The 107,911-nt window shown below is 41.0% G+C and overlaps 6 protein-coding genes, 2 long non-coding RNA genes and 3 pseudogenes across 13 annotated transcripts in view; 3 read left to right on the top strand and 8 right to left on the bottom strand.

Moving 5' to 3' along the window:
* The first annotated feature begins 6,609 nt into the window (after positions 1 to 6,609).
* LOC114243759 (solute carrier family 22 member 6) lies at positions 6,610 to 12,887 on the top strand. The gene is made up of 7 exons (XM_028175361.2): positions 6,610 to 6,869; positions 8,027 to 8,255; positions 8,597 to 8,852; positions 9,086 to 9,411; positions 10,719 to 11,019; positions 12,095 to 12,276; positions 12,414 to 12,887. The coding sequence occupies exons 1-7, from the start codon at positions 6,688 to 6,690 to the stop codon at positions 12,576 to 12,578; spliced, it is 1,641 nt and encodes a 546-aa protein (XP_028031162.2). The 5' UTR covers positions 6,610 to 6,687; the 3' UTR covers positions 12,579 to 12,887.
* A 1,106-nt stretch (positions 12,888 to 13,993) lies between these two features.
* LOC114243743 (organic cation transporter protein) lies at positions 13,994 to 34,422 on the bottom strand. 4 transcript variants are annotated; one of them, XM_089737715.1, is made up of 11 exons: positions 34,117 to 34,421; positions 27,500 to 27,592; positions 25,560 to 25,618; positions 24,956 to 25,125; positions 22,842 to 23,103; positions 19,163 to 19,263; positions 18,296 to 18,444; positions 17,286 to 17,611; positions 16,637 to 16,946; positions 15,882 to 16,063; positions 13,994 to 15,070 (listed from the first exon to the last, which is right to left on the bottom strand). In XM_089737715.1, the coding sequence occupies exons 4-11, from the start codon at positions 25,123 to 25,125 to the stop codon at positions 14,867 to 14,869; spliced, it is 1,704 nt and encodes a 567-aa protein (XP_089593841.1). In that variant the 5' UTR covers positions 25,560 to 25,618; positions 27,500 to 27,592; positions 34,117 to 34,421; the 3' UTR covers positions 13,994 to 14,866. The 4 variants fall into 4 exon arrangements, with proteins under 4 accessions (XP_089593841.1, XP_028031145.2, XP_089593842.1 ...); XM_028175344.2 differs by lacking the exon at positions 27,500 to 27,592; XM_089737716.1 differs by lacking the exons at positions 27,500 to 27,592; positions 34,117 to 34,421 and adding an exon at positions 27,624 to 27,846.
* A 1,197-nt stretch (positions 34,423 to 35,619) lies between these two features.
* Positions 35,620 to 49,226, bottom strand: LOC114243758 (organic cation transporter protein-like). The gene is made up of 7 exons (XM_089737717.1): positions 48,851 to 49,226; positions 47,505 to 48,512; positions 40,741 to 40,972; positions 40,058 to 40,313; positions 39,026 to 39,667; positions 37,433 to 37,614; positions 35,620 to 35,872 (listed from the first exon to the last, which is right to left on the bottom strand). The coding sequence occupies exons 2-7, from the start codon at positions 47,696 to 47,698 to the stop codon at positions 35,720 to 35,722; spliced, it is 1,659 nt and encodes a 552-aa protein (XP_089593843.1). The 5' UTR covers positions 47,699 to 48,512; positions 48,851 to 49,226; the 3' UTR covers positions 35,620 to 35,719.
* Positions 44,468 to 46,085, top strand: LOC149500087 (uncharacterized). Its single transcript, XR_016325248.1, has 2 exons — positions 44,468 to 45,041; positions 45,284 to 46,085. It is a non-coding gene; the product is annotated as an uncharacterized LOC149500087 (long non-coding RNA).
* Positions 46,083 to 47,492, bottom strand: LOC149500086 (uncharacterized). Of its 2 annotated transcripts, XR_016325247.1 has the most exons (3): positions 46,921 to 47,072; positions 46,590 to 46,837; positions 46,083 to 46,485 (listed from the first exon to the last, which is right to left on the bottom strand). It is a non-coding gene; the product is annotated as an uncharacterized LOC149500086 (long non-coding RNA). The 2 variants fall into 2 exon arrangements; XR_016325246.1 differs by having other exon boundaries at positions 46,083 to 46,837; positions 46,921 to 47,492.
* Positions 49,227 to 51,871: 2,645 nt separating the features above from the next.
* Positions 51,872 to 63,491, bottom strand: LOC149500084 (organic cation transporter protein-like; annotated as a pseudogene). Its single transcript, XR_016325245.1, has 6 exons — positions 63,274 to 63,491; positions 60,761 to 60,992; positions 59,419 to 59,674; positions 58,438 to 59,079; positions 52,281 to 52,462; positions 51,872 to 52,033 (listed from the first exon to the last, which is right to left on the bottom strand). The product of XR_016325245.1 is annotated as an organic cation transporter protein-like (transcript).
* On the top strand, positions 52,853 to 53,820 carry LOC149500085 (uncharacterized; annotated as a pseudogene).
* Positions 63,492 to 63,513: 22 nt separating the features above from the next.
* LOC149500083 (uncharacterized) lies at positions 63,514 to 68,085 on the bottom strand (annotated as a pseudogene).
* Positions 68,086 to 77,318: 9,233 nt separating this feature from the next.
* Positions 77,319 to 103,639, bottom strand: LOC114250637 (organic cation transporter protein-like). Its single transcript, XM_028184598.2, has 8 exons — positions 103,518 to 103,639; positions 89,835 to 89,866; positions 88,334 to 88,542; positions 83,641 to 83,872; positions 83,146 to 83,401; positions 79,398 to 80,039; positions 78,883 to 79,064; positions 77,319 to 77,632 (listed from the first exon to the last, which is right to left on the bottom strand). The coding sequence occupies exons 2-8, from the start codon at positions 89,862 to 89,864 to the stop codon at positions 77,468 to 77,470; spliced, it is 1,716 nt and encodes a 571-aa protein (XP_028040399.2). The 5' UTR covers positions 89,865 to 89,866; positions 103,518 to 103,639; the 3' UTR covers positions 77,319 to 77,467.
* On the bottom strand, positions 93,244 to 98,570 carry LOC149500082 (uncharacterized). Its single transcript, XM_089737640.1, has 2 exons — positions 98,561 to 98,570; positions 93,244 to 97,745 (listed from the first exon to the last, which is right to left on the bottom strand). The coding sequence occupies exons 1-2, from the start codon at positions 98,568 to 98,570 to the stop codon at positions 93,244 to 93,246; spliced, it is 4,512 nt and encodes a 1,503-aa protein (XP_089593766.1).
* Positions 103,640 to 107,180: 3,541 nt separating the features above from the next.
* The window catches only part of LOC114250628 (organic cation transporter protein-like), an 8,854-nt gene continuing 8,123 nt past the window's right edge, over positions 107,181 to 107,911 (bottom strand). Inside the window, exon 6 of the mRNA XM_028184582.2 lies at positions 107,181 to 107,371. Within this exon, the coding sequence (XP_028040383.1) occupies positions 107,210 to 107,371 (162 nt within the window). The 3' untranslated portion in view covers positions 107,181 to 107,209. The remainder of the gene's footprint in view (positions 107,372 to 107,911) is intronic.

The raw sequence follows: 107,911 nt of genomic DNA, 5'->3' as shown, positions 1-107,911 counted from the left end.
GAATGAATGATGGTCGTGCAAGTTTATAGTTCCTCTGCATATTCGCGTTGTATCCCTTGCAGTGAGATCCTGGATCACAAGGTAGTAAGTACTTCTGTGCTACATAGTACCGTAGAGTTTCACAGCATCAAACGGCCCGCGCGATCAGGTTCTTTCAATCACAATTTAATCGTCTTACTTTTCTTCTACGTCAATTGCTTTATTTATTTTGGGAGGCACATTTTAATAATTTCTGTTCTAAGCTAAAACTATTTTACTTTACGGACGACATGAGTGTAAAAACTGTAAAGTATTAAAACGTTGGTAATAATCAAAATAAATAGGACTACGAAATGCGCCAAATTAAGTTGTAAAAGTAGTTTTATGTCTACGACTCGCGTAAACTGAAGACAATATTCTTGCCCGTATCTTTAGACGTTTCGTCAAATATTCCTCCACTCTTAACTCATACAATGCCGCTCGAGCATTCCTCCCAAACTTACTCGAGTTTGGTATTTTTAGTTGACCATTACATTATTCAGTGAGGTAGAGCCGTGGTATTGCATCATCACGACGTCATCAGTTTGAGGAAAATTTGATCAAGCTAGCATCAAACCCATAGAGTTCTGTAGTCTATGGTCATTGTTTAATTTAAAAGTCAAGCTGCCACTTGACTCTAGCAGCATTGAACTTGTTTGATGTTTTAGGGTGGATTCGACCAAACTTAAATTTATACTCAAGTATACGAGTCGTTTTTCCACTTATACTTGCGCTAGGAATAACAATACGCGAATAGCAGAGTGAATGGTGAACAAAAATAAAATCCGGCAAATAAATGTTGTTGTTCAACGGCATAGTGTAAGAGCATACAAATCGTCAACTCGATTTTGCCGTATTTTAGTGTGAAAAAGTAGCTATTGTGTAAGATATCCAGCTGTCAAACGTATTATTTTTATTTGTTGTTTGTTTGAGGGAATTGTCAAGTTTTGTCGTGTGGTTTTGTCTTTTTTCGTTTAAACGTTGCATTATACAATGCCAGACTATTAATAATAATTTAGTGCATTGCGTTGACTTGAAATTAAAACAGAATAAATATTTATGAAATGACAGAAATCAGATGTTGGACTGACTGACGCCATTACTTTATTCTAGGAATAGCTCCGTTATTCCGTGCGAAACGGCGGTATAGTAACAATTCCCGAATAGGCCCACTATTCTTAGAATTGTAGATGGTAAAACGTAAAATTGATTTACTCTCGATTAACTGACGAGTTATTCTAAGAATAAGATTTACTCTTGTTTGGTCGAATCGACCCTTAGTTGTTGAGTTATTCGTAAATATGTGTGCGTGCGGTAAATTTGAAAGTGTATTATTTATTTTCTAACCCATTATTATTTTAGATTTCGGACCCGGTTTTTTATTTTTATTCGCTGTTTTTGTGTGATTTTGATTGCATCGTGTTGTTGAAGTGCTTTTCCACAACAACCAGTTTATTATTATATAAATAAAACTTATAATCGCATTGACTTTATTTATTGGCATAAATAGACTCTTAAGTAGGTAAATAAAATAAGGAGTTTCAAATGTAGCCACGAATGTAAATAACCACGAGTCTAAACAAGAGTCTAACCTCGAACTATTTACTTTATTAATAAAAATTATCAAAATAAAATTATGAAAATATGCGTCAATCATGCACAGATCCAGGTCATTGCACAACAATATCATATATTTCCATTTGCGGTCCACATACTATTTGGACATTGATAGAAAACTAGCCTTGAGGAACGTTCAAGGTACGTCGCGACGTACTTTGACTTGACAGTTCATTTACTCCACTCCGGTGAGGAAAATATTCCAAGGACTTTTGAGTGGAGTTTATTTTTACGACCAAGCATACCAAAACGTGCGTTGGAAGTTGAGTCGAGCCGAGTTAAGCTTGTGTGAACGACTAAAGATACGGGGGTCTATATTCTAATTCTGGGATACAGTTAAAGAAACTGACTTTCAATTTTAGTTACTGTCTAATCGACACTTCTACTTTATACAGTTATATACTGACCATAAATATTATTTACATCGATTTTTTTTCTATTACATGAAACATTTATTAGTGCACAATGAGTTAATTTATATATAACAATTAAAAAAACTTCGTCACTTCCACAGTCTTGTGGAACTTTAGGAGCTCCAAATTGTCGTGGACTACTATCAAATTATTATGCCACATTCTCTAAAGTTGTTAAAAAATCTAATCAAGCCGATTTCAACCGGCCTTTAGCGCCTGTCATTTTTTAAAATGCGTTTTAATAATTGAATACAATTTGTGAAGGGTAAGAGATAAGCGCTGTATTATCGACATATAGTAAAACGCAAGGATGTTGCCTGCCTCCAGAACGTGCTGGTTTGTTTTATTCCACAGCCAACAGATGAAGAAGCTCCTAAGTTATCTGGTAATGATGCTGGAGGCCAAACACACGGCAGCCTGAAAGCTCTTACTCATTTTGAGGCCAATGCAAAGTCTCGAGCGATCTTATTCTACATTTTCAAAAGTCGTTTACGATTCATATTTCAGTGGTTACAAACAGGAGCTCACAACACAGTGTAAATACCGATGTCCTCTGAATTATAAGCCCGAAATCATAAGTTTGTTGGGAACAGGAATTGAGTAGAGTTGCCTATTATTTGTATCTACCTACGTCTCATGACGAAACATTTTCAAAGTTAGTCTGAAGATAGCAACTGGAATCTTGTTAACGAGTGACCACGAGATAGTCTATCGATTTTTTGGAAAACGGTAACTGAAGTTCTGTGTGTGTGCTCTACATTGCAAATCTACATTGCGTTCATATTATTTCGTCTCAATGTCCGATCCTCTGTCGTCTTGATTTTCTGAATCACTCGCTGCTGACGACCAGTGCAGAGTACTGCAGAGAGCTCTATCAGCTATCAAGTACCTATCAAATTACAACACAAATCCTTAACAAAAACAAAGATAACGGAACGCATTGTAGGTAATTCTTCAATTTTCCTGTATTTTTAACTAGCGACCCGCCCTCGCTTTGCTTCGGGAACTGTAATTTATTATTGATCTTATTGAATGTTCTATCTTCATCTTTCATAATATCGTGCACTCGGTTGCTTATAGTCATAATTATTCAAATATTTTTTCAAATGATGCAGTGTAAAAGACAAACTCTATCTACTTTAAGTATTAGATTATTTAGAAGTATTTATTTTGATATAAGGATCAATTTGTTACTACCAAATGTGCGTTATTATTATTATTATTTATGTAACGAAATAAATTATCAATTTTTATTGTATTTATGTTCCATATTTTGACGATCATGGCTTACATATAAAAGATAGATAATATATGCTGTCGCGGGTTTTATTTTGGGGATATATTTTTTTGAGTAAATCGCCATACTTCCGCCCTCCACTGGGGATGGCGGGCCTAGTATGTCGGAGTTGAAGCGACTAAGGCCTCCTGTCGCTCAACCAACCAATGTGTAAGCCTCGCAAGAGACAGAACTCGTGAAAAGGCAAAGGGGGAAAGTGAAGTGTTTAGTGCGGAGCACATCTCTCCCGTCACCCTCCCCCTCTTGTAGGAATATTTGAGATAAGCATTTCCATTGTACATTGTAACTCCAACGGTTTTTACGGCGCACGCCAGAATAGCTCACAGATGGCAGATTTTTTTCTACTTATCTGATACTTATTGTTACATTTTGGGTAATTCACACTATCTATACAAATATTATAAAGAGGAAAGATTTGTTTGTTTGTTTGTTTCGAATAGGCTCCGAAACTACTGGACCGATTTGAAAAATTATTTTTCCATTAGAAGCCGACATTGTCCCTGATGAACATAGGCTACTTTTTTTTTTTTTTTTTTTTTTTTTTTTTTTTTTTTTTTTTTTTTTTTTTTTTTTTTTTTTTTTTTTTTTTTTTTTTTTGTTTCATGTGTGTTTTAATGTTTCCGAAGCGAAGCGAGGGCGGGTCGCTAGTATCTTTATAAATCATTGCCTATATTTTATTCTGATGTATAACTTATATTACGAGTATTGTAAAGTTTGATCAGAATCCATCCAGTAGTTTTTGCGTGAAAGAGTAACAAACATATAATCCATTCTTACAAACTTTCGTGTTTCTAATATTAGTAGGATTTGTTTTTAGTCGTTTAAATATATTTTTATTCTTTAATACATACAAGTATAATTACTTGTGGAGCTCTCGGCGTTCGCGGTTTTTGACAGATACTGGAGTTCATGTACAGCACAGCTTAAAAGCTGCATTGTATAGGAAATATAGGAAGAGTAGCACAAGGCTCAAAGGCACAAGAGATAGAAAAATGACTGTCTGACTGATTTACTTGTACCAGAGACAGCCACCGGGAATAGTTTGGAAGAGGTTTTCATCTCGCGTAAATAAATTATTTCTTCTTTTACCCGACGCCCTGACTCTGCACGGGGTCAGAACACAAACAGAGTAGGGGGGTTCCCGCTGTCAACACTTCAAGCACCAAACAATGTTGTAGCCGTCGTCTTTTCTTATGATTGAGGTATTACTGGTGGTCCGGATGCCTTTCCAGTTTGACAAGAACAGGTAGGCGAGCAAAGGCTCAGCCAGGAGGGGTGGACTTAGCTAACAGCTGCCCGAGCGCCTCCATGGAAGCGGCGGCAACAATAAGGCGATTATTACAACGCATAGCTTTATCGAAGTACCGTTCCGACGCTGACTTGATGTGTTTCCGTATTGATTCGAGGCCCTACTCGCCGTGTAGATCAACGTTCCTCACGAACCACGGAGCTCCGATGACTAACCTGAAAAAGCGGGATTGTAGGGACTGGAGGATGTCTATATGTGTGCGGGCCGCGTGAGCGAACACCACACTCGCGTAAGTCATACGAGCCTTATGTAAGTTTTGTAAAATATCACCTTGTTCCGAAGGGACATTTTACTCCGCTTACAGATCAAAGAGTAGAGTTTGCGAGGGATAAATAAACGCGGCGAGGTCGCGGACTGATTTTATATTCGGGTCGAATGTCATCGATACATCCAGGGTGACACCCATGTACTAGACCTTCCTGGCCCAGGGTATGAGTTGGCCAAAATGTGTATTCGAGGGTATGAGATTCCTTCTCCGGATACGGGAGGAAATCCGCGTGAAATTTCCCCTTTGAAATAGCACGGCTGTGCTTTTCGCTGGGTTGATGTCTATGCGCCATTTTGGGAACCACTGTCCTAGGGCTACGGCTGCGCTCTGGAGTTTCCTTGCGATTAGGGACTTGTTTCTACATGAGTAGTAAAGGGTCGTGTCGTCGGTGAATAAGGCTAACTGGGTCGGCGGCGACCGGGAAATGTCGTTAATAAATAAACTAAACAGGAGCGGTCAGAGGACGGAGCCTAGAGGGACTCTAGCCGCGAGAGGTCGCGCGGACGAGCGGATTCCCTCGACTCGACAAAAGAGCGGTTCGACAAGAAGTCCCGTATGATGAACACGAGACTGTCCGGCACGCCCATGTTGAATAGTTTGAAAAGTTAAACCGTTGTGCCAGACTTTGTCGATCGCTGTTGCGACTTTGAAGAAGAGAGCTTCCGTGTATAACGGTTTTGGTCGGTTAAGCCGTACGAGAATGTGCTCCGTGAGGCGGTGCACCTTTTTAATTTATTTATTACATATATGGATAGACGAGCTCACGGCCCACCTGGTGTTAAGTTACCGTTGCCAGATCCCATACACATATACAACGTAAATGCTGCTAACCACCTTGATAAATTAATTCTAAGGTCTTACAACGGCTGCCACACTCGGTGTCCCGACCCATTAGGTTTGTTCTGACCCAGCAGGGTATCCCAATACACCAGCGGTACCACCCGGGCGGCCAAACGAGGCGCCATACCGCGAATAACGTCGTGAATGATCGCCTCGACGCGACGACCCGTCCGTCGGCGTCTTCGGGGTGGTGCCGCGCGTCTGGTTGTAGAGCTAACCACGGGAACCTCCCTACTCTGTCAGAGTTCTGACCCTCGGCAGAGGTCGGACGTCGGGTGAGAAAATACAAGAGGAATCGTTTGGTAAGTAAGGCTCTTAAAATATCTTTGGGCCCGCAGTCCGTTACCAACATCTGCGGACCATCAAGACCTACCAGCTACCTAGGCACGGAAACCTCATGCATGAGGTTCAGTTGTTGGATCGGAAAAAAGAAGAAAGTGTCTAACGGTTAAGATATACGCGATGCCCTCATCTATCCGAAATGACTCCTAGAAAAATAATTTACGACTTCTACTAATTTGATTAGCTACAAACAAGTGACAAATTTTTTTTTGAAATTGCGAGTACTTAAAATAATTGTAGTTTGTAGACGATTACATTATTTCCTTATTCAATATCTGGATACCTATAAGTAAATATTAATCAGCCTTCAATCACTAATCCGTCATTCTCAAAAGGAATGCACAAATTCTAATTTGAACTTAAGAAGATTAACTTATTATACCAACGCTCAATCAAAGAGACATTATCTTCAAGGAACCTATTAATGCTTAGCGAGCTATCTATCAGCAACGTCATCAGCTCCGGTGGCCAGAGCCGATGGGTCAGTACAATTAAATGCGTGGTTTCGGACGCAAGCCTTTTAAAAAAATAAACAAAACTTAAATAATTTACTCAATAAACTTTGTAATAAATATTCGTCAGAATGGGGGAAAGTAGGAAAGGCAGTGTATTTGAGAAGCAAATTGATCTGGACGATGTGCTGGTCAACGAACTGGGTCAGTTCGGAAGGTTCCAGCTCATGACCATTTTCCTCGTGGCTGTGCCGTTGATCATGTCTGCGTTCATGAGCGAGTTTATCTTCTCTGCTGCTGCTATTCCTCACAGGTATCTGATTGGTTTTAACTTTAGTCACTACATGTTAGTCTTCAAGTGATATCCTGATATATGTTGTCCATGTATGTGTGGTTCAAGATATAATTAATAAATGAGAAGAAAGATGGTAAGTATTTCAATATTTGGCAAGGGCATCGAGTATGCCAAGAATGCAGCCAGGTTGCGGGATACCGTAAAGTTCGTCGATAAGTCTCGCTTGAAGGCGCCCCATTACAGCGCCGAGGAATCACCGTGGCCTAGAATTTCCTCCATTCATTTAATACATTTCACTTTTTGGGCCGAGGGCCGTTTCCCCTTACAAGACCCCCGCCGAGAGGGATGTGCGGGGTATGTGCGATTGGTGTGATCTCCTGGACTTTCGCACGAACATCAGGTCTTTGCTCGAGAAAGATCTGGGTGAGGTAGGAGGGGTGACCACTGTTAACAATAAAATCAGACACGTAGCCATTCTGCCGCTGCGATACCTCTGTTTTTCCGGAATACCTTGCCGAACCGGAACCGGACTATCGGGTCAGAGCGTGATACATCATAAACGCTGGTGGTGCGTCGCGCGGCCTCAGCTCCTCCGGTCGTCCCAAGCCGTTGCCCCAGGAGCCTATCTTGTACAGGGCGCAGTTCCTCTTTCAGCGTGATGTCGATTCGGCATACGTCGAAAGCATCGCCTTTCACGAGTGGCTGCGTGGAGTAGGATACAGTGAACTGAGAGACACTGACGACACAAGCTCCAGTACTATGACCCGCTCGATGGAAGATCTTCTGTTTCTGTTTCTCGATTGCTGGAAGCCTGATTATTGTTTATTTCTAGTTTTAATGTTTTGGTATTAATTGTTACTAATTTAAGAGTTGGTAGATATTTATTATTATTGGATTTATTACAGGCATGTAGCAACAGCTCATATTTATCTAATAAATTATTATTGAAACGAGTAATGTTAATCCGATTATTGGAACACCGGAATGATGATAAAAACAATCTGTTGATGGAAAAATTACATCGAAAGTCAAAATATGTATTTTCATTTCACTTTATTAATAAACAGATGAGTTCACGGGCCATTTGACTAGAAGATCTTATTCATAATCACTCACTGAACTACAACAGCTGCTTACTAACATCAATCGTTTTTATTATACTCGTTGCTGTCTAGATGTCAAGTCCCAGAATGCGGAGAGTATAGCCAGCGCTCCTACTTCGAGCCCGAGTGGCTGCCAAATGCCATTCCTCACACCGACTCCGGGTTCGAGAGCTGTGAGCGGTTCGCGCCCGTCGGGGACGCCAATGGAACCTTAGACTACTGCCCGGCGAACATCTTCCACACCAATACTATTCCATGCGAAGGCTTCGTCTATGCCAGGGATAACTCTGTAGTGTACGATGTGAGTCACTTTATTAGCTTCGTTGTAAATAAGTTGCTATAAATCAGTATAATTTTAACTCATTCGAGGCGGGAGTGATTTTCAATTTTCATTTTGTTTTAATTCAGATTTCGTATTTTATGTGATAAATAAGCAATTGATAAATTTACAAAAAAAAAACCTTTCGCTAATTTTAATGACAGCAACTCCAACACACACACGGGCTCGGCATTGTAGATGTTTGCTGGTGGTCACTAGATATCAGATAAGTCGTCATATTAACCTTGTTTGCTTAAAAGATTGCAAACACCTGCCAAATTAATACAATATAATCTTCATACTCAAAGATAAAACGTTTTCAGTTCGACCTTGGTTGCCAAGAATGGCTGCGAGCTCTGGCTGGCACTCTCAACAGCGTCGGGACCTTGTTGGTACTACCCATTACGGGGTACATCTCGGATAGGTTTGGGAGAAGAATTGCTTTGGTCATCAATGTGTTCAATTTGGCTCTCTTTGGTCTGATTAGAGCATTCTCCGTTAACTATCCCATGTATCTCGCCTTCCAAATCTTGCAGACTACCTTGGGAGCTGGAACGTTCAGCTCTGCATATATCTTTGGTAAATATTATTGAATTCAAAGTATTGTGACATAGCCATTTGAGTACATAACTTTAGCCGCGCTAGTGTTTGACATTTGTTATATTAACTGACTCACACTGACTGACTAACACTCATCCTGAATAATTCTAATAAATAATAAAGGTGCAGAACCTATGAAACGTACATATATTACCTACCTAGTAAAATTACCACCATTTGGAAAAATTTTATGAGTCATTTTTGGTTTTCAGCTGCCGAGTTCGTAGGTCCAAAGTATCGCGTAGTGACCAGCGCAACATGTACTTCCATGTTTGCTGTGGGCCAAGTGGTTCTGGGCAGTGTGGCCTGGCTCATACAGCCCTGGCGCTACTTGATCATGGCCCTACACATCCCCTGTTTCCTGATCATTTCATACTACTGGGTCCTATCGGAGAGTGTGAGGTGGCTACTCTCGAAGAGAAAGTTCGATGACGCCCGACAAGTCTTAGAACGAGTTGCGAGAATAAACAAGAAGGAGATTAGTGAAAAGTCTTTGAACGCTCTGCTGAATCCTCCAGAGCCTCTTGTAACTGAATCTGTAAGCATTTATTGATATTATTATTAGTTTAGGATAATTAATAGTACTCCCAAAGACCTCGAATATGTATCCACAGTTGGCGAATGTTGTATTAAACTTTCAGTAGGCCGCTGTTACAATTCAACACCAGAGCTGTTCTACGTCTTGAGCCTCGTGGTTGAGAACTCTATTTTTTCGCAAAAAAAATAAACATACGTTGCAAAAATGTTTTAACTATCTTAAATTACCCAAATTCGTCAAGTAGCTTTGGAAACCTGAGAAGATAGTTAAAAATCATGTTAGAGATCATAAATTTTTTTGTAATAACAATTTATTCGGATGAATTAAAAATAGAAGTATGATTTCTGAACCTCATCAAACCACCAATACTAAGTCTATGTCATTCGCCTGCAATATTATTATAGATAATCGAGTTTCTACCATGAGCACTGGTGGTGAGTCGTGTTGGTAACGTGGTGATCGTATCTAGAAGTAATTGCTTAACTTTTATTTTAATATTTAAAGTCTGGATGTTTAGATCTTTTGTATGGTCGATTTAATAAATTTTTTATTGCCCATTGTAAGCAGATGAACATACGGCCCACCTAAGTGGTTAGCGTCGCCCATGGACTTCAGAAATGCCAGGGGCAGATCCAAGCCGCTGCCTACCGTTTATTTTAATCGTCGATTTAAATACGAATAACTAAGAGATAAAAGAGCGAAAGACTAAAAAAAGCTTTCCTTGCTTGAAGCTTCGAAGCGGTTTGAATGTGGTATAATAAATACCACTGGCCAATCTTATTAGCACAAGCCATTTCCCTGGACCTATTCCACGTCAATAAAGGATTACATATTATTATAGAATATGATTATGTTGTTGTGATATATTATGTTATAGATAACGTAGTGATTGATTTGTGTTAGAAGACTGATAGCTTCTGGTAATTGATCGGAAAATTCATTGTTATCTAAAGTGATTACGACCCTCTCCGATAAATATTCTAAAATATGGATTAGTAGTTCGAGGACTAATAGTGTCTTACTATAGTAGTAGTACTAATAGCAGTAACTTAAATTATGGAACACTATGATTCACTCTATACCACAGGTGTCCAGGTGTCCCTGGAAAAAGAGGTTTTGTCTGCCTATTCACCTATGTGATGAAAGACCTTACCCCAATTCTTAACACCAATCTGCGTGATGCTCTCGATGACGTCAAGAGCAGACATTGATGGATGGAATCACGATTTTCAGTAACGAGGGAGATGACACGAGGAGAAAAAATAATATTAATTATATTTGTAACTAATATTATATTTTCTCAACAGACAGAAGATCAAGGACCTGGTTTGATCAAGTCTATAATAAAATCTCCAGTCCTACTCCGTCGTGTGTGCACCACTCCGATCTGGTGGATCACCACAACCTTCGTGTACTACGGCCTCTCCATCAACTCTACCAGCTTATCGGACACCATGTACTTGAACTACATCCTGACCTGTGGCATCGAGGTGCCCGGCTTCTACACAGCGGTGCTGGTCCTGGACAGGGTCGGCAGAAAGCCGACTCTTTGTGTTGGTTTCATATTCAGTGCTATCTGTAACATCGCTTTTGCGTTTATCCCTGATGGTGAGTCAGTTCACGATTAATCATTTTATCTCTTTTATTGTTTATTCTGGTACACGTGTCATGATCCAAAGCAATTGTCGTCATATCATTGACACTGTTAACAAGACACTAACTTACATTTGAACATCTACATCTAAAAAGTAAATATACATAATTTCAAATTAGCAAATATAGCAAATTAGCACATATAGCATAAAGCTACATAGTTAAAAAAGCTTTTTTTAAGAGGAAGCCACCCTTTATTTATTTATTTTGGGGACTTTGGTCAAAATATAAGGAGAATGTAATAAAATTTTTGTATGGTCATTGGTTTTCGAGTCGTGTGATTGTTTTTAAGTCAATTGCTCTTGAAAATAGTGAAAATTGCGTTGAAAGAGTGACGACGTGGACAGAAGAAGCTAACAAAAGTGTTACATATTATGTACAAAACAATATCAAATTATTGAAAGAATCTTATAATTTAAACTATGTTTGTGCTATTTGTCCTTACCTGTTGCGTTTCACTTTGATCACGTGATTATCCTCTCCATTATCCTGATGAATGGTCGCATCGATACCTTTATCAGATGTTATCAACGGTTCTTAAATATGTTTTCCACGAATTAGAACATTGGTCTGGTTGATTGGTTTGGTGATTTATGTCAATAAATACTGATATTACTGATTTATGAGATAAGAAATTCATGTGGAGTTGGGCGTTCTGATTACACGGCTCATGTCTTTTTTGAAACGGACTTTAGACGTAGATTTCACAATTGTGCAAACAACTTCAGGATCCATGTTAATTAGTCAATAGACTGAGTCGTAAATGGTGCATGAAACACGAGATCGCGTTTGTCGCGTCGGCATGACAGCTATGACTCCTGTCCACGACGGTCTCCGGCTGATGCAGCATACACAGCACACGAATCGCTGAGTGGTGGTACTCAGTCTCAAGAACCAGGGATTTATGCGCAAACGCATGCATACATTTATAAATCTTTATTATATTATTGTTATAAAACGAGTCAGTAATATCATATTGTGGTTCTGAAAAAATTATAGAATATTGAGTTTAGTTTATGATTTCTTTTAGATTACACTGTCGTTCGACTAGTGATTTTCTTGGCTGGAAAATTCGGCATCTCCATGGTGTTCACATCCCTGTACCTGTTCACGTCCGAGCTGTACCCCACGCAGTACAGACACAGCCTGCTCGCATTCTCGTCCATGATCGGGCGCATCGGATCCATCACTGCGCCACTCACTCCTGTCTTGGTAGGTTTTCAAGAAGAAAGTTTACATATATTCAATTTAATTTAATAATCTAAGACTACGTGATCACTTTACTAGCTGATTTGAAAGTTTCATACACTTTTATTAATTGCTTTAAAATTTAACTTTTCCATGTACAGATGCAGTATTGGGCCGGTATTCCCTCCATGATGTTTGGAGCCATGGGATTCCTGTCTGGTATCCTTGTCCTCACGCAGCCAGAGACTCTAGGTACTAAGATGCCTGACACCTTAGCGGAAGCAGAAGCCCTAGGCAGATCAGAGTCCCAAGCTCAAAAAGAATAGATCTTGGCACGACAAGCCTTTAATTAAGTTATTTTAAGTTTGTAATCTTTCAGTAATATTAAGTTAGCGAGCCATTAAATATTTATTATATAAATGTATAATTATGAAGACCGAACCGACTTAAGCTCCGATTGAAACTAGCTGACTGAGACTAAATGAATTTTATAAGAATTCTTTTTTTTCTAAGAAACAAAGTTCAAAAACATTGAATAAGTCGCTTTTCCTTGAAAGCTTGCCCCACTGTATAGCAGCCGCCTAGCTCAGAGGCACCATACTAAACTTTGTATAAATGTTTTAGTTTAAATTATAAATAGTCTAATTAATATAGATTTTATGAATGATATAGATTGTTTTATTTCTTTTCTTTAAAAATAACGTTAGTTGTAAATTAAATATCGTTGTTGTGTTATAATAAATAGTTTTTAAAATATACAACAAGTCTTGCCAGACATATTGTTCCACATAAAATATGTTATTGCATAATATATATATATATTTTATTGCCTAGTTTTGTGGACGAACTCACAGCTGGTGTTAAGTGGTTACTGGAACCCAAAGACATCTACAACGTAAATGCGCCACACACCTTGAGATATAAGTTCTAAGGTGTCAGTATAGTTACAACGGCTGCCCTATCCTTCAAACCGAAATGCATTACTGCTTCACGGCAGAAATAGGCGAGGCGGTGGTACCTAGACACAGCATTGAAGAGAATTAAGATTATTTTGACGGAGTTTCTTGTTCTTTCTTTCTTTTTTTTTTTTTCGTACGCACATAGCTTATGTTGCAAGCCAGATATGTATTATATCTTTTTATCTTGTGATGTGTATTGTGTGCCTTACAAAATTAAATAAATAAATATAAAACGGCAATATAGTATTATGTAAGCTGACTCCAATGTTAAATGTTTTGAAGTTGTCGTGGTCTAAAGGATAAGACGTCCGGTGCATTCGTATCTAGCGATGCATCGGTGTTCGAATCCCGCAGGCGGGTACCAATTTTTCTAATGAAATACGTACTTAACAATTGTTCACGATTGACTTCCACGGTGAAGGAATAACATCGTGTAATAAAAATCAAACCCGCAAAATTATAATTTGCGTAATTACTGGTAGGACGTCTTGTGAGACCGCGCGGATATCTACCACCGCCCTGCCTATTTTTGCCGTGAAGCAGTAATGCGTTTCGGTTTAAAGAGTGGGGCAGCCATTTTATTGTAAATACGGAGACTTTCAAATTCATGTTACAAGGCGGGTGGCAGCATTTACGTTGTTGATGTCTATGGGCTCAGGTAACCACTTAACACTTGGTGGACGTGAGCTCGTTCGTCCATATAAACAATAAATAAAAAAGTTCATATCAGGTGGGCCACCAACTAATATATAAGTTGACAAAGAAATACAATAATACCTAGCTGAATTCGTATAAAATTTATTAAATAAACAAAAAACAATACCTTAATAATATGACTTAACTTATTAACATACTTTTACCCAGAGTAACTTAAAAATATCGCAGGTACCATCACTCACTGTAGTGTGGTAGCTAGTAGGTGCCGCCGTAAGGAACAATAGATCATAATTACTACTACAGAGAACTAATCAATCGAGCATCCAATTGTATGAATATTAGGTTGAGTTGCCTGGGGCGCACACTGAGCTTGCACAGACTGACTCCATTAGCCTGTCTATTTCTGTAAGGAAGCTATCACACGCATCAAATTTCAAGGTTAAATTACAGCTATTATTTGAATGACAATGATGTGATTAACAAATTAAAGAGCGGACGGTTAGCATGCCATGGACATGTGATGCGTAGAGAGGAGATGCATGTGATTAGAAGGTGTACGGAAATGGTAGTACAAGGTAGAGGGGGAAGGGGTCGATCGAAGGAGATATGGATGAAATGTGTGAATGACGATATGAGAGATAGAGAGGAGTGAGTGTTGAGATGACGGCTGATAGAAGAGTATGGAATCGAAAAATTCGCTGTGCCAACCCCATCTAGTGGGATAACGCGGAGAAAAAGAAGAACAAGAAGATTTGAATGACAATGCAATGTGAATGTCATTACTATCTGGAGATGTTAGATGATCTCCATATATATTGCTTTTCGTTTAACGAACTATTTAAGTTAAAAAACTTGAGTTTTTGCGAAGAAACAACCAAGATACTGTTGTTTACACGCGTGGGCTACCACCAATACCGAATCCTATTCCATGTGTATACTTGCTGCATCTCAAGTATACTTTCAAAGGTCGCACTAATCTTAAAATAAGAGTCGTGATCTCAAAACCGTTCCCTGAATTCCCCACTTGCAGGAACACTAGGTGTAGGGTCAGATTCTTCCGGCCGTACGTCTAAGTTTTCTGCTTCTGTGATGTCGTCTGGTAGAGAAACCTTACTCGTGTCGGGTAGTAGGAATGCTAGTAAAGCTGGTCCCAAAGATACTATTCCAAAAATGATGCTTGAGAGACCACTCATGTATTTTTCCTGGAAATAATGTTTTTATTTGAGAAAAGAGATATTTAAGTTTTGTTTGTGATAATATAAGAAGATGATAATAAAGGAATTGCAAATGTAAAGCTCCGAACAACAACATTCTGACCGCCTGACTGTCGAACCAAAACACTCGCTCAGTAGCGGTTCTTCTCTTTGTCTGGTGTCCAAATTATGATATAGATATTCTGGACCAGAGGGAAGGATACAATTGAGACTCTGATTGTAAAACTCTGGGAGGGTCAACATTTAAGATGCAAAGCATGCATAATATGGACTCCGGTCATCGCATCATCGTGATTTCGGCCCCGACCTACCTTAACAATAGGGGATTTGCCCAGTTATACCCAGACCCATGAATTTTCGTTAGAGCGCAACTTTCATCCAGGGTCTGGGGAAATGGAGTTTAACGGGTCTAAGCCTAATTTCGCGGTTCACCTTTTGTAGCGTGCGCTATAAATTAACATGAATAACGGTTCTGTCACCCTTTTACAAAAGCATGCGATGGTTTCTCGATATATGTGGACAGGGTCTAGCCGTGGGGGTGGACAATACTCGTGTGCCTAGTGCCCTAACATCTAACATACTTTAGATATTGAAGCTTATTAATTTAAGCCAAAATATTACTCTTTGTTCGTTTCATCTTAAACACGAGCTAGTAGTGGCAACACTTGATACGAACACACGAGGTACTTTGTTCGTCAACCCACACATTATTTAATATTAAATGTTTCCAAATTCTATCTCATAGATTACTAACTCCATTCGTACTCCAAATTAACTTAGTGAATAAGCCAAACATTACCAGTAATGGTGCTTGTGGTGCTAAAATAGATCCGATCCTGCCGATAGTGTTGGCGACATTAGTGAGAGAGTTTCTTGACTTAGTAGGGAATACTTCCATAGCTACCACGGTCATGCTGAACATTCCGTAGCTACTACACATTCTACCCGATAAGTACAGCAATGTCGAGACCCAGTAGAAAGCTGGAATAAATACAAGTAAATTAAGAAACGAAGAGAGTCGTCGGTGATTAGCTACGATTCTCTGTAGACGTTGGGCCAGTTGAAGCTTTATAGTAACAATAATAAAAGTGAATCAAAACTACCAAACTAAATTATTTAGTGGCAATGGAAAACAAGTGTGTTATTTGTAAGTATTAGACTTTTTTCCGGTACCTAATCGTCGGTAACCTAAGAGGCTATTCCAACTATGCGCTGATTGGTAGTGAGCTCACGGGCTCAACCTGAGAGCATTGCTAATAATGGCCCCAGCAAGAGCAGTGCTTCACTAAATCTACCACTGGATCGAAATCGCGACCAACTGAGAAGATCCGGCGAGAAATTCAGTGGACTGGGTCTATGGGCTAAGCTAGTTGTTTGCACATATTTATAAACTTTAATATTCTCTGTAAATAAAGTCTTGTCTTAATAAATATAATAAACTGAAATATCTAACAACAAGTAAATATAATTTAAAACAATAAAAACACTGCAGGTCTTATCTCGTTGCACTGACTGCCCTGCCCATCAATGGTTAGGCAGAATAAGTAAACTTACATTCTGGAACGAACGCTGATGCAACGAAGAAGACCGCACACAAACAGTACGCAACGCAAATAGGTATTTTCCTTCCGAACTTCGTGAAGGTGTACGCAGTGAGCAGTCTTGTTGGGATTGACACCAGATGGAGAGCGGAGAAGTTCAAATACTTGTTTCCGAGTACACTGGTCGAGGTGATGATAGTGCCGTTGTAAACGTAGGTGCAACAGATGAACGACACCGAAATGATAGCCACCCTAATGATGATCTTCTTTGAACTGAGAAGAGAAAGGAGATGGAGTCTCTCTTGTTCAACTGGTGGCTCTGTCTGAAAGAAATATACGTGTTAAAAGGGAGAGGATATGGTTATTCTCTTTCTTTAATAGATATTATTGGAGGTAGGGCATCTTGTGAGCCTACATGGATAGGTACCACCGCCCTGCCTATTTCTGCCGTTTAGATTTGAGGTCGGAGCAGCCATTGTACTGTAAAAATGAGGAGGATAATAATATAATATAACCGCAAATCTTAAGACATGAGATGTGGTTAATGTTTAAAGGCTTCGGCGACCATTTGACACCAGGTGGGCTATGAGCTCGTTCGTCCTCCCAGGTATACAATAAAAAATTAAAAAGTTTCAAGAAACATGTTGATGGTAACAGCTTACCTGACTAGTTTTGTTCCTCTCTGTTATTTTAGTCATCATGTCTGTAGCTTTACTGGAGAGTGTTATGTTATTAAACTTGGCCACTTTGTGCAGGACTCTGACGGCCTCGTCCTTCCTGTTGTGGACCAGTAACCATCTCACGCCTTCGTCGATCAGGAATATATAAAAAACTACTACGAGTAAGGGAGCGTATATGGCCCACATGAGATGTCTCCAGTAAGGAACCATCCAGGCTATCAACCCGAAAAACGCGCTTCCTAGACTGCACAGGACATCTGACATTGATGAAAAGATAACTCGGCGTTTCTGGCTTACCATTTCTAGAGCTGTAACAATAATAGAAACATTACACATTTAATGGTGGTAGGACGTCTTGTGAGTACGCACGGGTAGGTACCACGACCCTGCCTATTCTCTACCGTGAAACAATAATGCGTTTCGGTCTGAAGGGTGGGACAGCCGTTGTACTGTAAAAACGGAGACCTTAGAACTTATGTCTCAAGGTAGGCGGCGGCATGTACGTTACAGGTGTCTATGAGCTCAGGTAACCACTTAACACCAGGTGAGCCGTGAGCCCGTCCACCAACCTAAGCAATAAAAAAACCATTAATTTCTTGTCGTAATACTGCTGCCATAAATTGATAGAGTTTTAAGCCTGTGTTAATATTACGGTTGGAGTGATGTTTTCAATTTCTTATCTTGGAATTTGATAACGAACAAGAAAATGTTATTATATTTCGATTTAGAGTCATGTAGGTCATGTAGGTCGCAGACGCAAGCCATTATTGCAGGGTACTCATTAAGCACCCGCGGCGTGACCGGCAATGTTCTCTATCCTTCTAGATGAACTGCCTCTCAACCTGCCTGCCGCTTGCAGTTCTAGCAAACATTTATATCAGATCAGCACAGACGTATCATACACCCTAGACTTAGACGCAACCATCGCCGCGTCACTCGTGTCAATAGGCGCTGACGTTTTCGCCTCTCTTAGAATAATATTAAAAACCTACATAAAACCATCGAAGCATTTCCGTAGCCAAAAGCCGTCTCAAAGAACTCGAGGAGGAGCAGCATCCAGTATTTAACTGAGAACGATTTGACCAGCCCGACCACACCGACCACCAGTGGCGTGCCAACGATTATCACCTTCCTGCCATATCTAGAAAATAAAGATATTTCACTGTGATAGGGTATTTTTTTTTTCCTACCTAAGCTGATGGTCTTGAGAGATCATATCAGCGTCACCAGGCTAGTAGGTGAGCCCGCGGGGTTCAAACCTGACGTTGTTGCTAACACGAACCCTAGCAAGAACCGCGCTTCGCAGAATCTACCACCGGATCGGAAACGCGACCCACTGAGAAGATCTGGCGAGAAACTCAGTGGGCTGTGTCTGTGGGTTAATTTACTCGCCGAGCCCTTCGTCGCAAGCGACGGGTTCGACGAGAACGATGACCGGTGCTTGGGGTACCCAAAAGCACCGTTAGTGGATCGGGAGGATCCGAAATTATGTGATTTGGGCGACGTCGACTGTTTACCATTCGTTCCGCAGGACCGGAAATATAGGGTATCCGTACCAATTATTCGTAGTCGAAAATAATATTATAATTATGATGTGTTGTAAGATCTTCCAGAGTTTAATGTCTAACGAACAGACTACTGTCCGGCTAGGTCGCAGTATTCGTATTTCTGTATCAGTTGGCTACAAGTACAATTCAATAGAACATTCACAACACACAAATACAATAGACAAGCACATGTATTGACAAGACATATTTTTCGTAAACACCTCGCGAGGATCAGATGTTAAGGGATTTTTTTCACATAAAAATATTTAAAAATATTTTGAAATTTTCGCGAATCTTAGATATTTCACTAACCTGTCGGATATAATCCCGGATATTATAAACGAGAAGACTAATCCCAGGTTATGGACTGTTCCGATCATCGTCCTCTTCCAAGGTTCGCAGCCGAGGTCAAACTGTAAATTTCAATACAAGTTTTACTCATTCAAATATACTGTAGGCAAAGAGTAAATATAAATGTTAATTAGCTTTTAAATATTGAAACCTTTCTTTCTTAGTGGTAAAAACTTGACTGGGCTGGTTCCATCCTAAGAGCCGGAAAGACTAACATTACCGGTAGTAGAAGCCGTGGGCTCACTGGGGATAAGAGCAAACCCTTAGCACCGTTGGGGAATTATACTTTCACAGGGATCAGATGCTTGATTTTAGGCAATTAATTCGCTTTCTACATTTTCAATCTACACCCCCAGATGGGGATAGTATGTGGTGATTTTATATTGCCGTATTTACTTCCTTATTCGCTTCTATCCGCTAACCATGAAACAATCATAATAATATCAGTTCGGATGGAAGAACAGTCGTTATTCCCAAGCATTTCAAACTACACCAGCGTGTCTCTGAGTGAAAATAAATAAAAAGGAAAACTACTTATTTGCTACAAGAGGCAGTATCCTCCACGATGTTATGGCTGTGGTTTGTGACAACGGACTCGTCAAAACTTACACCAACTTACACCAAAACTTAATCCAACATCCAGGCATCTCTATCGTGACGACACCAAAAATGTAAACAGCGAATGTCAAATTAAAAACAAAATGTATCATCAAGAGATTGCGATGAGCGCATGACATGACAGTTTCTGTCACGTTTCAATCAGCTCGTCCACATTAACCTGTAATACATGATAATTATCCTCCATGAGTGCGCCATCAGAGCCACTCTGAGCATTGTAGCGAGGCCGGCTATTAGAATAACTACCGCTATTTTAAAATGTTTGTTTACTTGTCGACTCCAAATTATAGCCACTTTTTTATTGCTTTCATACACAGACGAGCATACTGCCACAGACCCACCTGCTTGTGGGTGATCACCCTCTTTCGTGGATGTCAATGTCGATGCCAGGGACATAGTTAAGCAACGAAGGCAGCGCCCTAGGGTTAAAGAATATCCTCAACTCTCGTCTTGGGCGACCGTTGTACTATAGAATTGAGACTCAGAACTCATGTCTCAAGGTGGGTGGTGCCATATACGTTGTTGATATCTATGGGCTCCAATACTTGACCCCAGGCGGATAGTGAGGTCGTTCAAGCATTAAAAAATTGAAAAAAATGTCAACCCAATGCCGGATAGTACTTAAACGTACGATGCTAAAATAAAAATTGTTTCTTGGAAGATAAACTACAAAAGACGGGACGTTCGAAGTGCCTCCGTAGAGACCCAGAGGATCCAATACTGTCTCTAAAGTTATACGCGACAGAGTACCAGACAGAGACCAATACAAAATGTTTGTAACTTATTACGTTATGACCATTGTCACCTCAATTATTAAACCAACTAGCAACTCAATTTTATTTTGATAGTGTTCTGATAGTGTACTATCAAAATAAAATTAGAATAATTGAATAATAATGATTGTACATATCGAATCTCACATAAATATCTAAATAATGCACGGCTGTATTCTTAATTTAATTTTAATGAGTAAGAACCTACGTCAAGTGTTTCGTACAAAAATGTAAAAGGCAATTAGAAAACACATAAACTAGCATCTAATGAAATCTGTAGAACGCGAGTGCGCGGGCCGGCACCGCTCTGTGTGCTGCTGATCCGCGCATCCGATCACACAGCCATATTAAATGTAATAAATAATACTTTAAAAAAGTATAAAACACACTGAAAAAAATATTTTATTGTAAAAAAAGCGTAGGGTGCATGGTGTTATAAGTTATAAATATTTTTCTGGCAGATATGAGTAGAAGAATTATTATTTCAATAATATCTTAAAAAGCACCCCACGCTTTTTTTACAATAAATATTTTTTTACACTATTTCCAATTTAAATTTATTAAAATTCATTTTACATTTTTTAGTTGAATTTTATATAAAGCGTGCTATTTAATTTTTTAAACTATTATTTATTTTTCATTTTTTAGTTAAATTTTCTATAAAAGCGTTTTTTTAAAACTATTAAGTACTTTAAAATCAATTCCTGCCTTAGATAAAAATTATATAAATTGGCAAAAATCTTATTTTGCAAATTGAATAATGGAATAATCTTATCAAATTCGTGTATTGTCATCAGTCCTCGATAAATCTACAAAGTTTGAATGAAATCTGGCCGTTTAAAGTGGGTTAAAATCACGTCTAACGGAGTCCGTTACAAACATACATACAAGTGAAGCTAATATAAAGCGTGTAAAAAGAGTTATTCTACATGTTTTGGACGTACATACCTAGAGTATATCCATTTTGAAAATAATGAAAACGAAAAATTTATGATCCATATTTTTTTGTTTTTGCACAGGCGAGTGATTCAGTGGTTTTTTTATGATTGAATGGTTACTGGTGATCTAGACTAGACTTTTCAGTTTCACCAGGACCGGTGGGCGAGCAAAGGCTCAGCCAGGAGGGGTGGGATTTGCTAACAACTGCCCGAGCGCTTCCAAAAGAGACCTAACAACTCGAGAGCAGTTGCTTCGCGGATGAATCTTCTACCGGATCGGAATCGCGACCTGCTGAGAAGATTCAGCGAGAAACTCAGCGAGCTGATGCATGGGTTCCAGTGTATTTACAGCCCGTGCTATTTGAATATCATCCCCGTCTTCAGCTTTGTAAAGTTTTCAACTCTACAGCTACGTATCTCTAAGAATAATGAAGGGACGTGCTAGATTTCGTATTAAGCTGTACAAGTTTAACACTAAAAGCTAAGCGAACACCACTGTTCAATGTTCATATCAGAAGGTGTCGGTGTAGTCCACCACGCGTAACAGCATATTATACATATATGCATGTATGACCAGTTTAATATCCCATTGTTATTGAAAGCAGCGATAATTTAAACATGTAATTTGTCACTTAAAACAAAATAAGAACAATATTTAATCATCACTTGTCACTTCACAATGATCCAACGTACTACAATATTACGAGTATACCCATCATTGTGATTGAGTGGATGTAACAACTTGGAAAGTATTATGTTTCTACGCTGTCTTAGCGTTTAGGCAGTGGGAGCACGCGTCTTTTAGTTGAGCGCGGCTGCCGCCCAGTGACTGGACTACTTCTGTTGCTTACAGGTTCAAAAGGGACGTCTGCACGTCACTACAGTGGATTCGGGAGAGCTCATTCCTGGCAGCTAACTAACTAATTGTTTACACGTTGAATGCTACAATGCAGGACGGTTGCGGGCCTGTTATCTAAATCTAAATTAAGTAACCTAAACAGGTAAATTTGCTCCAATGGGTGGGAAAGCTAAGAGATCGTCTAGTGATCCCTCTCTAGGTAGCGAAAAAATACAGAAAATATAAAAGTAGTTTCAATATTAACATCAACCATTGCATTCAAGGGAGACTCTTGGGACCTTCGGAGTCGAGCGATTTCCAGCTTCTAAGTGACTTCGAGGAAGCCAAATCGGCATCGAGAACGTTAGAAATCATCGAAACCGAAGCAAACCAGTACGATTCTATTAAAAAAATCATCTTTTTTGAGGTCAGCTAGTCAGAGCTAAGGAAAACAAGAGCGTTTGTTTACAAACCTCAGCAACAATGCTATTGTAATCCTCGTACACTAGTTTATCGCAGCCCAATGTTCTGTTCGCGTCGAAGTACTCAGGACTGCAGGTGTACGGCGGGTCCGCTTTGTTAGGTAACGACTGCACGTTCTGTCCTGTTCTATTGAACCGATCTTCTAGCAGAGGCGCCATTCTGTAGCAGGTATCGGTTGTGTTCGGCAAAGCGAATGCTGTCCACGTAGCGTTGAAACTTGGAGTTGGTGTATCGCATTCTGGTATTGCGCATCTGTTGATGTAAAGTTTATCTTTAGTACCGGAATGGTGGAGCCAAGGTAGAACTGACATTTAAATCGCAACGTAAATATCGCCACCTACCTGAGGCATGAGGTGGCAGGCTCAATAGTATTGTATAACCGTTGTCCCACCCTTCAAGTCTGAATGCGTATGTGCTTCACGGCAGAAAAGGCAGAATTGAAGGACCTTCCCGTACGAACTCACAATATACCCTACCACTAGTAAAAGCCGATTGTCGATGGCAGTACACCGATACAATGCTCGGAGGACGGCGCTCCCTATTCCCCGTTGAATCCCTTAGTCGCTTTGTACGATAGCCACAGAGGAGAGATGCGATAGTACTATTATAAGGCCAACTACACAGTCAACAGCTTATAAACTGGATTAATTCATGACGCTTTTTAAGCATCGGGTATATCTGTTATCATAAATAAAATAGCACTTTTGCTGTTTCTTGTTTTTACCTATCGACGAATCTACAAATATTTTGTTAGTTAATGGACAAGTGAGTCACACTAGCAACCTTTACCGCGGCTGAATTACAAATTTAAGGCGAGTAAAACCGCGGGGTGCGTCTAGTATAGTAAGAACAAGGCAAAAATGATTTGTTGCGTCGCAGGCTGTGCAGTGCGCGTGAGTGCGCGTGTCGTCCAATGTAATCATGACACGCTACGGCGACTTAACGAATCCATAACACAGAAATGTTTGGTTGAAATCAGATCAATTCAAATTGCGGACGGTTAGAAATAACAGTAGCGTGACTGTTGTATATAAGCGATGGCTCGTCAATATTTTTTTTTAAAAAACTTACGCTAATGACCCAAACAAACAGCTCTACAGTACAATATTGTACTGACGACCAAAGTAAATTGTTAACGTCCAACCGGGGAAAATTGTCAGAGCTTGTTTAGAGTCATCGGGGCCTAAACGGCCGTGGATAAGACGCCCGGTGCACTCGGATCGAGCGATGCGTGTGTGCCGGTGTTCTTTGCTTTGCTATTTTAATGGGGCTTTATAAATATTTTTATCTTTAAGAAAATCATATTTATCTTAAAGCCCCGAATATTTATCTTTAAGAAAAGCAGATTAAGCTATTCTATATGACATTAGCGAATTGTCAGTAAAAGTCACTATGAAATCGGTCAAGCCCTTTGCGGCCCACTGAGTTTCTAGCCGGATCTTCTCGGTGGGTCGCGTTTACCATCCGGTGGTAGACTCTGCTAAGCACTGCTCTTGCTAAAGCTAGTGTTAGCAACGTCGTCAGGTTTGAGCCCCGTGAGCTCACGTACATGTTAGGGCGAAGCTGAAATAGTCTCTGAAGGCTATCAGCATAGGTAGAAAAAAAACCGTTTGCGAAATTAGATGGAGCAAGCTGAAAGACTGGCGGGCAAAAATGAAATAAAAATGCTTTTATTGTAAGCATCGGATATGATTTCACATGAGTTCAATAAAAAGTTATTATTTTGTCTTTGCAAACAGATATTACAATATTTATTTATATGTATGTATGGATATTGTTTTCTTTTAATAAAAGGAAAACTTTATGATCAATTAGGTTGTAAAGATAAAATTACAGGCAAAACCTTTTTAAAGTAATCATTTATCGTAAATAATAATTTACCAGACATTGAATATGCATTTTTCCTTGGTCGCTATAAATTATAAATTGCAAATTCGTAAGGAAATTCATTTATCAAACAGGTAGGGACCACGCTAACAATTTTTTATTAGGTTATTTAGATACCCGTCATTTTGTTTATAAAATTATATTAGGGAGTTTAGCCTAACGCTAATATTGTTTTTTAATTATTATTTTTTTTCTTCATACTAAATAACTTACTAACCTGAACTTCACTTCATCAGCAGTGAACACATAGTTGAAATTACACATCGCCAGGAAGGAATCTCTGAATGATAGCAGTAGTAAGAATAGCAGCTGGTACTTCCCGAAGCTGCCGAGCTCACTAAGGATGCCGTCTAGATTGAAAGAGTCCGACAATTGAGACTCCACCATCTGCGAACAAAATGATGTGTCAGAAACACTTTCTCTCGTGCGAACATTGTGTTTAGCACGCCCATCCTGGTAAATTTAAAACAACAAAAATTAGAAATAGTAAAATATAATACAATCTACCACCTTATCTAACCTCAAGATAAGATGCTTCGCGAATGAATCTACTATCGGATCGGAATCGTGACCCGTTGAGAAGATCCGGTGAGCTCAGCGGGCTTGATTATCGGATCCCGGAGTCCACATAGGTTCCGCAGTAGATGCCACCCCCAACCCTAAGCTATAAGGCCGAAGTCTCTATTGCATTGTACCGGAAATAAAATCAAATCGCAACTTGGATCAAATTGTCGACCTGTTACACACTCAAGTTTTTTTTGCACATATTTACAATTGTAGGTATTGTATGAGCTAGTGTATGATATTCATTTTGAACCTACTTTGTAAGTGGTTGTCGTCCCGTTTCACCTTAATGTGCAGTCACTGTTCACCATCATACCTGCAGTCAAAGTAGAGTTTCATTATTACCAATTTTATAAGTAAATCTAGTTCAGTAGCTTAATCCTCTCTATTTCAGCGTACGCCAGTCACGGTAGGCTACCACCAACCACTGTATAACATGGTGTATTGCTACCAAAAATATTTAAATCAAAGCAACAGCACCGGCATGTAATCATGTAATATGTATAGCAATAGAAATACGAGCGGGAAACTAAATTTTAAAAATTAATCACTATTGAAGTGCACGTTTTTACATTTCTTTTAATTTATTAGCAAAAACAACAACATTTTTGCTTAGTTTGATACATACATATACCAACAATAGCATTGGATTCAATAAATTCGCACAATTTATAAGAGCTAGTAGCGTTTCCATTTTGTCTTTTACTTTTGTTATCATTAATTGAACACGAAAAATATTAATTGTTTTGTTACAAAATTATTATTATTTTTTGTGATTATTTGAATCCATTTCACTGAAGTCACCCTCACAGACATAAGAACTGTGCTCCTGCTCTTCATTTCGGTGATATGTGATGTAGCGGGACATAAGAATAGCACATCCTCTCTCGAGACATGACTTTATTTAAATGTTACTAGATAATGACCAAGCTTTGCTCGTTTTTTTAAAAAAAATGTGTTTTTAAGAAATTATATTTAAATACGAATTACATATTGATATTATATTATTTGTTGTTTTTTTTTTTCAAATAAAAAAGTTTATGTTTAAGTTGATTATCGATAAAGTTGACTATTGAAAACACGAATAAACAACATTTTCTGAAAATAAATCGTAGCTAGATCAATTTATCACCCTCGAAATGCCCTATATACTAAATTTTATGAAAATCGTTGGAGCCGTTTCCGAAATTCAATTTATATATATATTTATATACAAGAATTGCTCGTTTAAAGATATAATATAAAATTTATCTACTTTTCACTATTATTAATAAATGCTTGTAAATAAAAAAGTTAAACGATTCACTTCAATGTATTTATTTTCTGCAAGAATTAATTTACTGCATTTTGTGTGTAATCACTTGAGGAAGCAAAAATTACCAATATTTTTATATTCCGTATATAAATTAAGAGTGATAGGTGGTAAGAACAAAAGCCGTATTTAAATATGTTTTTGGTAAAACTATTTCGCACACGTGCTACTAACCAAATCTCAACGTTTTGCAAAGTAAGTTGTACGAAAATTCAATTACGAATTAATTATGATTTGAACAATAAAATCTAGAAATAGCTATGATAATGTGAAAATGTGCAAAACTGACACGTGCATTAAATGACAGAAAACACTCAGTGCTCCGAACATAACAAGAACCTTTCATTTTAATGCGGTATAAAGTGAGATGCATTCTCATTGTGCTGTTTAAAGGTATGTCTATAAATTATAAAATCAGTATGAAACCGGGATAAAATTGCGAGACGTTTGTATGTACAATACTTATATACGTTCAGATATATGAAAAATTTTCAACATATTCATCACACAAACATTTGCCCAATTTGGGAATCAAACCTGCGCTCCTCGACTCAAGAGTCAGAGGCGCTAACTACCACGTCACCGAGTCAGCCAAATCAAATCATCGCTAAATACCCATAAGTGAACAAAATAACCATCGAGAGCCAACAATCATCGCGATACAAACAATACAAAGAGCGCGTGTAATGAGATCAGCCACTCATTTGTTTTGGTTCAAGAGAAATTAAATGCGCCGTTAATTTCTCAAGGCTCTTTACTGCATCGTGGGAATTATTCGTTCTCCCACTGGAGACTGCGACTTCATGACTGTGAGGGGGCGTATTATTGAAATCTGATTCTTAGCGTAGTAAGTTAAACATATTTTAATAATAAAACAATACATACCGGTAGGCAGCGGCTTGGTTCTGCCCCTGGCATTGCTGAAGTCCATGGGCGACGGTAACCACTCATCATCAGGTGGGCCGTATGCTCGTCTGCCTACAAGGGCAATAAAAAAAAACATACATACGTGTTTGCACTTAGATTAATAGCACTGAGTTTACAGAACGAAATTCTGCTTCGTATACAATTATTAAAATATTCAGTATTTAATTAAAATGAAGCTGACGTTGTTTAGCTTTGTTGAACAGAGCTAATAGAAACGAATGCTGGATGTATCAGAGCAACACGAGTGCTCAATGTCCACTTGTACACAGCGCGCTGGTCGCGTGTGGTCGCTCTACAAGTGCAGTCGGTCACTAACTCTATTTTACATCGTTTCCCTGTACTTATTACGGTTTTATTATGATAAAGTTTGGATCTGGTCTTTACGATGCGTCAAGTTGGTAATACATAGTACATACACTTCAAGAATACAATATGAGTCAGTGGGTTTGCTGTAGCACTGCACTCTATTTATGACTCGTACCTACTGGTACAGATATCGTGCACTTCGGTTCGGAGCTCTTTTATTCTACTTTAACGTTACAATTCTAAATTAGCTATGTTGGTTACATTTTCACGACCAAGCCACTGAACTAGCGGTGGTGGTGGTGATGGTGGTGGTGGTGGTGGTGGTGGTAGTAGTAGTAGTAGTAGTGTACATTTCATGTGTAATGAAAAAACTATGTACAATTTAAAAAAAAGGAGATAATTGTATTTATGCGTACAAACAAATGTAACTTGATCAATTCAATAGTGATTTCCATTTACCTCTTTCTCTATATCCATACAAAATATCTATCAAACAAAAATAAAATAAAAATTTTCTTTTGAAAAATGAAACCATTCCAACAGTATTCTCTTATTTCAACTATCGTCTGTAAACCGACTTTAAGGACAACCGATTTTTTTGCTTGGAGGAGATAGAGATTTTGCTGCGCGACCGAACTGAAAAAAACGTGATAGTAAAACCGTAAGGAAAAGTCCGTGGAATAAAACAGTTAAATGAGACGTGCGCAGGCGCGACAGTCGTATACACAAGCGAGTAGTGTATAATACCTTTCTCTTTCTCCTTCTCCTTCTTTCTTTTCGTTCTCTCATCCCTTCTCTCTCTATTTTGTAATTATTTCTATTTCTATGTAATTTTATGTTGTCAAACAAAAATAAAGGGACATATTTTGTTATTTTAGTTGATAGTTTGAATTACGATTTTTTTCTTTTTACGTAATTTATTATTTCCTAAAATACTGAATTTCCTAAATACTTTCCCGCACTTAAATAAAAACTAATCAGCAAAATTTTAGAGAAAAATCAAGAAAACCAACATAAAATTGAGCACGTTTTTTTTGGCAAAATGTGTCGATTCTACATTAGCCGAAGGAACTTCGTTCCTACCTATTGTCCCACGACACCACATCTTTTATTTTAAATACCAGGTCCCTAGTACCTACTACTGTAATAGTGGGACTATAGATATAGGTGTTTGAGTGTAGTCCGGTCAAGTGGAGTGTTTTCCGTTCGCATAGCTCCGATGGTAGCTCGGAGCCGCTGAATACAAAATGTTTGTTTTCTTACTTAAGATGTCCGGTGTAGACGTATGTATACTGCGCGTCGGTCAAGAGACCGATGCAGATTCCCTAACAAATATGTGATTAACATGAGCTCTCTAAGGGCTTAATGAAAAGACAAGTGCTGCGGAGTGACAGTAAGCCGTCAAGTGATCTCTGCTAGTGAAGTAGAGTAGAGTAGTAGACACTGCACTCTGTATACCGAGTCAGCAGCTGGAGTAACCACTGATGATTTGAGGAACTATTAAAACTGCTGTGAAGCAATAGTGCATTCCGCGCTGGGGGACAGTCAGCCTTATTGCTATAAGAGTGATATGACGCGTCGTGTGGTCACCATCGTCCTGTCTACTCCTGTCTAGGAGCATTAATCTGTTCCAGACTGGATGACGAGGCATTCTTGTGCAAAACAGCTACGAATTCGACCCCGTGCCTCCATGCGGATAACACTATTGACGATATTATGTTTACGTACTCCGGTGCCGACATAATACCAGGTGAGCTTTAAACTCGTTTGTACAAATAAATTAACTAGCAAAAGTGTGACCTTCGGGTTGCTATGACTCTTTAATATGTTACACACGCACGTGTCTGTGACGGAGAGGGAATACCTACTTTAGATTTAATGACAGATGTATCAGTCGTGAGTCGCTTCAAGGAAAATTTGGAACGCAGCGACGATGATACCCCAGTGGTCATATTCCATTGACGTCACAAAGTCACTCGTGTAGAGAAGTGGGGTTAAATGTTTAGTGCACTAGTGTTGGATTGCAGGGGCTAACTATCTCGCGGTCCGCCTCGTGTTCTGCACTGACTGGCGCCCGCTGACGTTACCAGGTAAGAGTAATGGCCGCCGCTGGCTGCCGGCATCAGCTCGAAGCCTCAATTTACTGGTGGTAGGACCTCTTGTGAGTCCACACGGGTAGGTACCACCGCCCTGCCTATTTCTGCCGTAAAGCAGTAATGCGTTTCGGTTTGAAGGGTTGGGCAGCCGTTGTAACTATACTTGAGACCTTAGAACTTATATCTCAAGGTGGGTGGCGCCTTTACGTCGTAGATGTCTATGGGCTCCAGTAACCACTTAACACCAGGTGGGCTGTGAGCTCGTCCACCCATCTAAGCAATAAATAAAAAATAAAAATAAAGTATTAAACCAGAACGCCAGATTCTTTGATACAAGAAAAAGGTAGGTGGTTCTAAAATGTGACTCGTTACATAATTTGGTATTATTGTATTCCAGGAAAAAATCAAGTAATATTCCAATGTTTTCCAATTGTTATCACTTATTCTTTTTACCTTAATAAATGACAACGATTTTCCGTTTATGTAAATGACATTTTCGTAAAGTGTAAATTAAGAAATGATCGCTACCGAGAACAGTTCCCTGCGTCCGGTGCTGGCTGACTGACGTCTTGTGAGTTGTGGCTGAATAGAATGCGATGGCAAAGTATTATAATAATAAATAAGACATTTATTTCACATTTTATCCTAATCATTAACTAATTTAACGGTTAAGCGTATCTGATGTCTAATTAAAAATAAATTATATGAAATATTGTTATTCTTTTGAAACAGAAATAAGGAATTTTAAGTGGATCTTTTTATTTAATATTATTAGTACATTGTTCACCAAGGGAGAAAAGTAGGACATTTCCCCCGTAAAATGACAAACACGCGGGATGAGATGTCCTACTTTTTTCCCGCGGTGCACATGCGATTTTTTCTCCTACCAGGCCGAAAGTTCGTGGAGTACCGAGCCGGGGTCCAGGGGCGAAGCCCTGGCTGGGGGTAGGGGGCGGAGCCTCCCCCATTCTCATAAAAAAACAATTTAACTGTTTTTTTTAATTTAAATAAACTACTACTAATTGAATAAGAACTGTCTGATGAACTCATCTTTGTTTAATACTTCACTATTAAATTTTATTGCCTTTTGTTTATTTCACTTTTACATTAAACACAATATTGCAAATTACCCGAGCACAACAATGCCGGAGAATTTTAGGTGCGTGAGAGCACACGTAGACACTAACGCGCATGCGCACCTGTCAGTACCCAGGGAGGAAAAGTTACACTTTCTTCCCTGTACAGCGGGAGGAAAACCGAACTTTCGGCGTAGGTAGGAGAAAAAAGACTTTCTTGGGGGGGGACACCGACTTCAATCGTTTAGGATAAAATATTAATATAGGAGAGTTGAATTTCAGCTAGAAATTTCGTGGTTGTAAATACATATTTTTATGTGTGGGTCTGTGGCCGGCCTGTCTGTTGTTTCTGCAGTATAACCATTGGAGCACATACATAGGTACGTGAGGAATGTTGATCTTCACGACGACCTAAAGCTAGAATCTTAAAGGAGCGCCAGAACGCTACTTTGTTACAGCAGCTCGATACGATAACTCTCTTATCGTGTCCGCCGCTAATTACATATCCGACCCAGGTGACGAGGCAAAGCAAAGCTGTCGCCCACAACATGTCTTGTCGGATCCCCTGATCCACTTTCGGTGTTATTAGGCTCTTCAAGCACCGGTCAACGTCCGAGCGGTCACAACCCGGTGTGTGTCTCGCCGGATCTTCTTGCTTGCCTCTTACTTGCTGCTAATTCCATTACATTTATTTAATGTCTATATTTTATCGTATACAAATGAACAATTCCAAAAAATGTATGAATATGTAAATGATATCTACATGAGGGTGTATTGTCCCATTCACGAGTTTCTTGCCATCAAATCTCTGCTAGAGATAAAATAATCATTCGTGATGATAAAGAGCATAACATAAAAAAAGGAAAATCATTTTGTCAGACCGTAGGTAATACTGTTGTTACGGTAGGCAGCTCCTTGGCTCTGGCCCTGGCATTGCTGATGTCCATGAGCAACGGTCACCACTCACCATCAGGTGGGCCGTATGCTCGTCTGCCTACACGGGCAATAAAATTTAAAAAAACCCTATTTTTGGTAACTATGATATGCAATTCTCAATGCTATATCAACAGCGGTAAGTGGGTGTAAAAATCACGCGAAAACTTCATCTTAAGTGTGACACCAAGTGTCGGCGTACCCGCGGAGCATTACGCCGACTACACTCTACACCCCGCGTCAGTTCAATGAGTGAGTGAACTGTTGATAAACGAGAACAATCATTAGTTCATTCATCTCGTATTTTAGAGATAGCCCACAAAGTAGCAGTTTATTTAAATTATTATTTCCTCGTTATATACATTTTATTAATAATGGTATGATTGAGATAAATTTGAAAGTACTAAGTGAACTACTAAAACTATGTATAATAGTAAGTAGAAGAATTTATTATTTGTTATACAGATTTATCGGAACAGATGGAAAATAATTTGACCAAAGATTATTCTTAAACGAAATTTAATATTTTGTTACCTTCAATTAGACATTGAAAGTTCAAACAGGAGTTCAACTGACAGTTCGGATGACACATAAACATCACATAAAACATCGGAAGTGTCAAATTCGATTGTGTTCTCGTTTAAAACGATTTCTTTTAAAAAGAGTCAGCAGAGTCCGTCCGCACGTTACACAGAAAAGGTTTTCGGCCTTTTCCGCTTATTTACCGGCGTATGTATGTGTGTGTACGAAGACACGCACACATCTGCTCCTGAAAATTTACGGAACCGGCGAAAATATGGTAATTCTATTTTTATTGGCCTCATCATTTGAGTTAATTTTTGAAACTTGTTTTATTATTTAATTATTTAGTGTCGTGGTGCCTTGGATCGCTCGATGGTGAGATGGCTCGTCCTTCGTGGCACAGACTGACCGCTGCCTACTGGGGGGAATCTCTTCAAGTCTTGTTTAGGCTGGAAATGCTTTGTGGATGAACGCAGCAGCTCCAAGCATTAGTAATTCATTTCGATCGCGTATGATGTACGGGTAAAATAATAATGGACTACTTAAGCCCTAGTTACTAGTTAAGCTGTTGAGCAAATTTTTATATTATTTCTAAAATATCGTGTCTATTATTACATTGACAGTAGAATATAATATATTGATCCGAGAACAAAATATACTTCCATTGTAAGTCAGTTCATTGTATGTATTTACCATAATTGGTTCTCCGGAACTAATCGTTATTAGCGACAAAATCGCTCATTTCACTGACTTGTTTTTTTTGTTTTGTACCATGAAGATTAAAAAAAAGCGAATGATATTCAGTTTTTGAATTCGGCAAAGATGTTAATCGAATTCATCTTTGATTCCTCCGAGGTGCGTTCACCCACCTGATGATGAGTGGTTACCGTCGCCCATGGACTTCAGCAATGCCAGGGGCAGAACCAAGCAGCTACCTAGCGTAACTAGTACGAAATTAGTAATAGTGGTTTTTGTGCAGTGTATCAATTATTATTTGTTAATTGTTGTTCTTCGTGTTGTTTGTACTGTCACTGCTGGACCGGCTCTATAGATATAGGATCGCTTATGGGCCGTCGGCTCGCCTGCTTCCAAAGCTAATAAGTATTGACATAATTTCAGACGCTATCACAGTAAAATCCAGCTTCCTATCCTGACTTAGATACAGTTTTCCTTTAGCGGATATAATTTTTTACACTAAATACCGAACACGCGTTTACGAGAGACTTCAATAATGAAGGAATATAACTCTAAATAAATATCCAATTCAAAATTACTCATAGCTTATATCTCGAGGGAGAGGGCGGCATCGACACTATGATGTCTATGGGTTGTGGTAAAGTACATCAGGTGCACTTTGAGCTCGTCTACCTATCTAGAGGATTCAGATATAATTGACTTTAAGTGATAAAAAACTATCTACATTTTATTGGACCAAATCAAGCAAAGGACCAATTGCAGACGCAAATTACTCGCTCCAACGGCGACTCACAGCAGACGGAGGAAGTCAAGTATATACTGATACTAAATATATAGAGAGATGACCGTTCTTTGTTTGTCATGTTGAATTAGGAAACTGTGTGCAAAAACATTAGCGTATAGGTACATATTATATTGACAGCTCTGAATGTTTCTAAATACGTACCAATTTATTTGCAGAATTTGTCTTCCGTGACCGTTAAAACTGGAGTCCATTCGAAGTATGCGCGATTTGAAAACATTCAAAATAACCAAGACACTCGAACAACTTTTGTCATGGCTGCCACTCGAAAAGTACAAAAATAATTACCAATAAATCTTTTACTAATAAATTTGTACAAAACACTTAGTGTATGTGATAAATATTGAAATTAAAACGCGACTCGCATTCTTGACGTTGTGAACGTGTGAAGAGCGCGGCGCGTCAGAATCGTGCGCTCTCCGAAATACAATGTGCTGTGTGAAATGTGCACATGTCAACATTAAACAACGCCGGTCTCCGATCACACGGATGCAGGCTGCGTCTGATCTCATGACGCGATCGAGACCGTGTCGACCGGCTTCGACCGACTCTCACACCGGAACACTTGACATCCAGTACACAAGATAGAACGAGGGTAGCTGTGTAGACACCACAATCCTGTCTACTCCTACTGTACCTGATGTAATGCGAGTTACACCTCATATCGCTAGGCAGGTGGCAGCTGTCATATTGTGATAACTAGAGGTTAAGGTAACCGCTTAATAGCAGTCGTATCAGTGCTGCAAGCTCGGTACCCAGCTATAGAGTATAAGTAAATATAACAGTCCAGACTCGAGATACAGCTTCCTTATTTATTTATATTGCCTTTGTAGGTAGACCAGCATACGTCCCACCTGATGGTGAGTGGTTACCGTCGCCCATGGACTTTAGCAATGGCAAGGGCAGAGTCAAGCCGCTGTCTAACGCTGTTTCTTGAAACGAAAACGAATCACAACGTTACTTGAGAGACTATGTCAGCGTAACCCTAATCGGTAGGTGAGCTCGTGGGGCTCTAACCTCAGGATGTTAATAATACTAGCCCTAGCAAGAGTAATGCTTCGTAGAATCTACCACTGGATCGAAAACGCAACCCACTAAGAAAATCCGGCGAGAAACTCAGTGGAATGTGTCTATGGATTAATTCACTCGATGCTTGTGGTGCCTAAAAGCACCGTTAATGGATCTGGAGGATCCGTAATAACGTGCTTAGGGCGACGTCGACTGTTTACTATTCGGTCCACGGGATCGGGTATGTAATTTCCGGGGGCCACGACAAGAGGGTTTTCATGCCGTGCCGCCTTCTCGAAGTGGCGCAATGATGCCCACTGTAGATACTTATTAACTGAGTCAAGCTCCAGGTCATCATGGAGATCCACGTTTCTCTGAACCACGGTGCTCCGACGGTTATCCTGCAAACAGCGTATTAATCTCACAATCCAACTCAAGACTGGAAATACGTGCTACCGACTTCAGACTTGCTTATAATACGCCCTGCCAGCTTCAAACTAACGATACACCTTAACCAATAAAACCCGAAGTTCAACAGGTTGTCACAATCAGAATCTCTAAAAATTTGTAAGCACATTCTAAGGTTTTGGTCTCAAAATACAATACAATAGGACAGCTTAGCATCCTAGCAGGGAGACATTTCTAGAATCAGAGCCGGAGGTCCAGATATATTTTGTCAAATCAACAAAAACAGTATATGTTTAATAATTACTGACACATACAGTTTACAATCAAAATACTATTTATCTCTGAGCCCTATATTAGAGGCTTCTTCCATAGTGTCCGGAAGCTTAGTGCCGTTTGTTTCCGGAGTCAGGAACATCAGGAAGCCAGAGAGAAATGCCATTGACGCGAATAATATGAACGGCAGATTATCAAATGTCGCAGCTCCCTGAAATAAGTAAGCAAAATCAAATATTAGGGGGGTTGTTTGACACAGATATCATTCGGTAGGCATCGCTTTGATGGAAGGAAAAGAAACCTAGATGGACCTCACGGTCGGTCCTCATCAAAAGTCTACAGATATTGTTTACTGTTTGGATTATTCTTAGCTTACGCAAACTCCTCCTCCTGAGTCGCATTTCTCATGTCTGAGGGTCGTTACCATCTCCTCCCATTATTCTCCTCTTGATGATGTTTCGCCATCTTCCTCTGTTTTCGGCGGTGTGTATTGCATCATAGACTACGACATCCACAGTGGTGCGGCCACGAGATCTTTTGCTGCAATCTTGCCAGTTACCATCAATTTTTCAAAATTGTCACCGCTCTTTCTGGCATTGTGATCGAAGAACTCAAGTATACTTCGCAAATGGTAGACAACCTCGTTTGGATATTGAGCTGTCTTAATGTGGATGCGTTAGTCCGATATGAAGAATATAACATAATAATATCATATAAGTTAGTCCGCTATAATAATACAGTTATATACATATAAGCGCGCATCCCATCACACACAACATTTTTTATAGCTGTCAATAGTCAGTCATTGGGAACATATGCACATGTGCACATGACGACTCATAGAAAAACTAAATCCATGCCACAACCTCGCGAGGCATCCTGGTCGAGGCAGGAGTGAGATAGCCTACTGAGACCACTCGGTACATCATAGTTCCGTTCCTTTTTGTTCGCTTAGTCAGGTGAACGAGTTAGCGACCAGTCTCGCGTTAGATGCTTAGCGAAGCCCGCGACCGGCAACGTACATGCTGCTATCATCCCGCTTTAAACAAGAGCAAAATCACAGGACTGTTTTACAATGACTGTTCCACTCTTCAAACCGGAAAGTATTAGCGCTTCACGGCAGAAATAGGCAGGGTGGTGGCGCATACCAGCCCGGGCTCGCAAGATATCCTATCAGTAATTATATATTTATTAAATATAATTATCATTTTTGTGGGTTTTTATTTTACATTTATTAAAGGTGTTACTCCTATATCGTGAGAGTCAAACGTGAACATGTGTAGATATTTCATTACAAAATTTGATACCCGCCTGCGGGATTCGAACCCCGGTACATTCGCATCCCTCGACCCACATACACGACGTGTTTTACTCTTGTGTTTAGATCACGACGACGACGTATCACATTTATTGTTTATACCTCGACGATTTCGAGTTTTATTGTCATATTAACATTGTAATATGACAGACCTACCCTTTACGCAAACCCTCAGACACAGCCCACTGAGTTTCTCGCCGGATCTTCTCAGTGGGTCGCGTTTCCGATCCGGCGGTAGATTCTGCGAAGCACGGCTCTTGCTAGGGTTCGAGTTAGCTACGTCATCAGGTTTGAGCCCCGTGAGCTCACCTACTAGTTAAGGTTACGCTGAAATAGCCTCTCAAGGCTATCAGCATAGGTAGGAAAAAAAACCTTTACGCCGTGTCTTTTTTTAAAGTTTTGTTATGGACGGACGGCACTACTTTTAAATAAGTCACATGAATACACACTCACAATAGCAGGAGTGAGAGGTGCAATGATAGATCCGATCCTGCCCACCATGGAGGAGAAGGCGAACAGATTGTGTCTGTACTTGGTAGGGTACAGCTCGGCCGTATACATGTAGATAGCCGTCACTACTGTGGATATGCTGATCTTCCCAACCAGGTACACGGCGAGTGAAACCGCATAGAGATCTAGAAAGAAAAAAAAACATAATCATACATTTTTCTAACACCGGTGTAATACAAAATTCAACCGAAATATTTACGATTAACTTATAGATAACAGCACTATGATTGTACTCGGATATTTTAATAATCTTATCAACCCTTATATCTCGCATAGTTTCAGTACAATGTAATTATCGCTCATAAATTAACTACTTTAAAGAAAAGTGGGTAATGGGAAATAAAGCATAGATAAAGTCTTTAATAAATAATAGGTATTTCCTCTGAAGTTGCCATTTTACAATACTGGGCCTTTAAAGTGTAATTTATGTATGGCTGGCAATCAATTTTAATTTGAAATATTTTTCATTTTTTAGGTTATATTTCTTGCGTAGATCGGCAGAGACAAGGTAAATTGATGCAAGTCATGTATAGACCAGGGTCGATAATTTTTAAAACCAATAAAAATAATAGTAGGATGAAACCCATTAGAAAAGGAAGGGAATATTATAAAAATGAAAGGAAAAATAATTTACGGGCGATCTGAGGTCGGGAAGGGGATGGGTAGGGGTTAAGGGTAAAAAACGGTTTTTCTCGATTTCCGGCAAAAATAAAAGTCCTATGGAAAAAAGTGAAATGGCAAAGTTGTAGGCAATAAAAAGATCGAAAGAATATGCGTAGATGCTTATTTATAACTATTTTTAGATAGCTTATATACCTGAGTCATCTACGAAAAATTTTAGCCCATCGAAAGGTATTTGTAATATATGAAATATACATAATATGTATGTATGTATACATAAATATATGAAAGTAGAGATTTCAACGAACAGAAAACATACAAACTTTTTGAAAAAAGCTGATATTTTGACGGTTTTTTGATATTTTGATATTTATATTTTCGATTGAAAATTAGGGTGCTTTTTCGATGTTAATTCAAAATAAGGTGAAAAAATAAATATTTCTAATCAAATAAATTACAGCGTATTTGGGACGTAAAAAGGTAAGTTTCACCAAATTTCGTGAAAAAAGTTTATTTTTTTGAAAAAGATAAAAATAAAAAATCCAAAACTTGGTTTTTTGAATTTTTCACATAAATTTTCAGGTTATGTAAAAAAGTGTAAATACAAAAGTTTTAGATCTTTTTATTACCTACAACTTTGCCATTTGACTTTTTTCCATAGAACTTTTAATTTTGCCGGAAATCGAGAAAACCCGTTTTTAACCTTAATCCCCCCCCCATCCCCTTCCCGACCTCAGATCGCCCGTAAATTATTTTTCCTTCCATTTTTATAATATTGTCCTCCTTTTCTAATGGGTTTCATCCTACTACTTTTTTTTTTCTCTTATTATTATATTTAAAGGCTAATCTATTAAAAGATCACTTGATCACAAGATTTTGGAGGGGTTCAATTTTATTTTACTGAAAAAAACTTACTATCTGGCATAAATATGTATGCGACTTGACAAAGTCCACACAACCAGTATGCACCGATCAACACCGGTCTCCTTCCGATCCTACTCATAAGAAGGACTGCCAACCAGAAACCTGGAATTCCCGCTGCAGCCACCGCAGCATAATTGAAATAAGCATTCCCCGACATGTTCACTGCATTTATGGACAATCCGTGGTATATTAAGGTGCAAGTGATCCACCAAATCGGGGAGACGAGACATCTGGTTAATATCCGTCTATTTTGAAACACTAAAACTATTAGCCATGGTTCTTTAATATTCTCTTTCTTCTCAATATCTATTCTTCGCTTTTGTTCTTCCGCAGTCTTGCGTAGAGCCTCCAAAGACTCTGTTGATAGCTGTTTCCCGTTGACTTCAGCTACTGTTTGAAGCAACTTTTCGGCTTCATCATAATTGTTTTTGCTCATATTCCAGCGTATTGATTCAGGAATAACCCAAAGGTATCCAATGGTGATAAGTTGAGGTATATACATGGCTAACGTAAGGGGTCTCCAGTACGGGACAGCCCAAGCAACAAGAGCCAATACCACTTGACCCACGGCGAAAAATGTGGTTAGTATTGCGCCAGCTACAGTACGGTATTTTGGACCAACTAACTCCAAAACTGAAAGCAGATGATATCTTGTGATAACTATTACATAGGAACAGACTACCGTTTTCTTATTTTTATTAGTGGAAAGGCTATTTCAATTTGCTTTTGAAAATACTCAAGACTATTCTCTTCTTTTTCTTCACTTTATCTCACTAGGTGGGATCGGCACAACTAATTTTCTCTTCCATCCCCTTCTATCAGCCTTCAGCTCAACACTCACTGCTCTCTGTCTCATATCGGTATTCACACACTCATCCATGTCTTCTACGGTCGACCTCTTCCCCCTTTCTCTCTCTCTCTCTCTCTCTCTCTCTCTCTCTCTCTCTCTCTATCGACTAGACTATTAACGACTACATTTCTTTTTACATAAAAGTACTTAATCCTCTAAAACGTTCAGCTTACCTAAAATATACGTGCAGGAAAATACTGCACCTCCTAATGCAGATTCAACAAAAACTGAAACTATGTATCCGCTATAGGTATTGGCCCAATATCTGGTGACTCCGATCCAGCCACTGTTGAAGGCATTGAAGGTGAGGGCGAACCGTCGCCCCCAGTGATCAGAGATGTACCCAGTGATGGGTAGCGCCACCAACGACCCAAAGGTTCTGACAAAACCTATGAGTGTCCGTCGCCATTCGTCGCATCCTAAATCAAACTGGAAATTAAAAGTCCTAAGCAATTTAAAATATCATGTTAAGTCGATCTTCTTGATCAGTAACAATTCGGAGTTTCTATGTTTGCTGCTTAAGCATAATGAAGTTTGACCCGTGCAAGCTGGACACCTACCATATTGCAATAACAACAACTGTTACCGCTGGCTTAAAAATAAACTGTTGTACCTAACTGCTGATAACTCTGTCAATTTTTTCCCGTAATTTCTATGGAGTATTAATTGATTTATGGAAAAAATATATATATATTTATAGTATTAAAAGATCTTCTATGTCAAATCTATATCAGATGTGCTGGCACTTGAACAAACAAATAACTATGATAAATGTAGAAGAGTTTCGTTTGACTTCTTTCTTACCATTTGTCTGCGAAATCCTACTAAAGTGTAATAAATTCTATAAAGTACTTACATCATAAACAACAGTTTGGGCATGTTCATAGACATATGCTTCACATTGGACCACACGATGCACGTCAAACAATTCAGCAGGACAGGTGGAGCTATCGGTAAGGATGGTCGAGGCATTTGCAAAGCGCTGGCAGTTATCGAATGACGTGGGACTGGTTCCAGGAATTGCATTGAGAATCCAATCAGGAGCGTACACCGCTGTCGATGGTTCCTCACACTCCGGGATAAGACACCTAGAGGTTTGATGTGACTTTTATATAAAACCATAAAGTTAGTCACTTTTTTCTAAAATACTACAAGGTAAATATGAAAAGGCATGCATGATCATCGCGCACCAACGTCCAGCGTCCACAGATCCACACCAGGAGTTGCACCCTTTTGAGTTTTATTATTTGTTTGTTGCAAGCGGGTGAACGAGCTCACGGCCCATCTAGTGTTAAATGGTTCCGGAATCCACGGCTATCAAAATGTGAATACCTCCGTCCATTTCTATTATTAATTATCACACACTTTTTTTATTGCTTAGATGGATGGACGAGCTTACAGCCCACCTGGTGTTAAGTGATTACTGGAGCCCATAGACATCTACAACGTAAATGCACCACCCACCTTGAGATATTAGTGCTAAGGTCTTAGTATAGTTACTCTATTCCTTCCCTTTCCCCTTCCTTGCTGGGGGTGAGTCTTGGTGACGCCTGGAGCATGCGGAGCAGTCGTGCGTGCGAGCTCACGGGGCGTGATTGTTTGACGGGGGTATAGGGAGACCTAGTGAAACGGTATCCGCTGCCGCCCGCCGGTCAGTAGGGGACCTGAACCCGGGTGTCTCTACTAAACTCCGCCCCGGGAAGCTGTCCCGCCAACCGGTGTAAAATCCTGTCGTGCGGTCGTCGTGCCGGAGTCGGAGACTGGAGTGGATCCCAGCGATCGTACGCAGGGTGGACTGGGGGCCCTTCCATGCCCTGCGTCGGTCTTTCACGCAACCCGTGATCGACCACACACTATGTTCCGCGCTTTATTCAGGTGTTGTCATGATTTCACTTCCAACATCCTACCTCACCCTGTCCCACTCTCCAAAAAAAACAACATGAAAATCAGAAAAATAAAAACGGTTATATCGGCGATCCCCTATTCCACATTTAATGTGGATTTCAGCAATGTCAGGGGCCTACATAGCAACCTTGACGCCGTACACCACCACCTTGAGACGGCGCAGCCTGCCGTGCTTTTTCTGACGGAGACGCAGATATCTGCTCCGGACGATACCTCATACCTTGAATACCCCGGCTACGTATTGGAGCACAACTTCCTGCGTAATGCCGGGGTGTGCGTATTCGTCTGGGCTGATGTCTGTTGTCGCCGTCTTCGGGGCCTCGAACAACGGGACCTGTCCCTCTTGTGGCTGCGCGTAGATCACGGGGGCTGTATCCGAATCTACGCGTGCCTGTACAGGTCCCACAGCAGTGATGCAGGTTCAGCTCTGTTTGAGCATGTGCAAGAGGGGACTAACCGTATGCTTGAAGAGTACCCATCTGTGGAGGTGGTAGTTCTTGGAGACTTTAACGCTCACCACGAAGAGTGGTTGGGGTCCAGAACCACTGACCTCCCGGGTCGGACTGCCTACGATTTCGCCTTGGCCTACGGCTTCTCCCAGCTAGTGACACAGCCCACCCGTGTCCCAGATATCGAGGGGCACGAGCCTTCTTTGTTGGACCTTCTGCTGACCACAGATCGGGCCGGATACAGTGTGGTGGTCGACGCTCCGCTTAGATCGTCTGATCACTGTCTTATTCGTGCTGCCGTACCACTCTCTCGTCCTGGTCGTCGAAAGACGACCGGGTATCGTAGAGTTTGGCGGTATATGTCAGCAGATTGGGATGGATTGCGTGAATTTTACGCATCCTACCCATGGGGGCGGTTCTGCTTTTCCTCTGCTGATTCTTACGTCTGTGCGGAACGTCTTAAAGACGTGGTGCTCCGGGGGATGGAATTGTTTATTCCCTCCTCTGAAGTGCCCGTTGGGGGTACAATGCCAGTAGGGATGCTGCACACCTCAAGCGGTCCGCATACGTGGCATGGGATAATGCCAGGAGACGTCGGGGAAAGGCGGAAATATAACGCCGCTTCCAGGTCCTACAAGAAGGTAATTGCCAAGGCGAAGTCAGAGCACGTTGCTAGAATTGGCGAGCGATTGAAGAGCTATCCCTCCGGGAGCCGTGCTTTTTGGTCGCTCGCCAAAGCTGCAGAAGGAAACTTTTGCAGGTCTAGTCTCCCACCACTGCGCAAGTCCGATGACACTCTGGCCCACAGCGCGAAAGAGAAAGCTGACCTTCTGGTCAAACTCTTCGCCTCGAACCCGACTGTGGACGACGGGGGTGCCACACCACCGAACATCCCCCGGTGTGATAGCTCCCTGCCGGATATCTGCTTCACACAGTGTGCAGTTAGGCGGGAGCTCCGACTCCTGGACATTCATAAGTCGAGTGGGCCAGACGGCATCCCCGCAGTGGTTCTGAAAACGTGCGCCCCTGAGCTGACACCTGCGCTAACGCGTTTGTATCGCCTCTCTTATTGCACTAACAGGGTTCCGTCTTCATGGAAGACCGCCCACGTCCACCCTATCCCCAAGAAGGGTGACCAGTCGGACCCGTCGAGCTATAGGCCTATCGCGATAACTTCCTTGCTTTCCAAGGTGATGGAGCGAATAATAAATACACAACTCCTGAAGTATCTTGAGGATCGCCAGCTGATCAGTGACCGACAGTACGGTTTCCGTCACGGTCGCTCAGCTGGGGATCTTCTTGTATACCTTACTCACAGGTGGGCAGAAGCCTTGGAGAGCAAGGGCGAGGCTCTTGCTGTGAGCCTTGATATCGCGAAGGCCTTCGACAGGGTCTGGCATAGGGCACTTCTATCGAAGCTACCATCTTGCGGAGTCCCCGAGGGTCTCTGCAAGTGGATCGCTAGCTTTTTGGATGGGCGGAGCATCACGGTCGCTGTAGACGGTGACTGTTCTGATACCACGACCATTAACGCTGGCGACAAAGACTTTTGCTTTATAAAGCACAAGTCCGGCCTCGCGTGGAGTACTGCTCCCATCTCTGGGCCGGGGCTCCCAAATACCAGCTTCTTCCATTTGACTCCATACAGAGGAGGGCCGTTCGGATTGTCGATAATCCCATTCTCACGGATCGCTTGGAACCTCTGAGTCTGCGGAGGGACTTCGGTTCCCTCTGTATTCTGTACCGTATGTTCCATGGGGAGTGCTCTGAGGAATTGTTCGAGATGATACCGGCATCTCGTTTTTACCATCGCACCGCCCGCTACCGGAGTAGAGTTCATCCATACTACCAGGAGCTACTGCGGTCATCCACAGTGCGTTTCCTGAGATCTTTTTGCCACGTACCATCCGGCTATGGAATGAGCTCCCCTCCACGGTGTTTCCCGAGCGCTATGACATGTCCTTCTTCAAACGAGGCTTGTGGAGAGTATTAAGCGGTAGGCAGCGGCTTGGCTCTGCCCCTGGCATTGCTGAAGTCCATGGGCAACGGTAACCACTCACCATCAGGTGAGCCGTATGCTCGTCTGCCTACAAGAGCAATAAAAAAAAAAAAACAAGGGATGCCCCACCCTTCAAACCGAAACGCATTACTGCTTCACGGCAGAGATATGCACAGTGGTGGTACCTACACGTGCGGACTCACAAGAAGTAACAATCGCAGTTTCACTCAAATCTTATTAACGGCCGTTTTCAATAACCTATCTATCCCTAGTTTCGGTTACTAAAGATAGACAAATCTATATTTTTGTCCTTACTTACGTTCCAATAACCTATCGACGGGCAGCAGTTCCTATCGGATTTATCTATCCATCGTCGGGAGGACGGATAACCTGCTAAAGATAGAACGCTCATACAAATCGTGCTTACTTCCGTTTCAATATGAGTTTTAAGTAACTCTCCGGTAGGCGGCGCTATCTCTAGTATGGGCATTCGCTTATCTGTCAAAATCGGCCGGTTACATGTTTATCTTTCGAAAGTAAATCGCTATAATTTAATAATTGTTTCTCTTCATATTGGCATATTGTAGCAGTGATGATAGTGATATGGAATTATTTCAAATGATAATGTATTGTGATGCAGATAGTGATAGTGAGGCCGATATCATATGGTTAGGAAAATAAAGATCGTCTGAATTACATGGCGAAGATCAATAATTACGAATTTGACTATAGATTTCTGAGCAAAGGTGTTGTGAATGAATTGATTAATTTAATGAGACCATATTTGAGTGTAACGTCAAAAAGGTAAGATAAATTTTAACCATAAAAGTACTCGTTATTACAACTTATATTTGTTTATAGCAATAGCAAAATTATACCTAATTTTTGTTGTGTTACAAAATAACACTCAACAGGAATTCTATAATACTGCTGGATTCCCATGGTGCCCTAAATGACATTCATATACTAATACAATAACCTGGTAGGCTATTTACCTTCATTCTTATTACACACTAATACCTCTACATTTTATATTTGTGTTACAGATTCAAATATAGGAGAGGAATTTAGAAATAGAAAAAGAGTATTTTGAATGTGTAATTTGTGTGCAATGCATCATTGATGTTTCAAAATGTTGTTGCTTGATGGCCTGGGTCTACTCATGATACAACTATAATTAACCATTCCGATTGAAAAGGTATTTCTTATTTATATTACCTTATTTATATTATTATTATTATATATTATTATTATATTTTTATTTATTTATATTATATATTTAGGTGTTTATATGAATTTAATATGACACTATTATAATAAATTATCTACATATCAAGAGAACATTGATAACAAGGTGGACTTGGAAATTGCTATTTGCTTGCCGATAGAGGCTATCCCCACAACCCTATCTTTTAACGTGATTAATTAACCCACATACTCAATCGGAACGATTTAAAATGAATCACATATTAAAACAAGAAATACTATAGAGAGGTAATCTTTTTTTTTAGTTAAGAGCTTGTTATACTGTATTGTAAAATAATTTAAGCGAATAATGTATAATTTTCAGATGCATTGGTGTTTGTAAAAGAAGACTCCCTGTATATCATTGAAAAGTAGATTAAAACTAGAAAATATGCAAGCTGTTATTATAGCTGCCATGCTGCATAATATCGTCAGAAGTATGAATTTAGAAGAATTAGAATCAGAAATTTCAGTCGCAGATACATTACAGGAAAATAATATAATTGTTCATAACAATTTTTCAAAACTTACATCTGAAATACAACTATGTACTTATAAATAATTGCTTCCAAAGATAATTTATAAAATAAACTCCAAAGATAATTTGACTATTTTTTATTTTCCAAAATGATAATTACATGGTAGTTAGTACATGCAAGATATTTAATTTAGAATTTGTACATATACTTAAAAAACTATCTAACATAAAATTATTATTGCCTACTTCATTTATGAAATTTAATATTCCTTTTAAGTAATTTTTAATTTTTTAAATTATCTAAATCTAACTTAACTTTTGCTACCCTTTTCTTTATTTTCCAAGTCAAGTCTCTTTTTTGCTATTAGATATTCTGCTAATGCATTGTCCCTATGCTAGCCTTGCATTTCTTTTCTGCCATCTTGTTTCCGCTTGGCTGTAAAAGTGTTAAAAATATTATATGTGACCTACAACAATGTGCATGCTTTATCCAAAATTTCATCTGCAATCCTTACCACCTCCAGCCTGTAACAAAGAGCATAATTATTTCAAATACTACGGCAACCTGAAGAAAAAATCATGTTTATCAATGTGTTATTAGAGACAAACAATCAACTAATTATACTAACCTTACTAAGGTTGTTTCTTAGGTTGCCGTAGCGTTCTTTAAGTTTTCCCATTTTAGTCGAAGCTGCGATGGAGTTCGTGGGAAACGACGAATCGACGAATTAAAATCATTTACAAGGGTTTGCCAAGCCTGCTCCTTCAATTTATTGTTTGTGGCATTTGTTGCCTTATTATTGAAATGTTTTTTCGCCGCCACAAGTTCTGCTAGAATCATCGTCTCATCTTTTGTCATGGGTGCTGCCTTTCTTGACTGAAAAATATATATTTTCTAAACTTGAACTCAAAGTTTTCAAAGTAAAATTATTATTATCAATGTAGTTCATAGATACTTACAGAATTCATTTTATTTCACTGTAGCTCTTTAATTATAAACACACTTAGAATTATAAACGAAAGTTTTAAAGCGTTTTGGAGGTAAGTCATCATCTAATATAGTAGGTAAACAATAGAAAAACAAACAAAAGAATCTGATCACTGCTTATTGGCAAACGGACTGTCAAAACGTTTCGTTTCATAATTTCGACTAGGATAAAAATAGCAATACCTCCAATTTAAAAAAATCTACATATGTTTTTATTACTTTTTGTTATAAACAAATGTGTTTATGATAGTCTACAATATGCTGGTTAAATTATAGTTATAATTTAGAATAAAATAAAATAAGTCTTGATCCTGATGTTGTTTCGTATTTGTAGTAGAACGAAACGTATCAAGAGGCTCGGATAAATCGGAGGGAAGAAGCTATCTACTGTTGGTTAAAGAGAGATAGCACTTATCCGTGATTGTGAAACGCAAACTAAGGATAGATACGCTCTTGCTGATATTCGGAGATAGCTATCTATCCGAAAACTCAGATACGTTATTGAAAACGGCCGTAAGTCACATTAAAATAACAAACAGTAGTTGTTGTATCTCACCTGCTGTTGATTCTGGCAGCCGTGAACACGAATTCCCCGTAAACAGCAGAAAACACGACAGCGACCAACGTCAGAGCCAGCGTTCGAAGCTGAAATTTCCCGAACTGTCCTATTTCCTCTACTAAAATCGTATCCAAATCCACCTTCGCGTCTCGACAGTTATTTTCCTTTCGTTCAAGAGTTTCCGAGGACATGACCACTATCTTGTTCTGCGACTACGTGAATATTATTATCCAATAAGTTTATCGCAGGACGTCTTTTTTTGATAAGTTTTATTGTGCCGATTCTTTATCGATATTATTCAAATATTTGAGGATGTTATAGTGGCTTCTGTCAGTTCCAATCAGTGACTTGAACAGCGCCAGCAGCTCTAGTTTCAACTATAAACTTTGTATTTTGTCCTTCCAAAAAAGAAATTGCAAAGATGGGTGAACATGATCTCGACAAACTTATCTTATTTGCGAATATATTTTTATTACACGATGCTATTTCTCTATATTCTTCAAGCACCCGCCATCGTCCTGGTCGAACTCTTCGTCGTAATCAAACTAACCCACTGAGTTTCTCTCTGGATTTTCTCAGTGGATCGTGATTCCGATGCGGCGGTAGATTCTGCGAAGCACTGCTCTTGCTAGGTTCAGTGTTAGCAATTCTCTCAGGTTGAGCCCGTGAGTTCACCTACCCGGCCGCGCATACTTGGATTAGCTCAACTAATAAGTAGGAAATTAATAAATAAAAAAACATTGTAAATTTTTGAAGGTTTTACGATATAGTTACTTAATGATTTATTAAACGAACAAAGCAAAACCTTCATTCATAATTTTCACTGCAAAAAACAAAACTATACCAGATGCGCGCCTCCTAGGCGTGGGTGTTTGCTTAGTGGAAGCGGGAGGCGCGGGAAACTCGTAGAAGGTTCAGCTCCCGGCTCAAAGAAAAGGATAGTTGACAAAAATAACTTTGATATTGATATTTGACACACTGAACATGTCAATGGAACCACCCAAACTGCAATACAAGTAAATGAAAACATTTAACAAAAAAAATACTATAATAAAGAAGTAAAAACAAACAGGAGTCGTTAAATATCCGAACTAAGCGTGTTAAGGAAACGTTGTTTGTGGGAGAATAGCTGTTCAACAGACTATCACTTGACCTAAGAGTACCTATATGCTTAAAACCAAAGTAATCAAATTGAATGCATTATTTTTATATTATATTATTAGTTTACCTAAATCTGACTTAATTAGCAAACGCTCTAGAAATGAAACGTTCTGCAATATAATGTACGTATTTGTATCTCACTCTTAACGAACTGTGCTCTAATGACAAATACATAAGTTTACCTTGATTCGCTCCTCACTATCTTCTCTATTAAAGTTATGTTTTTTTTTAATTCAATAACCTCACGCACCATATGGTGGAAACTTGTCTTTTTTTCGTCGTGAAGATGAAAACCCATGTAAAATAAACTGCAAGATCTCAACATAACTACTATTAGGTCATTCTGTGTAAATGAAATGTAAAAATAAAAAAATAGACTAGCGCGTAGTGGCTAGCGCAATATTCAAAAGTGACGAATAATACACAGCCGAGCGGAACGTCGCCGCGTCGCCGCGTCGGTAATAATACAAGACAACAACAGACGGCAGGTTAAGTCGTAAATAATGGTTTTACTTATATCTACGACTCGCGAAAATCGAGGATAAATTAATTAAATTGAGCTATCGTACAAATGGCGGGTTGCAGCTGGCAGTACTGTAGCTACTTACTGAGTCGAACAATGTTCACTTCTAGCGTCATAAATACTCTTATCTATAACCGTTCATTTCTCATAAAACGTAAAATACAATAATTGTTATACCAATAAATTATATTAATCTTTATTGGCATTATTTCAATTATCGTTCTACTAATTTTGCCACTGTGTTGGTTTCTCTATATGTAGGTACAGAAATAGCCCGAAGAGCATGTATCTAAGAAGCAGGGCAAATACATTGACTCTGACCGGGAATGAAATTGGTACAATAGATAGGGGAGGCGGCTCACTCACCACTAGACCAACGATCAAGTTGTCTTTTTGTTGCATCGATGAATAAACCCACCCACCTAGACGTAAGCTCCGCCACTTACTATGAGTTATGAGGCCGAAGCCTCAACGTTATTGTGCAGGGCTGGTCCACCCTTTAATCTGAAAGGAGTGGCTGCTCCGCGCCGCGATTGAAATCTACTCGTTCTCTCTTCTCTCAGGCTTATAATACACCAAAACGCCTTTCCACCCGTACTGGTTACGGAAGTATTGCTTCACAAAATATGTTTAACATTTTCATAATTTACTGTCAATTTCATCCATATCAAGTTTAGTATGTTAATTCGTTTATATTCTTTTTGCACATGATTTATTCAATTTAATTAAAACTTGGTTCAAAATTTGTTAATACTTTAGGGAAAGTTTTTGTCATAGTAGGTAACTTCATCGAAGAACAAATGACGCGTAATTAAGTAATGGATGCATTTCAGAAATACATTCACTGAGAGTCACACTGGATGGCGTGGCTATGTGTCATTAGTACAATAGGTTAAAAATATTCTAAAACATTATCTTTTATAATTTCTCGTTATCTAAGGGTCAAAGGGAGCAAAGCCAGGCAAACAACGCCAGGCAAATTACAAATCCGCAATCAACAAAGTAATCAAGAGAATGGCGCTGGCGCCATGGCACGCTGTGGCTCTTTTTCGGTGGAACATGGCTACGAGGGCGGCACTGAAAATTTCGGGAATTAACGAAGTGACACAACATTACTATTTAAAAATGTATTTATTGCTTTTCGAAGTATTCTCCGCGAAATTTGACACATTTTTACATACGATGGAACCAATTATTGAAGCAACCATTCCATTCGGAAGTTGGGGTCTCCAAAATGGCCGTTTTGTAGGCGTCCACAGCTTCTTCAGGTGATGAAAATCTCTGTCCACGCAATTTATTCTTTATTTTAGGGAAAGTATAGAAATCATTAGGGCTTAGGTCGGGGCTGTACGGCGGATGGTCTAATAATTCTATGTTTTCTTGTTCTAAAAACTCTTTTGTTCTGTGCGCGGTGTGAGAGCTCGCATTGTCGTGATGGAGGATGATGCGGCGGTTGCAGTTCTCTTTACGGAGTTCAGAAACGACCTGTGGCAAACAAATGCTAGCATACCATTCTGCATTAACCGTTCTTTGTCCCTCAAGAGGAATAGTCGTAACATGGCCGGTTTTGGAGAGAAACGTGGCCACCATTTTTTTTGCAACACTCCGTGAACGAACAATTTTTGCTGGCTTTAACTCATTTTCGAACACCCAAACTCGTGACTGGTTTTTTGTTTCGGGCTCGTACGCGTATATCCAGGATTCGTCACCTGATACAATGTTCTATACAGCATTTGAGGATCCTGCGTGGAGTCTTTCGAGAGTTCTGACGCACCAAGTAACGCGAGCCGCTTTTTGCTCTTCACAGAGCGAATGCGGTATCTATCGGGAAAACAACTTTTTTACACCTAATTGTTCATGCAAGATTATTTGTATTTGACTCATGCCAATGTCTAAAGTTACCTGAATTTCGCGGTATGTCACATGACGATCTTCCTCAATCAGCTTACGCACAGCATCAACGTTTTCTTGGGTGACTGCAGTTTTTGGACGACCTTGACGGGGATCATCACTGAGCTTGACACGTCCACGTTGAAACTCAGCAAACCAGCGATAAATTGTGGTTTTGGATGGGGCTTCATCATCAAATGCCGAAATCATCCGGTCAACACACTGTTTTTGTGTTAAACCACTTCGAAAGTCATAATAAATCATCGCTCTTGAATTTTCTCGAGTCAATTCCATTTTCTCAACGACTAAACAAGTTTGACAAAACCTCGTGACAAGACCGAGAATCTTTTTTTAAATAAATAAATGGTATTCGATTTTTAAAACCAAGGAGTTTTCAATTAAAAAGATTTTAATATGACAGGAACAGTGGAAATATTCCATTCCCGATACTTTTAGTGCAGCCTAGTATTCCGATCCAGTTACTTATGATCACAAATGTAAGAGCACACTATTAGGCAATTAGTGAACTTGAGTATCTTATGACTTGATTATTGAAACGATCTTATGAGCACGGATGCCGTCGCGATTGTCTTTGACACCACTGAAAGTACTTTTTCTACTTTTCTTCATTTTGTCATATCCAAACACAGGCCAAATCCATCCAAATCCAAGTAATTCGTGGCATATGGTTTTAGATATTTTAGGTTATGAGAAATAAATACAATCAATGTTCTTGGGTTTAACTGTTCTTGGTCAAAAGCTGGACAGACTGGTTTTAAAAAAAAAACAATCAAAAATGTTATTTATTGCTAAGTCCTATATTAGAAGCTTCTTCCATAGTGTCCGGAAGTTTGGTGCCGTATGTTTCAGGAGTGAGAAATATCAGTGACCCGGAGAGGAAGGCCAGGAAAGCGAACATGACGAATGGCAGATTATCAAACGTAGCTGCTCCCTGGAAAATAACATAATGTTGTATCTTGGAGATGTTGATCGGTGACTAGACATGTGGCCAATATTTGGCAGACACTAAGACTTTACTAAGATGCTACGACGCTTGAACATTGGTAAGCATTCGTGAAAAAAGTGATTACCAGTAAACGTTTGTAGGCATTATTCATTTTACAACAGTAGAATTCATAGTACGTGTCGAAGATTAATGACATCATATTGGTACTTGATGTAAATTGGTATAAACTCACAATAGCAGGAGTCAGAGGCGCAGTGATAGATCCGATCCTGCCCACCATGGAGGAGAAGGCGAACAGATTATGTCTGTACTTGGTAGGGTATAGCTCGGCGGTGTACATGTAGATAGCCGTCACTACTGTGGATATGCTGATCTTTCCAACCAGGTACACGGCGAGTGAAACCGCATAGAGGTCTGAAATTAAATATACAATTATTATCTTTACTGGTGGTAGGACCTCCTGTGAGTCCGCACGGGAAGGTACTACCACATTTTTTTTTTTTTTTTTCGTGCCGGGGGCCGAACCTCCTACGAGGTCCCCGCGCATACGGGGCGCGCGGGGTATGTGAGACTCAACGATCTGCAGGTGTTGAGAGCAGATCGCGGGCCCAAGGATTTTAGGGCCCACCCACTAAACGACTCCCCTGCACTCTTACACCCGACGTCCGATCCTCTCCGAGGTCAGAACCCGGATGAGGTAGGGGGGTTACCGCGGTCAACACTACAACCAGACGGCGCGGCTCACCCCAAGGACGCCCAGCCGACGGAGCCTTCGAGGCGAATCGAAGGCTCTGAAACGTCAGCCGTCTCGGTACGGCAGCCCGTCAGGCCGCCCAGACAGTGCCGCTGGTGTCCCGGAATACCCCGCTGGACCAGAACCAGCCTGCCGGGTCGGGACGCGATACACCGCCAACCGGTCGCTCTTTCGTTACTCCTTGGCAGCGCGCTAGAGTGCTGGTAGTGCGCCGCGCGGCCTCTACCCCTCAGGTCACCCCTTGACCTTCACCGGGGGGAAGCCACCATCTACAGGGGCCGGAGTCGGGCAAAGACCCTTCTCCGGCCCCCGGCTCGGCGGCGACGGATAGGTGCGGAGAGGGATGAGCTCTCCCTCTCTCGTTCCGCCGCCTCCTTCTGCGAGATGGTGTACTCGCAGAAGTCGAGCATTGCCTTCCAGGACTCATCCGTCCGTCATAACGGTCCTATTTGCGAGACAAGGACACGGCGTTGCTCCAGCCATGCGGGGCAATATGCGAGCGTATGCTCGACCGTGTCCTCGTCGCAGTCACAGTGGTGACACTCCATCGTCGGTTCCCTCCGGGCGATGCGATGCAGGTACTAGCCAAAACACCCATGGCCGGTAAGCATCTGCGTCAACCGGAAGGTGAGACGCCCTTGGTCACGGTTCGCCCGTTCCGCGAGGACCGGGCGCACCGCCTCGACGGTCCGGAGACCGGCCGACGGGTTCGCCAAGCGGCGAGACCACGCCTCCAGCACAGACCGCCGAGATTGGAGCCTCCGCGCTCTAATCGCTCCTTCTCCGGGACGTGGTTCCCCCCTGTCGCGAAGGTCACATCGCCACGCATAATCGGCGGCGAGCGCCTCCGCCTCCAGGTCCCAGGGAGGCGTCCCGGCGAGAACACACGCCGCCTCGAAGGAGACGGTGCGGTATCCACGGATCGCCCTGACCGCGATTGCACGCTGCGGGCGTCGCAGGGCCGCGATGTTCCTGCGAGTCAGGGCGCGGCTCCACACGGGGGCCCCATATAGTGCCATGGACCGCACCACCCCCACGTAGAGACGACGTACTACTGCGTCGGGCCCCCGACGTTTGGCAAGAGCCGGCTCAACGAGCCAGCCGTCGCCATCAGCCGAGGGCCTAACTTCTCGAAGTGAGTGCGGAAGTTCCAACGACCGTCCAATTCGAGGCCGAGGTACCGCAACCCGGTTACCCCAACCTCGACGCGGACGCCTCCAATCACCAGGTGGGCCCCGGGTGGCGGCTCTCTTCCAGCCCTGTGAAACAGCAGGGCCTGGGATTTTTCGAGCGCCACCTCGAGGCCCAACCTTCGAATATTACCGACGATGAATGCCACCCCTGCGCAGGCAAGACGGGCAGACTCATGGTAGTCTTTCCCCCGAGCCATGACTAACGTGTCATCCGCGTAACACACAACGCGTAGGCCCGGGAGAGGGCTGTGAAGGGCACCCCGCAGGACCCAGTCGTAGCCGATATTCCACAGAAGAGGACCGACCCCTGTGGAACACCGCGCTCGACCGGAAAGCGGAGTACCGCACCCCCGTGTCCGGTGCATACGACCGACCTGTCCTCAAGATAGGATCCGATCAGCCGGCGGAGGTACGCAGGGACGCAGTGATATTCAAGCGCCCCCGCGATCACTGACCAGGGTAAGGTGTTGAAAGCATTGGCAATGTTCAGGGACACCGCCAGAGCCACCCCACACCGGGCGACAGCTTCATCAGAGAGGGCACGCACGCGCATAATCGCGTCGATGGTAGAGCGGCCCTCTCTGAAGCCGTACTGCTCCGCCGATAGATCGGGCCCCGTCCCAGTCAGGTGCCGGACGATGCGGGCGGCGACAACTCACTCCAATAATTTTCCCGCCTCGTCCAGCAACACAATGGGGCGGTACCCCGCGGGTGAGTCCGCCGGGCGCCCCTCCTTCCTCAAAAGGACGAGTCTGCCCGTCTTCTACTGGGTCAGAAACCGTCCCGATTCAAGGCAAGCTTCGAAAAGTCGCACAAGCCGGTAACGCAGAGCACCGAAGACCAAATCCCAGACCCGGCCGTTAATACCATCAGGGCCGGGGGCCGCGTCCTTCCTCCTCATCTTTGACACGGCCGTACGGATCTCTGCCCCCGAAATCTTCGGAGGGGGCACGTCGGCAGGGGCATCACCACCATCGTGACGTGGTGGCGTGCCCATGGAAGGGGGCCGAAAAGTCCCCTCTCCCTGTGGGAACAGCACAGAAACTATTCCCCGCAGCTGCCGAGGCTGGAGTCGCTTGGTCATCGGGGGAGCCCACGGCCGTAATTTCTTGCGGACAGTTTTGTATGGGCGCCCCCAGGGATCCTGATTGAGCGTCTCCAGGAGCGTCTGCATGCCCTGAGATTTGGCCTCACCGATGGCCAGCCGCAACGCCTCTTGCTTTTGACGGCAGTCGGCGTGCAGCCGGTCCGCCGCCTCCGCAAAGTCGTCATCGCGAAGACGGCGGCGGCGGTGGCGAGCGCTCCGGCGGCGCGCCCGCACACACTCCTCACGGAGTTGCGCGATATTGGGTGACCACCAGTACGCACCGCCACGCGGAGCGTGGCCACCTACCCGGGGCATTGCTGCATCGCAAGTCCGACACATCGTTCCCCGGAACCAGTCAGCCTCCGACATCCACATCCACAGGGCTCGCGGGCACGGGTGCCCACGCAGCCACTGCAGCCGCCTCCACCAGGAGCTCCTTATTCAGGCGCTTCAGTGCCCACCTGGGGAATGATCGAGGCGTACTACGCGGGAGCTCCTCCTCACCACGGGCGACCATAGCTGACGCAGAGCGAGAGGTCTGCCTCCTCAAATCGGACGTATCGATGGTCCGAGAGCGTCTCCGCCTCCTCAAGAACACGCCAGCCACGGGTGTGGCGTGCGATGGAAGGAGATGCGAAAGTCACATCCACGTGAGATTCGCCGTTCCATCGCACGCAAGTCGCGACCGAACCCCTGTTCAAGAGACAGAGACCGGCCGCGATCGCCCACTCCGAGAGCATCCTGCCGCGCGAGTTCGGGCGGGGGAACCCCAAGCTACCCATTTGGCATTGAGGTCTCCCGCTAAAATCACCGGGCGAGACCCGAGGCGATTAACCAACGCCTCGAGCCCGCCCAAGAACCGCTCGAATTCAGCGAGATGTCTGTTCGGAGAGAAGTACACCCCGATCACGACGGTTTCATCGACCCTGGCCGCGACTTAACCGGATCCCCTGGCCACCATCACCAGGGGGGGTAACGCCGCAGCCTGTCTGATTATGATTGCCACGGAGCCGTCGATGTCCCCGATCCAGGAATCCTGATCAGCAGGGACGAAGTACGGCTCCGCGGCGACAGCGACATCAATTGACCACTCCGCCATGGTGTGGACGAGGAGATCCTGCGCCCTGGCGGAGTGGTTCAGATTGGCCTGGAGGAAGCGATGGACGTGCCCCATTATTGAGGGGTTACGTCCGTCGCTCTTTCGTCCGTCCCGCCCTCCGGCTCGACAGCGGCGGCGGGAACTAGCTCGCCAGGTACCACCACCCTGCCTATTTCTGCCGTGAAGCAGTAATGTGTTTCGGTTTGAAGGGTGGGGCAGCCGTTGTAACTATACTTGAGACCTTAGAACTTATATCTCAAGGTGGGTGACGCATTTACCTCGTAAATGTCTATGGGCTCCAGTAACCATTTAACACCAGGTGGGCTGTGGGCTCGTCCACCCAACTAAGCAATAAATAAAAAAGTACTCATAGTTGATGAAATGGTACAAGAGAATGTACAGTGTTGTTGTTTGCAAGGAAGGCAAAAGAGTCATTAACTATATGACACTAACGATTATAACTGAGAACTAAACACGGAATCTCATCCGGCTCTAATTTAGAATTTGGATGTTAAACATACTTAAACATATAATATATAGAGATAATATACAATCACAAAATATTTGCCCGATGTGGGAGTCGAACCCACGACCCTAGACGCAACAGTCACCTCTGTTTGACCATCTCCAGATAATGAATATGTCCGAGCCGAATAGAAATCGCTTCTAATATTTTTAAGTGCCTAGCAATTACGCGTGTCCACTCCCGGAGTAAGCTCGCAGTACGTGTTAATGAAAATAATGTATTTAAAATTCTGTAATAGTTAGTTACATAACCACGTTGCAAGGGCTAGTGGATCAGCGACACCAACGTTCGGTTTCAGCTGTGCTGTGTCAGGCAGCGACTCTTATTATACGGTAGCAAGTCTGAGTGCGGCCCTGCGCTGAGTGCGGCCCTGCGCTGGAGCATCGCACTATATATATTATTCGACGGTACTCGCAAAATGTTTTTCATTCGGTTGAGTTCGAGACAAACATACACTGGTGCTCCGCTATTAACATTTATATTTGATTGCTCTTTAATTAAATATAAAATTGTAATTAGTGGTATCATTTCACTGCGACAAAACCATAGTTGATACCACAATACTATTTCCATTTCTTTATTTTCTCGATGACAGCTCCTGTAGAAACTTGAACCAGTGACTTGTTCACATTATGTATATATACATTATTTAATAAAAATATGACGCTTACACGCGTACGAGGTCATAGCAGAGTCGGAGAAACTGATAGGGATTGAGCTATCGATAAACGTAACACGATAACAGACCCGATATTTTTTTACTAAAATACTAAACTATTTCCGGATAATTTTGTACAAATTTATTAACTAATATTACATTTCATTACAATATGTAATTATGTTATGTTCATTCTTTATTTATTTATTTTAATCAAAATCTGATGAATCGTCACCGTCACTCGATGAGCTCTCCCCAACATTTGTTATAACTTATAACTGTACTTCTATATTATCGAACGCCACATGAATTTCCCAATCCGACGCTATAATGTTTTGGTTTCTTATAATGTTATTAATATAATTCTCTTCGTATTAATAAATATATGCGATCAATATCATTTCCTATTTGATCACAACACTACAACTATCAAATTAGAGCTGTCATCGAGAAAATAAAGAAATGGAAATAGTATATTAAAGGATAAAATGAATAGTTTATACCATAACTGTCATGGATGGATTTGACATTTGAATACATTATATTCACACACATTTCTCGAGTGCTATATATACACAGTGCGTTTGCCAATCAGTAAGCTGAATAGATATAATTTTTTTTATATAATTAAGACAATATACATTCTGCAAACGATAAAAAAAAAAAATTATTGCCCTTGTAGGCAGACGAGCATACTGCCCACCTGATGGTGAGTGGTTACCGTCGCCCATGGACTTCAGCAATGCCTTAATAGGAATATCAAATATAGAATTTTCTCTTTTTTAGAAATTTAAATTATGATCTCCTCACGCATGGAAGACAAGAACAACAGGGCATCTAGAACGAAACACAGCGAATGATATAAACTACTTAAAAATTTGCACCATTTTATCGAAAGTTGAACGTGACAATTGACTAAGTAATTCCTAATGACTTCTAAAACGGGAGCAAAATTGCAGAGCAAACGTTACGATGTGTCTAAACACTTAATCTAAAGCTTAAAATGCGAGTCTTGAGTCTTTAAAAATGACCTCATAATCGAGTAAATTTGTAACAAAGTAATAAAACTCACTGTTCGGCATAAATATGTATGCAACTTGACAAACTCCACACAGCCAAAATGCGGCAATCAGCACCGGCCGCCTTCCGACCCTGCCCATCAACAGCACCGCAATCCAGAATCCTGGAATCTCGGCTGCAGCTACAGCCATGTAATTCAAGTACGGATTCCCAGACATATTCACAGCGTTTATAGATAATCCGTAGTAGATCAAGGTGGTTGTGATCCACCAAACCGGGGAGACTAAACACCTAATTAATATTCTTCTATTGTGCAATACCAATACCAATAACCAGGGTTCCTTTGCTTTCTCGATATTTTCAATTTCTTTTCTTCTCATAACTTCCTCGGCTGTACTGCGAAGAGCTTCTAAAGATTTCTTTGATAGATGTTTACCGTTGACTTTCGCTACTTCTTGAAGTACATTTTCGGATTCTTCATAGCGACCCTTGCTCATGTACCATCGAATTGATTCAGGAATAATCCAAAAGTATCCCACAGTGATCAGTTGAGGTATGTAGAGGGCTAATGTAAGAGATCTCCAGTCCGGAATAGCCCAGGCAATAAGACCCATGATCACTTGGCCAATTGCAAAGAATGTAGTAAGTATTGCTCCAGCTATCGTTCGGTATTTTGGTCCAACTAATTCCAATACTGGAAAAATCGATTTAATTTACTAATTGGATCTATAGAAAAAAATGAGATTTTAATGAAGTACATTCAATGAATAGGTATTGGTTTGATCACAGTACGTGTTAGTACTTAATTATTAATATGGCAACACGTTATTGGTTCGGTATGAACCCGGGCAGCCGTTGCTGCACCACAAATCAAGTTTTGATCGCAAAACAAGTGGTTAGGATTGATTTTATGTGAAGAGGTTCGGTTGCTGTTCACAAGCGAGTAGCATGTCAAAAGCATGTCAAAGCCAAAAATGTTTGCGGTAGAACAAATAATACATATGTACATAACAACATAACATTCATTAAATACCTAATATGTAAGTACAAGAAAACACTCCAGCCCCAAAGGCAGCCTCAACAAACTGTGAAACTGTGAACCCGACGTAAGTATTGGCCCAGAATCTGGTCACACCGATCCAGCCGGTGTTGAACGCGTTAACGGCGAGGGCAATGCGTCGACCCCAGCGATCAGAAATGTACCCTGTGATGGGTAAGGCTGCCAATGTACCAAAAGTCCGTACGAATCCAATCAGAGTTCGACGCCACTCGTCACATGCTAAATCGTACTGAAATTTTAATTAAAATTTCGTAAGATTCACATTTCATTTAGGTTAATTTGTTTCACTAAATTGTGTTATGGTGGCAAGCCGTTACATAAAATACAGTAAATATAAATATTATAAAATAGATACGATAAAATAATCATGGTATATTAAATCCAGTGAAGAACTTCTGGCATCAAGATGCGTCACTAAGAGCCGCGTCGTGTGGAGTCAGTTCCTGCCTCTCAAAATCCGGATATAAAAAGTCACTTCACAGTTCATTTACTGTTAGGGGCTAAAGTATGAATTTGCCGAGTTGAACTGAAAGTTTGTAATTAGTTTTTTTTCATTTAACATATTTATTTAATCAAAATATCTACTATTGTTATCTATACATTGCTGCCATCAAATATGAAGGTCATTTATGGCTTTGGAAGAACTCTGGTGATCTAGATTCTACAAAGTGTGTGAAAGCATTTTGTACTGCCTCGTGGGAAGAAAACTTTTTATCACGAAGGAAATTGTCCAAATCACGAAAAAAATGGTAGTCCGTTGAAGCAAGGTCTGGCGAATACGAAGGGTGACGAATAGTTTCTAATTGAAGTTCCTGTAGAGTTAAAACGGTTTCTCGTGCTGTATGAGGTCTCGCGTTAGCGTCGAGCAATAATGGTGAAGATTTGAAGTCGTCGTGGCCTAAAGGATAAGACGTCCGGTGCATTCGCATGTAGCGATGCACCGGTGTTCGAATCCCGCAGGCGGGTACCAATTTTTCTAATGAAATACGTACTTAACAATGTTCACGATTTTTCACTGATCCTACTACCTCTTATGAGTCCGCACGGGTAGGTACCACCACCCCGCCTATTTCTGCCGTGAAGCAGTAATGCGTTTCGGCTTGAAGGGTGGGGCAGCCGTTCTACTATACTTAGATCTTAGAACTCATATCTCAACGTGGGTGGCGGCACTTACGTTGCAGATGTCTATGGGCTTCGGTAACCACTGGTGGGCTGCGAGCTCGTTCACCCATATACGCAATAAAAAAAGAAAAAAAAAACGTAAGCAAATATAAACATCGGCTGCGAAGTTGCTCCACAGTGATGACGTACTCACATCGTAAACAACAGTTTGGGCGTGCTCATACACATAGGCTTCACAATTGACCAAAAGATTCACGTCAAATAATTCAGCAGGACACGTGAGGCCATCGGGGACAACGGTCGAGGAATTAGCATAACGTTGACAGTTGTCGAATGAAGTGATGCTGGTACCGGGAACTGCATTAAGGATCCAATCTGGGGTAAACACAGCTGTTGATGGATTTTCACACTCCGAGATTAGACACCTGAGGACATTTGATAATAGTGTATTACGTACCTACCAATTCATATAGATATAGCGCTAGTTCTATTGCCCACTATTTTGATGCTTGAGGAAGATCCTTGGTTACCACTCGCCGTGGATATATTATTATGTACATAGTATGAAAGCCACACCACATGTTGTTTATCGCGGAACTGGCTATCGTCTAACTAAAATTCAAACAGTTACATCCTACAAATAAGTTTTCAGGAAGAATGCCAGTGCGTACATTTAATCAGCTGAGTCGCACAACCTAATACTTAGGAAACCATCGTGACCTTGGATCATTGGATAAGCTGCCTGGTGTATTCGTATTGAATGATGCAGCTGTGTCGGTGTTCAAATCCAGCAGGCAGGTACCAATTGTTCTCCCTCTCCTGGGCCTACGCGTTGTGTGTTACGTGAATGATACGCGTTGGTCGGGTCCGGGAGTAGAACTATCATTAATCAGCCCGTCTTGCCTGCGCAGGTGTGGCGTACGTCGTCAGTAAGATTCTAAGGATGGGGCTCGAGGTGGCACTTGAGAAATCCCAGGCCCTGCTGTTTCACAGAGCTGAGAGAGAGCCGCCACCCGGGGCCCACCTGGTGATTGGTGGCGTCCGCCTCGAGGTCGGGGTGACCGGGTTGCGGTATCTCGACCTTGAATTGGACGGTTGTTGGAACTTCCGCCCTTCGAGAAGTTGGGCCCCTGGCTGGTGGCGACGGCTGGTTAAGCCGGTTCTTGCTAAACGTCAAGGGGGCCGCGCTCTGACTCGCAGGAACATCGCGGCGCTGCGATGCCCGCAGTGTGCGATTACGGTCAGGGCGATCCATGGTTACCACAACGTCTCCTTCGAGGCGACGTAGGTTCTCACCAAGATGCCTCCCTGGGACCTGGAGGTGGAGATTCTCGCCGCTGATTATGCGTGACGATGCGAACATCGCGACAGGGGGCAGCCACGTCCCGGCGAAGGACTGATTAGAATCCGGAGGCTCCAATCGCGGCGGGTTGTGCTGGAGGCGTGATCTCGGCGCTTAGCGAACCAGTCGGCTGGTTTTTGGACCGTCGAGGGGGTGCGCCCGGTTCTCGCGGAATGGGCGAACCGTGACCGAGGGCGTCCCACCTTCCGGTTGATGCAAATGTTCACCGGCCATGAGTGTTTTGGCCGGTACCTGCATCACATCGTCCGGAGGGAACCGATAATGATGTGCCGCCACTGTGACTGCGCCGAGGACATGGTCGAGCACACACTCGCACATTTCGCACGCATTGTTGGACCAGCACCGTGTCCTCGTCCCGCAAATAGGACCGGACTAGTCGCTGCCGACCGGAACGAGAGAGGGAGAGCTCATCCCTCTCCGCACCTATCCGTCGCCGTCGAGCTGGGGGCCGGAGAAGGACTGTTTGCCCGACTCCGGCCCCTGTAAGAAGCGACCTCACTCCTGTTAAGATTACGGGACGACCTAAGGAGGAGAGACCGCGTGGCGTGCTACCTGTGTTCTAGCGCGCTGCAGCAGTTCCACGGCACTGTTGTGTAAGAGCAACCAGTTGGCGGTGTATTGCGTTCCAACCCGTCAGGCGAGACGGCTAACGTAGAGTCGACGACTATCGCCTTGACGATACGTCGGTCGGGTGTCCTAGGGGTGGCGCCGAGAGTGTGGTTGGTGATTTCGGCCACGGGAACCCCCCTATTCTGACTAGGTTCTGACCTCGGGTGGAGATCGGATGTCAGGTGAGAGAGTGCAAGGGGAGTGATTTGATGGGTAGGGCCCTAAAACATCTTTAGACCCGCGGTCTGCTCTTAATATCTGCAGACGGTCAAGTCTCACATACACAGCGCGCCCCCTAGGCGCGGAAGCCTCGCATGAGGTTCGGGTCCCTCCCTGCCTGAAAAAAAAAGAAGTTACTAATTGTTCTAATGAAATACGTACTTATCTCGTAAATGTAGTTTACGAATAACTGCCACGGTGAAGTAACAAACATCGTGTAATAAAAGCTTAACCGTAAAAATTGTAATGTATAGTAAGTAGTTAATCTACAGATTAAAGTTGGAGAATTTAGTTTTAAATTCAAATAACATGTAATAATTCACATAATAACGTTCAAGTTCCTTACCGATGATAATCGGTTGCAGCGATATGAACACTTCATCTTTTATACTTACTATAATTATAATAATTCTCTAAGGAGCAAGGTCATGTGAGTTTTGTAAACTTCTTTTAATCCATCCAAGTTTTTAAGAGTTATAATTCAATGTCTGTAAGACTCGATAGTCTTATCTCACCTGCTGTTGATTCTGGCAGTGGTAAACACATACTCAGCGTGAAAAGCTGAAAATATGACAGCGACCAACGTCAGGGCCAGCGTTCGAAGCTGAAATTTCCCGAACTGTCCTATTTCTTCTACTAAAATCGTATCCAAATCCACCTTCGCGTCTCGACAATCACTTTCCTTTCTATCAAGAGTATCCGCAGACATTGCTAGGCTGTTATTCTGTGTGAATATAAATGATATCTCGAGACCTTTATCCGTTGCACATTTCTTTATAACCGTTGTAATCTGATATTGTTTTACAACGATATGGTTCAGAGATATAGGTTTGTGATCATTTTTAAATATATTGAATGAATGATTTATTTTATTTCAAACAACAACAACAAGTCCATATGTGTACATAGTATCATTGACACATACTTAAAATTAACAAAACCAATCAAATAAAATAGATACATTTATTAAAAATAATTATCAGTTGCATACATTTAAAATATTCCATTCAGCTGATACTTTCTTCGAATCAACCATTATTATATTATTATTATTATTATTATTTAGTCCGCAAGTGAACCATGGTTTTTTATTATAAGTTTGAAAGATTACTGGTGGCCCGAAGGCCTTTCCAGTTTCACCAGGACAGGTGGGCGAGCAAAGGCTCAGCCAGGAGGAGTGGGATTTGCTAACAGCTACCCGAGCGCTTCCAAAGGAGACCTAACAGCTCAAGAGCAATTGCTTCGCGAATGAATCTACTACCAGATCGGTATCGCGACCCGCTGAGAAGATCCGCGCGAGAAACTCAACTGGCTGATGCATGGGTCAGGTTGCACGTCGACCTCTTTGTCGAGTTCGACAAGTACGGCTACCGGGGACCCTAAGCCTGCTCTTAGTATTAGAGCTGAAGGTGTCTAATGCTAATCTAATGGAGTAGTCAGCGGCAGCAACGATAAGGCGATTATCATGACGCATAGCCTTATCGAAGTACTGTTCCGACTTCGTGTATTTCCGAATTGATTCGAGGCCCAGGTCGTCGTGTAGGTCACCGTTCCTTACGAACCACGGAGCCCCGACAGCTAACCTGCAAAAGCGGGATTGTAGGGATTGGAGGGTGTCTGGGCCGCGTGAGCGAACACCACACTCTCGTAAGTCATGACGGGCCTTATGCAAGTTTTGTAAAGTGTCACCTTGTTCCGAAGGTACATTTTACTCCGCTTACAGATCATGGGATAGAGTCTGCCGAGAATAAATGCGGCACGATCGCGGACTATTTTTATATGCGGGCGGAATGTCATGAATGCATCCAGGGTGACTCCCAGGTACTTGACCTTCCTGGTCCAGGGTATAGGTTGGCTGAAGAGGGTGATATTTCTCCTCCTAATGCGTGAGGAAATAAGCGGTGAGTTTCCCCTTTGAAATAACACTGCGGTGCTTTTCGCTGGGTTGATGTCTGTGCGCCATTTTCGGAACAACTGTCCTAGGGCTACGGCTGCGCTCTGAAGCTTCTTCGCAATTAGGGACTTATTTCTACTCGAATAGTAAACAGTCGTGTCGTCGGCGAATAAAGCTAAATGGGTCGGCGGCGAGCGGGGAATATCGTTGACGAATAAGCTAAATAAGAGGGGATGAACCATGGTACAATGGTTCAAACACCGACAGTCATAACAGTCTCCTAATGCCTTCAGGATGCTGTTAGGGCTGATCCGGACCCGACGAATCAGGGATGTGCACCTTTTCCGCATGGTCGTAAAGAAACAATCGACTCGTGCCTCGGCGAACATTCCCGACGCGCTAAAGAAACGAGGCAGCCCCAACAACACCCTGAACGCATTGTTGTATTGGACGCGTAAGGCGCTGTACTGCTTTTGACTATAGAGCACCCACAGGCTGCACGTATAGAAGGACGTACAAAACGCTCTAAATAGAGTAATTTTGAGAAAACATCGAGCGAACCTGCGGGCAATCATATTAGCTCTTACAGACAGCGCTCTCCGCTCCCGCTCAATGTCTGCATCGTGCCTCAGGTCAGAGGTTACAAATTGTCCTAGGTATTTAAACTTGTCTACTCTGCGTAGTGGCGTACCATTCAGTTTGACGTGGGGAATGTTATCCAGACACCTGCCCCTGGCCTGAAACACATACATCACTCTTCTTTGTATTATACACCAGACCGTGACTTAGAGCATACCTTTCGCATATGCCAAGCAGCTTAGACAGCCCACAGGCCGACGCACTCAGCAGCACCATGTCATCAGCATAACTGATATTGTTGAGACATATTTTATTAATATGGCAGCCGACATGAGCACTGCTGAGCTCCTCGATTAGATCATTCACATATAGGTTGAAGAGCTTGGGCGAGGTCAACCCCCCTTGCCTCATCCCGCAATGCATCCTGTATGGCCTCCAATAGACACCCGACCATCGTACCACGTTCAGCTGGTTGGCGTACCAATATTTGAATATCTGTACTAGTTTATTCGCCATTTTAGTATTATTCAGTTTTTGCCATAAGATGTTATAACAAACCAGGTCGAATGCCTTTGATAAATCGAGGAAACACGCAAAAATTTGAGTTTTTCGACCAGTATAGTACCTACTTGACAATTTGCTTAAAACGCAATACGAATGTTTCTGTAGACATTCCTGATTTAAAACCAAACTGGTTATCATGTATCTGAAGATATTTATCAAGTTGTACGTTAAGCAAACTGTCAAGCATATTCGCTATGATAGTTGCCAGCGCGATGGGTCTGTAATTGGTTTTATCACATACTAGCGGCCCGCTCCGGCTCCGCTCGGGTCTCTATCAAAAATTTCAACGATATTTGACGTTGTTTTATTTTTTTAAATAAAAGAACACTTATTGCGGCATGACTATAATAGTTAGATATATGCTGTCGCGACACTTTTTGTAAATAATAATGTGTTCTACAAAAACGTAGTACATTATTTTATTCTATCATCAATAGTTTTCACAGGGTACGCAATGTAAAGAATATTTTAGGTATTTTTTTTACACCTTGGGTTACATTATTGGAGTTTTAGTAAGGCTCCCTCATTTTTTTAAAAAACGATTATAGCCTATGTCACTCGGGAATAGTGTAGCTTCCAAACAGTGAAAGAATTTTTCAAATTGGTTCAGTAGTTTCGGAACCTATTCAATACAAACAAACAAACAATTTCTTAATCTTTATAATATTTGTATAGAAGTATAGACATCCCCGGTCCTATTCTTCACAATTGGCACCACCACAGTTTCAACATCTCCTCAGGCAAGAAGGAGTGTCCCATACATAACCATAAGAACCAGTAGAACATAACCAAGACTCAGGGCAAGTGTACACCGGCATACTTTAGGTATTCTGTGATGCTCGTCATGACCCGGAGACTTCCCCCGTGACATGGAGTCAATAAATTTCTGACTTCGTTAGCCGTAAACCTAGCTGTAACTATCCGCCCCTGAGAATCACCCACACACCCAGACTGTGATGGTCCCAATGGCGACCTAGCCGCAAAGTGATCCCTAAACATATTAGTGATGCCATCCAGAATATTTATGCCACCGACGCTCATGGGCAGGCCTGGTTTACCATTAAGTTAAGTGGTTGACTTCCAGAAGCTGTGAAAATCGTGCTTGGAGTGATGAGATGCGAGTATGTCCATTCTTAACTGCTCGCTGTGGTTTTGACACCATTTCAGGCGTGATTTAAAAAAATTCCTACTCTCTTGCATTTCCTTCCAAACACGACCTGACCTCGGTTTACCATGCTACAACCATAGAATAAACTTACACCTCGCCTCTTCATGGGCCATCACTAACATATATTTTCCAGCCAATAACAGGTTTTTTACAATTAAATCTGATAAGGGAATGACTGTCGCTAGCCGCTTGACATAGTACGTCAACAATATCATGATTACATTTTATCTAAAATCCGTCTGTGGTTAGAATTACTACAAACACAATCACAATCACTTAGCATGCCACAAAAATCTATCTGCCTCAGTTTATCATGACATATCTTATGATAAAATTCAATTTGCTCAAGTTTTCTGTCCCCCCATCGCACGGTAATACACAATTGTGTAAAATTATTAAATTTCGGTTTAATGATGTTAAAATCACAGTATGCTACTACTGGAAAGTAGTCAAACCACAAGATATCATACAGTATATGCGTATTGACAATGGTCTGCATAGCTGGCTTCGTGACTACACAGTGGTCCAGCCAACGTCTGGACCCACTCGCCTCACTAATAAAACTATATGTGTCCTAACTTACACCTAATAGTTCACCGTCCGCACAAGTCTTGCCAACTCCCTGTAGAAAGGTTCATTGGGGTGGGCGGTAAAATCGCCGAGTATATACACTGATTCGATATCTTCGTTACTAATAATAGCGCTCATCAGGCCGAGGCAATCCATAAACTCCTTTAGGCTTACTGCATTATCCGTAGGCATGTAAATACTGAACACCAATAACGATCTCTGATCTATTGTTACTTTTATAGCACACACACGCGCGTTATCACACTGCACTACCGACACATTTTGAAAGATACTTTTCTTCCATAGTAGCGCCACTCTGCCGTATGGACGCCCCCTGAGTATCCCTGCCGCAGTGTTCACGGCCGAAGTCCAGGTGCAGCCATACTCGCTATCAATGGCGCTGAGAAACTGAAAATCGTCCGGCAATAACCACGTCTCTTGTAACGCGATTATATCCGACGTCCGACACAGTTGCCTTGCATGTTCCACAGATCGTTTCACTCCTTTGCAGTTGAAACTAACTACGTTATAAATAGAACAGCTGCGGTTCATTATTAAAATTATTATTATTTTTATATATGTTCACTATGGCTGAAGGAAATATAGGAAATATTAGCGAGACAAAATGGCGACCATATTGTCTTCGTCACTTCGAACCTATCCATATGAGAAGACCGAGGCGTTAGGAGTCGGATTGGTTATAGTGTTATGTCCGCCCGACGGCGGGTACAGAGCACTGAACTACAAAGATTACAATTGTTTATTACAAGATTTAAAAAAAAATTAAATTTCAAAAAAAATACGTATTAATTGAATAAAAAAAAAAATACTGTATTGATGACTACTCGCGGGGCGTGGATTCGCGGCACAGGGAAGTTTTCTAGTCTTTAAAAAGACCTGTGTGCTCTGGGGACTTAACTCTGGAACGTTCCTGATCACTTGATGCGTGGGGGGCTTCACAGAGGAAGTTTCCATTGCCTGATGGGGAACTCGAAGGCGTTGCATGATGGTCCCCAATCCGTACTTGGACGTGCAGCCCGTACTTCGCAATCCGTACGGAGGATCCCTAGTTTCCTGGAACGCGTCGAAACGACACTTGTAGCGCGAAAGATCCGACACCCAGGCACTAGGTGAGACCAGGAGTGGGCGTCGGCATCTTTCGCGAAGCAATTAAAAATTACACGGAATGGAGTGGCGACAATTAAGTCCGGTCGAAATATAAAAAAAAAAAAAAAATATTTAATGAAATATATGTAATTACCCAACCTAGAATCAAACTCCAATTGTATCTATGCCGGACGATCAACATTCCACTACGCTATGAGGTACAAAAGAAAATTTACATTTCAACTTAAACTAAATAAAGGTAGTTATATATCAATAAATATATTGAGTGAAGCAATGACCTTGGATATTTATTTCGCCGGTACATCGAGAAATCATAACTGCACGATAATCTATGTGTAGTAAATGAACTCCCAGCTATGTGTTTGTGTTACATTATAATAATATGAACTAGGAATATACAAGGAAGTTTAGTTTAAGTATGACATTCAAAATTTTGAAGTCGTCATGGCCTAAAGGATAAGACGTCGGTGCATTCGTATGACGCGATGCACCGGTGTTCGAATCCGGCAGGCGGGTACCAATTTTTCTAATGAAATATGTACTTAACCTCTCCCCAGTGCGCATCAAAATTTATTATGGCACCACCAGTCCAAAGTCCGCTCAGCGGACTTTCCACGTAATGCGCATATGTGCATGTCAATTAATTTTGTCTATGCTGTGTTGAGTCCGCTGAGCGGACTTTGCGCTGGCTAGGTTTTTTCGGTCTAGGTTTAGAAAAACGTGATTTTCTCAAAATTTAATTGGAATTATTCAAAATTCCAACTAGATTTATAATTCCAATAAGATTTCTTTATGTAATTTGTTAGACTACACTTGACCTTGAATTATATTGCAACTGTTCTATGAGAAATATAATCGGTTACCTAAATCTTATCTTTTGTTTTCCATTTATTAAAAAATAAAGACCTTGCTGGTTGTAAAATTATATATTTTTTGTACAATACTAAGTGTTTGATAAAATAAAAACCAAATGGCTTAAGTTCCAATACATTTTTTTTATACTGCACATGTTGTGAAACACTGTTTGAAATTGCCACCACCTAAATCAACGATCTTGAAAAATTTTTGTACCACAGACCAAACAAATTTTATGTAATAAGGCGAACCTATTCATGCTTAGTCGATTTTGAAAGTACTTTAGAACGAGAACTCTAGTAAAATAATGTAATAGCCCTTAATATAGGAAGTCCGCTGAGCGGACGCGGCACTGTTGCCGCCACTGGCCGCGTCTTTGAAGTCCTTTGAGCGGACGGGTCACTGTTGATAGATAAATGTGATTTGACATTTCACGTATCTGTGGAGTCCGCTCAGAGGACTCCGCACTGGGGAGAGGTTATCAAATGTTCACGATTGACTTCCACGGTGAAGGAATAACATCGTGTAATAAAAACCAAACCCGCAAAATTATAATTTGCGTAATCACTGGTGGTAGGACCTCTTGGGAGTCCGCACGGGTAGGTACCACCACCCCGCCTATTTCCGCCGTGAAGCAGTAATGTGTTTCGGTTCGAAGGGTGGGGTAGCCGTTGTAACTATAGTGAGACCTTAGAACTTATATCTCGAGGTGGGTGGCGCATTTACGTTGTAGATGTCTATGGGCTCCAGTAACCACTTAAAGTCAGGTGGGCTGTGAGCTCGTCCATCCATCTAAGCAATAAAAAAAAAAAAAATTTTTTATACCATTGGCCTTAAAACCTAAACGAAATTAAGATAATGATGTGTCAATGCGAACATTTCAATTACATTACTACGAGCTTATAATTTCATATGAACAATCTTGTATACAATTTTTCGGTGGCAATTTTTAATAGAATACTGACTATAAAAACCAAAAGCTTATTATTTTCAAGTATTGGAATTTATAATTTATGTAATTTTAACAAAATAAATATTCTAGAATAATAGGTTCTATTAGGATACACATATATAAGTAGTAGATAGGTTTAGTAGGTATAGTACATTAGGATAGGATACAAGCCACCGATGTTAACAACACACGCGCCGAATACACAATGGGAATTAATTATAGCGGCCATATTATTATATCCTCTGGTTTCTTGTGGATTCAGGACTAATTTAGACTAAATTAATATGATAATAGAATGCTAATGACGAACAATACCGCGGTGAAACATATTTAAAACTTAAAGGAATGATTAAATCGATAAGGTTATATTTTACTAATTTTAAGATACCCGCTGTCACATTTCATTACGTTGTTAAACCACTATTAAGAAATATATAGACATAGCAATTTTTTGCACTACCTATTAAAAGTTTGAAGAAATCACTTGTTGAATAGTAATCGAATTAATCCAGACACGAAAAATTAGTAAATAGCAACCAATCTATTGGAATCAATTATAATAAACTTACCAAGGGGGTTGAAAAATTATGAAATTCGCTTTTAATTTTCCTGTTTATTTTAGTGTAGAACTGATTGTACTACTTTTAAAATGAGAACAAATAATCACGAATATGGATCATTCATATCGTCGTGCGAACTGTCTGGCGTCGATATTCCTTTCCTTTAATTTTTTTTTTTTCCTACCTAAGCTGAGAGCCTTGAGAGGCTATTTCAGCGTAACCCTATGCTGTGAGCTCACGGGGCTCAAACCTGATGACGTTGCTAACACGAACCCTAGTAAGAGCCGTGCTTCGCAGAATCTACCACCGGATCGGAAACGCGACCCACTGAGAAGATCCGGCGAGAAACTCAGTGGGCTGTGTCTATGAGTTAATTTACTCGTCGAACCCTTCGTCGCGAGCGACGAAGGGTTCGACGAGAACGGTGACCGGTGCTTGAAGTACCTAGAAGCACCGTTAGTGGATCGGGAGGATCCGAGATGACGTGTGGTTCCTTTCCTCCTGCGCGAATGTTTGTATAGGAACGGCGCACTTCCTGTGGCGGCGATGCGCACTGACCAGACTTCTCGATCTTTCGTATGAGACGAGATAGAAATATGGAAAGAACGGCTGAACCGAAGCAAGTCACGCCCCAAACTATTGTCCATATTCCAGAATGCTCCTGTGGTACTGAGATAGCAATACTCGAATCGAGTGAAATGGAATCATTCACAAGTAGTTGACCCATTGTCGCTACCTATTGTATTTTTTGTATTGTTTTAAGTTTAGTTTATACAAAAGTTTAGGTCTTTTATTTATCGATTGGGGCACTACTAAGTTTGCCGGGTCAGCCAGTAAAAAATAAAAATCGAATCAAACACCCTAGCCTCTAGTGAACACGAAAACTGTGAATCTTCCAGGGGTCGGATAAAGTAAAATGACTTTAATAAAAGTGAAGTGAAACCGTATCGAGTTAAAACTATTTAAAACATCGAGATATTATGTACTACGTAATATATATTATAATCTCGATGATTTAAAGTATATTTATCATTCCGATAGAGGCACCCGTCACGTGCGGACGTGCCCATCGACCACTCGATCGCCCGGCCTTTGTTCGCCCGGCTTTTGTTAGCCCGGCCTGTGTTCGTGGTACATCTGCCGACCAAGTGTTTTTCCTGGAAGTTTTTATTTGTTTTGTTTCCTTTCGTTATTTCTGTGTTCGTGGTACATCTGCCGACAAACTGCTTTCCTGGAACTGTTTAATTGTTTTGTTTCTTTTTGTTATTTCCGTTTTGTTGTGTTTTTTCTTTGTCCTGTAGTAATCGCGCCGCATCGCCACCTGTGTTCAATCGAACCGCTCAGGTCCGAGAAGTTGGGGCCTCGCCGCAAGGCGAGTGTTTTCAAGACCCAGGGCCGCCCCACCTGGGCACTCAGCGATCATGGACGCTGTATTCGCGGAATTCCTCCGATTTCGTCATCCACAGCTCGCCTCAGAGTTTCTGGCTTTCAAGGCCAGTCACACTGCGAGCTCTCTCGAAGACTCCGCCGTGCTCGCTGCTCCTGCGTCGCCTGTACCTGCGTGCAAAGCTTCTACATCGAGCACCGCAGCCTCCGTCGTGCCTGCCGTTCCCGCGTCGCCTATACTGGCGAGTAAAACTGCTGCGTCGTCCGCCGTGGCCACCGTTCCAGCTGTGCGATCATCCGCGGCCTCCGTCGCGCCCTCCAAAACACCTGCTCGTAGGTCACCTGCGCCCGCCTCCTCGTCCTCCGACTCTGACTCGGAGATGGAGGTCGACCTCGCCCCCGCCTCATCGACGGATGGATTTACCCTGGTACAAAAGGGTAAGAAGCGTGCCGCGGAGTCTCGAGCTCCCGCGGCCGCTAAAATTAGCAAAGCCGCGAACGCGTCGCGCCCCCTCCCCCAGACTCCCGTTGCGCCTCCGACCCGTGCCAGTCCGTCGCCGCGTCCGGTGGCACAAAATAAAACCCAGTCCCCTCCTCCGGTAATCCTTCAAGGGAAGGCAGCTTGGGATCGAGTTTCCCTGGCCCTTAAGGCCAAAAATATCAATTTCACGAATGCCCGTAACCTCGTGAACGGCATCCAAATAAAAGTGCATTCATCTGATGACCATAGGGCCCTCACCTCTTACCTCCGTAAGGAGCGTATAAGCTTCCACACTTATACGCTTCAGGAGGAGCGTGAACTCCGCGTTGTAATACGCGAATCCCTAAAGAGTTAGATGTAGAGCTCGTAAAAGTCGACCTGTTAGAACAAGGCCTACCAGTGAATTCTGTGCACCGTATGCACACCGGTCGCGGTAGGGAGCCATACAATATGGTTCTAGTCGCTCTCCAGCCTACCCCCGAGGGTAAGAAAATCTTTAACACACAGACCGTCTGTAGGCTCTCTGGTATCGCTGTCGAAGCCCCCCATAAAAAAGGCACTCCTAGCCAGTGCCATAACTGTCAATTGTATGGGCACTCTTCCCGTAACTGTCACGCGCGCCCCCGATGCGTCAAATGTTTAGGCGATCACGCCACGGCCCTATGCACTCGCGATCAAAAAACCGCGACGGAACCGCCTAGCTGCGTCCTGTGTCGAACACAGGGTAACCCCGCAAATTACCGCGGATGCCCCCGAGCCCCGAAAATAAATCGCCGCGTCGCCCGCCAAAACCGCCTCCGAGCTTCCGGCCCAGACATCAAAGCCTCGGCACCCTCTGCGTCGCAGGCTAAGCCAGCGTTCGTTCCGGCGGCGGTGCCCAGTGTCTCGGCCTGGGCGAAACCGCTGCCGTACACGAACACGGCTACAACTCCCTCCTCCGCGATTCGTCCCGCCCCCGCGACTCGTCCCTCTCCCGCGACTTGCCCTCCGACCGCGTCCGAAAATCTCGCTTTAGCGATCGACTTCTTTCAGTCGATCAACTTTGAGCGCGTTAACGCTTTGGGCGACGCCATTCGCGCTGCCTCCACTGCACAACACTTTATCGCCGTTGTGCAGGAATACGCCGAATACGCGTCATTAAATACGTACGTCCTCCCCTCACTCCGCCGGTAATCAATGGCGTATATAAGTAGAATAAAGCCCCTATCCGTGACGATAGGATTTTTTAACGCTTATGGTCTCGCAAATCAACGTGATCAGGTTTATGACTTTTTGCGTGACCATCAAATTGATATCTTTTTAGTGCAGGAGACCCTACTTAAGCCCGCGCGCCGTGACCCTAAAATCGCGAACTATAACATGGTCAGGAACGACAGGCTCTCTGCCCGTGGTGGTGGTACCGTCATTTACTATAGAAGAGCCCTGCATTGCGTCCCGCTCGATCCTCCCGCGCTCGCTAATATCGAAGCATCAGTGTGCCGAATCTCACTGACGGGACACGCGCCGATCGTTATCGCGTCCATTTATCTTCCACCGGATAAGATCATTCTAAGCAGTGATATCGAGGCGCTGCTTGGTATGGGGAGCTCTGTCATTCTGGCGGGCGACCTAAATTGTAAACACATCAGGTGGAACTCACACACCACAACCCCGAATGGCAGGCGGCTTGACGCGTTAGTCGATGATCTCGCCTTCGATATCGTCGCTCCGTTAACCCCGACTCACTACCCGCTAAATATCGCGCATCGCCCGGATATACTCGACATAGCGTTATTAAAAAACGTAACTCTGCGCTTACACTCGATCGAAGTAGTTTCAGAGTTAGATTCAGACCACCGTCCCGTCGTTATGAAGCTCGGTCGCGTTCCCGATTCCGTTCCCGTCACGAGGACTGTGGTAGATTGGCACACGCTGGGCATCAGCCTGGCTGAATCTGATCCACCATCGCTCCCGTTTAACCCGGACTCTACCCCGTCTCCTCAGGATACCGCTGAAGCCATAGACATCTTAACGTCACACATCAGCTCGACATTAGATAGGTCATCGAAACAAGTTGTAGCGGAGGACTTCCTTCACCGCTTCAAATTGTCCGACGATATTAGGGAACTCCTTAGAGCTAAGAACGCCTCGATACGCGCCTACGACAGGTATCCTACCGCGGAAAATCGTATTCGAATGCGTGCCCTACAAAGCGACGTAAAGTCTCGCATCGCCGAAGTCCGAGATGCCAGATGGTCTGATTTCTTAGAAGGACTCGCGCCCTCCCAAAGGTCTTACTACCGCTTAGCTCGTACTCTCAAATCGGATACGGTAGTAACTATGCCCCCCCCTCGTAGGCCCCTCAGGCCGACTCGCGGCCTTTGATGATGACGAAAAAGCAGAGCTGCTGGCCGATACATTGCAAACCCAGTGCACGCCCAGCACTCAATCCGTGGACCCTGTTCATGTAGAATTAGTAGACAGTGAGGTAGAACGCAGAGCCTCCTTGCCACCCTCGGATGCGTTACCACACGTCACCCCGATGGAAGTTAAAGACTTGATCAAAGACCTACGTCCTCGCAAGGCTCCCGGTTCCGACGGTATATCTAACCGCGTTATTAACCTTCTACCCGTCCAACTCATCGTGATGTTGGCATCTATTTTCAATGCCGCTATGGCGAACTGTATCTTTCCCGCGGTGTGGAAAGAAGCGGACGTTATCGGCATACATAAACCCGGTAAACCAAAAAATCATCCGACGAGCTACCGCCCGATTAGCCTCCTCATGTCTCTAGGCAAGCTGTATGAGCATCTGCTCTACAAGCGCCTCAGAGATTTCGTCTCATCCAAGGGCATTCTCATCGATGAATAATTCGGATTCCGTACAAATCACTCATGCGTTCAACAGGTGCACCGCCTCACGGAGCACATTCTTGTGGGGCTTAATCGACCAAAACCGTTATACACGGGAGCTCTCTTCTTCGACGTCGCAAAAGCGTTCGACAAAGTCTGGCACAATGGTTTGATTTTCAAACTATTCAACATGGGCGTGCCGGATAGTCTCGTGCTCATCATACGGGACTTCTTGTCGAACCGCTCTTTTCGATATCGAGTCGAGGGAACCCGCTCCTCCCCACGACCTCTCACAGCTGGAGTCCCGCAAGGCTCTGTCCTCTCACCCCTCCTATTTAGCTTATTCGTCAACGATATTCCCCGGTCGCCGCCGACCCATTTAGCTTTGTTCGCCGACGACACGACTGTTTACTATTCTAGTAGAAATAAGTCCCTAATCGCGAAGAAGCTTCAGAGCGCAGCCCTAGCCTTAGGACAGTGTTTCCGAAAATGGCGCATAGACATCAACCCAGCGAAAAGTACTGCGGTGCTATTTCAGAGGGGAAGCTCCACACGGATTTCCTCCCGGATTAGGAGGAGGAATCTCACACCCCCGATTACTCTCTTTAGACAACCCATACCCTGGGCCAGGAAGGTCAAGTACCTGGGCGTTACCCTGGATGCATCGATGACATTCCGCCCGCATATAAAATCAGTCCGTGACGGCGCCGCGTTTATTCTCGGTAGACTCTACCCCATGATCTGTAAGCGGAGTAAAATGTCCCTTCGGAACAAGGTGACACTTTACAAAACTTGCATAAGGCCCGTCATGACTTACGCGAGTGTGGTGTTCGCTCACGCGGCCCGCACACACATAGACACCCTCCAATCCCTACAATCCCGCTTTTGCAGGTTAGCTGTCGGGGCTCCGTGGTTCGTGAGGAACGTTGACCTACACGACGACCTGGGCCTCGAATCAATTCGGAAATACATGAAGTCAGCGTCGGAACGATACTTCGATAAGGCTATGCGTCATGATAATCGCCTTATCGTTGCCGCCGCTGACTACTCCCCGAATCCTGATCATGCAGGAGCCAGTCACCGTCGACGCCCTAGGCACGTCCTTACGGATCCATCAGATCCAATAACCTTTGCATTAGATGCCTTCAGCTCTAATACTAGGGGCAGGCTTAGGGACCCCGGTAACCGTACTCGTCGAACTCGACAAAGAGGTCGACGTGCAACCTAACCCATGCATCAGCCCGCTGAGTTTCTCGCCGGATCTTCTCAGCGGGTCGCGATTCCGATCCGGTAGTAGATTCATTCGCGAAACAATTGCTCTTGAGTTGTTAGGTCTCCTTCGGAGGCGCTCGGGCAGTTGTTAGCAAATCCCACCCCTCTTGGCTGAGCCTTTGCTCGCCCACCTGTCCTGGTGAAACTGGAAAGGCCTTCGGGCCACCAGTAAAATTTCAATAATAAAAATAAAAAAAAAAATATATTTATCGTCTTGTCTGGTATATATAGGATGTCCCAAAATTAGCCCAAGATTTGAATTAAATAGATATCATAGGGTGGTTCAGAATTATATAGAAACCCAATAATAAATATCTAGTGCTAAAAACAATTTTTATTTACAAAATAATTCATCTTATAAAAACTTAATATTAACATCAGTGAGCATAAAACTATTTGGATGAACGATATGAATGTTCTTAATCATTTTAGTTTAAATATTACATCCCTTTTCCTCTTTAACTCTTATTATATTTTCTCTTCTTCTTTCTTCTGTCCGATTTCGGAAGCTTGGTCCATGGTGTCAGGTAGCGTGGTACCGAGGGTCTCGGGGGTGAGGAAGATCAGGGCACCAGATAGAAGAGCGAAACTTGCGAATAGGACAAAGGGCATGTCGTCAAACGTTGCCGCTCCCTGCAACAATCAAACCGGTTAACCGGGTCTGCCCTGTTGTGATCAGTATTATGTTCTTATGTTATAACATTTCGATACAAATCAATTAAACAAAGGGTGAAAGGATAATTATATTACATCAAAAAAAAACTAATTAAATTTCTTTAATTACAAAAAATAGAAAAATCGATTTTTTTTTAAATCTCCTTTGATTATTATTTTTTATCAAAAGTGCCAAAATTATAATTCTCAAATAATGGATAAATTGAATTTCTTGAATTATCAATTAAAAATAAAATTATAAATTATTAGAATTAATTAAATTTATTGAGCAATCGTGATAAGACTAAAAATTTTTTTTTTACTTTTAAAATTTGCGGCCCTGAAAAATTTGCCGCCCTGGGCACTTACCCGACTGCCCCTAATGTAAATCCACCACTGATTAAAAATTAAAGGTTGATTCAGAATTACAATGTCAAGTTAGAAAGTAGCAGCAGCTTGGCTTTACTCCTAGTACTGATGTCCAGGAACGACCCTTGCCTTGCAATAAAAATGAGTACAGTAGATTGAGGGGAATAGGGCCTAGGGGTTTAATAGAGACAAATCTGGATTGTTACAATACTATTTTCAAGTTGTTAGATATTTAACTCTGATGAATTGAAAATTACTTTTATTTATTGTTCAAGAATATTAATAGTCGAATTTAGTCATCAAAGTTTTGTAACTGATTAAATACATTGAAAAGTTAATTACCTAAATGTAGGTGCCTACCTAACACTAACTGAGCAGCACCAGCCCTATCGAAAACCCTGTTGTCTTCATGTGTGTCCCGATTCACCCCAAACTCAAGGTGAATTGGTTTTTGTGCATATTTTGCAATGCCCTTATGTATAATAATGCATCGTATACGAAAATTTAAGCCTCCGGTACCATTTTAATCTTAATTTTATAAGAAAAACCGCTGAAAATTTATGTTGGAATTGGAATGTGTCCCGACTCCCCCAATCTACGTAGGTACATACATATTACATAGAAGTTAAAAAGTCGTAACCAACCAACGTTCCTCTGTGGTGCTTTTATAGCGTATAGAGTATCTACGGTACGTACTGATTTATCAGTGCCCTACACTATCTCCGAAAACTCGGACATAATGGTTTTATTCAAAGAAGATTTGACTTCCCAATCACAGATAATGGTTTGTATATGTTGCTTCCCAACAAAGAAAACTGCCAATGTGATAATGACAAAAGTATTGAAATTAAAATACTCACAAATGCAGGAGTCAAAGGTGCAGTAATGGATCCAATCCTGCCCATCATCGAAGAGAAGGCGAACAGACTGTGTCTATATTTGGTGGGATATAACTCGGCGGTGTACACGTAAACCGAGGTCATTACCATCGCTATACTGAACTTGCCGATCAGGTACAGCGCTAGGGAGGCTCCATATAAACCTTAGAAGAGAAATAAAAATTATTAAAGTTTGGATTTGTTTGAATAGTAAACATCCTACGGATTTGTTTTCGAAGGAAATATTAAATTGAACTTTTTAATTAAAAAGTCACATTAATTGCGTATCTCAAACCTCAAGGAATTAATGATGGACATTACAAGGAATCTGCGAAGACTAAATCAATTTCAATTTCTTTAGCTTTTAAAGACCTTGCTCTAGACTAGAGAACTTGTTCAGTGTGGATACATAGTTCATAGTTCAGAACACGCATTACCTACTTTTATGACAAGTACGTATTAAACATCGAATAGAAAAAATAATTCAAAATGCTTACCGTCCGGCATAAATATGTATCCAAGCTGACAGGCAGCGCATATCCAGAAAGCCCCAATCAATACCGGCTTTCTGCCTATCTTGGCCATCAGAAACACGGCGGACCAATAACCAGGAATATCAGCAGCCGCCACTGCAATGTAGTTTAGATGTCTATTTCCTGACATGTTCACAGCATTGATGGAAAGGCCGTAGTAAACAAAAGTATTTGTTATCCACCAGACCGGAGACACGATACATCTAATCAGAATTTTCTTATGTCTAAATACTTGAACTATCAACCAGGGCTCGTTGACTCGCTCGGCTTGTTCTAATGCTTGCTTTTTCTTTTCTTCTTCAGCGGTTTCCCTCAGCGCCACTAGAGATTTATCAGACAACTGCTTTTTATTAACTTTAGCTATCTTCTTCAACAACGCTTCAGATTCTTCGTATCTTCCTTTGCTCATGTACCAGCGGATGGATTCAGTCATGATCCATAAGTATGAGATGGTAAATAGTTGAGGAAGATAGAGGGCGAGGGTGAACATTCTCCAGTTTGGGACAGCCCAAGCGATGAGGCCCATGGTTATCTGACCGATTGAGAAGAAGGTGTTCATTGTCGCACCGGCTGCTACCCGGTACTTCGGACCCACGATTTCCATCACTGAAAGTATAAGAATAACATAAATATACAAAAAGACATAGTTATTGAGTTTATTTAATGAAAGAATATGAAGAATAAATAATAGTTTAAAAAAACTAACAAAATACGCATTTATAGAAAATTCAACTAAATAATAGAAAATAAATTTTAATAAATTTGAATTAAGAATAGTTGTAAGAAAAAACGATGAAAAGCGTGGGGTGCATGGTATCAGTAGTTATAAATATTTTATGAACAGATATGAGTAGAAGGGTTATTTTGATAATATCCTGAAAAGCACCTAATATTGAAGTGTCATCGGTCCTTAATAAGTATACCAAATTTCTAGTTAATCCGACGTTTTGAAGGGGGTCAAAATCATATTCAAATATTCCGTTACATACTAACATACATACGTCTGAAGCTAATAAAAGCATATTAAAAAACATCTTATCATAAATAATCAAGAAGCATCAGTTCATCAATCCGGAGTGCAAAAAACAAAAACAGCTACAGTAATACTTGAAAATTGTAGGTTTTTTTTATTGCTTAGATGGGTGGACGAGCTCACGGCCCACCTGGTGTTAACTGTTTGCTGGTGCCCAGAGACATCTACAATGTAAATGCTTCCACCCACCTTGAGACATGCTTTCTAAGGCCTTAGTTTTTACAGTACAACAGCTGCACCATCCTCCAAATTGAAACGCTATACTGCTTCACGGCAGAAATAGGCAGGTACCTAAACGTTTGGACTCACAAGACGTCCTAAAACCAGTAAGTACCAAACTTACTGGAATTTTGGTAGTTAATGGACTGTCTATTAATATGGTATAGTTGGTGGAAGAGCTTTTAATTTTAATACCGCTAAGAGCTGGCTTACAGATACTGTTAAATTTGGATCCACCTATCAAGGTACCTACATCGAAACACCATATTCCACTAGCTAAATTTTATTAAACTGGTAATAGACTATCACAACTTGAAATATAAGAAGATTATAATTAAGTAAAATAATGATTAAGTAAGGAACTGAAGTAAGGAACTTTAATACTTTCTTCCCAATTCGAAATTTTGTCCAATATATGACATGTTAATATAAGGAATACTAGCAACTATAATTATTGTATATTTAAAGAATAACGCAACTTCTCTAAGTTCCGGCGACTGTAGATCTAGGTGTGTGCGTGTCAGAGCCTAAATAGCAAGCATTCGGCCTCCGCCAGACCAATCAACTGTAGCAGTATTTATTGCTTTGAAACAGGATTAGGACAGCGTCATACTAGGCTCCGTGCATACTTATACAAAAATCAAGACAGTTGCGTGTTACAAGCAGAGCATAGGTATTATGAAATGTTAAATCCCTCCTGACATATATGTAGGCCTCTTCCGTATACAAATTTGATTCCTTGACATTGACCAAGCACGTAAGATATTATATTTCCATTCTATGCCAAAATTTAAGTATTTTGAATGTGACAGCTGGCATCCGTGTCGTATCGTTGTTGTATTTCGTACACAGACGACGCCGCGAGCCTATTATCGCTATTTTGCATGATAATTTACACGCCATTAAATAAGATTAAAGTTTTTAAAATGTTGATTAGTAAAAAGTAATTATTACATAGAGACTATAAAATTGCTTTTTCATTAAAAAGGTACGAGTCTAAAACGTAAGGAACAATGTAAAATAATAAAGATAATAACCTTATAATGAATTATATTATAAATTTAAACGTAAATAATTATCTTTACGAACCGAGAATACTTTGAGATTAAATATTAATTCAAGGATCGATTTTTTTGACACTTTTATCTGTGTTGTAAAATTTTTATGTCAATTTTTGTAGAAGATCTAATGTGCAACTCTTCTACTTGTAGTTTTTCTGCTGCGAGACCAGTACAACGTTTACAGGAATTTTGTCTCTTTTTCTCTGATGAGCAGAGCAGCTCATGACCAATCTCATGATTATTGCCGGAGATAATAGACAACATAACATCCACACGTGAGGCATACATTTTGATATGTTTGCTTTAACCTTTTTACTGTCTCACGGCACACTGGGTAATGAGTGCTTACGAGAGCACTCAATTTTTTTTATCTCATGGTGAAAGGGGCTATGAAAAGGATATAGAAATAATTCAAAGAAAATGTCGATCTTTGGAGACGGCTATGTATTAACTGTATCTCTACTTATACGCCCACATCAATAAATTTGTTACAGAACAGCTAAAACGACAATGGCACCAGCATTGTTGTAACTAACTCAGCATTACCGGTGCCCCAACTCTTGTACAAATTACAATAATAACATACAATCAGATTAATTGTATACTGCCTTCGACAGCTAATAAAGTTTTGTTGGAAACTATAACAATTATATGTGAAAGAGGAAACAGCTAAAACAGAGGAGACTGAACGCGGAAAACTAGCAGACGACATTGTACGGCTAAACCAATTAACAGATTAAATGGTTTTATTGATTTGAAATCAAAACAAATAAAATAGAATACATAACAAAAGGGAAACGAAATGTACTAATATATGTAAACAACGTTGAATTTGATTAATTACAAACAAATTGGACAGTTGACTAATCCAATGATAAAGGCTAGGAATGGAATGCGGAGTGAAGTTCGTTAATCTAATCTGTTTTATGTCTTCATTTCCTTTACAGTACATTGGATAAAAGTAAGCTACTGCTTTTTATACAAAATGTTGCATCCTGATTTAAAACATACATATATATTTTGGGCAGCGGCTTGGCTCTATGCCTGGCATTGTTGACGTCTATAATATTGGTACCAAATCATTTGGGATCAAATACGTCAATACATCAATATTCAATTTCAATTTCATTAACATGCTTTTGTTAGCTGCACCTATCCGTATGTGTAATGCACCTATTAGTAATCTTCACAAATTTCAAGACGTTCAATTAATACTACATATAATTTGCAAACGTAATAAGAACCCACGGCAATACAATAATTTTAAAACCTTGGCCTAATAATCTGCCCAGGATGAGCAGGATAAAACAGCATCATTTTAGTTTATCTTGCTATAAAACCAGCTATTATTTAGTTTTTAAAGTGCACTTACATTTTTGAATGTTCAAAATTTACTTACGCAAAATGTAGGCACAAGAAAATCCAGCGGACCCAAACATAGCCTCCGCGAATTCAGATATAGTGAAGCCTATGTATGTGCCGGCAAAATATCTGGTGGCGCCCAGCCACGCCGTGTTGAAGGCGTTCATGGTCAGAGCGATCCTTCGGCCCCAGCGGTCGGAGATGTAGCCGGTGATGGGCAGGGCCATTAAAGTTCCCAAAGTACGGATAGAACCTATCAGGGTGCGACGCCATTCGTCACAGGCGAGGTCGTACTGTGAAAATAGATATTAACTTATATAATAAATATAGAAGGAGAAGAATACTAAGCTTAACTTAATCATAACCAGCATCATATTACTGCTGAGCATTTACAGTCCATCCACCCCCATAAACGTCCGGGAATGTAGCAAGGAAACCTTCGAATTGAACTAATAAATGTTCATTTGTTATCAAGTATCTACAGCGTCATCTTTCAATCGATATTCTGTGAATGATTCAAAGTCGTTCTTACATCGTACACGACCGTGTCCGTGTTCTGATAAACGAATGAGTCGCAGCCGACAACCCTCTCCCTATTGAACAAGGTGGCGGGGCAGGTGTCGCCGATCACGTCTGGTTTTCTAGTGGCGTTCTCGAAACGAAAGCAGTTGTCGAATCCGGAGCTGGTCGCCGGGATGGCGTTGGCCTTCCATTCCGGAGCGAAGATGGTATTTGAAGCCAGTTCACATTCTGGGATCAGGCATCTGAAAGAAAGACCAGTAAATGCTAAGCAAACAGGAAAACGAATTAATTTTATTTTTTTCGTAGACATGGTAAGTCATGCGAACCCGCACGCGTATGGCCACCACTCAGCTTAATCTGCCGCGTAGCAGTCATGCATTACAGTCGGAAGGATGAGACAGCAGTTATACTATACAGTTGAGACATAAGAATTGTGATGTTTTATAGGCTTTTATTACCAATTAATATGGCGAGTGTGGAGGGCCGTGAGACCGTCTATGTAAAAAATCTTTGTACGTATCTACACTAGAAATACCGAAGTTCGACGAACTCTACCACAATTTCCAAGTTGAATGACTATTTTTGGAGCGAGTCATTAGGTTTCATAAAACAATACAAAAACCAACTAGAATGGTGTAGAACCAGGCGAGTTGCTGTCGAGAACTTGTATAAAATGTAATGAGCTTGTACAACGTCGAGTATAAGTAACTCTAATTGAAATCCGTAATCTTCGGGTATTAACAAAGTATGTTAGGTTAATTTATTTATTTTAGACTAGCTGACCCGGCAGACTTCGTAGTGCGTCAATCGATAAATAAAACACCTAAACTTTTGTATAAAATAAACTTAAAACAAAGAAAAGGAATCCGTCCGACGGGGGACACATTAAAGGAAAAACTAAATTTTGTTATTTTTATTTAATTAGCATTTTCATATTTATCTATCTACCTTTTGAACATTTTCTGGACTTCAACAAATAATTTAAGACCAAAATTAGCCAAATCGGTCCAGCCGTTCTTGAGTTTTAGCGATACAAACGAACAGCAATTCATTTTTATACATATAGATAGATATAAATATTTTTGCTTCGTAATAATTTGTCTACTTTAAATTTCAAAGATTATTGTAATTTTTATCTGTACTTAATGCTATGTCGGATTTAGTAATAATCTTTTGATTAATTTATGAATTAGATTATACTCATACATATAGGTATCACTGTCTACACTAAGCGGTTGTACGTTCCGCTCGGATTAACCAGGAAGCCAACAATGTTGCCGATAAAGAAAAAGCTTGTTTTAACGAAATACCCGCTTGTGAAATTATATACAAACATTGAATTTAAAATTCAATTTCATTAAAGTAAATAAATTTGATAAATATCTTGAAAAATGAAACCATCAGTTAAACTTAAAAATTGGGGGCAACTCGCGAGATACATAAACTATAATAAAAATAATACTTTCAAAATCGACCCGTCCGCAAGGGCTGAAAGAGTCATTGAATATACAAAAAAAATACATAACATCGAATAAAGAAACTCTTCCTTTTTGAAACTTTTTTATGGGTGTACGCGCTCACGGTTCACCTGGTGTTAAGAGGTTACCGGAGCTTATATACATCTATAACGTAAATGCCGCTACTCACCTTGAGACAAGAGTTCTCAGGTCTCAGTATAGTTACAACGGTTGCCCCACCCTTCAAACCGAAACCCATTACTGCTATACGGCAAAAATAGGTAGGGTGATGGTACCTACCCGTGCGGACTCACAAGACGACCTTTCCAAGTCACCATTTCGAGTCAGGTAACCACTTAATACCAGGTGAGCCGTGAGCTCGTTCATCCATCTAAGCAATAAAAAAGTGTATTTAACTGTCATATTAAATGAAACATTAATTATACATGAGGTCAATAAGAGTTCGGGGACTAGTATCAGAGGTAGGTAAGTTCGGAACACAGCCCATAGGCTCGGCGAATGTCGCTGACCTTGTGGCGCGCCGTCGACGTCACGACTGTATCATAACAACGTCTATTCTGCACTGGCATCCAGATCGCTTGGCTACTTCATAGCCCAAACAACCAAAAAGGCAACATATTGCTTTCCTCACAGCAACAGAACTCTCGTGGTATTTCGGGCTTTCATTTTATACGCGATGTTTCAATATTTGTTATTTATAGCAGATACATCTATCCTCACGTCGTTTTCCTCATTACTGAGGGTCGTGACTCCCCCACTGCATCAGTTTCTCCCGTATGATTTCCCTCCATCTGCTGCGATCCTTAGCTTCATGAAGGGCATTGTGGAAGTTGACGTTTAGAGAGGATCGTATTTGGTCCGACCATCTCGTGGGACTGCGTCCTCTGGGACTTTTGCCATCTACCTTGTCTGTCACCATCAGCTGTTCTAAATTGTGACCCTCTTTACGAGCAATATGTCCGAAAAATTCCAGTACCCTGCGAAGGCATATAGTGGAAAGTCTAGTTTTGATATTAAGCTCTCTCAGAATATACACGTTGGTGCGAAAGGCGGTCCATGAAATCTGCCGCATTTTTCTCCAGCACCACATTTCAAAGACGTCTATTCGGTCTCTATCGGCCTTCTTCAGTGTCCAGGTCTCCGCTCCATAACTGATTATGGAGAAAACTAGCGACCTCACCCTCATTTACATTACTCATTTACACAAGGAGATACATATTAGCTAGAAATATTAAGCTCTGGAAGCTCTTTAAGCAGCCAGCGCGCAACGAGAGGCCGATAAAATTAAACGCCAATATCAAAGTCAAAACCCTACGGCACGCGTTCATCAACTAACTACGCGTAGCTTGGACTTTAGAAATGACAATTTATGGCATGTGTCACGTAAACGGTCGTGCATCCGCTATTGTTTAGTTTCGTCTCACGGAAGCTACTACGAGAACTTTATGGGCTAATTTAATCAGGTTCAACAAATATTACTACAACAAATAATAACAGTAATTCTTAGCAACGTCATAATTGAGTTGAGCGACTTTTTTTTTTTTTCTACCTATGCTGATAGCCTTGAGAGGCTATTTCAGCTTACCCTAGCTTGTGTAGGTGAGCTCACGGGGCTCAAACCGGAGAATTGCTAACACCGCCCTAGCAAGAGCAGTGCTTCGCAGAATCTACCACCGGATCGGAAGCGCGACCCACTGAGAAGATCAGGAGAGAAACTCAGTGGGCTGTGTCTGTGGGTTAATTCGCTCGTCGAGCCCTTCATCGCAAGCGACGGGTTCGACGAGGACGGTGACCGGTGCTTGTATTGCCTAAAAGCACCGTTAATGGATCAGGAGGATCCGTGATGACGTGGTTGAGCGACAATATTTGCAGTCTATTAAATAATCTTCGTGGGCTTCCGAAGTAAAGATCGCACGCTATGTCTGCGTATATTAGACATAACTTTTATCTAATTAGATTGTGAAACTAAATTCTCAAAGATAACTATTTAGTAAAATTCAAATAGTAATTGGATTCCTAGGATAGGATAGGATAGGATAGGACTGCTAATGAACGCAATAAAAAAAAAAAAAACCAGTGTCCCATTCATCAAACCGAAAAGAATAATTAGTTCGCGGTCAGTTTATTTTTAAGAGCATTTCAAAGCAGATAGGCGACAGCCCGCCTCATGTGAGTGCCTATGGTCGCTACCATCAAAAACTCTTATCAAATAATGTTGAAACATGAACTTGATAGAGTTTACCAGACGCCGTTGACGGAATATACAAGCACGCACGCATAAGCGCGTTTAATAAATTTATAAATTTTTTAGATAGATTTAATTACTCCCTGTTGTTCATACGTCGCGTCGGTGAAATCATACGAATACTTATGATTCCGGGAACATATACTCGTATGTTACGAACACGCGCATTACAATAACTCAATAATTGTTAACGTATTTTAATGAAAATTCCGACAAATATTAATTAGGTCTATTGAATCGCCTCATGTAATAATATGTTTTGTGGTCAATGAGACAGATACTAAACGAAATAGCATAGTGTTCGTGATTGCATTGATGATTGATTGATTGATTCGTATAAATAGCATACTAGTGGATCTAAAAGTAAATAATTGTTTAATTTAAAATAATCATTTTTTCTTACACTATTTTTAATTCAAATTAATTAAAATGTATTTTCTATTTTTTCTAGTTGGATTTTCTATAAAAGCTATTTCTATTTTGTTAGTTTTTTTAAACTGTTATTTATTTTTCATTTTTTAGTTGGATTTCAATTTTTTCAATTATTTTTTTAATATTGACTTGCCATCGGTCCTTAATAAGTATACCAAATTTCTAGTTAATCCGACGTTTAGAAGGGGGTCAAAATCATGTTCAAAGATTCCGTGACATACTAACATACATATGTCTGAAGCTAATAAAAGCGTATTATTATTAGTATTTTTGGATCCCAGAGTGATACGGGCCACTCCTGCCGCGAAATACAAAGTGGCTCATTCTTTGTGAATTAAAAATAAAAAGCGGCTATTTTGTAATTTCTAAAGATTATCGAAAAATCCACAATTTCCTGTTACTTATTCTTTGTTTTTATTTAGTTGTATCGAAAGTATTTTTAGTTCACATGTTATATTATGCTTTCGAATAAATATAATTTTAAATTTCGGAGCAGGTCAAGAAGGCCATCAATTAATTATCTTACATTAATACCAAGCTCTATTTACCTTGAACTGATCCTGGCGGTGGTAAATATGAACTCACTGGCTCCCCAAGCAGCGAAGATCACCATGATGGCAGCCAAGATCACGGTCCTGAGCTGGAACCAGCCGAACTGTCCCAGCTCTTCAATTAGGATGGTGTCTAGATTCACCTTCTGCTTGGCGCCTTCATCTTCTATGTCGCCGTTGGCGTTTTTCGTTCGATCTTCCATTTTCTAATTAATAAATTCAATATCCAGTTAATTGATTTGATTGACCTTTAATACATTTCCCGGAGTTAGGTACTTTTTTTTAAAAAGCAGATGTTTTCGTTTGGTAAAGGTCAGCTTGGTAGTGCGCTATGAACTACAGAAGCGATGTGTAGTCGTATTTTTATAAACAACGTGAGCAGATAATGGCTATTGATAAACCTGAGTGTGAATAGCTTACGTACTTATACCCTTTTGTTGTTTGAGTCAGGTGCAGTGGTCGCGTCAATACCCATGATAATATTTATGGCGCATATATAAGACTTTCAACAAAGCGTCTCGCATTTACGATCTATGTATTTCACTTAGCAGTAGGCAGCGGCTTGGCTCTGCTCCTGGCATTGCTGAAGTCCATGGGCGACGGTAACCACTTACCATCAGGTGGGCCGTACGCTCGTCTACTTACAAAGGCAATAAAAAATAAAAAAACTTTAATCTTGTGGTCGGGTGAATTATATCGAACTTGTCTTCTCTCCGCAAATTAAGCCCTAAGCTGTCCTTACTACCAAAAAAGCATAGGCTGTTATCCCATTAAACCATTAGGTGATTTCGAGCACGCTTAATGCTGTACATGTCCACTCTGGGATGTGTTGTCTGTTAGTTGACAGACACGAGTAGTTTCGTCGGGCACTGAATGCTCATAATGCTTACATTTGAAATTCGCTAGGGCTTCTAGCACTTCGCAGCTGTCAGAAAATTTAATAAAAGTGATAAAATAACTAAGTTACCGGACCCGTGTTGTGTCAATGTGTAATTATGGGGTTGGAAGTTACAGTGTAAAAGAAAGGTCGGGTTGTTTAGTTAGTGTAAAAACTAAAGAAACCTTATTTAGCCAAACAGAATAAGTAATTTCATTACGCATATCTGTATGTTCCGATTTACTTTGTTTGCTGAAAATAGTTAGTTTGTCGCAGTGACCATCATAGGACGCAAGATTTTTGACGCCTTGATGCTTGAATCTCGTTTACGATATTTTCAAGATAAGCTTGCATATAATATAAAATTTCCGAGCAACAACATTCGGGCCATCGGTCGGTCTACGGTTGCAATATTACACGTTCGGTGGAAAATCTTTCCTTTGTCGTTATCCAAAAGTTCTTCGTTCGTTTTGCGCTTTTAAAACAATAAATGGATGTTAACAAAATTTTACAACTCCCCATTTTTAAGATATTTTCAACGAATTGGTATTGATACAATATTGAGGTGTGTGAGCTCGCGACCTAGTTTCTTAAAACTTGAGAATAATCGCATTCGCTTACCAACAGGTGAACTGCCGCTTGTTTATCCATTTCTGCAAAAAAAACAACATTATTTTAATGTCTCAGGATTAAATTTTTAACTGATGGCCCAGAGGCCTTTTGTAGTTTCACCAGGACAGGTAGGCGAGCAAAAGCTTTTTCTTAAAAAAAAATTATTGCCCTTGTAGGCAGATGAGTATACGGCCCACCTGATGGTGAGTGGTTACCGTCGCCCATGGACTTCAGCGATGCCAGGGGCAGAACCCAGGCGCTGCCTACCGCTAGCTCAACCAGGTGGGGTGAGATTTGCTAACAGTTGCTTGAGCGCCTCCAAAGGAGACTTAAGAACTCAAGAGCAGCTGCTTCGTGAATGGATCTAATACCAGATCGGAATCGCGACCTGTTGAGAAGATCCGGCGAGAAACTCAGCGGGCTGATGTTTAGGTTATGTTGCACGTCGAACTCTTTGCCGAGTTCGACGAGTACGGCTACCGGGATCCCTAAGCCTGCTCCTAGTGTTAGAGCTAGCAACGCAACGGTTATTGGGTCTGATTGATCCGTAAGGATGTGTCTAGGGCGTCGACAGTGACTGACCCCTGCGTGATCAGGATTCGAGGAGTAGTCAGCGGAGGTAAAGATAAGGCGATTATCATGACGCATAGGATTGATTCGAGGCCCAGGTCGTCGTGTAGGTGAACGTTCCTCACGAACCACGGAGCTCCGACGGCTAACCTGCAAAAGCGGAGTTCTAGGAATTGGAGGGTGCCTTATGCAAGTTTTGTAAAGTGTCATCTTGTTCCGAAGAGACATTTTACTCCTCTAACAGATTATGGGGTCGAGTCTGCTAAGAATAAAAGCGGCATGGTCGCGGACTGTTTTTATATGCGGACGGAATGTCACGGATGCATCCAGGGTGACACCCAGGTACTTAACCTTCCTGGCCCAGGGTATAGGTTGGCCGAAAAAAATGATCGGGGGTGTGATATTTCTCGTCCTGATACGGGAAGAAATACGCTTGAGTTTCCCCTTTAAAATAGCACCGCTGTGCTTTTCGCTGGGTTGATGTCTATGCGCCATTTTCGGAACCACTGTCCTAGGGCTACGGCTGCGCTCTGGAGTTTCCTTGCGATTAGAGACTTGTTTCTACTCGAATAATAAATGGTCGTATCGTCGGCGAATACGGCTAACTGGGTCTGGGGAATATCGTTAATAAATAAACTAAATAGGAGCGGAGACAGGACGGAGCCTTGCAGGAACTCCAGCCGTGAGTGGTCGCGGGGAGCAGCGGGCTCCCTCGACTCGATATCGAAAAGAGTGGTTCGACAAGAAGTCCCGTATGATGAGCACGAGACTATCCGGCACGCCCATGTTGAATAGTTTGAAAATCAAACCATTGTGCCAGACTTTGTCGAACGCTTTTGCGACGACGTAGAAGAGAGCCCCCGTGGAGAACGGTTTTGGTCGGTTAAGCACTACGAGAATGTGCTCCGTGAGGCGGTGCACCTGTTGTACACAAGCGTGAGTTGCACGGAATCCGAATTGTTCATCGATGAGAACGCCCTTGGATGAGACGAAGTCTCTGAGGCGTTTGTAGAGCAGACGCTCATACAGTTTGCCTAGAGACATGAGGAGGCCAATCGGACGGTACTCAGGGTAAACTATGGCCTGGTGTTTATCTCGAGTCCCGCTGATGTGCAGACTGCTACTTGCTTGACTACTTCCTACAGTACAAGACCGCTCGGGATGTTTTGTATGTAAATAGGATTCGTGATATTATTTGATTACATTTTGTTCTAAAGTTAAACCCGGATAAAAACAATATCAAGGACAGAATGATGGCCTTTTCATGGATTAATTGAAATGAGCAATCATAATCTTCGTTAATCCATTTTGTACTATCGTACAATGCGTATTGCTGTTATATTTAATGTGTTATTTTATCTTAATTACTAGGCGGCACTGAAAATTTCGGGAATTAACGAAGTGACACAACATTACTATTTAAAAATGTATTTATTGCTTTTCGAAGTATTCTCCGTGAAATTTGACACATTTTTCCATACGATGGAACCAATCATTGAAGCAACCATTCCATTTGGAAGTTGGGGTCTCCAAAATGGCCGTTTTGTAGGCGTCCACAGCTTCTTCAGGTGAAGAAAATCTCTGTCCACACAATTTATTCTTTATTTTAGGGAAAGTATAGAAATCATTAAGGCTTAGGTCGGGGCTGTACGGCGGATGGTCTAATAATTCTATGTTTTCTTGCTCTAAAAACTCTTTTGTTCTGTGCGCGGTGTGAGAACTCGCATTGTCGTGGAGGATGATGCGGCGGTTGCAGTTCTCTTTACGGAGTTCAGAAACGACCTGTGGCAAACAAATGCTAGCATACCATTCTGCATTAACCGTTCTTTGTCCCTCAAGAGGAATAGTCGTAACATGGCTGGTTTTGGAGACAAACGTGGCCACCATTTTTTTTGCAACACTCCGTGAACGAACAATTTTTGTTGGCTTTAACTCATTTTCGAACACCCAAACTCGTGACTGGTTTTTTGTTTCGGGTTCGTACGCGTATATCCAGGATTCGTCACCTGATGCAATGTTGTATACAGCATTTGAGGATCCTGCGTGGAATCTTTCGAGAGTTCTGACGCACCAAGTAACGCGAGCCGCTTTTTGCTCTTCACAGAGCGAATGCGGTATCCATCGAGAAAACAACTTTTTTACACCTAATTGTTCATGCAAGATTATTTGTATTTGACTCATGCCAATGTCTAAAGTTGCCTGAATTTCGCGGTATGTCACATGTCGATCTTCCTCAATCAGCTTACGCACAGCATCAACGTTTTCTTGGGTGACTGCAGTTTTTGGACGACCTTGACGGGGATCATCACTGAGCTTGACACGTCCACGTTGAAACTCAGCAAACCAGCGATAAATTGTGGTTTTGAATGGGGTTTCATCACCAAATGCAGAAATCATCCGGTCAACACACTGTTTTTGTGTTAAACCACTTCATCATAATAAAACACGTCATAATAAATCATCGCTCTTGAATTTTCTCGAGTCAATTCCTGTATGATGTAATTAAGGTTCAATTTGGTTTGCGTACTATCCGTAAAGAAAAACTGTGTGTGGTTGCAACGACATTTATTGTGCGACTGACTTCACTTTTGACAAGTAAAAATATCGTAATTAGCAAAGAGTATAAGGTTAGTAACAACATACCGCCCACCAAAGGACTACTAAGTTCTTTCTAAATCTATTGCACTAATTACAACGTCAAGGTGACTTCAAAACAATATTCTACAAAACGAAATAAAGGTTGCTTAAATACTAGACATCATAATACAATATGCTTAACTTGAGACTTAGTATAATATTGCTACAGTGACATTGGTAGAGAATCTTGACAAAATTACAAGATGACATTTCACCGAGTGGAATCCACAGGCAAACGACATAATTTTGTTATTGATCTTTTTGTCACAGAACTGCCACTTTTCACACTGTAAACTCTCGTGAGATTATCAGGACCTGGGTGCTTCTCGACTATTCTTCCCAAAGACCATTTTCCAGGCGGCAAGTAATCGGTTTTTATTAAGACTATATCTCCAATTTTAAATTCCTCCTCTCTTCTTAGCCACTTAGGACGCTGCTGCAGTCTGGATAAGTACTCGTCCTGCCATCGCCGCCAAAAATCATTGACCAGCTTTTGTGTGTGTTGCCATCTAGATAAATGATGTACCCGAACCTCCTTCATGTTAGGCGATGGTACGACGATAGGAGCTTCTCCAATTAGGAAATGCCCGGGTGTCAATGGGTTTAAATTTTCTATATCTGTGTCATCCAGCGGACATAACGGTCTCGAATTTAAACAAGCTTCCACTTGGCAGAGAATGGTGCTCATTTCTTCAAATGTAAGGTGAGTTTTAAGGATCCTTTTTAAATGAAATTTTATAGACTTAACTACCGCTTCCCATAATCCGCCAAACGTAGGACTGTAGGCCGGAATAAAATGCAATTGGGTACCTTCTGTAGCAAGCTTTTCTGCTATGTTTCCGGGGAACTGTAATTGAGCCTCGTTCCAGGCATCTTGCAGTTCCTTATCAGGTCCTATAAAATTTCGACCTTGGTCACTCCAGAGGTGACAGCATTTGCCTCTTCTGGACACAAAACGCTTAAAAGCTCCGATGAAGGCTTCTGAAGTTTGATCACTAACTAGTTCAATGTGGATCGCCTTAGTAGCCATACAGATGAAGATACATACGTAGGCCTTGACTGTCTTACATCCTCTGAACCGCGACATCAATATGTGAAACGGCCCTGCAAAGTCAACCCCACTATTTATAAATGGTCTTGATGGGTTTACTCTCTGCTCCGGTAAGTCTCCCATTAATTGGGTTCTGGTAATAGCATTCATTCTGGCGCATATTAAACATTGATCTACATGCTTCTTTGTTATTGATTTTGCCCTTATGATCCAATATTTTGATCTGAGATAACATAGCATTAACTGAACCCCTCCATGTAGTGTCTTGATATGGGCGTCAGCAACGATCAAGTGTACTAGGGTGTTGTTATTTCCAATAATAATTGGGTGTTTTCGGTCATCAGGTAAGTTAGTATGTTTAAGGCGACCGCCCACCCTGAGGATATGATTCTCATCCAAGTATGGGTTTAGCGATCGTAATTTACTTTTTTTTCTAACTTGTTTCTTATCTCTTAGCCGATCTATTTCTTCTTTGAATTCTTGTTGTACTAACTTAATGCATGTGATAAGCGCGTCTTCTAATTCTTGTGTAGTTATTTCTTTGCTCGTACTTAAATTACTTTTGTATCTTAGAAATCCTTTACAGTAAATAATAGTTTTTAGTAATTCTGGTAACGTATCAAAATCTTCAAACTGAGCGGTTAAAGGTTTTAGTTCTTCTGCATTGTGGTAAGTATTTAATTTTATTGGTTTCATTTCTAATTCTGTTTCCGTTATTCCAGGCTTACTGTATATTATTTCTTTTTTGCATAACCACTTGGGCCCTGTCCACCACAACTCTTTCTGTTTCAAGTCCGCCAGCAGCATGCCCCGCGACCCGATGTCTGCAGGATTCTCTTCCGAAGCTACATGGAACCATCGGTGTGTGTTTACATTCTCTACAATTTCTACGACCCGGTTCGCCACGAATGTCTTCCATCTATGAGGATCACCAGATAGCCATGCAAGAACAATTGATGAGTCTGTCCATGCATAGATGTTAGAAGTAGGTATACGCATTGCGTTTTCTATTTGCTTAAGTAACCTTGCTAATAACAGTGCTCCACATAACTCCAGGCGTGGTAGAGACACGGTACGGAGTGGTGCCACTCTAGTACGGGCAGCTAATAGATTGGTGAATACTGAACCATCTTCCCTCTTCACACGAATGTAAGCCACCGCGGCATAGGCTTTCATGGAAGCATCACTGAAACCATGAACCTCGATGTTTTCCATCTGTGTGCTTACTGTGTTTAGCCATCTTGGAATACCTATCTCTTTTACATGTTCAAAGTCTTCTCTTATTGTCAGCCAATCGTGTAACAGCGATTGGTTAATATCGTTATCCCAGCCAATCGGTTCTAGCCATAGCCTTTGTATGAGTATCTTAGCCAAAATTAAGCTAGGGGCGATCCATCCCAGTGGGTCAAAAAGTCTTTGAATATCAGATAGTATGCCTCTCTTTGTAATATTGCTTGACCTTGCTGGTAAGTTAACCTTGTATTGAAATTGATCCGTGCCCAGGTTCCATATCAAACCTAGGGCTTGTACTTTTCCATCCAATTTAAAATCCAACTGTGCTCGAGATGTACGTTTGTTTGGTTCTATAGATTTCAAAAATTCAGCAGAATTGGATGACCATTTTGATAATACAAATCCACCTTTCTGTAGAATATTATCTACTTCTTGTGCTCTCTTTATGGCTTCAGGAGCACTGCTTTCCCCCGACATTAGATCGTCCATGTAAAAATCTTCTTTAATAATTCGAACAGCCATTGGATGATTTCGACCCTCATCGTCAGCTACCTGGTGAAGCGTTCTTACAGCCAGGTGAGGGGCCGCCGCTGTACCAAATGTAACACGAAGCATACGATATTCTTTAATCGGGTCTGTATCATTCTCTCTCCACAAAAGGCGTTGATATCGATCGGCGTCTTCTTCATAAAGTAATATTTGCAGGTACATCTTTTGTATATCACTTGCATAGCAAACACGATGTAATCTCGATCTCATAAGTATATTCCTTAAGTCTTCTTGCAGTTGTGGACCTACAAGCAATTCATCGTTTAGAGAAACGCAGTTGGAGCCCTTCGCTGAAGCATCAAATACTACGCGTGTCTTAGAAGTTTCTCTGTCTGCGTGTACCACGGCGTGATGAGGTAAGTATACTGATTTTCTCTCAGTTATTTCATTCTTAAGTATTTCTTCCATGTAGTTAGCTTTTATGTATTCTTGCATGACCTTTGTATAATGTTCTTTCAGTTTAGTTTCTTTCTTAAATCTTCTTTCTAGCTGAAGTAACCTCTTTCTAGCTATTTCTTTTGTATTTCCATCAATCGAAATTGGATTCTTTGTATTAAATGGCAGCCTTACTAGATATCTTCCTTCACTATTTCTCGTATGTGTACTTTCATATATTGTTTCACATAGCTTTTCTTCCTTTGTTAATATTCTCTTTTCATCATTGTCAATTTCCCAGAGGGATTTCAACATATGATCTATATGGACTTGATGATGAAGGACCAGAAATGATTCATTTTCACGGTTATTATCGATTTCTCCGAAGAGGATCCACCCCAGGTTGGTTTCTTGGGCACATGGAGAACCTGGAGGGCCCTTAATAAGTGTTGGTTGCACAATCTGTGCATACTCTTTAACACCAAGAAGTAAGTCTATAGAACCTGGTTGGAAGTAGTCTGGATCTGCCAGGTTGAGTCCTTCTAGATGTGGCCAATGTGTGACAGTTACAGCTTTGGAGGGGATCGTCGTGGTCAACTGTTTACTCATAACATATGCTTGTATGTTGATTTCGAAGCTTGAATTCCAGCGGGAGCCAATCTTAAGTTGAACTACGTGATCAAGATTAGTCCTAGTAGATCCCACCCCGATGATACATCCTCTAGCTGGTTGCCTGGTAAGTTTGAGCATTTGAGCCGCCTTCTCGCTTAAAAATGAAGCCTGCGAACCTTGGTCTACTAGCGCACGAAGAACAACGGTTTGGTTATGCTCGTTCCTCGCTAAAACCATCGCTGTGGCTAGTAGTGCTGTGCTTTGTTTAGTACTGTGATGTGACGCCACCATGCTATTTATAACCTCTTCTTTCTCTTCTACCCCGTGGTGAGATGCACTCGGTTGATTCCTTTCCTCAGTTTGTGCCGAGTCTTGATGGCGGTGGAGAAGAGTGTGATGCCGTCTTCTACATAAGCGACAGGACATTTGTAACTTACACTGGTAAGCAGAATGCCCAGGCACCAAACAGTTAAAACACAGATTGTTGGTCTTGACATAATCAGCTCTTTCTTTAGGTTGCAGTTTGGTAAAATTCTTACAATGACATAATGTATGTTTTTCTTTACAGAGCACGCAAGTTCTTTCATTTGGCTGTGACGTGGTAGCTGTGGCAGTTACTAAGTGTGAACGTTCTCTTACAGGTTTGTCACGGCTGCTACAAGTCCCTGACACGGACAATACAAGTTCTAAGGTACGGTATCTTGACTGCAGGAAATCTTTTAAATTCTCCCAAGTTGGTAGTTCGTCCTCTGATTTTGAATAAGCTGTCTGCTCCCATTCTTTGTGGGACTCCGGGTCCAACTTCTGTATCACAAGGAATATAATTATGGGATCCCAGGAGCTCGTAGGTATGTTTAAATTTTCTAAATTATTCAAACAATCTGTCGTGACGTCTAATAAAATTTTTAATTGATTTGCAGACTGAGAACTAATTTTCTTCTGATTAAATAATTTCTTCAAAACTGAGTTAATTATTAATCTTTTATTTCCATACCTTGACTTCAAAATATTCCATGCTTTTTTATAATTATTTTCCGTGACTTGAACAGGTTTTAATAATGTTTCTGCCTCGCAGCTGACTGTACTCTTAAGATAATGTAACTTTTGTACGTCACTTAAAGCCGGGTTCTTATCGACTAAGGAGGTAAATAGGTCTTGAAACGTAGGCCAATCTTCATAGTTTCCAGTGAATTTAGGTAATTCGATTCTCGGTAACCGAACAAGGTTTTCGGTATCCGCAATAATCGTAAAATTATTTGGTGAGGACTTTAAAGTACTCGGCGCGGCTGCTTGTGTGAAAGATTGCAAAAGATCTTTTAAATCGGCTAACAAGACGAGATACAAATCTTCGAACACGAAGTAATCTTCATTTTGAAAATATGGTAACTCTTGTCTTTGTTCTTTCGGTGTTATTTTTACCAATTGTAGATGCGTTTGCTTAAATGTAGTCCAATATTCTTCGATACATTTGATTCTTGCTTCTACATAACCTCTTGTCAATCTGGCATTTGGACATTTCTTTAAATTAATTTGAGTTTTGTTTAAGAGCGCAGCGGTATCTTCTAAAACGTTTAAAAGTTCATCCATAGTACCGTCCAACCAGAAAACGGAATAAAATTGTAATATTTATAAATTATGTATAAATTATTTGTCTTTAAATCACTGGAATGTGGTTTACGGCTTACTGGAAAACAATATTTTCACTGACCGGCGTCCATCTTCGATAGCTTGTATGTTCAAAAAAATCCGCTCGAATTTGACCAATATGTATGATGTAATTAAGGTTCAATTTGGTTTGCGTACTATCCGTAAAGAAAAACTGTGTGTGGTTGCAACGACATTTATTGTGCGACTGACTTCACTTTTGACAAGTAAAAATATCGTAATTAGCAAAGAGTATAAGGTTAGTAACAACAATTCCATTTTCTCAACGACTAAACAAGTTTGACAAAGCCTCGTGACAAGACCGAGATTTTTTTTTAAAATAAATAAATGGTATTCGATTTTTAAAACCAAGGAGTTTTCAATTAAAAAGATTTTAATATGACAGGAACAGTGGAAATATTCCATTCCCGATACTTTTAGTGCAGCCCTCGTAGCTACTAAAATTTAATTTTAGCTAGAAAACTGTTTTCTGAACAATCTAAATTTTAGATTTGTTAGCATCGCATATCTGAAAATATGATCACAATTTTTTATATATTGTTGCTTTATTACACACTAGCGGCCCGCACCGGCTCCGCTCGGGTCTTTAACAAAAATTTCAACGATATTTGATATTGTTTTATTTTTTAAAATAAAAGAACATTTATTGCGGCAAATCAAATCAAATCAAAAAAGTATTATTCAACATAAATGAAAGTACATACTTGTTGAACGTCAAAAGAACTACCGCCAATTCACAAGAATTAGCCTCCGTCCTGAGAACATAGACCTATATAGTAGGGACACGACATATTGTTCTATACGTACAATTGCTTATATAAATAGCACCCATTTTGAAGGCACATACATAAACATATATCTATCTCGTTCTTACTCAGCACTTTAACTCGCAGGAAAACAATATAACAGTATTTCAGTGCGTACATAAAATGAAACATGAATATACGTAAATGTCTCCGTCTCCGTCTAATGAGGCCGAAAATCCGCCATGTTTAGCGCGCCAAATGTCATTGTCACGTCAGTTCGGCCGTCTGTTTTGGGTTGTACATTATTTATTGACTTTGATATCGATTTAATATGATTGCTTATATAAAATTTCTTATTTTATCATGCTTAAAACATACAAAAATAATAATTAAAACATATTTTATAGGATCTCAAGAAAGTCGATGCCCCAAAACTATTATCTATATATATTTAAATTTTTTTTATTTATTGCTTAGATGTGTGGACGAGCTCACAGCCCACCTGGTGTTAAGTGGTTACTGGAGCCCATAGACATCTACAACGTAAATGCGCCACACACCTTGAGATATAGTTCTAAGGTTTCAGTATAGTCACAACGGCTGCCCCACCCTTCTGACCGAAACGCATTACTGCTTCACGGCAGAAATAGGCGGGGCGGTGGTACCTACCCGTAAGGACTCACAAGAGGTCCTACCACCAGTAATTACGCAAATTATAATTTTGCGAGTTTGATTTTTACTGCACGATGTTATTCCTTCACCGTGGAAGTCAATCGTGAACATTTGTTGAGTACGTATTTCATTAGAAAAATTGGTACCCGCCAGCGAGATTCGAACACCGGTGCATCGCTCGATACGAATGCACCGGACGTCTTATCCTTTAGGCCACGACGACTTCATTATGGAGCCCTCATCCGAAAAATCGGACACCATTTTTCGGTCGGAATCTATTGATCATGACACTAATCATAAATACCTCTTTAAAATATGTCATCAAAACATATTTAGACATTCTGCTTAGATATTTCAGGAAAAAGGCTACCGACTAAATCTATTCGGAACTATTTAAATAAAATACTTTTATTCCGCAGTGAGTAAAACACTATTGTCAACTCGTTAAATATTTAATAATTAAGTGATTTTAGAGAGGAAGTCACAAGGAATGACGTTTGTAATTTTATTAATTAATAAATGTTCTGTAGGTGATTTTTTTATCAGGCGGTCCCTTGATAAGTTTAAAATTTGAGTCTCTCTCAAGTGAGAGTGATTCAAATGGTGCGGCGTACCTTCCTTGAGGTGCGCTGCGGTAGTGTGTTACGGAGTCAGCAAAACAATTAAAATATATTGTAATAGTCTAAGAAAAACACGTACTCAAAATACGATAACATTCAGCATGCTAGAAATGGGCAGATGGCACTGTACTACGCCATATCTTTATGTTTTGCGGCAAACGACAACTTTATAAAATCAGTGTAGCAAATTTAAAAAATCGTCATATCGTTTACATGGCAAATTTGAAGCACGAACTCGTCTTAGATTTCACATAATATCTAAATCACATCATCTTTGCACATAACAATATACTTACTTCCTATTATAGTATAAATTCTACAAATACATTCACTCAACAATATTTAAAATAAAATGAGCCAAGAACGTTTATCGATAAAACCTACTAACATTAAAATCTTTTGGGCAGCACTAAAACCGCCATGTTTTGTGGCCAGATGACGTCACAGTGGCACGAATTTTTTGTTGATGTTTCATTTCCATAGGTTTCCTACTTCAGTGCCTGAGAAGAATTGGCAAGAAACTCAGCGGGCATGTCTTTTTTTTTATTTTATATATTAGATTTTTTTTTTAATATTAGATTTTTTTAAATATTCATTTTTACAATAAGTAATTATAACATAACAATTTTACAATATTGAAATGCCCGGAGCGAGCAACTCATTCCCACTTTGTGCAATCTTCTAGATAATCATTGACTTTATAGTAAGCTTTATTGCACAGATGTTCTTTAATAGTTTTCTTAAACTTATGTATATGTAGGTTCTGAACATCTTGTGGGATTTTGTTGTACAGGCGCACAGACAAACACCCGAATGAATTTCGTATCTTATGTAACCTACTCCTCGGCACAACAAGCTTGTGTTTGTTCCTAGTATTTCTATTATGTATGTCCGACATTTTAGGAAACTCCTCAATATGTTTACGAACATACATCAAATTTTCAAAAATGTACTGGGATGGCATAGTGAGAACTTTAATTTCTTTAAATTTCTCCCTCAGGGATTCCCTTGAGTGCATGTTATAAATAGCACGTATAGCTCTTTTCTGCAGAATAAATATCATTTCTACATCGGCCGCATTGCCCCATAGCAAAATGCCATAGGACATGACACTGTGGAAGTAACTAAAGTAAACTAAACGAGCCGTGTCCGCGTTTGTTAACATTCTAATTTTTTTTACTGTGTATGCTGCAGAGCTGAGCTTACTCGCCAATTGATGAATATGAGGTCCCCACTGCAGTTTGGAGTCCACTGTTATACCAAGAAATACGGTTGACTCAACAAGCTCCAATGATTCCTCAGAAACAATTACATCACTTTCCACTTGTCTCACATTTAAAGATGGTTTAATACATTTTAAAGTAAATTTAATACATTTAGTTTTCTTACTATTCAATAATAGGTTATTGATACGGAACCAATGAACCACACACGAAATCGCATCATTCACTTCGTCATAGACTTGTAATTGTCGTTTAATTTTAAATAATAAAGATGTATCATCTGCGAATAATACGACCTCGTGTCGGGACTCAATAAAACTAGGTAAATCGTTTATATATATTAGAAATAAAAAAGGACCCAAAATGGAACCCTGAGGTACACCCATTTTCAACGTGGTGCCTGAAGATCTATTTCCTTTCACATCTACTGTTTGTATCCTTCCTGATAAATAGGAAGTAATAAGTTCCAATGCACCATCCCTAATACCATAGTGATGTAGTTTCCTCACCAATGTTTCATGTTCAACACAGTCAAATGCTTTGGATAAGTCACAGAAAATTCCAAGACAATCATGCGATTCCTCCCAAGATTTAAAAATATTTTTGATTAGATAAGCACCTGCATCAGTTGTAGAGCGACCCCTTGTAAACCCGAATTGTTTATTATGAAGCAGGTTATTTGAATTAAAATGTTCTAAAAGTTGTGTCAAAATAATTTTTTCAAAGATTTTACTCAACGTAGGGAGTACTGAAATAGGTCTATAGTTAGAGGGATCATCAGTACTACCAGATTTAAAAAGAGGAATCACTTTACTATGTTTCATTATATCAGGAAATACACCACACTTAATACAATCATTAAAAATACTAACAAGATGAGAAGCAATTATGTCTATTACAGACTTCAAAACCTTTACTGATATTCCCCACAAGTCAGCTGTATTTTTTGCATTAAGGCTATTAAAACTTTTTATTATATTGCTTGAATTAATTTTCATAAATTTAAAAATTTCATTACATTTGTTGACATGGTTATGCAATAATATTTCAGCTGCTGTGGGGGCATAACTATAATAGTTAGACATATGCTGCCGCGACACTTTTTGTAAATAATAATATGTGCTACAAAGTCGTAGTACATTATTTTATTCTATCATCAATACTTTTCGCAGAGCACGCGATGTAAAGAATATTTTAGGTAATTTTTTTACACCTTGAATTACATTATTGAAGTTTTAGTAAGGATCCCTAATTTTTTTCAAAAAAGAGTATAGCCTATGTCACCGGGGAATAGTGTGGCTTCCAAACAGTGAACGAATTTTTCATATCGGTTCAGTAGTTTTGGAGCCTATTCAAAACAAACAAACAAACAAATCTTTCCTCTTTATAATATTAGTATAGATGATATAGGATATGCCAATGGTGAGAGGCACAGCCAAGCCACTACTTCCCACGTAATCAAATCCGTTTTATGGACTTCGTTATTAAGTATTTTGCGTTATTAAGTTTTAGGTACATGTCTGGTGGAATTAGATCTAAATTAAAATCCGATTACTTGCTAACCTAACCTCAAAACATAACCGTGACCCGTAGCTTAACTTGACTATTCCAAAATTGAGAAGAACTCGCGAGACAAACTCTGTTATATTAATTTTTTTAACTCGTTAATTTATGTTACAAAAGTCGCAGAAAACAGATAAGCACAGTGGAAGGAAGCTTTATTGCACCGTCGCTCTTACCTGCTGTGACACACGGTCTCTTGTTATTGAATAGTAAAATATATCTTATACACAGGACACGGACAGTAGGGCTCCAAAGCGCAGCCCGACAAAGACTGGCAAAATTATGCGCACGCGTCGGAATTTTGCACTTGGCTATGTCATTGCATTAGATATTCATGAATGCATAACTCGTGCACTGGCACCGATGCAAGGATCTGGAATTAATTGGACAGGACACTGCCGACTGAGGTTAAATACTTTATATCCTTTTTTGGTTGAGTTCTCATTTTATACCGGTTTGACTATTATTTTGTAAATATTACACACTAATACACCACAGCAATAACGCAGCTCACAGAGAGTTAGTATGTTAGCAAATATAACTGAAAGTACACGAACATAATACTTATATTGAAGTATATACTAGCGACCCGCCCTCGCTTCGCTTCGGAAACATTAAAACACACATGAAACTCTTTATAACTCTCTTTATAATATTAGTATAGATAATTTCAACGGTGATAATAACAAAAATATTATAACTCTTTATTTGACACCACATGTACAGAGTAAGAATATAAAACAAATAATAGACGGTGACATAAATTGGCGGCCTTATCGCTGAAAGCGATCTCTTCCAGGCAACCTTGCAGGGAGAGGAATAAGCAAACTAACATGGACGGTGCTATATCTTAATAAGCTTACATACAAATATATACTTATATACACATGTGAAAAATAAATACAATATAAGATAGACGATAAGATACATACGATTAAATACAAATAAATACCAAAAATATGCAAGTAAATACAAAATAAGTAGCAGCTTATACAGTTATATCGTAGGAGCCATATCATTGTGCAAGGTAGTGCGATTTTAATCTGAACTTGAAAATTTCCGGCGAGGACGATTGTTTGATGCTTAAGGGTAGTGCACTCCATAAACGGCCTGCTTCAACCGCAAAGGAATGATCATAAAATGAGGTCCCGTGAGCCGGAAACTTCAGCATTAAATTGTGTGTCATAATAGTATTAAAGGCAAACATTAACAGACATTGGTAGATAGTGATAAGCCGTCCTACAGTGACAGACGCACTGAGGAAGACGGCCGGCACGGCTCATAAATCACTCGATTATGAGAATTATTGGAAAACCCCGGGTCGAACCGTGCAACGCGCACTTCAGCGTACGTAATAACTTTTTTCTCCTACCTACGCCGAAAGTTCGGTTTTCCTCCCGCTGTACAGGGAAGACAGTGTAACTTTTTCTCCCTGGGTACTGACAGGTGCGCATGCGCGTTAGTGTCTACGTCTGCTCTTACGCACCTAAAATTCTCCGCCATTGTTGTTCTCGGGTAATTTACAATATTGTGTTTAGTGTAAAAGTTAAATAAACAAAAGACAATAAAATTTAATAGTGAAGTATTAAACAAAGATGAGTTCATCAGACAGTTCTTATTAAATTAGTAGTAGTTTATTTAAAAATAAAAATAAAACAGTTAAATTGTTTTGTATATGCCTGAAGTTCTTCCATCGAGTAGGTACGTGTCGTTACTCAGTTTATACACGTATAACATGTACTTATGCTTATTTTGTAAAGGTCATTAGCACGAACCAGGCTTGTGTCATTTGTTTTCTGTCATTTGTACTGCTATATCCTCGCTCCCGTGGTTGCGGATTTATCACTTTTCTACAGTTAAGCAATTCTATCGGACTGCAAGAGACGACCGTGTCGCATCAGTGCAATTGACAGATCATCCTTACATTTTCGAGATGAGCCGCGGCGTCCGTGTCGTGGTGTCTACGAGCTTCGGTGACTTCTTAACACCAAGTAAATAAAACTAAGTCGAAGTAATTTTAAAGGCATCTGTTACATTGCAGATCTGTTGTAGCCCGGAACAAGAAGTAGAACTATTTTTAATCACCCTCATCGTAATGATGCCCTTGAATTCGAATTTAAAATTTCCAAACTCATAAAAGCAATCAATCAATGACGTAATTATAGCAATAATTAAATCCAAGTAAATAAATTTTTTAATCGCACGATCAATCATCTACACAAAAGTGCACCTACAATATTTCATCGCTGATATACCTACTTTTTCTTTTGGTTATTTTACAGCCCAGATTAACTTATTGTGTCCCAAAGATAACATAATACTAACACTTCTTCCACAAGTTCCACTAGTGGCATTAGTCTGCGAGACAAAGCGGCTTTGGAAGCGAGCGCACTCAAAGGTGGTAGTACTGCAGCCAAACCACTTTTTTAACTTACAGTGTCGTCTCTACGCCATTCCCATTGCTGTAACTGTTGTTTTTTTTTTTTATTGCTTAGAATGCTTAGATGGATGGACGAGCTCACAGCCCACGCATTACTACTGCTTCACGGCGGAAATAGGCGGGGTGGTGGTACCTACCCGTGCGGACACCCAAGAGGTCCTACCACCAGTGATAAACCAACACCAACGCCAACGCTTATAGACTTTCTACTGGTGGTAGGACCTATTCTGAGTCCGCACGGATAGGTCCCACCACCCCGCCTTCTATTTCTGCCGTGAAGCAGTAATGTGTTTCGGTTTGAAGGGTGGGGTAGCCGTTGTAACTATACTTGAGACCTTAGAACTTATATCTTAAAGTGGGTGGCGCATTTACGTTGTAGATGTCTATGGGCTCCGGTAACCACAACACCAGGTGAGCTGTAAGCTCGTCCAACCATCCAAGTAATAAAAAAAAGAAGAACTGTGAACGATGACGTTCAGGCCAAACGCCGGAAAGCAATGGAAGCCATGGATGGTATATTTTTTTTTTGGGCAGGCAGCCAAACCTTCTTAGAGGTGTTCGCGCCAAGGTGTTAGGGCCCTATCTACCAACCGACTCCCTTTGCACTCTCTCACCCGAAGTACGTTCTTCGTCCGCGGTCAGAATCCGGCAGAGTAAGGGGGGTTCCCGCGGGCAACATTACAAACAGACTCGCGGTACCACCCCGAGAACGCAGAGCTGACGGGTCATCAAGGCGATCGTCGACGATCAACGTCGTCGGTCTTCGCAGTACGGGCGCCCGGACGATGCCGCTGGTGTTCCGGGATACCCCGCTGGGTCAGAACCAGTCTGCTGGATCGGAGCACGATATACCATTGACCGGATTGCTCTTCCATTTTTTTTATTGCCCTTGTTGGTTGGTGTACGAGCATACGGCCAACCTGACGGTGAGTGTTTACCGTCGTTATACACACGAGCGCTCGAACACATTAATTGCTTAGGATCTGATTGCCTTCGATCATTGTTACAGCGCCATCTAGTTGTATTAAGTAAAAACTACACAGTTTAATATGATAGGTACTTTATGCACCCCACTACTCTCTACATTCGCATGCCGTTAGATGGCGCTGTACAATATCGAGCCGCACGAGCAAGAGGAACCGATGAACGTAGAGGAATTCTTAATAACATACTCGTAAGCTTGATCTAATATTGTTTTAACAATTAATTCCATTAATATACTTACAATCTGAACACTGTACAATCTGTATCTGACAGAAATCCAATACTCCGATAACATTGTTTTACTCATTTAATATAATGCTGCTATATTACAATACATTTTTTTTTAAATAATTCCTCTATCTTTAATAACTTTAACCTTACAGATCTATATTAGAATCAGTAAAACCTCAAAATATATTTGGTCAAAACTTATTTAATTTGAGATCATTTAACTTCTGCTTTTTTTCTTCCCAGTTCTTCTGCATCTTTCATGGTGTCGGGCAGCTTGGTGCCCAGGGTCTCTGGCGTCGTGAAGATCAACATACCGGATATTAGAGCAAAACTGCCAAATAGTACTGATGGAAAACTTTCCCATACTTCTAGAGCCTGAAATAGGTAAAATTAATGATCGACTCTGTATAACCACGATTAGACGCGACCATGATTTGATCTGGATTTTTAAAACTAATTACACGCTACCTATAAAGACGTTCATTATTTGAACTCAGATGGGTAAATATTGCCTGGATGCAGTCATAGAACTAAGACAAAAGATTTCATATCAGGACAAACCTTTTTATACATTTTGGCAAAAATGAATATTAAAAGTCGAATTACTTTATTGTAAATCACATAATGGATGTATCTCGGAATGTCTAGTAGGTACGGTGGTGACATGGTTACGATACTATAATGTCCGGTAGGCAGGGAGGTAGGTGTATAGATGTGAACAACAAATTATGAGTAATCCATTACTCCAAAAGCCAAATAGTGTAGGTTGAATAATTATTGAAAATGTTAATACTATTTTTCCATATTAACTGATCATCTATCTTAAGTCGGAGAATTAATGATATCAAGAAAATTCTCAATCATATTAAACAGAACGTAACATGTATCAATTAACCGAACGTGGCTATGAGACTG

This window comes from Bombyx mandarina, chromosome 23, assembly GCF_030267445.1.
Source record: "Bombyx mandarina strain Sakado chromosome 23, ASM3026744v2".
In the NCBI taxonomy this organism is placed as follows: Eukaryota; Metazoa; Arthropoda; class Insecta; order Lepidoptera; family Bombycidae; genus Bombyx; species Bombyx mandarina.
The sequence above is the reverse complement of the archived record's forward strand: the minus strand, read 5'-3'. Positions and strand labels throughout refer to the sequence as shown.

What these genes read in the sequence shown, in the direction of transcription:
- LOC114243758 (XM_089737717.1), bottom strand. Translation starts at nt 47,698, where the DNA reads ATGTCCTCGGAAACTCTTGAACGAAAGGAAAATAACTGTCGAGACGCG. An exon ending in TTCCTGCACGTATATTTTAG is followed by an intron (nt 39,668 to 40,057) that starts GTAAGCTGAACG and finishes ATCTGCTTTCAG; the next exon opens with TTTTGGAGTTAGTTGGTCCA. An exon ending in ATACATATTTATGCCAGATA is followed by an intron (nt 37,615 to 39,025) that starts GTAAGTTTTTTT and finishes TTTTCTTTCTAG; the next exon opens with ATCTCTATGCGGTTTCACTC.
- LOC114243743 (XM_028175343.2), bottom strand. Translation starts at nt 25,125, where the DNA reads ATGGTGGAGTCTCAATTGTCGGACTCTTTCAATCTAGACGGCATCCTT. An exon ending in GCTGATGAAGTGAAGTTCAG is followed by an intron (nt 23,104 to 24,955) that starts GTTAGTAAGTTA and finishes TTACATCAACAG; the next exon opens with ATGCGCAATACCAGAATGCG. An exon ending in TCCGGGATTATATCCGACAG is followed by an intron (nt 18,445 to 19,162) that starts GTTAGTGAAATA and finishes TTTATTTTCTAG; the next exon opens with ATATGGCAGGAAGGTGATAA.
- LOC114250637 (XM_028184598.2), bottom strand. Translation starts at nt 89,864, where the DNA reads ATGGATAAACAAGCGGCAGTTCACCTGTTG. An exon ending in AAGCGGCAGTTCACCTGTTG is followed by an intron (nt 88,543 to 89,834) that starts GTAAGCGAATGC and finishes TTTATTAATTAG; the next exon opens with AAAATGGAAGATCGAACGAA. An exon ending in ATACATATTTATGCCGGACG is followed by an intron (nt 79,065 to 79,397) that starts GTAAGCATTTTG and finishes TTCTCTTCTAAG; the next exon opens with GTTTATATGGAGCCTCCCTA.
- LOC114243759 (XM_028175361.2), top strand. Translation starts at nt 6,688, where the DNA reads ATGGGGGAAAGTAGGAAAGGCAGTGTATTTGAGAAGCAAATTGATCTG. An exon ending in CAGCTCTGCATATATCTTTG is followed by an intron (nt 8,853 to 9,085) that starts GTAAATATTATT and finishes TTTGGTTTTCAG; the next exon opens with CTGCCGAGTTCGTAGGTCCA. An exon ending in TTTTGCGTTTATCCCTGATG is followed by an intron (nt 11,020 to 12,094) that starts GTGAGTCAGTTC and finishes GATTTCTTTTAG; the next exon opens with ATTACACTGTCGTTCGACTA.